Consider the following 144179-nt stretch of genomic DNA (forward strand, 5'->3'; position numbering starts at 1 on the left):
GATAGATCTTTTTCCTCCTGAGCCCAAGGATCTTGGAGCCATAGGGTGTCTAGATGGGCTCCCCAGCCCCAGGGACTGGCATCTGTCGTGACTACTCTGGAGGCTGCATATGTCCAGGGTACTCCCCTCGGAGAGGACTCTATCTGTAACCACCATTTTAGTGACTGGAGTACAGGATCCGGGATGGTGAGCTTCTGTTCTAACTGCCCTTGAAGCGTCAGATCGCTTTGTAACACGCACCACTGAAGTTCCCTTGTGTGAAATTGAGCCCATTTTACCGCTGGTATGCAGGAGGTTAGGGACCCCAACACTGACATGGCTTTCCTCAGAGTCATTGTTGGCTTTCCTAATGTTGTTCTGATTAGGTTTTTGATTTTCTCTTCTTTCTCCTCTGGGAGGCGACACTCCTGTATTATCGAGTCTATTGTTAGGCCCAAAAAATTCTGGACCATTGTTGGCTCCAACCTGGATTTTTTGAAGTTCAGTTGCCAACCCAGAGTCTGAAGAGTCTCTATCACTATCTTGACTTGTTCCTGACAGTGAGCGAAATCTTTCCCCACTATCAAGAAGTCGTCCAGATATGGTATTACTAGAGCATCTTTTTCCCGGAGATGTGCTGTGACCTCCGCAATCAATTTCGTGAAGACCCGGGGGGCTGTTGCTACCCCAAAGGGCAGAGCCTTGTACTGAAAGTGATGCCACTGAGATTTTATCTGGACTGCCACCCTGAGATATTTGCGGTCTTGCTGCCGGATCGGGACATGATAGTAAGCATCCTTGAGATCCAGGACCGACATGTAACACCGAGGGAAGAGGAGTTTCACTGTAGATCTTATCGTCTCCATCTTGAATGATGGGACTACTAGATACTTGTTGAGGCCTTTCAGATTTACAATCGTCCTCCAGGAATCGTCTGGTTTCTTTATCAGAAATAGGGGGGAGTAAAAGCCTTCCTTCTTTTCTTTTTCTGGAACTTCTTCCAGTACGAGTTTTTGTACAAGCGATAATACCTCCTCCTCCAAACTCTTTTGTCTTTCTTGAGATGATTGTACCGGAGTTTGAATGAATTTTTGTGGTGGAATTTTAACTCCAGACCTGACCCTACTATCTGTCGGATCCAGGTGCTGGATGAGATCCTTTCCCAGGCTGGGAGGAAGTGAGAGAGCCTTCCCCCCACCTGAGAAGGACCGTCACTGGGCGGGTTTTTTGGCTTCTCTAGGGGGCTTACTGAAATAGAAGCCTCTCCCTCCTCTGTATCGCCTGTCAGAATTGTTTCTGTCACGATCTTTAAATTGTTGCCTTCTGAATTTTCGGCCCCTCTGAAAGGAGCGCCGAAAGGCTTGAAATGGTTGTTTCGGAAAATTCTTTTTTGTATCACTCGCTTTTTCCAACACTTCATCCAATGCCGGACCGAATAAGAAATTTCCTTCACATGGTAGAGAGCAAAGTTTCATTTTTGCCTGGGTGTCCCCCGGCCAGCATTTGAGCCATACCGCACGCCGTCCAACATTGGTTAAGGCTGCTGACTTTGACGCTAGTCTGGCCGAATCTGCTGACGCCTCTGCGAGAAAGTCCGCCGCCGCTCTAATAGCCGGCAATGATTCCAGAATCGTCTCTCTGGGAACTCCTTGTTCTAAATGATCCTCCAAGTTGTCTGTCCATATCTTTAGGGACCTAGCCACACAAGTGGCTGCGATGGCGGGTCTTAGTGCGCCAGCCGAGGTTTCCCAGGCTGCTTTAAGGCAATTGTCCGCCTTTCGGTCCAGCAGTTCTTTTAGAAACCCCAGGTCCTCAAAGGGTAGGGAAGATTTTCTGGCGACCTTTGATATCGCTACATCAATTTTGGGGGCCCTATCCCAGGATGAGGATGCCTCTTCCTCAAAGGGGTATCTCTTCTTCAGGGAATTCGTTATCTGGGACTTCCTTTCTGGCTTTTCCCATTCGCGTTTTATGAGTGCTTTTAGTTGCTCATTAACAGGGAAGGTCTTACGTTTTTTCTTTTGTAGCCCACTGAACATGAGATCTTGGGCTGTCTTTTTTGTCCATTCTTCTACTAGCCCCATGGCAGATCTAACTGCTTTAATGAGTTCATCCGTAGTCTCTACTGGAAACGTATCTTCCCCGTCCGAGCTACTTCCTGAATACTGCGACTTATTTGAGTCGTCCTCTGACCCTGTAGAGTCTTGTTGAGAGACCCCTGAGGGGCTTGATCTCCTAGTTTTCCTCTCTGTATCTACCGTTTGTAATGCTCTTACTGACTTGGAAACTTCTGTCTGAATTATAGCCCTCAGACTATCCAAAAATGAGGGTGTCTCCTCCGCTATGGTCTTGTTAATGCACTCCTGGCATAACTTTTTGTTCCAGGCTGCTTCTACGGGACTTTTACATAAGGCACATTCTTTATTTTTTGACTTTCCTCTACATTTCTTAGGGACCTCCTATACTCCACCCCGCCAATGTATATAAGAGGAGGAGGAGAAGGAAAGAGAGAAGAGAAAGAGAACAGACATTAGATTACTGGACTTTCTCGAAGTTCACTCACCACTCGGACGCTTCATAGAACGGGTACCGGATCTGGAGGTTGGCTGGTCCTTTCACTGTCTCCCAACGAGACTATGGACCCCTCTTTCCTGCGGTGACGATCCGCCCGTGCACTGCCCGAGTGGCTCACACTGCTGCTGCAGCGTGTCTTTGCTTTCTCCTCTGAGCACGACCGCCTCTCCTTTACTTCCTGGCGTGGTTGCACATGCTCTGGCGAAGGGCTCTCCATTATGCTGTTTATGGCTGCAAGCAGTCACCTCCAACTCAAAATTGGTGCTGTGACGCCTGCTCGCCTTCTCTGGCGATCTTAAATAGCCCCTTTTTTTTTTTTTTTTTTTTTTAGACCTGGTCTCGCACCTGCCCTGCTCGCTGTGTGGACGTGCGCGCGCGCGTGCCTCATGCCTCTGCGTGCCCCCCCCCCCGGGACCGAGCACACCTTCTGACTCTCCCAGGCCCCGCGGTGCTGTGCGCGCCGCTACTTCCGGGTCGCATGCAACCACTTCCGGCTCATCGGCCATCATGCGCGCTCCCAACGCGCGCCCCTCCCGGTGCGGCCATACGAACCCGGGCCGGGTGAGCGCCTGGGCCCTGCTAGCTTCGGGGCCCCCAGACTCCCCTTACCTGCGCGATGGACCCCTTCCTGCCCTTTCGCTGCGGGGTCCGGTGTCTGGTCTTCAACAGGGAGGGTACACTGTCTGTGGCCTCCGAGGAGCTCTCTGCCCGGGCACCGATGTGTCTCCTGGGCTGCATGGCCACTGTATGTCGACAGGGAGGGAACACTGCAAGTGGCCTTCCTGGACCTTCTTTGTGTGCTGTCATCTTGGAGGGTGCACCGCCAAGGTACCCCGTTTCGCTTGGGCATCTGCTCTACCGGCTGTGGCCATGCTTTCGCTCAGGGGGGACATAGGCATATATGGCCCCCGAGGCGACTACCGGTACCCGGCGTCGGGTGTAGCAAACCCATGCCTGCCATTAATCACCCGACCCAGGTCCAGGCATCCTCTTCTTCGGAATCTTCAAAGAGGCTTTCATCTTGAGGGTTCCCCGTCGAGGACAAGAAACCAACAACTGATGCGGAGAGAGGAGCCGCCCCTTTTATCTTGAAGGTTTCCTGTCCTCGTAGGGCGGATCCCCTCTCTCGTGGTGCCGTCATGTACCATGGAAAAAAGAGGATTTTGAGTTCTTAATGTAAAATCTTTCTTGGAGCCTTCATTGGCGGACACAGCACCTGCCCCCTTTTTGTCTAATGATCCTGTTGGACCTGTCTGTTCCTTTTCAGGTAGCTTCTCCTACTGCTTTAACACTAACTGATCAGCTTGGCCCCAGTCGGTGGTGTATACACTACTGAGAAGGAGCTAATTTTTTTTATTTGCATAGTGTCAGCCTCCTACTGGCAGCAGCATACACCCATGGTTTCCTGTGTCCCCAATGAAGGCTCCGAGAAAGATTTTACGGTAAGACCCCAAAATCGTCTCATCCTCCAGACATGGATTATGGCTAGGGACAGAACGATGGACAAGTGAGGGATATTGCTTTTTCATTTCTGCTTTATTACAGAAGACGAGGGATTCATTCGAATGGGCGTTTGTTATTTTTAAATAAAAAAATGGAAAAGTGTGTTCTGGTTCATTTCAAATAAAGGACTTTATTCTGTCTGTGTCTTCATTTACCATATAACTATAGGATTAATAATGGATAGGTGTCTTATAGACGCCTCTCCATTACTAATACATGGGGTTGAATCCATGGGCTACAGGGCAAGTGGGAAGAGCCGGGCAAAGCACCAGAATTGGCGCATCCAATAGATGTGAATTTTCTGGGCGGCTGCTATTTTTAGGCTGGGGGGGCAATATCCATGGCCCCTTACAAGCATGAAAATATCAGCCCACAGCGGTCAGCTTTAGCAAGGCTGGTTGTTAAAAATGGGGGGACCCAACAGCGTTTTCTTAAATTAAATAAACAGCAAGGGTCCCCTCGATTTTTCCTTGGCTGGTTATAGAAAATACAGGGGAACCCGGTTTATGTATTTATTCATTGCGCAGGCTGATGAATACTCTCATCAGCCACCGCCTGCTCTCACTGGTATTAGCAGCAGCAGGTGTAGGGTGATGGGAGTAATAGTGCCATCAGCCGCTGCCTGTTGTCTGTTATCAGTTGAATATACCGTATATACTCGAATATAAGCCTAGATTTTCAGCCCATTTTTTTGGGCTGAAAGTCGCCCTCTCGGCTTATATTCAAGTCATAAACACCAGGGGGTCGGAGGGGGATGGGGGTGTCAGGTCATACTTACCAGTCCTGGCGCGGTCTCTGCATATATGCACATTTTGCGTTTAATGAGCGGTACCACGTGACCGCTGAGGGGAGATCGTGGAGAAGCTGGGGGCTGCAGAGACAGTGCCAGGACAGGTAAGTATAGCGATATTCACCTGTCCCCGCTCCATCGCTGCTGTGACATTCAGACAGCAGAGGGCGCGATGATGTGGTTAGTGCGCGCCGCGCCCCCTGCAGTCTGAATGTCACTGACAGATGACGTGCCAGACAGCAGCGACGGACCCCCGACAGGTGAATATCTGAGGTGCCAGCAGTGACACCAGGACCTGTCCCCCTGCGACAGGGAGGTATGTTATTTTTTTTATTTTTAAATGCGGCAGCACATGGGGGCAGCATATAGGGGCATAATCTATGGAGCTTCATATGGGGGCATAATCTATGGAGCATCTTATGGGGGCATAATCTATGGAGCTTCATATGGGGGCAGCATATGGGGGCATAATCTATGGAGCTTCATATGGGGGCAGCATATGGGGGGCATAATCTATGGAGCTTCATATGGGGGCAGCATATAGGGGCACAATCTATGGAGCATCTTATGGGGGCATAATCTATGGAGCATCTTATGAGGGCAGCATATGGGGGCATAATCTATGGAGCATCTTATAGGGGCAGCATATGGGGCATAATCTATGGAGCATCTTATGGGGGCAGCATATGGGGGCATAATCTATGGAGCATCTTATGGGGGCATAATCTATTGAGCTTCATATGGGGGCAGCATATGGGGGCATAATCTATGGAGCATCACATGGTGGCAGCATAATCTATGGAGCATCTTCTGGGGGCATAATCTATGGAACATCTGTGGGGCCATAACCTTTATGGAGCATATTATTCTATGGAGCATCTTATGGGGTCATTATTAGCCTTTGTGGAGCATTATATGGGGTGTATTTTGTATGGAGCATCTTATGGAGCCATCATGAACTGTAGGGAGCATTATGTGGGGCTCCTGATTCAATATGGATATTCAAAAACATTTAACCTACTAAATGTCTCAATTTTACTTTTATTGGAATCTATTTTTATTTTTTTAAATTCACCAGTAGCTGCTGCATTTTCCACCCTAGGCTTATACTCGAGTCAATAAGTTTTCCCAGTTTTTGTGGCAAAATTAGGGGGGGGGGGTCGGCTTATACTCAAGTATATACGGTAACTCAACAAGATTCCCTGCTTGCGCTTATCGCTGGCAGAGCAGGGGAGAATGATGAGAGATGTCTTCAGCACCCGGCGCTGGGGAGCAGCGCTAGCCATACTGCAGCTTCTCATGCACCGGTGCATGTCACACAAATTACATCCCTGTCTGTCATCGGTGTGCACTTTTTTCGGTCCGTGCTGCTGTTAACAAATGGACATGTCAATGTATTTTGCCCATGGAAACACTGACGTGCACCAACCCATTCACTTAAATTGGTCTACGTGTGTAAGTGTTTCCGGTACGTGTGGTGACAGTTTTCACACGGACGTTTGAAAAAAGCCTTATAGAGTTTCCTGTTCTTAGTGTGGGTGAAAATAGTCTCATAAATGAGTTCTTGTAGTGAAAATTAAGCTGACAAGCACAAATATAAAAATCAACACTTTGCTTTGCATATTAATAAATATTCTTTATTTTTCGGCTTTGCACATTGCACTTAAACATTATCACATCCAAAACATTCAGCAACTGGATGTCTGCTTTATTAAACGGTATACTCTGCTCATTGCTGTTTGGAATAAAACTTACTATTACAATAATCTTATCTAAACTTTGAAAGCATGAGGTATTAAAGAAAACTTTGAAATAAACCAGAAAACTTAAGATAAACCAAGAAAAACCAGTGACAGGGTTAAGCTTGTGAAGAGACTTAAGAAATTACAAGTTCCAAAAGTCAAAATGTACTTCTGACCTATAACCTTAAACAGAAAAAATGTAAAGGGAAACAAATTTGGTAAAAATTAACTTGCAGATCAAATTATTATTAAAAAAAAAATTAATAATCAAAAACACAGACAAAGCAAGGGAGTTGTTTTAACTGACATAACCAAAGACAGCAGTGGTTAGTTTTATTATTTTACAATGCTCCTGCTTTTGTCAACAAGCTACTGCATAAAGCATTCTTGTGATCATGTAGAAGGCAGTATTTGTTAAATTTTTCCTTCAGATACTGCCTGAACTGCTGACGCTTGCTGTAAAATAACTGGTTGTTTGCCATAAAGGTCTGGATTTCATCTTGAGAAAGTCCATCTTCCTCTTCTGAAGTGCATTCTGATTCATCCTGATGACAAACATCACATATAATTTAAAACACAAATCTATTGTCACCAATAACTGCAATTCACCAACCAATAAAGATCATTTTTTACTACATTGCGAAATGTAAATTGTTCTGAAACCAGTTACAGCGGCATGCAAAAGTTTGGGTACCCCTGCTGAAAATGACTGTGAACAGTTAAGCAAGTTGAAGATAAAATGATCTTTAAAAGGCCCTGTGTGTGCGTGAAAAAAAAAAAAATAATTATATATATATATATATATATATATATATATATATATATATATATATATATATATATATATATATATATATATATATTATATTATATATATTTTTGGGCACCCTGCATTGTTAGTACCTAGTAGCACCTCCTTTGGAAATTATAAATAACAGCTTGTAAACGTTTTTTTGTAGCCAGCCAAAAGTCTATCTAAATTGTTGCTTGAGGGATTTTCATCCATTCTTCTTCCTTGGAAGATTCTTCCAGTTCTGGGAGATTCCTGGTTCGTCTTACATGAACTATTATTCTGAGGTCTAGCCACAGATTTTCAATAATGTTCAGATCAAAGGACTATGAGGGCCATTGCGCCTTTTGAGGTAGTCTATTGTGGTTTTTGACTTGTTTTTAAGATCATTATCCATTTGTAGAAGCCATCCTCTTTTCAACTTCAGCTTTTATACAGATGGTGTTATGTTTGCATCAAGAATTTCTTGAAATTTCATTGAATCTATTATTCCCTCTACCCGTGAAATGTTACCTGTGCCATTTCCTGCAACACAACGCCAAAGAACGTTTGAGCCACCCCCATGCTTAATGTTTGGGGAGACGTTCTTTTCCTGAAATTCATTTTCAGAGTGCTATGGAGCTGCCTAGAACCCATGGCTGCTTTTCTTTGGCACAAGGTTAGAGGATGCTGGGCTTTTATAAAGCTGGGAAATTTGCATCACATGGCCTTTCCTAACAATGATAGTGAACCAGCCATAGCCCCAAGGGGCTAATTAAGGTCTGAAACCTTGGTCAAATTTATCTGAAAAATCTTCAAGGGAGCCTAAACTTTTGCATCAGCACATTTTTCTTTTTGGAATTTTTTTCCTTATTTTTTTTAAAAACAGAAATATTTGTTACTTAAAACACAATGGAAATGTGTCACCTGTAACACAAAGCCAATTAGAGATCATTTCATGCTCGCTTGCTTAACCATTCACAATTAAAGTAATTTTGACCATGGGTCCCCAAACTTTTACATGCCACAAACACATTTACTTATGCCTAATTCCAGAATGTAATAGTTATATTGTCTCTAAGAATGATTTTCCCTAGGACAAAATTAGATATTTTTTAAAAATTTCTCAGTTTTTAATTTGTATCTATTATCAGCTAAAGAAAGAAACATTAAAAAGATTTAAAACAATAAAAAACAGAACAAAACCTGCGTAAGTTTATTGCGCAGAGCAACAAAAACACCCTCCTACAGAATTTTGTAGGCAATGCCTTTTTGGAAAAAGATAAAATCAGCATACAGGGCAGGGGAGTACACAGACATAAGAGGGTCCTTGTACAAGAACAGAATATGGGAGTTCCTTACAGTCTAATAGGTCATCATGATGCAAAATTCCACCTACTTTGGAATAATTAGGAGAGCAATGGGAAAAAGTAAGACAGGTCCTCTTTACATGAATGTGGTCAACTGCAATGCTAAACAATATGCAAAATAGGTTAAAAAAATATTATGACTCAAAGCTATAGCGCAAACTGTATTGCACTCATTTAGTACAATACCAAACAGCATTTGTCCATCCTGTGATTCTGTTTTTACATATAGAAACTTTAATAAAAAAAGAAAAATCTATCAGTAGCATGTCATCAAAAAACTTAACAATCCCCCTATGTAATTCCATATTAAAGGCAGCGCATATGGGGAACAATACCTCTAGAAGGCATCTTCCCCTTGACTTGATTTGAATCACTGCCTTTCAGGCTGAAAATTAAATACACTTTTTTTTGTATAGGCCTCTTCACCCCAAAGACAAAAATGGATTCTTTTGCACATTTTATATTGGCAAAAAGAGTAATCAATTCTTATTTTACTTTTAGGAAAATGTATTTTGTCTTGATTTTCAGGAAAATAAAATACTTACCAGTAGCTGTTTCAGACTTTTTGGTTCTTTTGCTACTTCAGAAGTGTGTAAGGTGTGTGCAGATTGTGATGCCCCCCTTCTGTGTTCTGCTTTGGAAATGACCAGGCAGCGATGTACAGAACAGCATCTGTCAGCCTTGGGAATTTTCAACTGATCAATGCGCACAGTGCTTGAAGCTTCTCTAAGACAGATTCCTGGTTTTAAAGTCTAAAAGAAAAATGAAAAAAAAAAAAAAAAAAAAAGTATAGATTAGCATTTACCACCGTTCTACATAGGCGACATGCATTATGCAGCACATTACCCCAGTTGAAGCGAAATGGTGGCAAAAGCCGAGGCTTCGTATATAATAATTATGTTTAGGCTTTTAGGCTATGTACCAACATTGCAGAGATGCTGTGGAAATTTGACTAGTGTGACCAACTTTTTACTATTGAGGCTGCCTATGCAGCATCAATAGTAAAAGATAGAATGTTAATAATAAGAATTAAAAAAAAAAAAAAAAAAAAAAAAATACTACATACTACATGCATGCTACATACATACTACATATATACTACATATATGCTACATACATACTACATGCTACATATATACTACATACATACTACATGCTACATATATACTACATACATACTACATGCATGCTACATACATACTACATGCTACATACATACTACATGCATACTACATGCATGCTACATACATACTGCATGCTACATACATACTACATACTACATGCTACATACATACTACATACATACTACATGCATGCTACATACATACCACATACATACTACATACATGCATGCTACATACATACTACATGCTACATACATACTACATGCTACATACATACTACATACATACTACATGCATGCTACATACATACTACATGCTACATACATACTACATATATACTACATGCATGCTACATACATACTACATGCTACATACATACTACATACATAATACATGCTACATACATTCATACAATACATTCATACAATACATACATACAATACATACATACAATACATACATACTACATACATGCCACATATATACTACATACATACTTCATACAATACATACATAGACATACAGTACATATAACATAGAGTAACATACTTACCAATACTTGTCACATTGTTCCCCGAAGCCATTGTCGTCTACGGAATAAATATTAACATAACAAACCACAAAAATACTCACCCACGATCCGAAGCAGTCCACGAGTGTGTCCCACGACGATCTTGGGTAGAGAACTGCAGCATCAGCTGATGCTGCCGTTCTCTACGGGCTGCAGGAATCCAATGACGGAAGGTAGGTATCCTTCCGCACTGTATTCCTCCGCCACTTAAAAAAAAAAAAAGTCCCTAGTCTCACTTTATGCCATTGCTGTGTGGGAATTTCCCACGCAGCAATGGCATAAAGTGAGACTAGGGACTTTTTTTTTTTTTTAAGTGGCGGAGGAATACAGTGCGGAAGGATACCTACCTTCCGTCATTGGATTCCTGCAGCCCGTAGAGAACGGCAGCATCAGCTGATGCTGCAGTTCTCTACCCAAGATCGTCGTGGGACACACTCGTGGACTGCTTCGGATCGTGGGTGAGTATTTTTGTGGTTTGTTATGTTAATATTTATTCCGTAGACGACAATGGCTTCGGGGAACAATGTGACAAGTATTGGTAAGTATGTTACTCTATGTTATATGTACTGTATGTCTATGTATGTATTGTATGAATGTATTGTATGTAGTATATATGTAGCATGTATGTATTGTATGAATGTATTGTATGAATGTATTGTATGAATGTATTGTATGAATGTATTGTATGAATGTATTGTATGAATGTATTGTATGAATGTATGTATGTAGCATGTATGTAGCATGTATGTAGCATGTATGTAGCATGTATGTAGCATGTATGTAGCATGTATGTAGCATGTATGTAGCATGTATTATGTATGTAGTATGTATGTAGCATGTAGTATGTATGTAGTATGTATGTAGCATGTATGTAGCATGTATGTAGCATGTATGTAGCATGTATGTAGCATGTATTATGTATGTAGTATGTATGTAGCATGCAGGTAGCATGCAGTATGTATGTAGCATGAATGTAGTATGTATGTAGTATGTATGTAGCATGCATGTAGTATATATGTAGTATGTATGTGGTATGTATGTAGCATGTAGTATGTATGTAGCATGCATGTAGTATGTATGTAGCATGCATGTAGTATATATGTAGTATGTATGTAGCATGTAGTATGTATGTAGCATGTAGTATGTATGTAGCATGCATGTAGTATATATGTAGTATGTATGTAGCATGTAGTATGTATGTAGCATGCATGTAGTATGTATGTAGTATGTATGTGGTATGTATGTAGCATGCATGTAGTATGTATGTAGTATATATGTGGTATGTATGTAGCATGTAGTATGTATGTAGCATGCAGTATGTATGTAGCATGCATGTAGTATATATGTAGTATGTATGTAGCATATATGTAGTATGTATGTAGCATGTAGTATGTATGTAGTATGTATGTGGTATGTATGTAGCATGTAGCATGCATGTAGTATGTATGTAGTATATATGTGGTATGTATGTAGCATGTAGTATGTACGTAGCATGCAGTATGTTTGTAGCATGCATGTAGTATATATGTAGTATGTATGTAGCATATATGTAGTATGTATGTAGCATGTAGTATATATGTAGTATGTATGTTGCATGTAGTATATATGTAGTATGCATGTTGCATGCATGTAGTATATATGTAGTATGTATGTTGCATGTAGTATATATGTAGTATGCATGTTGCATGCATGTAGTATATATGTAGTATGTATGTTGCATGTAGTATACACTCACTGGCCACTTTATTAGGTACACCATGCTAGTAACGGGTTGGACCCCCTTTTGCCTTCAGAACTGCCTCAATTCTTCGTGGCAGAGATTCAACAAGGTGCTGGAAGCATTCCTCAGAGATTTTGGACCATATTGACATGATGGCATCACACAGTTGGCGCAGATTTGTCGGCTGCACATCCCTGATGCGAATCTCCCGTTCCACCACATCCCAAAGATGCTCTATTGGATTGAGATCTGGTGACTGAGGAGGCCATTTGAGTACAGTGAACTCATTGTCATGTTCAAGAAACCAATCTGAGATGATTCGAGCTTTATGACATGGCGCATTATCCTGCTGAAAGTAGCCATCAGATGCCTGTTCTTAGCTGAGAGGAGTGGTACCCAGTGTGGTCTTCTGCTGCTGTAGCCCATCTGCCTCAAAGTTCGACGCACTGTGCGTTCAGAGATGCTCTTCTGCCTACCTTGGTTGTAACGGGTGGCAATTTGAGTCACTGTTGCCTTTCTATCAGCTCGAACCAGTATGCCCATTCTCCTCTGACCTCTGGCATCAACAAGGCATTTCCGGCCACAGAACTGCCGCTCACTGGATTTTTTTTCTTTTTCGGACCATTCTCTGTAAACCCTAGAGATGGTTGTGCGTGAAAATCCCAGTAGATCAGCAGTTTCTGAAATACTCAGACCAGCCCTTCTGGCACCAACAATCTTGCCACGTTCAAAGGCACTCAAATCACCTTTCTTCCCCATACTGATGCTCGGTTTGAACTGCAGGAGATTGTCTTGACCATGTCTACATGCCTAAATGCACTGAGTTGCCGCCATGTGATTGGCTGATTAGAAATTAAGTCTTAACACACAGTTGGACAGGTGTACCTAATAAAGTGGCCAGTGAGTGTATATGTAGTATGAATGTAGCATGTATGTAGTATGAATGTAGCATGTTTTATGTATGTATGTTTTATGTATGTAGCATGTATGTAGCATGTAATTTTTTTTTTTTTTACATTCAACACATTAGCCGGATGATGGGACTACTACTGTCCCATCATTGGCTAATGTGTCAATCACTGTCATGGTAGCAGGCATCACCCGATGGGACTTGTAGTCCCATCGGACGATGCCTGCACAGACCCCCGGAGCCTGCACAGCCCCCCGGCAGGCCGGCACAGCCCCCCGGCAGGCCGGCACAGCCCCCCGGCAGACCGGCACAGACCACCGGAGCCTGCACAGCCCCACCGGCAGGCCGGCACAGCCCCCCGAAAGGCCCGTACAGACCCCAGAGAGGCTGTACAAGGCAAAAACAGGGTTTTTCTTATTCCGATACCGGAAGTCCCATAGACTTGAATGGGACTTCCGGTATCGGAATCGGCGATACCGATACTTTTTTTTTTTTTTTAAGATCGGCCGATCCATTCCGATCCGATACTTTGAAGTATCGGACGGTATCGCTCAACTCTAATTATATCCCTTTGGGAGTTTATCTACAGCTGTAGTGACGATTTTGACTCCATTGGTGTTTTTCAGAAACAAGCAACAATGGATGTTGCTGAGCGAAACTTAAAAACTGACTTTGTAGTGTCAAATATATCGTGCCCAGCTCATGAACCTGTAAGTTAGGAGGGTTGTCATTGCCACATAAATGCCAAACCCAAACATGTGGATGCTAAATGGGGTTTAGATACATGGTGGTGCTCAGAAGGGGGGGCATTTGGGAGCACAAAATTTGCTGAATTTCTTTTGAGGAGTGAGTAGCAATTTTGCTTTTCCAGAGCCTTTGTACTACCAGTAATGTGGAAGCCCCCTAAATTTCCTTTAACAGATGACAGACCTGAGAGGGGACTTGCCTTTTTTGTGGATTGAGTTGAAGCTTTTATTAGGAATAATTTTACATAACATTTGGGATCAAGGTTGGCACTCTATGCTGAGGACTTATATCGGGGTTTACATCTAAATCTCCGAGTGACAAGACAGATGAAACCCCCGATGGATCCATTCACTATAATGAGGCAGCAGAGTTACTCTAGATTCAGTCTGGCCTCTGTTCAGCAGTGTCCTTTATTTCAGAAGTTCACAAAACTGTGGCAGACAGCGATTTTATGTATGTCTAAAATGAGAGACATCACCGGATCACAGGTCTTATGGCGTCCGCAGTGTTTACATCTACTTTGTTCTAGGGAATCTTCTGCCAGTGGTCCTGTTGAATCACGTACTTCAGAGATTTACAAGGAAACTCAGGTGTAAGTGCTCAGCGCAGAGTGCAGGATAAACGTGCGCCGAGCCTTAGGCCGGGGTCACACTAACCGACACAAAATACGGTCCGTAGTTTACAGGCGTAATACGGATGAATGACCCCTAAATAGTGATCCGTATGTCATCCGTAAGCAAGGTGTGGTCGCGTATTTTGCGCATGTAAGTATCCGTATGTAACCCGTATGCTGAGATATGCTGACACACGTCATTGAGACACACACACATTATATATATATATATATATATATATATATATATATATATATATATATATATATATATAATTTCACAGAGTTAATTCGTTGTTAAAAAATGTGTGGGCTCCCGTGGTAATTTGTCAATGCGGGAGCCCACACCTTTTTTTACAACAAATTAACCCTTTAAATTAACACCTACACCTCCCTAATTTTAAACATCAACCCTCATCTAATTACTAATGAAAGACATACAAAAAAAACATGAAATGAAATGGTTTACTGTATGTAAACTATGTGTCATTTCATGTCGGGTTGGGGAATGATTTGACAAAAGCCGGCAATTGAATTAGCGGCTATTCTGCTATGAAGAACTCTGTGAAGTTTTATATATATGTGTGTGTGTGTGTGTGTGTGTGTGTGTGTCTCAATGACGTGTGTGTGTGTATATACATATTCATTCTGTGTGCCTATATCTATTCTTTCGTTTGTGTTAGAAAGCCTGTCAGTGTGATTTTACTGTATCGCGCAGTGAATTGCCGGCTTTTCTAAAGGACACCAGGTGCGTATTTCTCACAAGTCACACATCTGGTCAGTGTGTAATGCGTATTTTTAGCTCACCCATAGACTTGCATTGGCGTACTACGGGCGTAGCACGCTGACAATCGCAGCATGCTGCAATTGGCATGGACCGTAGAATACAGACGAGAAATATACGGCTGTTGGGAGCTGCCCCATAGAGAATCATTTGTCCGTGAGTAATGCGTGCTTTTAGCACCTCTCACTCGTCCGTATTCCTCTCTAGTGTGACCCGGCCTTACTGTGATCTTTGGGAGGCAGAATGGAAAAAAAAAAATATTCAACATCAAGTGACTAATAATTGGTTTTAATTATTTTTTACACTGTTCCTCGTGCGGTATAAGTTTTTAGGCAACTTTATTCTTCAGGTCGGTGTGATTACAGCGATACCAGATTTCTATTGGGCTTTTATGACTGGCTGCTGTCACACATTAAAAGATGCTTTTTTCGTTGCAAAGACTAGTTTTTGCGTCGCAATATTATGAGAGCTATCATTTTTCCATATTTGAGGGCTGTTTTTTTGCAGGACGAGTTGACCATTTTATTGGTACTATTTTCGGCCACATGACATTTTTTAGTTGCTTTCTATTCTGATTTTTGGGAAGCAGAAAGAACAACCACCAGCAATTCAAGTAATTTTTTTTTTTTTTTTTTTAATACCGTTCCACACGTGGGCAGTTCCATGTTGAGAAGGAATATTTTCAAAATTTTCAAATATTTTGGAAATGGTTTATTTTTTGGAAGTTGGTACTTCATTACACATGGCATAAGGTGGCAACACTGTTTCTTTCAAATTCCATATATTTCCAAGATGGCAGAGGGTTGCATGTGAACACCTACTGTTCTTACTGGAATCATACAGTAACAGGCTATATTGGTAAGTGGATTACTATTAACTAGCAACATGCATAACAAGTTCTGTAAATATAAAAGAAGTACTGTTAGGAAACCAAAATTCTTTATCATCTTTGGTTCTGTAAGATTATTGTTTACCAGAAATTTTGCACATATCTATTGTAGACATTTTCACAGTAACGTAAATTACCAAAAAGATAAAAAGTTTTTGTAGGATTGAGAACTAAGCATAAATTAAGTTGTAACTTGCAGAGTTCTTATATTGCATAATGTATTAACTATTCACTAAGTTTCATGTTGCTGCTAAAAGTTTCACAGTTTCTATATAAATAGTGTTGAGCATTCCGATACTGCAATATCGGGTATCGGCCGATATTCGCGGAATCGGAATTCCGATACTGAGTTCCGATACTTTTAGTATATAGAATACCGGAATCGGAAATTCCCATAATGCAATGAGCCAGTTTGATTTTATTCAGCCAATGAGGATCCTAAGAAGTGTGGGCACATCCTGTTAGAGCATGTTAGGCATGTAACTACTGGCATGGCTGTGATTGGCTGCTGAAATGATGTCATGATGCACTATAAAAGCTGCCGCCATTTTGGGTTCACTCTGCTGTGAATTCAGTTAGGGATAGGACGCTGCTGTTCTGAGGGACAATGTGACCTAGCGATTTGCTATATCGTGCTTTACCCAGGCTACTTTATCAATCGCTGTAGCTTTCTTTTGCCTTGCAGCGCTGTTCACGGCTGTCTGCGAGGTCTCTGTGTGTGAATGCAGCTCACGCTGTAGTGTGTTCTGCAGCCAGCCACCTCCGGTTCTAGTCCGCTCAGCGTGCGTCACTGCCTCATACATTGTCCTTTTTTGCATTAGGGCTGCTCATTTTTCCAGATTTCTCCTATTAGTGTGGTTCCATCCGTATCCAGCTAGAATATTTGCAAACACTATATAGGAGTAGATAGAGGAGCCTTTCTGCTGGCTTGTGCCCTGTAGCCCCAGCCAGATTAGTATTAGCCTATTTTTTGGAGCCTCATCTATTGCATTGTAGGTTACCTTCCTGCATTGTAATACCTACAAAAAGTTTGTGATACTATCGGCTTTACATTTTTGGGCACATCCAGTGTCTTTTTGTGAAAAAAAAAAAAAAAAAGTTAATAAAGTTCACCAAACACTCCACTTTACAGTTGTGTAGGCCACATTAGCTCATATTAAAGTCTAGTCCACACTTTATAAAATTAGTGTTTCTTATACCTGTTAGCAGCTGTTCAGGAATAAGCACACTAAGCCCTTAGTACTTTTCTGCCTATCTTTATCAGTCTACCAAGATGAAGAAGGCAGGGAGTAAGGCACGTGGTCATGGAGTTTCTACAGGGAGAGGACGTGGGGATTCTGTGCCTGCTGCGGGCACCAGTGACTCAGCATCCCCCAGTTTTCCCAGGGAACAGTCCTTTATGCGCAGCTTTGTAGGAGCTTGCCGTACCCCACTGCTGCGGGACGAAAAAAATTGAAGCCGTTGTCAGGTGGATGGCAGCTAACGCATCGACTTCAATTAGTTCCAGATCCTCTCAGGTCCAGAGCACTGAAGAGCACCCATCTGTCTCTTCACCACCTGCCAAATTGCCCAGGCAGTCAGAGAGCCCTGGACAGGAGCCATCTCTACTTCTGTTCTCTGAATCCGTTGGCTTGGAAAGAGCGGGCCAGCCATGCAGCATTCGAGAATTTGAAGAAGAGGTAGTATGCAGTGATGCGCAACAGCTTTGTCTCTCTGAATCTGAAGAGGCGGGTGGGCCAGTGCCTATGGTCAGCACACCTCAGTACGCATCTGATGATGAGACTCAGGTGCCACTTTCTGGTGCGTACTGTGCTGTCGAGACTACCCAGGAGAAGCAGTCGTTTGAAGAGGGTAGTGTAGATGATGAGGTCCTTGACCCATCATGGCGTGAGGTAAAGGATGGTGGTGGGAGCAGCTCTGAGGAAGTGATTCCCCGAACAGCCAAAAAAGGAGGGAGAGGGAGGGGGCAGACTCTGTTGCCTGCAGCCTCCACTTCGGCACCCATTATGAGCATGCCTCTTCCAAAACATGCGCTCCCAAGACTTGCAGTGCCTGGTCTTTTTTTTTTTTTACACAGTTGCAGATGACATTTGCTTTGTCAAATGCAAGCTGTGTAATCAGAAAGTGAAAAGAGGGAAAAGTGTCAGCGACCTCAATACCACAAATATGTGGAAACATGTGTGGACCAGGCACATGGTGGAGTTACAAAGACACACTGAAGACCTAGGCCAACCTACAGCGCCACCTACCACCTCTTCAGCTCGTGTTGTAGCCTCTTCCTTCAGCTCACACACAGCTGGTTCGGCTTCCTCACAGGATCGCCATGGAAGAACCTCTGGCACTGTTGTACAGAGACACAGTGTCATTCCACCCACAGCACCACGTTCCCTGTCATCCTCACACTCCCAGGCCAGTGTACAGCCATCGGTAGCACAGACATGGGAGAAAAGGCGCCCATACTCGGCAAACCACCCCTGAGCACAGGCTCTGAATGCTGGCGTTGCAAAACTACTGTCCCTTGGAGACTTGACACCTTCCGTAACTTCATGGCATTTGCAGTCCCACAATACAACGTGCCCAGCCGCTTTTATTTCAGCAGGCAAGCCGTCCCTGCCCTGCAAAAGCATGTGGAGGGAAAAATTAAACATGCGCTACTAAACGCCGTCAGTAGCAAGGTCCACCTGACTACCGATGCGTGGACCAGTAACCATGGACAGGGACGATACCTTTCCCTCACTGCCCATTGGGTCAATGTTGTGGAGCCGGGTACAGATCTGGATAGTGGCGCTGTACGTGTTCTGCCAACTCCAAGGATTGCAGGAATCCAGTCTGTACACATTGACTCCTCCTCCTACTCCAGTTCTTCTGAATCAGCGCTGCAGGAGCCGTCACAGTCTACCTCCACATGGACCCGTGAACGCATACCTGTTACGACCGATATGAGCACAGCCGTGGCCAAACGTCAACAGGCCGTATTGAAATTAGTTTCTTTGGGGAATCGAAGCCACACATTGCAGGAGCTCTGGAATGCCATCAAGCAGGAGAGCGACGTGTGGTTTGTGCCAGCGAATCTCCAGCCAGGCATGGTAGTGTGTGACAATGGCCTTAATCTGGTGGCAGCTCTGGGCCTAGGCAACCTCACTCACATCTCATGTCTGGCACATGTGCTCAACTTGGTCGTGCAGAGTTTTTTGAGGGACTATCCGGATCTTGATGCACTGCTGCACAAGGTCCGCATAGAGTGAGCTCACTTGCGGCGTTCCAGCATGGCAAGATCGCGCATTGCAGCGCCGATTACGCCTTCCGGAACATCGCATCATATGTGACCTACCCACCAGGTGGAATTCAACGTTACAAATGTTGGAGAGGTTGTGTGAGCAACAGGCAGCAGTAATGGAGTAACAGCTGCATCAGGCGCAAAGTCGCACTGCGCGCCGTTCACACTTCACCACCGAGTGGGCCTCTATGAAGGACATCTGCCACGTTTTGCGTGCCTTCGATGATTCCACGCGGATGGCGAGTGCAGATGATACACTACTCAGCATGACTATCCCCCTTATGTGCCTGCTTGAAAAAACACTGCAAGCACTAAGGGACGAGGTTGTGGAAGTGGATGAGGAGTCACAAATGCCATCTGCTTCTGGACAGTCTGCGCAACGTGGTTCCTCACAAAGGCCTAGACAGGGGACACTGTGAGGAGGATGAGGAGAAGTCAATGGAGGAGGAAGACATCTGTCCATAGGAGGGAGGTACACAATGCTCTAGTAGTCAGTATGTAGAGCGAGGGTGGGGTGATGCAGAGCAGGCAGAGATGACGCCTCAAGCAGGGGACAGTGTTTCTTGGCAGTCTGCAGCACATGGTTGATTTCATGCTGCAGTGCCTGTGGAACGACTAGCGCATCGCCCACATTCTCAACACGGCTGATTATTGGGTGTACATCCTCCTAGATCCTCGCTACCGGGACAACTTACAAAGCCTCATAACACCGTTGAACCGGGAGCATAAAATGCGGGAATACCAAGACACACTGGTGCATTCCATCATGTTATCCATTCCACCCGAGAGCAGTGCTGCTAGTGCTTTCCAAAGCAGCTCAGTGCGTCGAGGCAGTGGAGGAAGCTCTGCACAAAGAGGGAGCAGAAGCAGCACCTCAGCACAAGGCAAGACCAGTATGGCCTAAATGTGGCAAAGTTTTGTGTCCCCGCCAGAAATGTCTACACCAGGATAAAAATAGCGAGGCGCAATGAGTGTACCTGTATTAAAATCGATTTCCCTAACTAAATGAACAGGGTGCTCACCTTAGAGGGTTGTGCCACCCTTGCACAACCACGGTGTGAACGTTAGTAGTGGGTGGGGAGCGTGTCCTCCCACCCCAGGAGGGCACTGCACGTGGCTGTTGGCAACCTCCGCTCTCCTGTCGGTCCTTCTCTCCCCGGCTTCCAGATATATCAAAAACCGCAGGCCCTCCCGCAAGCGGCTGCCCTCCAAGCTGCTCCTGCAGCTAGTCCTCAAGGAGAGGAAAATAAGTGAAAAGCTGCAGCAAAGCGGTCTATAGGAGCGCTAAAGGAGAGGCAGAAACCATAAAAAAGGTTTCAAAAATCAGCTTTATTTCTTCCTCCAATACCCACAATGCGTTTCCACGGTCACAGCAGTCTTCCTCAGGTGGAATGTGACCGTGGAAACGCGTTGTGGAGGAAGAAATAAAGCTGATTTTTGCTGCCTCTCCTTTAGCGCTCCTATAGACCGCTTTGCTGCAGCTTTTCAGAAATGTCTACACCATCACAGATGGCTCCAGTCAGCAGGAGGCAACGTTTCCGTCAGAATTTTTGGGCCGTGAAGAAGGCGGGTTTTACCGCTGAAACGCGTAGTCCTATCTGCACTACTTTCCTGCGTTATTGCTGTTTTGAACTGCTTGGCCCATTGTATTTTAATGGCTTTATCAATAAAAAGAAAGAGAAAATAATTTTTTAACAGCATCCTGGATTGCTCACGTTATTGCTGGACTTTGCTCTGTCGTTGTGTAATATATATATATATATATATATATATATATATATATATATATATATATATATATATATATATATATACACATATACATATACACAGTGCCTACAAGTAGTATTCAACCCCCTGCAGATTTAGCAGGTTTGATAAGATGCAAATAAGTTAGAGCCTTCAAACTTCACACAAGAGCAGGATTTATTAACAGATGCATAAATCTTACAAACCAAAAAGTTATGTTGCTCAGTTAAATTTTAATAAATTTTAAACATAAAAGTGTGGGTCAATTTTTATTCAACCCCTAGGTTTAATATTTTGTGGAATAACCCTTGTTTGCAATTACAGCTAATAATCGTCTTTTAAAAGACCTGATCAGGCCGGCACAGGTCTCTGGAGTTATCTTGGCCCACTCCTCCATGCAGATCTTCTCCAAGTTATCTAGGTTCTTTGGGTGTCTCATGTGGACTTTAATCTTGAGCTCCTTCCACAAGTTTTCAATTGGGTTAAGGTCAGGAGACTGACTAGGCCACTCCAACACCTTGATTTTTTGCCTCTTGAACCAGGCCTTGGTTTTCTTGGCTGTGTGCTTTGGGTCGTTGTCTTGTTGGAAGATGAAATGACGACCCATCTTAAGATCCTTGATGGAGGAGCGGAGGTTCTTGGCCAAAATCTCCAGGTAGGCCGTGCTATCCATCTTCCCATGGATGCGGACCAGATGGCCAGCCCCCTTGGCTGAGAAACAGCCCCACAGCATGATGCTGCCACCACCATGCTTGACTGTAGGGATGGTATTCTTGGGGTCGTATGCAGTGCCATCCAGTCTCCAAACGTCACGTGTGTGGTTGGCACCAAAGATCTAGATCTTGGTCTCATCAGACCAGAGAACCTTGAACCAGTCTGTCTCAGAGTCCTCCAAGTGATCATGAGCAAACTGTAGACGAGCCTTGACATGACGCTTTGAAAGTAAAGGTACCTTACGGGCTCGTCTGGAACGGAGACCATTGCGGTGGAGTACGTTACTTATGGTATTGACTGAAACCAATGTCCCCACTGCCATGAGATCTTCCCGGAGCTCCTTCCTTGTTGTCCTTGGGTTAGCCTTGACTCTTCGGACAAGCCTGGCCTCGGCACGGGAGGAAACTTTCAAAGGCTGTCCAGGCCGTGGAAGGCTAACAGTAGTTCCATAAGCCTTCCACTTCCGGATGATGCTCCCAACAGTGGAGACAGGTAGGCCCAACTCCTTGGAAAGGGTTTTGTACCCCTTGCCAGCCTTGTGACCCTCCACGATCTTGTCTCTGATGGCCTTGGAATGCTCCTTTGTCTTTCCCATGTTGACCAAGTATGAGTGCTGTTCACAAGTTTGGGGAGGGTCTTAAATAGTCAGAAAAGGCTGGAAAGAGAGATAATTAATCCAAACATGTGAAGCTCATTGTTCTTTGTGCCTGAAATACTTCTTAATACTTTAGGGGAACCAAACAGAATTCTTGTGGTTTGAGGGGTTGAATAATAAATGACCCTCTGAATAAACTTTTCACAATTTAAAAAAAAAATAATAAAAGAAATAACATTCTTTTTTGCTGCAGTGCATTTCACACTTCCAGGCTGATCTACAGTCCAAATGTCACAATGCCAAGTTAATTCCGAATGTGTAAACCTGCTAAATCTGCAGGGGGTTGAATACTACTTGTAGGCACTATATATATATATATATATATATATATATATATATATATATATATATATATATATATATATATATATATATATATACATACACTTCCCAACCACGACGTATTACAGTCCTTAGAAAAATTATATTTATACACATATTTTACAATGATATAATAAAAAAAAAAAAAAAGTAAAAAAATTAAGAAAAGACAATTTTTATGAAGTTGTAAAAGATCAACTAACAGATGGCATTGCCATGGTTTGGATACAAGGGGGACAGAACATGTTTAGGACAAACACTAAATCTACATTTGTCTTTAAGAGTAAAAACCTAATATTTGATAAGTACTTTACACTTACATTTCCACACTTAAATGGCTTGCATTTCTTCTTCTTTCTATTTATATCTTTCATACTGTCTTCTGCTGAATTGGCCCAGCATTCTACACAACTGTCACCATCTTCTTCCTCCTTGTCACAGATGACACACTGATCCTCCCCTGCACAAGAAGACCAATTATTTAAGCATAAAGTGTAGAAGAAAAAAAAAAAAAAAAAAAAAAAAAAAAAAAAAAAGAACATGATGCAAAAATATATACCATTTTCAAATTAGTACCTGCTTCATCATGGTTGCAAATGCCCTCAGTACAGGCCACATCAGATCCTTCTCGAGAGCCAGATTCACTACCCTCCATACTAGATGAATAGCCACAATCGCTGCCATTGGAACGAGCCGTTAAGCCTGGTATTAAATAATGAATTAATGGGAAACACCAGTAAACACCTCACATCAAATATATGAATCAGATATTACAAAAGACTAAAATATGTTCTCAACCCTAATGTGTAGATTTAGTTATGATTTGTATTACTACCCAGTAGCAGTAAGTATTACTGGCAATTCTGATTCTCAGCAGCAATCGCAATTCTGCCAGCTTCCTATTGAAAACCACTATATGTGTTACCATAGTGTCTGCAAATAGTTTGTTTTGGGGGGTTTGCAGTTTTTAAGAGTAATCTTTACAACACATGAGCCTATCTCTTCCTTTAGAAACTGCTGTGCTGAAGTCAATGAGCATCTCTTTTGCATGGAAAGAGTGCATGGAAGTGGAGGGGGTTAATCAATCAAATAATATATTTGCAATAAAAATGGGGACAATCATCTGGTGTAAAGACCACCTACTCACTTGACTTAAGAATATGCGGGACATTACAAAAAATGCACCTATGCACTAACAGGCAGGTAATTGCAGCTTACCTGCCTGTTGTTCCCGGCGCCTTTCTTCCCCGTCACAGAGCGCTCATACACCATTCCTGACAGAGATTTAGAAGCCTCTGCTGAAGTCACGTCTACAGAGAGAAGTCTTCTTTTCCACTTCGTCGATGGGGCAGGACTTCCGAGGTCATTCTGAGTGACATCCGGATCCCTGCTGCCTAACTGGGAGAGCTGGCTGTGAGTAAGAAAGACCTCGGAAGTCCCACCCCACGTATCAGCAAAGGCTTCTGAATTCCTGGCAGGAGCGGTCTGTGACGGCTCTGCGCTGGGGAAGAACGGCACCGGGCACAACAGGCAGGTAAGTTGCAATTACCTGCCTGTTAGTGCTTGGATACATTTTTTTTTGTAAAGTCTCAGATATCCCCTTTACAGTGAGGAATCAAACACCAGGACAAATAAAATTAATTTGTTTTGGAAACTACTGTAACCTTTCAGGGGAAAAAAGACACACTCCCCACATAAGATCTTGTTCTTAAACTTCAGCACAGAATTGTGAAAAACGTTTTGGAGACCCAATCTGTTTCAGGCATAAAGGGGCATGTCCCAGAAATGTCCAGCTGTGCGTGCTAAACCTGCCCCATGCAATGTCTCCATAACAACTTGGATTTGTGTCACGGTCTAGCCACAAACACATTAGTAAATCTCCACAGATGGGGTGATATTTACTGAAAACACTAGATTTGCCACCATACCCTATATTAATATACATATATACCCTTTTTCATGTCTGGAGAAGCCAACAGGCCACTGCGACTTGGACAGGTGCACGAGGAACATGAAGAATTTTCACTTGCTATTGCAAAACCAGTGCCATCTTCTGAGCCATTGCAGGAATTACATCCCAGTTCCATATATCTGGAAGGGTCCTTAAGACAAAAGAAAACATTAGTATTCATTCAAAGTACAGTAAAAGTTCTTGAACATACTACACAAATAGTATGGACAACTTGATTTCCAGGACAGTGGACAGGCTGTGATGGTTTGCATCATGGGAAGAAATTCGGGGGAGATGTCACTGTATGCTGCAAGATTTGAGCCAGGCTGTTTACCCCTGATACTGACCAGGCACACTTTCAGAAATGAGGTGTAAAGTGATACGTTTTTTTTCTTGTTTGGATATTCAAATGATTTTTCCTCTTTTATCCCTGATACATGTGGAGTAATTATTACATCATGTCATGTTTTTCATTTCTTTTCTGATATGAGCCAAATTGGAAGAAAGTTAAAAGAAAATAAGTGTGAAGTTTCTCATGGGTTTTTTATGACCACAAATTACTAAAATGCATTTAAAAATTTGTTCCCCATTCTGTAACAAAATATTTTTATATTTTTATTTATTTATTAGACACTTTTCTTAACAGGGACAGGATTAGTAAGTGATTTGGATTGACAGTTAATAGTTTTTATTTTTTCTCATGTACCTTGTAACTGGGGCTGCTATATTAGACCTATTTACAAGGGAAATGTAGCCCCCTAGATGCATAGCAGAGCTGTCTAGATCTCCTATGACCCAGCAGCTCCCTCCCTATACACAGTGATCACGTGACCGCTGTGTAGGGAGGACAAAGCGCCCATCAGTGCTTCCTAGTAATGTATTCACAGCATTTCTTTAGCGCTGTGTTTAAAGTGATGGAAAAGGCACAAATTGCAAACCCTATGTGCCTTCTCTATGGGGACTCCGGCTGCCATTCCCTCTTCTGCAGCTACACATACGTGTGTAGCTGCGCCACTATCCAGTGAGGTTTTAGAATGTCACTATAGAATAAGAGGGGACCACGCAGTCCTTTAAAATCTCGGGTGGTCCAAAGTTAGTTAAAATGGCCATATTTTGTTTATATCTAAAGCCTCTTTCAGATGTCTGTGATAATTGGTCCAAAGTCTGAATGCACATCTCCTGACCCAAGCGTGACAGCTTCATATATTTCTATGAAGCGGTTATGCGCAAGTCAGATGTGCGGCCATTGCGATCCGACATCGGACTGATTATCACAGACATCACACCGTGTCAGCAGAGTTCAGTGTGTTACAAGGGAAAGCCCTAGTATCTATACAGCTGTCAATTTCAGGAAAGGTATCAATCTACTTTGAAATTCATGTTCGTGGCTTAATACCTAGAATTACAAAAAGTAATTTTGTTCAGCTGTTAAAATGAGCCATAAATGCCGAATCATTGGGAGGCTCCAAATGAGTGAAGGCGCCAGCACATTGAGCCTTTGTGCTCCATGGAAGGTTTATCTGTTTCTAAAGCTTGCTCTGTGACATACATTATGGCTGGAAGGGTGAACTAGTCCAGTCAAACTCCTCACTTGTCATGGTTATTAGAGCACAGTGCAAGACATGAACTTAAAGGGGTTGTCGGCGAATGAGATAAAATGGCGTACCTGCTATAATTCAAACTGCAGCCTGTCCTAATCACGTGTCAGTATGGGCTGCAGACTGAAGACATACAGCTCAAGAGACGTCTGTCTCAACAGACAAGACCTGTATCACACATACAGTCATGGCCAAAAGTTTTGAGAATGACACAAATATTAATTTTTACAAAGTCTACTGCTTCATTTTTTCTAATGGCAATTTGCATATACTCCAGAATGTTATAAAGAGTGATCAGCTTAACAGCAATTATTTGCAAAGTCAATATTTGCCTAGAAAATGAACTTTATCCCCCAAAACACATTTCAACATCATTGCAGCCCTGCCTTAAAAGGACCAGCTAACATCGTTTCAGTGATTGCTCCATTAACACAGGTGTGGGTGTTGATGAGGACAGGGCTGGAGATCAATCTGTCATGATTAAGTAAGAATGACACCACTGGACACTTTAAAAGGAGGCTGGTGCTTGGCATCATTGTTTCTCTTCTGTTAACCATGGTTATCTCTAAAGAAACACGTGCAGTCATCATTGCACGGCACAAAAATGGCCTAACAGGGAAGAGTATCGCAGCTAGAAAGATTGCACCTCAGTAAACAATCTATCGCATCATCAAGAACTTCAACGAGAGAGGTTCCCTTGTTGCCAAAAAGGCTCCAGGGCGCCCAAGAAAGACCAGCAAGCGCCAGGACCATCTCTTAAAAGTGTTTCAGCTGCTGGATCGGGCTACCAGCAGTGCAGAGCTTGCTCAGGAATGGCAGCAGGCAGGTGTGAGTGCATCTGCACGCACTGTGAGGCGGAGGCTCTTGGAGCAAGGCCTGGCCTCAAGGAGGGCAGCAAAGAAGACACTTCTCTCCAGGAAAAACATCATGGACAGACTGATATTCTGCAAGAGGTACAGGGAGTGGACTGCTGAGGACTGGGGTAAAGTCATTTTCTCTGATGAATCCCCTTTTCGATTGTTTGGGACATCTGGAAAACGGCTTATTCGGAGAAGACCAGGTGAGCGCTAACAACAGTCTTGTCTCATGCCAACTGTCAAGCATCCTGAAACCATTCATGTGTGGGGTTGCTTCTCAGCCAAGGGAATGGGCTCTCTCTCAGTCTTGCCTAAAAACACAGCCATGAATAAAGAATGGTACCAGAATGTCCTCCAAGAGCAACTTCTCCCAACCGTCCAAGAGCAGTTTGGCGATCAACAATGCCTTTTTCAACATGATGGAGCACCTTGCCATAAAGCAAAGGTGATAACTAAATGGCTCAGGGAACAAAACAGAGATTTTGGGACCATGGCCTGGAAACTTCCCAGATCTTAATCCCATTGAGAACTTGTGGTCAATCATCAAGAGACGGGTGGACAAACAAAAACCTTCAAATTCAGACAAAATAAAAGCATTGATTTTGCAAGAATGGACTGCTATCAGTCAGGATTTGATCCAGAAGTTGATTGAGAGCATGCCAGGGAGAATTGCTGAGGTCCTGAAGAAGAAGGGTCAACACTGCAAATATTGACTTGCTGCATTAACTCATTTTAAAACTCATTTTAACTGTCAATATAATCTTTTGCTACTCATAATATGATTGCAATTATATTTCTGTATGTGATAAAAACATCTGACAAACACACATATAAACCAGAGGCCAGCAGATCATGTGAAAATATAATATTTGTGTCATTCTCAAAACTTTTGGCCATGACTGTACATCAGTTGGTGGCCGTGGGCACGGCTGTCATATGTGAAGAAATAGATCTCTGCCTCACTGAGCACAAATCAGGTTATCTCCAGCTTCACCTTCCTCAATGTTTGTTTTCCAGGTGGGTGCAGTTACGTTTCTGCTGTGCACTGCTATAAAGCGGTCAGATTAATGGATGAGAAAGATGAAACTGGAGACCTCCTCACTGACCATAACCTGGGTTAAAACATACAGTGGGTTTGGAAAGTATTCAGACCCCTTTAAATTTTTCACCCTTTGTTTCATTGCAGCCATTTGATAAATTCAAAAAAGTTAATTGAGTCTGAGATTGTTTTTTCGTGACATATTGGGCTTCATGTTAGTGGTAAATTTAGATCAATAATTTTAGCATTTATTGGTGAAAAAAAAAAAAATGTCTACTTTACATCAGCACAACTTTGGAAACAAAATTTTTCTTTTGTTAGGAAGTTATAAGGGTTAAAAGTTGACCAGCGATTTCTCATTTTTACAACAAAATTTACAAAACGATTTTTTTTTTTTTAGGGACCACCTCACATTTGAAGTCAGTTTGAAGGGTCTATATGGCTGAAAATACCCACAAGTGACACCATTCTAAAAACTGCACCCCTCAAGCTGATGAAACCCACATTCAAGAAGTTTATTAACCCTTCAGGTGTTTCACAGCAGTAGAAGCAACATGGAAGGAAAAAATTAACATTTAACTTTTTAGTCACAAAAATGATCTTTTAGCAACAATTTTTTTTATTTTCCCAAGGGTAAAAGGAGAAAGTGGACCCCAAAATTTGTTGTCCAATTTGTCCTGAGTACGCTGAAACCTCATATGTGGGAGGGAACCACTGCTTGGGCGCACGGCAGGGCTCGGAAGGGAAGGAGCACCACTTGACTTTTTGTATGGCGAATTAGCCCCAATCGTTAGCGGACACCATGTTGCGTTTGGAGAGTCCCTGTGTGCCCAAACTTTGGAGCTCCACACAAGTGATCCCATTTTGGAAACTAGACCCCCCAAGGAACTTATCTAGATGTATAGTGAGCACTTTCAATTTCCAGGTGCTTCACAAATTGATCCATGAAAAAGTACTTTTTTTTTTTTTTTTCCTTTTCACAAAAATTTTCTTTTAGCCTCAATCTTTTCATTTTCACATGGGCAACAGGATAAAATGGATCCTAAAGTTTGTTGGGCAATTTCTCCTGAGTACACCGATACCGCATATGTGGTCATAAACCACTGTTGGGCGCAAGGCAGGGTTCGGAAGGGAAGGAGCGCCATTTGACTTTTTGAATGGAAAATTAGCTCCAATCATTAGCGGACACCATGTCGCGTAGCGTATGGCGAGCCCCTGTGTACCTAAACATTGAAGCTCCCCAAGTGACCCCATTTTGGAAACTAGATCCCCCAAGGAACTTATCTTGATGCGTGGTGAGCACTTTGAACCCCATATGTCGGGGGGGACCACTGTTTAGGCAAACGTCAGGGCTCAGAAGGGAAGTAGTGACGTTTTGAAATGCAGACTTTGATGGAATGGTCTGCGGGCGTATGTTACGTTTGCAGAGCCACTGATGTGCCTAAACAGTAGAAACCCCCCCACAAGTGACCCCATTTTGGAAAACCCCCCCCCCCCCAAGGAACATCCAGATGTGTGGTGAGCACTTTAAACCCACAAGTGCTTCACAGAAGTTTATAACGCAGAGCCGTGAAAATAAAAAATCATCTTTTTTTCCATAAAAATAATATTTTAGCCCCCAATTTTTTATTTGCCCAAGGGTAACAGGAGAAATTAGACCCCAAAAGTTGTTGTGCAATTTTTCCTGAGTACACCGATACCCCATATGATGGGGCAAACCACTGTTTGGGCACACGTCGGGCCTTGGAAGGGAGGGAGCACCTTTGACTTTTTGAACGTAAAATTGCCTGGAATAAATGGTGGCGCCATGTCGCATTTGGAGAGCCCCTGATGTGCCTAAACAGTGGAAATCCCTCAATTCTAACTCCAACCCTAACCCCAACACACCCCTAATCCTAACCACAAGTCTAACCCTAATCCTAACCCACCCCTAACCCCAATCTTAACCCCAATTCCAACCCTAACCCCAATTCCAACCCTAACCCCAATTCCAACCCTAACCCCAATTCCAACCCTAACCCTAATTCCAACCCTAACCCTAGTGGAGAAATAAAAATATAATTTTCTTTATTCCATTATTTTCCCTACCTATGGGGGTGATAAAGGGGGGGGATTATTTACTATTTTTTTTTATTTTGATCACTGTGATAGGGTCTATCACAGTGATCAAAATGTACCTGGAATGAATGAATGAATCTGCCCGTCGGCATTTTAGAAGATGGTGGTGCCCATGGGGGGGGGGGGGGAAATCGGACCGCAGGGGGAGTGGAGGACAGGACGGAGGGGAGGAAAGACTAACGACGGTCGTGGCAGATCGCGGCCTCCAGCCATGGCCGATGATATTGCAGCATCCTGGTCACCCAACCCGCAGGAACGTGATCCTGGCATATGCTGCGTCACAGGTCGGAATGGCAAAGGTTTTCATTACGCATACGCTGCATCACAGGTCAGGAAGGGGTTAATGTACACTCTGCACCCCATCTTGACTAAAAAACAAATGTAGAAATTTTTGCAAATCTGTTAAAAACGAAAAACTGAAATATCACATGGTCATAAGTATTCAGACCCTTTGCTCAGAAACTCATATTTAAGCCACATGCTGTCCATTTCCTTGTGATCCTCCTTGAGATGGTTCTACTCCTTCATTGGAGTCCAACTGTGTTTAATTTAACTGATAGGACTTGATTTCTAAAGGCACACACCTGTCTATATAAGACCTCACAGTGCATGTCAGACCAAATGAGAATCATGAGGTCAAAAGGTACTGGCCAAGGAGCTCGAGAGACAGAATTGTGGCAAGGCACAGATCTGGCCAAGGTTACAAAAGAATTTCTGCAGTATTCAATTTTCCTAAGTGGCCTCCATAATGCTTAAATGGAAGAAGTTTGAGACCACCAGAAATCTTCCTAGTTCTGGTCGTCCAGGCAAACTGAGCAATTGTGGGAGAAGATCCTTGGTGAGAGAGGTAAAGAACCCCAAGATCACTATATGTCTTCACACATCACAACTGTGCTTCTGGCTGCCGTCGGAGGTATGTGTGACACAGCTTTTGTCAAATAAGAAGCAACTGCAGTGCTGTAAATCTTCAGTCTGTAGCCTGCAGTGACGCGTGACTTGGAAGGGCTGCAGTTTCAATTAAATGAAGGACGCCATTTAATCTCATTCTCGGAGGAACCCGATGCAACAAGCATCTGTGCTTGGGTTGAACAGCAATTTTGTGCTGACAGACTCCCTTTAAGAGTATTACCATCTCAGACATCTATAGTACTGTATATTCACAGGATATGCTATAGATGTCTGATGGATGTGGATCCCACCTCTGACCTGAACTGACCTTGAAAACCAGGTACCCTTTTTGCCCCAGGTTTAAAGGGAACCAGTCATCAGGATTTTGCTAAGTAAGCTGCAGGCATAGTCAAGTTGGCGCCATTACACTCATTAAAATGATACCTGGGTTGATAAAATCAATCTTGTGGTTGTTTGATCTGCATTTGTAGTTTTCAGTTAATTAGATTCTCCTGCTTCGGGGTGGCCTTTATGACATGCTCTGTTCACAAATTTATCCTTATGGGCTTATGACAGGTCACTGATCCTTCAATGCATATAATAGCATTGGCTTTGGAAAAAAAAAAATTACCGAAAGCAAATTGGCGATGGTGGCGCATGTGCATTACCATTTATTGTTTTTCCAATAAATGCTACTGTGCATGCGACTGTGTCATCTTGTTGGAAACAATTTTTGGGGGGTCTAACAAATTGGCGGCGCATGCGCAGTAGTATTTACACTTTTCCGATAGATGCTACTGCGCATGCACTGCCGCCATTTTGTTGTACAAAAAAAAAAATCGTCTCCAACAAGATGGCGATGGCACATACGCTGTAGCATTCGTCAGTTAAGTGGTATTGCGCAGGTGCCATCACCATTTTGCTGGAATATTTCCCAAAGCCAACACTATTACATACAGTATTTAAAATAGGAGGCAGGCCACTGAAGGATCAGTGACCTGTCAAACTCATAAGGATGCGTATGTAAGCAGAGCACTACGTAAAGACCGCCTCCTCCCCACAGTCTGACCTGAAGCTCGAGGCTCATTAACTGAAAACCACAAAAGAAAAAAAAATTAAACAACTACAAAACAGATTTCATCAACCCAGGTATCCTTTTAATCAGTTTAATGGCACCAACCTGACAACGCCTGTAGTTTACTTAGCAAAATCCTGGTGACCAGTTCACTTTAAGAAGGACATTCCACGTTATTAAGCAGCTACAGGTTTCAAGCAATTTGGGAAAGACAAAGAATCTCTCTGCTGCCAAAAAGTGTAAAATAGTGCAATGCCTTCAACAAGGTATGAAAACATCTCAGAACAGTGCCTTATACATTTTCCTAAATAATTACGTACATCTTTTTCATTTTCAACTGTCAATTCTTTGATGTCTGCTGAGGCTGGTATAGCACAAACACATTTGTTTTTTCTTCTATTTTTCTTCTTTTGACGCTTCTTTTCCTGCTTGAGCTCTTGTACTCTCTCCTCTTCCAAAAATTCCTCGCACAACTGTTCTAGCCGACTGATTCCCTGCACCTTTTCAACAGCCATCTGCAAAACAGAAATTGAAACATTAGTTTACTGAAACAACAACAAGTTGGTGCAAAGCTTTGAAGGGAACTTCAAGGCTCCCTCGGTGAGACTCTACATTCAGACTTGACAAATTAATACATGAAGCCTAATAATAGAAAGCTGTAGAGGGAATTTAACACTCTGGAAGTCAATGTTCTGCGATTGTAAAAGAAAAAACTATTCCTCCACTATACACAGCCCCACCAGTCCTAGGGATTGTGTATGGTGCTACAGATCATCAATATATTTTTGGCACTAAAAAGGTTTTTGGTGTACAATGTAAGGTTTGCCATCAGTCCGTGCTTGACACAAGAGTGAGGGCTTCCATTCCAGTGGTCTCATGCACTGCTGTATAATGTATACCAGATGTCAGAGTACCTACTACAGCTGTATTCCCCATTTTTGGCCCTACTGTTTTTTTTTGCATTTTATTTACCTCAAAGCTTTTGCGTAGTGCATCAACTCCAAGGTAGAAAAGCAATTGCCATGTCTGCTCTTCAGCTCGTAGTTTCTGCCAGATTCGGTGGAGCCTCTCGTAGAGGTGGATTCCAAGGCAAGTTAACACTTCTTCCTGTGCAATATCAATAGTTTTTGCATGTCTCTCCCTACGTCTAAGGGGGAAAGGAAGTAAAGGCAAAAAGTTAATACATTTATCGATAGACGCTTTTACAGATTAAAAAAAGAGCAAAATTACAAAATTAATCAATTACAATATTTAAAATAGGGCTGTGGAGTCGGAGCCCATTTTGGTGGAGTCGGTATAAAATGGACCAACTCCTAAAATATATAATAAATTGGGTACAGTAGTTCAATGCAGTTTGTGGGGAATATTTTTTCATAAGAATTTGGGAAAGATCTGAAGTGTCCTATAAATGTCTGTCCTATTCCTGATCTAAAGTGTAGACTTTTCGCTGAGATGAATCTGTGCTACAGTTTATTTTCATGGTAAGTAGTGAAGCGCCTCCTCTACAAATAAGGGGAAAAATAACAAACACACAGGGAATTTAAAAGACTGCATTAATCTCAGAACTTCTGGAGTGAACCAGAAAGCAGGATTAAGGTAAGTACTTCTGAAAGCATAGCTAAACGTTCAGTAAACTGTGCATTAGTTAATAGTCAGTATATGTTCTCTCTGTATGTTTGATGTTCTAGTTTGTTTTTCCTCTTAGCTCCTGTTTGGAGAAATTAGCTGCTCTGATGCCTACGCACATCACAGAGTGAACTATTTTGCTATCAACGCTTGATATGTTTGTGACAACAAAAGAAGGATTTTTGGTACTCACCGTAAAATCTCTTTCTAGGAGCCTTCATTGGGGGACACAGGTAACCATGGGTGTATGCTGCTGTCGCTAGGAGGCTGACACTATACATATAAAGTAAAATCTGGCTCCTCCTCCGTAGCATACACCCACTCACAAGCAGGAAGTACCTCAGTTAAGTGTTAAAGCAGTAGGAGAAGCAACCAAACTCCACATATGTACCGGCTCAACAACCAAGGCACGTAGGCCCAAAGCCAGTACAAACAAATAGGGTGGGTGCTGTGTCCCCCAATGAAGGCTCCAAGAAAGCGATTTTACGGCGAGTACCAAAAATCCTTCTATCGCTTCATTGGGGGACACAGGTAACCATGGGACGTCCTAAAGCAGGGCCCAAGGGTGAGAACAGAAGGAATGCAAAGAAAAAAAGAACTGAGGCCTGCCGGTAACCGCCGCCTGTAGCACCTTTCCTTCCTAGGCCTGCATCGGACTAGACATAAGTATGAACTTTGTAAGACTTTGCCATAACATGCAAATATGACTAGGTTGCGGACCTGCAACCTCTAAAGCCGAGGCCTAGCAAGAAACTGCCCCAGGATTTATCCAGAGTATGGACCGGAGAGGGGCAAGAAGGACCTAGAGAAGAAAGGACACTGTCTGCACTGATGTGGAATGAAAAAGAAACGGAGGACGGCAGGATAATGCTGCCAACTCAGAACTCCCCTGATATCTCCTCTTGTAGCCAATAAGGCTAATGGAACCAAATAGTAGTACTTACGCCACCTGAATCAGATCTTCAGAAACTGTCGTAGAAACTTGAGGATGCAGGTTTTCTCGCCCAAAGCATGGCCAGAATGACCTGATGGGAAAAACTCCAGTCCCTTTCAGAAGTAGGCTTCAAGGCCATGGCGTTAAACTTAAACGACTGTGAAACTGTGGCGGAAGAATATCCGGACGGTCTGGAAAGCCCCAGGAGGCGTCCATGGGCATGTACGCCAGCTCCAGGTACCAGGTCTGACTCAACAGCTTGTAGTTGTCAGGACTACTGGAAACCCTTCTGAATTTTTTTTTTTTGACTCCTGTGATTAAGGGAAGAAGAGGGATAGAAGAGGCATCTGAAACTGGGACCACGGAATCACAAGAGCGTCGCAGCCGACAGCCATCGAATCCTGGAACCTGGTAATGTACCGGGGAACCTTTTCCTTCGTGAAGTCATTAGGTGGGCATCCGGAATGCCCTACCTCCGACAAATTTAGCCGAAGACGGCGGTGTTTAGAGACTACTCGCCTGACGCTAACCCCCGATGATACAAAAAAAAAAAAAAAAAAAAAAAAAAAAAATCGGCTTCCTAGTAGTCTACCCCTGGAATGTGGACGGCTGACATGGCGGGGACATGGTCGTCTGTCCAACACAGGGTCATTGCTATCTCTGCCCTGATCCGTGAGTTGTGAGTCCCACCTTGGTGGCTTATGTTCCAAAGACATACTGATAGGGAATTTAGATTGTGAGCCTCATCGAGGACAGCGATGATGTGTGCAAACTGTAAAGCGCTGCGGAATATGGGAATATGCCAGCGCCATACAAACATAAATACTATTATTATTACTACTATGTAAGATGTCCTGAGCAGCTGCATGCGCCACTTTTACTTTGAGAGTTTGAACAATAGCCGAAATAAGGCTATTTACCAAGTCCCGCGTCCTAGAAGTCTGATCCACCTCCGAGTCAGACTCTGACTGAAAAGCTACATCCGACCAGACGTCCGCCTCCGAGGAGGGGGGAACGGGTAGAGAGGGGCATTTTAGATGCTGCAGAGGGACCCGGTGAACTGGATGAGGAGCTAGACAGAGTCCACTTCCTAATTCCTTCTCCTGATCTGTCCCTGTGAAGGTCGCGGTCGGGTGCATGCGAATCACCATAGGAGGTGCTCGGGGCACTGGTGGCGGCAGACAGATGCGGCATACATTCCAGGACCTGTACCAGGGACTGAAATTTTCTAGTCAGGTCCGAGACTGACTGAGACCTGGCAACAGTCCACTCCGGAGGGAGGGGAGTGCTTTCATCCCGAAAATTGAATCTACTGTCCGGTTGGAGACCGGCTGGGACATGGCAACAGCCCACTCCGGAGGGAGGGGAGTGCAGTCTTCCAGGCAGATGCCGAGGGACCTGGTCTCGCTTCCCTTGTTCCATACCAGATATGTCCTTGTGGACATTGCAGACAGGTGCGTGCAAAACACCATAAAAGATGTTCAGAGCACTGGTGGCAGTAGACTGATGCAAAAAGCACTCCAGGACCTGGGTCATGGACTATGAAACCTGTCAGGTCGGATAATGACTGAGACACGGCAGCAGCCCACTCCGGAGGGGGGCGAGTGCTCTCGACCTGGACGTTAGGGGACTGCTATAGGGCAGACAACACTGTGGAAAAGCTCCAGTTCGGGCAAAAACAATGCAGACTAGTCAGAAGGCTACTGCTGTTATACAGATGGTGGCCAAAGGGAGAGACGAAGACTGCTGCCGGGCATAGATAAGTCTCTATAAGGTAGAAAAAAGGGCAACCAGCCTGGGCTGATCCTACCTGAAACCGAGATGGCGCTGTCGCTGCTCAGGCTGCAGTGTCTCCCAGATCCGGTGCCGGATAGAGATGGATGCCTGCTGAGCCCGCTGGAGATGCACAAATCTTCGTCCGCTGCTACAGACAGAGACACACTGCCTGCTGTGCCCTCTGGGTCCTGCGGCAGATGGTGACAGACAGTGCATGATGCTAAACTTGAAGGCCTTGAGATGCTATACTGTGGTTGAGTCTAGGGTGACCAGGAGAAAGGGCTAGAGAGGCCCACTCACTGACTAAAGAAAACGAGGCCATCAGGAGGGGGCGTGTCTAAGCCCAAGGCGCACGCCGATTGGCCTGGTAATGCTCAGGGCGCGCAATGATTGGACAAGGGGCACTGACTGGCTTGAGGCTGGAAAGAGAGCGTGGTTACGTGGCCGGGAGAGAAGGCCAAAGCCGGGGGCTCAATTAGCAGAAGGAAACAGATAGGCCGCGCCATCTCAGGCTAATGTGCCGGCCGACGAAAAACCAAAGAAAAGAAAAGAGCCCCTCCTAATGGCTGACACAGCGGGAGTGCCAGTAGTGACCGGACCTGCCAGGGAGAGACAGGTACAGCGCCATTCTGCAGAGCGGTGTGTCCTGGATGTAGCCAGGATTATCTGACCCAGCGCCGCCTCCCCTCGGGCATGAAAGAGCGCGAAAGATGAAGCCGCGGCCTGATAGGCTGACAAGCGGAGGAGGCGTGTGCGACCTGCAAACGGCCCAATCGCCGGCGATGACGCGCAGAAGAAGGGGGGGTGCCTGGTGGTGAACTAGAGTGAGCTAATAGGATGGCACGCCAAGGGGCGTGTCCAGCATAGTAGATAACTACGGAAACTAAACAGGCCAAGAGGGGGGCGTGTCTGGTCAATAAAGCCGGCTGATAGGAGACATGCCGGAGAGGGGGGGTGTGCTCCTGACTTAAAATGGGCGAAGGGAAAGAGAAAGCCTGCAAAATGTCGGGGCCACACGCGAAAATTGAACCTGTGGACCAGGGAGGGAAGAGGCTGTCTACAGCGGGGACCTATACACCGGCAAACGGGGGAGCTGCTGCCGGAGGGAGCTGCTGTGTGGGGGGGGCCTCGCTGGCTAACCACCTGATTGAATCCGGCTCCTCTTGATAGATGAGGATTGCATCAGGAGCCCTCGGAAGCGAGAGGGTAAGGGAAATGAAGATCCCTTATTAAAAAGGGGGAAGGCCACCACCGGTGACCACAGTCTTCCTCTCAGGGGTGAGGAGAGGATAAGGCAAGGACTGGCCACAGAGAGTCACCTTGAACCACCCCAAAAGGGGGACAGGGGACAAGTCCTGCAAGCAGGTCCGAAAGTGGGCGATGCGGGTGACACCACACTGCACTCTCGGTCACTTAAATGTGGGAAAACAGGGTGAGCAATCTGCACCCTGTTACCCGACGAGCTGTATCTGAAAAACAAAGGGAAAAGGATTAATAAGTTCACACAGAAACCTGTGAAAGAAAAAACACTGCGGATCTGGTGTTAGATCCAGCTCTGCCTCCTACAAACACTAAGCTTAAACTGAGGTACTTCCTGCTTGTCAGAGGGTGTATGCAACGGAGGAGGAGCCAGTTTTTACTTTATTTGCATAGTGTCAGCCTCCTAGCGACAGCAGCATACACCCATGGTTACCTGTGTCCCCCAATGAAGCGATAGAGAAAAAATTGTTACTAAGACTCTGGCAATAAAAGATACTAAAGTTGATCACAGCAGCCAGTTTCTCCAAACCTTAGTGGAAAAAGTTCTACAAGATTATAAACTCACAAAAGACCAGGCTCTTGCTATTGTAACTGATATTGCTTAAAACATAAGTACAATTAAACTAATGAATGAGAATAATGAAGTTGAAAAGCAGCTAGAAGAACATTTCACATTCAGTATGTTGGAGAAGGAAGGCCACAGTCCTGTTCCCATAACGGAGGAACAAACATTACAGAGAATAGCAAATTGGTAACATTACATAAAGGTCAATGGACACAGATGGCTGAATTGAAGGAATTGCTTCATCACCCATTTACAGTGACTAAAAAGATTGCACAACACATTTTAGGAAAATCTCCTGAGCATGCAGATACCCCATATGTGGGGGGGAACCACTGTTTGGACGTACGTCAGAGCTCAGAAGGCAAGAGCGCCATTTGATATTTTGAATGCTATATTTGCTGTAATAATTAGCAGATGCCACGTCGCGTTTGGAGAGCTCCTGATGTGCCTAAACAGTGGAAACCCCTCACAAGTGACAATAACGGAAACTAGACCCCTCAATAAATGAATCTAAATATGTATTGAGCACCTTGAACCCACAGGTGCGTCACAGAAGTTTATAACATAGAGCAGTAAATAAACAAAATCAAACATTTTTCCCACAAAAATGTTATGTTTGCCCCCAATTTTTCACAAGGATAACAGGAGAAATTACACCAATTTGTTGTGCAATTTCTCCTGAGTACACCGATACCCCATATGTGGTCAAAAACTACTTTTGAGGCACAGTGCAAAGCTCAGAAGGAAAGAAGCGCCATATTGGAGTTCACATTTTGCTGGACTGGTGTAAGGGTGCCGTGTCACATTGGTAGAGCCCCCCCCGACGTGCCAGAACAACAGAATCCCCCATAAGAGACCCCATTTTACAAACCACACCTCTCAATGAATGTATCTAGGGGTGCAGCGATCATATTGACAACACAGGTGTGTCTCAGAATTTTATACCATTGGGCAATGAAAAAAAAATAATTATATTTTGACCACCAAAATTAGGTTTTAGCCCCAGATTTTACATTTTCACACTGGGAAATATGTAAAAATGGCACCAAAATTTGTCCCACAATTTCTGCAGAATGTAGAAATACCCCAAATATGGCTGTACAGTACTAGATATGACAAGACTCAGGAGGGACGGTGCACTATTGGCAAATAGCCATATGGCTAACCAGTACCGTTATACAAAAGGCATCCTGGAGCGCAGAATTTTCTATAAGGCTGAGTTCACACGTCGTGGTTTTTTCGTGGCGGTTTTAAACGCGCGATTTTGCCGCGAAAACTCGAAAAATAAGCATCCCATGCAATCCTATGGGATTCCGCAATGCTGCGCTAATGCTGCGGTTTTCTCCGCGGCGGAATCGCTTCGCAGTAAAAAAACGCAGCATGCTCATTAATTTAGCGGAATCGCGGCGATCCCGCACCCATAGGATTGCATTGTTCCGCTTACTTCCCGCATGTGGCTGTGCTCACCATGCGAAAAGTAAGCAGAACATTTGCGGATCGTACCCACGGTCCGGAGGAGAGGAGACTGTCCTCCGGGCTGTGGGTACCATATCCCTGTAAAAAAAATAGAATTAAAATAAAAGATATTGTTATTCTCACCTTCCAGCGTCCCGCGCAGCCTTCCAACCTCTCTCCACGCTCCCAGTAATCCTTTGCGAGAATGACCGCGATGATGTCGAAATCTCGCAGGAGCGCGACGTCGCGGTCATTTCCGATGAGGATTACAGAGACCGGGAGCGTGGAGAGAGGTGGGAAGGCTGCGCGGGACGCCGGAAGGTGAGAATAACAAAATTTTGTATTATTTTTTACATTTTATCTTTTACTATTGATGCCGCATAGGCAGCCTCAATAGAAAAAGTTGGTCACACTTGTCAAACACTATGTTTGACGAGTGTGACCAACCTGTCAATCAGTTCTCCAAGCGATGCTCCAGATTGCTTGGAAAACGCTAGCATTCTGCAAGCTAATTACGCTTGCAAATCGCTAGTTTTTCCGCGGGAATTTAAAATGCGATTTTCCCGCGGAATGGAATTCCGGAATTCTCGCGGTAACTTCCGCGAGAGTTCCGCTACGTGTGCACATAGCCTAACAGCTTGCGGACTCCATATACACATCCCTTAAGAGCTAGAAGGGCAGAATTCCCCATCAAGTGACCCCATTTTGAAAATTATACCCCTTTGGGGATTTATCTACAGGTGTCGTGATGATTTTTACTCAACGGGAGTTTTTCAGAAACAAGCAGCAGTCAACGTTGCCGAGTGAAAATTAAAAACTGCTGTTGTAATGACCAGCTCATGCACCTGTAAATTAGGTGGGCTCTCATTGCTACAGAAATGCCAAACACTGTAGACGCTATATATGGTTTAAGCACACTGGGGCTCAGAAGGGAGGTGGACAATTGGATCTGGAAGTGCAGAATTTGCTGAATTTGTTTTGGGAGGGCGAGGGCCATTTCACTTTTCCAGAGCCTTTGTGCTACCAGTAAAGCAGAAACTCCCTATATTTCCGCTAACAGATGAAGGACCTGAGTGGGGACTTGTTTTTTTTGTGGATTGAGTTGAAGCTTTTATTGGGAATATTTTACCTAACAATTTTAGTGACATTTATCCTGCACGATACGCTGAATACTTACATCAGGGTATCCCTTTAAATCTCTGAGTGACGTAATTCAGATGAAACCCCCCAAGGGATCCATTCACTATAATGAGGCAAAATATTAGTAAAGCCACAAAAGAGAAATAAAATCCTCCAAAAAAAAAAAAAAAACAGCAGAAAAGGGCAGCACCTGCCCAGGTCTTTGAGCAAATGCACTACAGGATGCAGCCAGCCCATATGGCAAAACGCTGAAACACAAGTGCAAAATACTAAATAGACAGTCACTCACCACCTACCCATTGATGGAGGGGGTGACTGCTTAGTATACATTTGCACAATGAAGGCCTGTATAGGGCGCTGTTCACATAAAAGTAATGCATAGTGTCTGGTTCTCAGCCTATTAGTCTTGCCCCTACAAAGTCCTGGGTAGGTAAGCGGTGCTGCCTTTTCTCTGCTATTTTTTTTTAAATTTTGGAGCATTTCTGTGGCTTTGCTATTAGTTTATTGATAGGACTCGCAAGCGTGGGGACCCTTGACTTGGGTTGCAAGCTTGTATATTTTGACCAAAATATCGACCAATACCTCACTATTTTTATGTACTATATTTTTCAGGGTGCAGCCAAGCCCAGCACGTTTGGTCTTGTATACAGGGGTGTTCACACTGGGATGCATTGAGAGAGTGCTGGCCAGCCCACCTAATTGAATAGTAGGGGCGTGACTAATAGGCTGAGAACCAGACACCCAGCATTATCTTTATGTGAACAGCGCCCTATACAGGCCTTCATTGTCCAAATGTATACCGAGCAATTACCCCCTCCAAGAATGGGTAGGTGGTGAGTGGCTGTCTATTTAGTATTTTGCACCTGTGTTGACAACATCTTGCTATATGGGCTCTCTGCATCCTGTAGTGCATTTTTTATTTTTTTTTTAACTATAATGAGGCAGCAGAGTTACTCTGGACTCGGGCTTGCCTCTGTTCAGCGGTGTCATTTTTCACAGGTGCACAAAACCATGGCTGACGGCACTTTTATGCCCTCCTACTTAAAAAAAAAAAAAATAAAAAAAAATAATATATATATATATATATATATATATATATATATATATAATAATAACGGACACCGCTGGATCATAAGTCAGACGGCATCCACAGTGCCTCAATCTGACACATTACAGGGAATCTTCCGCCAGGGGTTCCGTCTGAATCCCGCATTTCGGAGATTTACACAGAAACTCCGGTGTAAGCACTCAGTGCAGTGCGCAGGATAAAGGTGAGCTGATCTTTAAGGGATAGTTTTTTTTGTGTGTAATTTTTCAAAAAATATTTTAACAATTTTTTTTTTCCCCCCACTCTTTTTAATACTTATTCCCGCTATAGGACTTTCACTTTCTGCAGTGTGATCGCAGTTATAAGGTATAGCCGTGCAGCAGCATATATACCTTATATATATACCTTATAGCTCGTCAGCCTTGCAGACACAAGTTAGTTAAATTATGCATTGCGCATGATCTAACCAAGTTACTTATGCCTGGTGACCCGAATGTCGATTGGGTCACCATGGCAACGATCGGGGCCATGTGATGACGTTGTGGGATCTCCGATTCAAGGGCATAGGGTCTTTCTTCTCTGTCTGCTCTTAGGCCGTTAAATGCTTCTGGCACTGTGAGTGGGATGTCAGCTGTCAGAATCAGCTGACAACCGGCTGCAATCGCCAACGTACAGCCCCCTGTGCGCGGGCGATTGCCATGACATACATGTACTGCATTGGTCGGGAAGTCCTTCCCGATCATGACGTACATGTATTGCAACTGTTGAGAAGGGTTAAGAATATTACTGCATTCACCAACGTACAGCCCCCTGTGCGCGGGTGATTGCCATGACATACATGTACTGCATTGGTCGGGAAGTCCTTCCCGATCATGACGTACATGTATTGCAACTGTTGAGAAGGGTTAAGAATATTACTGCATTCATTATTGGTTGATAACAGAGGTCGCATAAAAAACAAAAAAACACGCCGGAGTGCTCCGTTAATTCAAATATTTCTGAGAAACATTTTCTATACACGTTGGTCGTTTTTTTCCCCTGATGTTCCAATCTGCTGCAGGTTTCTATGACAATAAAAACAGGATATTTTATATTATTGAAATTTACATATTAAGAAGGAAAAGTAGGCAATACATTTCCTTTAAACGGATTGTCCTCCGGGTAACATCCTCCCCATAGTCTAGAAGAGGCCATTCATATAAAGTGATAAAAGGTGATTTCTTAACAAAAAGCCATCTGATATGAGGCATTAGTCTCCTCAGCAGTCTATAACCTGTATGCCCTCCATATTTAATAGGTTAGATAGGTCAAATATGGATAGATTCCCTTTTAAGGAGTAGCAGAAATTAAAATAACTGTAGTAATAAAAAAAATGCTCCACACATCTGTAACATCAATATGTTAATAGTCATAATAAAACTTACAATGGCTGATAAAAGGTAAAAATAGTAAACGCTAGAAGCCAACTCTAGCACGTTACATACTCATACCCTCCGGCGAATTCTGGCTCTGCTCTACCGAGAAGATGAGCAATGAAATCAGTCTCACAACAGACATGAATATGGCTCTCATGTGGACAGCAGCGAAGACCTTCATAAAGTGCTGCACAGTAGCCCTTTTCTTTACTACAGTCCAGATCACCAATCAAAATGTTGTACGCTCTAAGTACTTTGTTCTTGCAGTCTGTACAAAACCTGTTGATGGAAAGGAAATTGTGAGTATAAAGAAAATACTGTATATAAAAAGTGAAAAGGTGTTCAACATGCATTACCCTGTTCCAATCATGTAAATAAATAATGGTAAGCAGGTCATATCCAAACTACCATACCATTACGACAATGGTGACAGTGCAGGCACAAGAGCTGTGCCCGCACGCTCATCAGCGGGAGTCAGGTGTAACTAATAGCTGATGACTCCGACCCATGCCATTGAACCCCTAGATGCTAGTCAAAAGTGACACTACTGTGTATTTACAACTGGAATATATTAAGTGCTAGTCTAGAGCCTAGTCTGCTGCCAGATTAATCCGCCTATCCCCTGGCCTCTCATCTCTGTCAATCCCTTCACTGGCTCCCCATTACCCAGATACTCCATGTCAAAACCCTAATAAAGGCATAGAAAGCCATCCACAAGCTGTCCGCTCCACACATCTGTGACCTAGTCCCCTGGTACTTGCCTGCATGCAACCTCTGATACTCACAAGATCATCTTTTCTACTCCTCGCTTATCTCCTCTTCCCACAAATCTCTTGCAAGCTTTCTCCCATGCATTCTGCCTCTGGAACGCTCTGTCCAAAAATATCAGAATCTCGCCTACCATGAAAACCTTCAAAAAGGAACCTTAAGACCTACCTCTTCCGGCAAACATAAACACCCGAAGAAACTCTCGCTCTACTGTAAAGCTGGACATCTACTTCTACCCTCACCCAGACTCTTGCCTACCAAGGAAACCTTTAAAAAGGAACCTAAAGACCCATCTCTTCCGGCAAACAAAACACCTGAAGTAACTCTCGTTCTACTGTAAAGCTGGACAACTACTTCTACCCTCACCCATCCCTTGCAGACTGAGCCGTCACGGGCATGGTCCTCTCTCCTGTACCAGTAGGTGGCTTGTATTGCTCAAGATTATTACTCGTTTTTTATTATGTATACCCCTTTCACATGTAAAGCGCCATGGAACAAATGGTGCTCCAATAATAACCAACATAAAAACAGAGCCCATGTGTTAGAAGTGTTGAAAAAAACAATTACATACCTGTGCTTACGAAGGTAGTTTTCCAAAGTTTCCAAAAGACAACTTGAATCAATTAATACCACTTCATCACGGCATTCCTGGGACATTATTTCCCAGATATCCATCCAGTTTCCCCTGTAAGAAGGGAAAATATTATTAAAAAAAGAGAGAAAGGATTCAGAAAGCTCTAGATGAGCTTGAACAATGGACAACAACTAAGAATGGTATTCATCAGGAAGAAATACAAGATTCTACATCTGGGAAAGAAAAATGAAAGTTACATCTACAGAATGGGAGGAATAGAACTAAGCAACAGCACGTGTGAAAAATACTTGGGTATATGAATAGACCACAGACCGCACGAGTCATCAATATGATGCAGCAGCAAAAAAGAAACAGTTCTGGGATGAATTACGAGAAGTATAGTCTAGATCAGAGATCCAAAACCTTTCTGACCTTGAAAGTCACATTCATCTATGAAAGAGGGTCACGAGCCACATTCAACTCTGAGAGAGGGTCTCGAGCCACATCCAGCTTCTGCCCCACTCACAGTAGTGACAACCAGAGCCCCCATTACCGGTATAATTACAGTCAAAGCTTTTCCACTGAAATCACACCAAGGCAGTATGCCAAGCTTTATGGTTTCCTATCTTACCCCCCACATTCAGATCTGCTCTTCTGTGCAGGGCTACAAACAAAAGTCACCAACTGGAGATCTGCTCTTAACAGCTGTTTGTTACACCTGGTGATGGTGCACCAAGTTGGCAGACAGTTGCGAGCCACACATCACGGACCTGCGAGCCACACGTGGCTCCCGAGCTACAGGTTGGGGACCCCTGGTCTAGATCATGTGAAGTAATTATCCCCTCTTTACTCCTCCTTGGTCAGACCTCATCTAGAATACTGTGTCTAGTTCTGGGCAACATATTTATATATATAAAAAAAAAAAAAAAAAAAAAAAAAAAAGATTGGAGCAAGTTCAGAAAAGAACTACCAGGAGGGTGAGTGGACTGCAAAATATGTCCTACGAGGAACAGTTAAAGGATCTGGGAATGTTTAGCTTGCAAAAAAGAAGGCTAAGAGGAGACTTAATAGCGGTCTACAAATATCTGAAGGAATGTCACACAGTGCAGCGGAATCATTCATATTCTCGTTTGCAAATGGAAAAACGAGAAGCAACTGAATGAAACTGAAATGGAGAACATATTATAATTTTATTTCTATAGTGCCGACATAATCCGCAGCACTTTACATTTTAGAGGGGACTTGTACAGACAATAGACATTACAGCACAACAAAAGACACATAGATCAAAACAGATACCAAGAGGAATGAAGGCCCTGCTCGCAAGCTTACAATCTATGAGAAAAAGGGGAGACACGGTAGGTGGATGGTAATAATTGCTTTAGCTTTTCGGACCAGCCAAAATGTAAGAATCGGGTGTTCATAAAATGCTGCATGAACCGGGTTATCAGCTTGACCAGCTCTCGCCCCACCTCATCCCTAATTTTGCCACAGTCTTCATCCCAACCCTAACCCACCTCTTCAACCTTTCACTTACAAATGGTGTCTTTCCCTCATCCTTCAAACATGCCTCAAATCACACCCATCCTCAAAAAGCCCTCCCTCGACCCATCCTGTGTGTCTAACTATCGCCCGATATCTCTTCTCCCTTACGCCTCAAAACTACTGGAACAGCATGTATATCTTGAACTGTCCTCCCACCTATCCTCCTGTTCCCTTTTTGACCGGTTACAATCTGGCTTCCGACAGCATCACTCAACTGAAACTGCCCTATCTAAAGTCACTAACGACCTACTAACCGCCAAGAGCAAGCGACACTACTCTGTCCTCCTTCTCCTGGACCTGTCGTCTTCTGCCTTCGACACTATGGACCATTCCCTCCTGCTACAGATTCTCTCATCTCCTGGCATCACAGACTTGGCCCTATTATCCTGGATCTCATCATACCTAACAGACCGAACATTTAGTGTCTCCCTCTCACACACCACCTCTTCACTTCGCCCTCTGTCTGTCGGTGTTCAAGGCTAAGTCCGAGGACCCCTACTCTTCTCCATCTACACCTTCAGCCTGGGACAGCTCATGGAATCCCACGGCTTGCAGTATCACCTCTACGCTGATGACACGCAGATCTACTTATCTGGACCTGACCTCACCTCCTTACTGACCAAAATTCCACAATGCCTGTCTGCTATCAGCCTTCTTTTCTGCTCGCTTTCTCAAACTGAACATGGACAAAACAGAATTCATCATCTTTTCCCCATCTCACTCTACTCCCCCTCCACCAGACCTATCCATCAATGTCAATGGCTGCTCACTTTCCCTAGTCCCACACGCTCGGTGCCTTGGGGTGATCCTCGACTCTGACCTCTCTTTTAAACCACATATCCAAGACCTTGCCTCCTCCTGCCGCCTCAAACTCAAAAATATTTCCCGGATCCACGCATTCCTCAAACATGAAACCACAAAAACACTAGTGCACGCCCTTATCTCCTGCCTCGACTACTGCAACCTCCTACTGTCTCTGGCCTCCCTTCCAGTCCATCCTACACTCTGCTGCCCGACTAATCCACCTGTCCCCCCCGCTAGTCCACAGCCTCCCCCCTTATGCCAGACCCTTCACTGGCTACCTATTGCACAGAGACTCCAGTTCAAAACCCTAACCATGACATACAAAGCCATCCACAACCTGTCTCCTCCATACATCTGTGACATGGTCTCCCGGTACCTACCCGCATGCAACCTTCGATCCTCTCAAGATCTCCTTCTCTACTCCCCCCTCATCTCTTCTTCCCACAACCGCATACAAGACTTCTCCAGTGCCTCCCCCATACACTGGAACTCTCTGTTGCAACACATTAGACTCTCACCAACAACACAAACCTTCAAGAACAACCTGAAGACCCACCTGTTCCGACAATCCTACAGCCTGCAATGATCCTCAGTCTTCTGAACCACCACATAACCAGCTCTACCCTCTCCTAGTGTATCCTCACCCATCCCTGCACACTGTCAGCCCTCACGGGAAGGGTCCTCTCTCCTTCTGTACTTGTGTGTCCCTTGTCTTACACATGTTTATTGTACTTGTCTATATTTCCCCTTTTCACATGTAAAGCGCCATGGAATAAATGGCGCTAAATGAATAATAATCAGCTTAAGTATGTAACAGTACAGACACAGAGGGCTATTAAATGCATAAAGCATGTGAGAACATGATGCTAGGAACCTGGTTACGATTAGATATAGATTAGATATTAGAAAAAACTTTTTGACAGTGATCAATGAGTGGAACAGGTTGCGAGTTCTGATTCAATGGAAGGCTTCAAACAGAGGCTGGACAGATATCTGTCTGGGATGGTTAATTGAATTCTGCATTGAGCAGAGGGTTGGACACGATGATTCTAGAGGTCCCTTCCAATTTTAACATTCTATGATTCTATTTGCTTGAATAAGTCTCGAAACATAAGTTAAAGATTTACCACAGCTCATCGATATATGCTGAAATTTGATAAACATTTAATATAGTAGTTAAGTAATTAAAAAAATATTGTTTAGTATTCTCAAAACCTCTGAACACAGTTACAACATGTACAGTTTACATCCTGAGGCTAAAAGATTAAAGGGATCCTATAAAATCACAGGCAGCATGAACCAGAGCCTGGCTGCGTGATTTTGTCTTTCTCCGAAATGCTGGGGTGTTTGTCCATGAAGTTGGAAAAAATGCGTGGCCAGCCTCTCCAGATCACAAAAAGGTAATTGATGCAACGCATCTATAATTCAATCCTCTCCGTATCCTGGCCGATGCCATTGCCAAATAGGTAACTGACAATGACACATGAAGTTTGGAACTGTGTGGTTAGTCTGTCAGCAAAGCATTGGCAAATGGTTGCTCCTAGCACGTTACCATTCAGAGGTCCTGCTCTGGAACTGTATGTGGTCTGCCATTTTGTTGCAACCCATTTCAGTACCATACATGAAACCAGTGAGCCATTCTTTCACAAATGTATGAGTCACACATGTAACACACAAAAGCCTTGTGCCGTTGTGATCTTTTTTACTGATCCGCTGTACAAGCATTTAATTTTGCAGGTAAACAATTGTTTCGCCTGCAAGACAGCACGGCTGATCAAATAAAAACCCGAATTCCATGAGTGAGAAATGTGTCCCAACTCTTTTGTCCAAACTGTGTAAGTATGTAACATAACTTAAATCATGTCAATATGCTTCATTACAGCAATTCTATAAAGTGACAAAATAAAAACTTACCCCAAAGGTTTTGGTTTGTGTGTGTCCAGAGAATGCAGTTGACATCTTTTATTTTTCTTGCTTTTCGGAATTGCTTCTATCATACAGCTGAGCTTTGTCCTATAAAATAAAATATGCATTTAGAGCCATAATAATTGAAGGGAATCTGTCAGTAGGTTTAGAGATGTAATTTGAGTGCAGCATTATGTAGGGGCACAGACCATGAGTCTAGTATCATTATTCCATGATTCACTTACTGGACTGCTTGGTGCAGTTTTGATAAATTTCTCTGCTTTAGATGTAGAAGTGGTCACAACTGAAACTTCATATGTACATTGGCATCTTGCTGATAATGCACATTCAGTGATTCTGGTGGGGTTACACTGATTTTACTGACTGGTCTGCAGTTGAGAAGTAGTTTTCTAGTCACAACGTCCTGCTGTTAAAACACTGTAGGTTCAATACAACAAACAGCCTGGAATCAGGTTCTCTTTCCCAATATTATGCTGCTCTCAGATTATATAGCAAGAACTTTCTGACCGATTCCCTTTAAGACAGCAGTGGAACACAGCAAATTTAATGAAGGAAAACCTGGTGAGAGATGCACATAATTCACTAAGAGGTACAGGCAACTCAATGAATTAGGCACATCTATACAACTGGCGAGTGCCTATGTCAGAATTATTACTCCAGTCAGGGGCTGGTGTACATTTCTGGTCATAGAGCTGAGTGTCAAACACCTCCACAAGTGCAGCTCTCCTCTCAACTCTGTCCCTCCCTCCACACTGACTGCTGTGATATAAAAGCTGAAGGTGCTTGCAATCAAACTGCTCTACACCTCCTCATCCCTCACCGACTGCCTCATGATGAAAGCTACAAGAGGTGTTTGTAATCACACTCAGCTCTGCTAAACTGAATGCTAAACTGAACACAGTAGATGTAGGAATAAGAGATGCAGAGATATTAAATTACTACCATACCAGAGATTCTCCTCCGGGGGGCGTGTACTTTAATCCATGCATGCCGCCTCTTGCTTATGATTATTGGTCAACGTCATGCAGAGAAGTACATGCCCCCAGAGAAGTATCTCTAGTAATGTTCCATTGGGCTGCTCATAAATTATAACCTACTGCATATGAGGCTACTGAGGTCGGGTCAGGAGACCTGCAGCCAGTCCATGCATTGATGTCTGTGCTGGGACAGAGTTTTGCAGATGTCTGTATCAGCCCTTACAATAACGTAGAATAGTATTAAGACAGGTGTCTTTGGGTATTGGAAGTAGAAAAGATGAGCTCCAAATGTTCTAATTCTGTAATACCAGATCTCTGTAGTATTTAGAGGTTGATCACATTGCTGTCCACCCAGTCTTTCTGATCTAATACTACTGGAGATATCAGGGGTGCTGAGGTAAGAAGGGGATGCTCACACTGCTGTCCACATCTTTCTGATCTAATACTATTGGAGATACCAGGGATGCTGAGGTAAGAAGGGGCTGCTCACACTGCTGTCCACATCTTTCTGATTTAATACTACTGGAGATACAGGAGTGCTGAGGTAAGAAAGGGCTGCTCACACTACTGTCCACTATATCTGAATGCTGAGTGGCTGCTGTAACCTGTAAATTGCATGATAGTACATGGTGTACCAGATTTCCAGGTCACAGCACCGGAACTTACTTCTGCAGGCATCTGTCCTTTTAAGATCCTAGGACAGTTTTCTGGCAGAGTAACAAAAAGATGTCCATTTTAATGTATTATGGTGATTACCTACCTAGATAAAAATGTGTTGCTAACTAAAAAGGTATTTAAAAAACTATTTTATAATGGATTTTCTATTTCCTGAAAACTCTTACCTCAGAATTCTGTCCAAGTTGGGTAAATATAAACGGTGATTCAACACTAAATAATATCTTAAGTTAATACATACGCAGTCATAACAAGAAAGCAACTCACCCACAAACATAAAAGAGTGTGTACAGCTTTGCTGCATCAGTCATGCAACTGCGTGAAAGAGTAAGTATGCCTTTAGTCCCAACTGACAATGGGTCCAAAGCTGGATTTCCAGACTCAACAAGTTGTGTGAATAGACGCTCCACACTTCTCCGACAACCAACACATGGAACCAACTGAGATAGGGTATTGAAGACTTCTCGAGACGTGACCATCATGGCAATACTCAAATCTTGTTCTTTCAGCATGGTATGACGCTTAAAGAAAAAAAGAAAAAAAAAACAACAACAAAAAAAAAAAAAACAGTTCATAAATTACTTTTGGCCTTTTCTCTTTTTCAGAGAACACCAACAAAAACAAAATTTACATTATTTATGTAATTGAAGTTAAAATGGAACAGAGGACAACTGACTTGCAAATTTGAAGAAGGGCACAAACCCAACTTAGGAGGGAAGTTAAAAACAAAAAAACAACACACCAAATTAACCAGATAACTATACCAAATGCCGAAGATCTACGCCACTTGCTCATGACCTTTATCAACACACCATTGTAAATTTACCATGGATGTTGGATCTAGGCCTAGGACCCTGCGAAGAAGACAGGAGCGGTTTATTACCACTTTTCTACTCTCATTTGATGCTACACAGTACTCAGTGAGCGCTGTGTAGGGAGTAGAAGCGTTGGCATTGCCGAAGCTTTAATAGGACCTGGCCATCATTTGCCAGTGACTGATGACCAAAGGTAGCAGTTTTTCCTCTGTACCTGGGGCTTCTATGGATGTGCAGGATTTTGCCCCTTTTTTTTTTTTTTTTTTTGGGGGGGGGGGGGGTGGACTTATGGGAAAAAGAGGGCCGCACCGAGAGTCTCGGACAAAAGTCAGACTCCTGGAAGAAACCCCACAGAAATCAAAGGGTGGACAAGTTCCCCCTATGTGTCCTGGCCGAGGAGGACGAGATGGTGACCAAGGAGACCAACATCTTTGAGTGTCCAGAAAAGACTTTAGGACTGCTCAAATTAGGGACCTTACTAGTGATGAGCGAACGTGCTAGAATAATGTCTTATCCGAGCATGCTCGAGTGTTATCCGGGCATCTGTAAGTGCTTGTATATTATGTTCGAGACTCTGCGGCTGCATGATTTGAGGCTGTTAGGGAATCCCCACATGTTCAGGCTGCCTAATAAACAAGCAATCCTCACGTGTGTTCAGGCTGTCGTAAAGCCGCAAATCATGTAGCCGCAGGGACTTGAACATTAGATGCTCATATAACACGTTATCCTGGCAGTTCGCTCATCACTAGACCATACCTTAACCCCTTCATGACCAAGCCTATTTTGACCTTAATGACAAGGCCATTTTTTGCAATTCTGACCAGTGTTCCTTTATGATGCAATAACTCAGTAAAGTTTCAACGGATCCTAGCGATTCGCAGATTGTTTTTTCTAGACATATTGGGCTTCATGTTAGTGGTAAATTTAGGTCAATATTTTTTGCGTTTGTGAAAAAAATCAGAAATTTGGTGAAAATTTAGCAATTTTCAAATTTTGAATTTTTATTCTATTAAACCAGAGAGTTATGTGACACAAAATAGTTACTAAATAACATTTCCCACATGTCTACTTTACATCAGCACAATTTTGGAAACAAAATTTTTTTTTTGTTAGGAAGTTATAAGGGTTAAAAGTTGACCAGTGATTTCTCATTTTTACAACAAAATTTACAAAACCATTTTTTTAGGGACCACATCACATTTGAAGTCACTTTGAGGGGTCTATATGGCAGAAAATACCCAAAAGTGACACCATTCTAAAAACTGCACCCCTCAAGGTACTCAAAACTACATTCAAGAAGATTATTAACCCTTCAGGTGCTTCACGGGGACTAAAGCAACGTGGAAGGAAAAAAATGGACATTTTAATTTTTCCAACAAAAATTTTCTTTATCATTAATTTTTTTCATTTTCACATGGGCAACAGGATAAAATGGATCCTAAAATTTGTGGGACAATTTCTCCTGAGTACACCGATACCTCGCATGTCGTCATAAACCACTGTTTGGGCGCACGGCAGGGTCCGGAAGAGAAGGAGCGCCGTTTGACTTTTTGAACGGAAAATTAGCTCCAATCTTTATCGGACACCATGTCGCGTTTGGAGAGCCCCTGTGTGCCTAAACAGTGAAAACCCTCCACAAGTGACACCATTTTGGAAACTAGACTCCTTAAGGAACTTATCTAGATGTGTAGTGAGCACTTTGAACCTCAAAGTGCTTCACAAAAGTTTATAACGCAGAGCAGTGAAGATAAAAAGAACATTTTTTTTCCTCAAAAATGATTTTTTAGCACGCTATTTTTTATTTTCACATGGCCAACATGAGAAATTGGACCATAAAAGTTGTTGTCCAGTTTGTCCTGAATACGCTGGGGAGGAACTACTGTTTGGGCGCATAGCAGTGCTCAGAATGGAAGGAACGCCATTTGACTTTTTGAAAGGAAAATTAGCTCCAATCGTTAGTGGACACCATGTCGTGTTTGGAGAGCCCCTGTGCGCCTAAACTTTGGATATCCCCCACAAATGACACCATTTTGGAAACTAGACCCCCTAAGGAACTTACCGTATCTAGATGCATAGTGAGCACTTTGAACCCCCAGGTGCTTCACAGAAGTTTATAAAGCAGAGCCGTGAAAATAAAAAATATTTTTTTTCCTCAAAAAATTATTTTGTAGGCCACAATTTTTTATTTTCACAAGAGTAACAGGATAAATTGGACCCCTAAAGTTGTTGTCCAGTTTGTCCTAAGTACGCTGGTACCCAATATGTGGGGGGGGACCACTGTTTGGGCACACGTCGGGGCTCGGAAGGGAAGTAGTGACATTTTGAAATGCTGACTTTGATGGAATAGTCCGCGGGCGTCATGTTACATTTGCAGAGCCCCTAATGTACCTAAACTGTGGAAACACCCCACAAGTGACCCCATTTTGGAAACTAGACCCCCCAAGGAACTTATCTAGATGTGTGGTGAGTAGTGTTGAGCGATACCACCCGATATTGAAAAATATCGGATCGGATTGGATTGGCCGATATCCAAAAAGTATCGGGTATCGCCGATTCCGATCCCCGAAGTCCCATTCAAGTCAATGGGACAGAAATATCGCAATTTAAAAAAAAAAAACATTTCTTTCCTTGTAGGTTAATTCTACATGAAGAAAAACTAATAATAATGTAGAATGTATTGTGGGAGGTGTAGGAGACATTAAAGCCATAGAGGTTTAGCCCAATCAAATGGAATAGCAGGAATTAAACTTTTTTTTTTAAAGACGTTCGGAGTTACAAAGATATTGACTATGTTAACCTCTTTTATATTTTGTCAGATATGTATGTTTCACTACTTCCATGCTCCTCACCTTTTTTTTACTTGTCCCACACTTTCTCCTTCATCATCCTCAGCAGCAGCATCTTTTTCATCAACTTCTTCACCTTATTCATCTTCTTCACCTTCTTCCTATTATTTTTTTTTTTATTACATTCTTCATATTCTTGTTATTCAACTATTATTCTTCATATTCTACTTCATCTTCTTCATCATATTCTTATTTGTGACAGGCATTCTTGTAGTTATCTATAAAAGTTTGAAGATTAAACCTTCCGTTCTGCCTGTCACAAAAGATTTACAACAGGATTTGTCCGCACGTTCAGTTTGGCCTGCGGCAGCAGCAGGCATTTCCCAGGGGAATCACGAGGAGGAACGGACTCACCCCCATACACTGCTTAGTCTTCTTCTGCTTATAATTTAGATATCATTTGCTCTGATTTTTAGTCTTATGCTTAATGTTCTTCTGCTTTTTGTTTTTCTGCTTCTTGGTCTTCTGTCTCTTGGTGGTTGTCTTCATGTTCTTTGTCCTCTTGGTCATCTTCTTCAGGGTCATCTTTTTGGTCTTCTTTGGTGTGGTCTTCAGGGTCGTCATCAGGGAGTTCCAGAGTGAGAAACAAAAACCTTTTCCACAAGCTCGAACTTGGAAAAGTAGCAGAAGGTACAAGAAGGCTGAGGAACTGCTGAGAACCAGCTGACGGTACTGGAAACCGGATGGTTAGCAGAAGGAACAAGAGCAAATGGAACTAGCGAGGACCAGCTGACGGTGCTGGAACCCGGAGGGGCAGCATAAGGAACAAGAGCCAATGGCACAACCGTGGACCAGCTGACGGTGCTGGAACACGGTTACTAAGCAGGAGGTACCTGTGCTACAAAGCACTACCAAGGACCAGCAGACGTTGCTGGAACTTGGACACTGAGAAGGAGGCACCTCGGCCAAAGGCACTGCCGAGAACCAGCTGACTGTGCTGGAACCCGGAGGGGTAGCAGGAGGTACCCATAATAAACAAAGTTTGCAAGGCCGCGAGCAGGCCACAGTTAACGAAACCCACAGTCCTACAGGGGGTGCTTGTCCTATTGGCACTACGGAACCAGCCTTTATTACCAGAACCCGCAGCCCACATAGGAAGCACCTAAACTGCAGGCACCATAGACTCGGCTAACCCGACCGCAGCACGACCGGACAACGAGTCGGTGGCAAAGTGACGTTGACACTCCCCGGAACAGGCAGACGTGCTGGAAGCAGGATGGGCAGGAGGGAGTACCCATGCCAAAGACACTTCTGAGCAGCAACTGGCGATTTTGGAGCTCAGGGTCAGAGTGTAGGCTGAGGCCTAATTTCATCAAGTTTAATATCTGTTGTAGACTACTACTGATTTTAAACGTGCTCCAACTAGGCCTCTGGCTCCACTCTGTCTCTAGTATTTCCCCTCGTCTCCAACCCCGCCAGTTGCTGCTCAGAAGTGGCGTCTGCACAATTATTATTATTATTATTTATTGTTATAGCGCCATTTATTCCATGGCGCTTTACATGTGAGGGGGGTATACATAAAAACAAGTACAATAGTCTTAAACAATACAAGTCATAACTGGTACAGGAGGAGAGAGGACCCTGCCCGCGAGGGCTCACAATCTTCAAGGGATGGGTGATAATACAGTAGGCGAGGGTAGAGCTGGTCGAGCAGCGGTTTGGTCGATCGGTGGTTACTGCAGGTTATAGGCTTGTCGGAAGAGGTGGGTCTTCAGGCTCTTTTTGAAGGTTTCGATGGTAGGTGAGAGTCTGATATGTTGTGGTAGAGAGTTCCAGAGTAGGGGAGATGCGCGAGAGAAATCTTGTATGCGATTGTGGGAAGAGGAGATAAGAGGGGAGTAGAGAAGGAGATCTTGTGAGGATCGGAGGTTGCGTGCAGGAAAGTACCGGGAGACGAGGTCACAGATGTATGGAGGAGACAAGTTGTGGATGGCTTTGTATGTCATGGTTAGGGTTTTGTAATGGAGTCTCTGGGCAATTGGGAGCCAGTGAAGGGATTGACAGAGGGGAGAAGCTGGGGAATAGCGGGGGGACAGGTGGATTAGTCGGGCAGCAGAGTTTAGAATAGATTGGAGGGGTGCGAGAGTGTTTGAGGGGAGGCCGCAGAGCATGAGGTTGCAGTAGTCAAGGCGAGAGATGATGAGGGCATGGACTAGGGTTTTTGCAGATTCTTGGGTGAGGAATGAACGGATGCGTGAAATATTTTTGAGTTGAAGTCGGCAGGAAGTGGAAAGGGTTTGGATATGTGGTTTGAAGGAGAGATCAGCATCAAGGATTACTCCGAGGCAGCGAGCTTGTGGGACTGGGGAGAGTGGGCAGTCATTTACTGTAATTGATAGGTTCGTAGGGGGGGTCACGTGAGATGGGGGAAAGATGATGAATTCTGTTTTGTCCATGTTGAGTTTCAGATATCTAGTGGAGAAGAAGGATGAAATAGTGGACAGACATTGAGGGATTCTGGTTAGTAGGGAGGTGATATCTGGTCCAGAGATGTAGATCTGTGTGTCATCAGCATAAAGATGATACTGAAAGCCATGAGATTCTATGAGCTGTCCCAGGCCAAAGGTGTAAATAGAGAACAGCAGGGGCCCTAGGACTGAACCTTGTGGGACTCCGACAGATAGGGGGCGAGGTGAGGAGGTGGTGTGTGAGTGGGAGACGCTGAATGTCCGGTCTGTTAGGTATGATGAGATCCAGGAGAGGGCCAAGTCTGTGATGCCGAGGGATGAGAGGGTCTGTAATAATAGGGAATGGTCCACTGTGTCAAAGGCAGCCGACAGGTCCAGGAGGAGGAGGACAGAGTAGTGTCGCTTGCTCTTGGCAGTTAAGAGGTCATTGGTGACCTTAGTAAGGGCAGTTTCAGTGGAGTGGTGTGACCGGAAGCCAGATTGTAAGCGGTCGAAGAGGGAGCAAGAAGAGAGATGGGAGGACAGTTCAAGGTAGACGTGTTGTTCCAGTAGCTTGGAGGCGTATGGGAGAAGTGATATAGGGCGATAGCTAGATACAGAGGATGGGTCAAGAGAGGGCTTTTTGAGGATAGGTGTGATGGAGGCATGTTTAAAGCTTGAGGGGAAAACATCAGTTGTTAGTGATAGGTTGAAGAGATGGGTTAGGGTTGGGATGAAGACTGTGGTGAGGTTTGGGATGAAGTGGGATGGGATCGGGTCGAGTGCACAGGTGGTGAGATGTGATCTTGAGAGTAGAGTGGAGAGTCGATCTTCTGTAATGGTGGAGAAGTTGGTTTTGAAGGTGGAGGGCTGGGAAGTCGGGAGGAAGGGCTCTGGGGGTTGTTGACCAAAACTGTCCCTGATGTTATCAATTTTCTGCTTGAAAAATGAGGCAAAGTCTTCAGCTGAGATGAGTGGGGAGGGAGGAGGTGCTGGGGGGCGGAGGAGAGAATTGAAGGTGTTGAATAACTGTTTAGGGTTGTGAGACAGGGAGGATATGAGAGATGAGAAGTAGGTTTGTTTAGCTGTGGCGAGTGTGGTCTTGAAAGTAGTGAGGGACTGTTTGAATGCGATGAAATGCTCGTTGGAGTGGGATCTTTTCCATCTGCGCTCAGCAGCCCTGGAAGCTCGCCTCAGCTCTTTGGTCAGGCTGGTGTGCCAGGGCTGTCTGTTGATTTTGCGAGTTTTGGTATGTGTAAGTGGGGCAGCGGATTCCAAAGCTACAGCTATTGTGGTGTTATATAGAGTGGCAGCGTCATCAACACAATCAACACACGCACAATCAACACTTGTTCCTGTGTTACTGGGGTTCAGTAATGTCAGCTGTTCCCCTGATGTGTGTCCGGCAATGTCTCCTGCTCTGTCCACATTCCCACTACTATCGGAGGATAGTCGCGTGCGACGGTCTGTTAGTACACCACCTGCGGCACTAAAGACGCATTCCGATAATACACTGGCAGCAGGGCAAGCCAGCACCTCCAATACATACTGGCTATGCTCTGGTCATGTATCCAGCTTAGAGACCCAAAACTTGAAGGGGGAAGAGCCATCTGGGAGTACACAGACAGGGCAAGACATATAGTCTGTCACCATCTGACGGAAACGTTGCCACCTGCTGACTGGAGCCTTCTGTGATGGTGTAGACATTTGTGGTGGACACACAAAACTTTGCCACATTTGGGCCATACTGGTCTTGCCTTGTGCTGAGGCGCTCCCTCTTTGTGCAGAGCTTCCTCCACTGCCTCGACGCACAGAGCTACTTTGTAAAGCACTAGCAGCACTGCTGTCGGGTGGAATGGAGAACATGATGGATTGCACCAGTGTGTCTTGATACTCCCGCATTTTACGCTCCCGGTTCAACGGTGGTATGAAGCTTTGTATGTTGTCCCGGTAACGAGGATCTAGGAGGGTGTACACCCAATAATCAGCCGTGTTGAGAATGTGGGCGATGCGGCGGTCGTTTCTCAGGCACTGCAGCATGAAATCAACCATGTGCTGCAGACTCCCAACTGCCAAAGAAACGCTGTCCCCTGCTTGAGGCGTCATCTCTGCCTGCTCTGCATCACCCCACCCTCGCTGTACATACTGACTAGAGCATTGTGTACCTCCCTCCTCTGGAGAGATGTCTTCCTCCTCCATTGACTCCTCCTCACAAAGTGTCCCCTGCCTAGGCCTTTGTGAGGAACCACGTAGCGCAGACTGTCCAGAAGCAGATGGCATTTGTGACTCCTCATCCTCCACCTCTTCCAAAACCTCCTCCCTTAGTGCTTGCAGTGTTTTTTGAAGCAGGCAGATAAGGGGGACAGTCATGCTGACTAGTGCATAAACTGCACTCGCCATCTGCATGGAATCATCGAAGGCACGCAAAACGAGGCAGATGTCCTTCATAGAGGCCCACTCAGTGGTGCTGAAGTGTGACCAGCGCACAGTGCGACTTGTTTGCGCCTGATGCAGCTGGTACTCCATTACTGCTGCCTGCTGCTCACAGAACCGCTCCAACATATGTAACGTTGAATTCCACCTGGTGGGTAGGTCACATATGATGCGATGTTCCGGAAGGCGTAATCGGCGCTGCAGAGCAGCAAGGCACGATCTTGCCGTGCTGGAACGCCGCAAGTGAGCACACTCTATGCGGACCTTGTGCAGCAGTGCATCAAGATCCGGATAGTCCCTCAGAAAGCTCTGCACGACCAAGTTCAGCACATGTGCCAGACATGGGATGTGAGTGAGGTTGTCTAGGCCCAGAGCTGCCACCAGATTTCGGCCATTGTCACACACTACCAAGCCTGGCTGGAGATTCGCTGGCAGAAACCACACGTTGCTCTCCTGCTTGATGGCATTCCAGAGTTCCTGCGCTGTGTGGCTTCGATTCCCCCAAAGAAATTAATTTCAGTACGGCCTGTTGACGTTTGGCCACGGCCGTGCTCATATCGGTCGTAACAGGCTCCTGCAGCGGTTTCTGAGGAACTTGAGTAGGAGGAGGAGTCAATGTGTACAGACTGGATTCCTGCAATCCGTGGAGTTGGCAGAACACGTACAGCGCCACACTCCAGATCTGTATCCGGCTCCACAACATTGACCCAATGGGAAGAGAGGGAAAGGTATCGTCCCTGTCCATGGTTACTGGTCCACGCATCGGTGGTCAGGTGGACCTTGCTACTGATGGCGTTTAGTAGCGCATGTTTTAATTTTTCCCTCCACATGCTTTTGCAGGGCAGGGACGGCTTGCCTGTTGAAATAAAAGCGGCTGGGCACGGTGTATTGTGGGACTGCCAATGCCATGAAGTTCTGGAAGGTGTCAGTCTCCACCAGCCTGAATGACAGCATTTCAAGGGCCAGTAGTTTGGCAATGCCAGCATTCAGAGCCTGTGCTCGGGGATGGTTTGCCGAGTATGGCCGCCTTTTATCCCATGCCTGTGCTACCGATGGCTGTGGAGTGGCCTGGGAGTGTGAGGATGACTGGGAACGTGGTGCTGTGGGTGGAATGTCACTGGGTCTCCGGACAACAGTGCCAGAAGATCTTCCTTGGCGATCCTGTGAGGAAGCCGAACCAGCTGTGTGTGAGCTGGAGGAAGAGGCCCCAACACGAGCTGAAGAGGTGGTAGGTGGTGCTGTACATTGGCCTACTTCTTCAGTGTGTCTGTGTAACTCCAGCTCGTGCTTGGTCCGCACATGTTTCCACATATTTGTGGTATTGAGGTTGCTGACATTTTTCCCCCTTTTGACTTTCTGATGACACAGCTTGCATTTGACAAAGCAAATGTCATCTGCAACGGTGTCAAAAAAGGACCACGCACTGCAAGTATTGGGAGCGCCCGTTTTGGCTTTTGGAAGAGGAATGCTCCTAACGGGTGCCGAAGTGGAGGCTACAGGCAACCAAGTCTGCCCCCTGCCTCTCCCTCCTGTTTTGGCCATTCGGGGAATCTCTTCCTCAGAGCTGCTCCCACCACCTTCCTGTTCCTCATGCCATGATGGGTCAAGGACCTCATCATCTACACTCCCCTCTTCGAACACCTGCTTCTCCTGGGTAGTCTCGCCAGCACCGTACGCACCAGAAAGTGGCACCTGAGTCTCGTCATCATCTGATGTGTACTGAGGTGTGCTGACCATAGGCACTGGCCCACCCGCCTCCTCAGATTCAGAGGGACAAAGAAGTTGCGCATCACTGCATACTCCCTCTTCTTCACATTCTTGAATGCTGCTTGGCAGGCCCCCTCTTTCCAAGCCGACAGATTCAGAGAACAGAAGTAGAGACTGTGATGGCTCCTGTCCAGGGCTCTCTGACTGCCTGGGCACTTTGGCAGGTGTGAAGAGACAGATGGTTGCTCTTCAGTGCTCTGGCCCTGAGAGGACGTGGATGTCATTGAAGTCGATGCGTTAGGCTGGTTTCACATTTGCGTTAAAACAACGCTGCGCCCTGCGTCGTTAAGCCCCGCCCCGAGCCGTCTCCCTGCCCGCCCCATCCGGGATCACCGCCTACTTTCGCATTTGCACCCATGCGATCGGCGCACCCTATCTTTAGCATAGGGTGCGCAGATCATGCGCTGCCAGTGTGAAAGTAGCGTGCTGCGCACTTATGATGGTGCGCCGTGCGCGCCGAAATGCAGCATGTTGCATTTCGGCGCACCGTCAAAAGTGCGCAGCACGCTACTTTCACACTGGCAGCGCATGATCTGCGCACCCTATGCTAAAGATAGGGTGCGCCGATCGCATGCGTGCAAAAGCGAAAGTAGGCGGTGATCCCGGATGGGGTGGGCAGGGAGCCGGCTCGGGGCGGGGCTTAACGACGCAGGGCGCAGCGTTGTTTTAACGCAAATGTGAAACCAGCCTTAGCTGCCATTCATCCGACAACGTCTTCAATTTGTTCCTCCCGCAGCAGTGGGGTACGGCGAGGTACTACAAAGCTGCGCATAAAGGACTGTTGCCTGCTAAAACTGGAGGATGCTGACTCACTGGTGCCCGCAGCAGGCACAGAATCCCCACGCCCATGTGCCTTACTCCCTGCCTTCTTCATCTTGGTAGACTGATAAAGATAGGCAGAAAAGTACAAAGTGGGGCTTAGTGTGCTTCTTCCTGAACAGCTGGTAACAGGTATAAGAAACACTAATTTTATGAAGTGTGTGTGTGGACTACACTTTAATAGGAGCTAAAGTGGCCTACACAACTGTCAAATGGAGTGTTTGGTGAACTTTATTTTGGGTTTTTTTTTTCAAAAAACTAAAAGGATGTGACCAAAGATTTGAAAGCGATAGTATCACAAACTTTTTGGAGCTATTACAATGCAGGAAGGTAACCTACAATGCAAAAGATGAGACTCCCAAAAACAGGGTAATACTAATCTGGCTGCAGCTGAAGGGCACAAGCCAGAAAAAAGGCTCCTCTATCTACTCCTATATAGTGTTTGCAACCAACCAATGTAGATGGATGCACACTAATAGGAGAATGAAAAATGAGCTGCAATAAAAGAAAAATGTGTGAGGCAGTGACGCACGCTGAGCGGCCTACAACCAGACGCAGCTGTAGGACACACTACAGCGTGAGCTGCACTCACACACAGACCTCTCAGACAGCCGTGAACAGTGCAGATAAGTGGGCACTAGCACTGAAAGGCTGCAGAAAGGCTCCGCTGTCTACTCCTATAGTGTTTGCAACCAACGTATATGGATACGGATGGATGCACACTAATAGGAGAATAAAAAATGAGCTGCAATAAAAGAAAAATATGTGTGAGGCAGTGACTCACGCTGTGCGGCCTAAAACGAGACGTAGCTGCAGGATACACTACTCAGTGTAAGCTGCACTCACACAGACCTTGCAGACAGCTGTGAACACTGCTGCAAGGCAAAAGAAAGCTACAGTGGTGGATTATGTAGCCTGGGTAAAGCACACTATGATTGTGAAAATCGCTATCTCTAACTGTCCCTAACTGAATTCACAGCAGAGTGAACCCGAAATGGCGGCGGCTTTTATAGTACATCATGACATCATTTCTGCAGCCAATCACAGCCATGCCATTAGTTAACATGCCTACATGCCTAACAGGATGTGCCCACACTTCTGAGGATTGTCATTGGCTGAATCAAATCAAACTGGCTCATAGCATTATGGGAACTTCCGATTCCGGTATTCGATATGCTAAAAGTATCGGAACTCAGTATCAGAATTCCGATATGTCAGGGTCATTCCATATCAAGTGATCCAAAAATGAATATTTTTTTTACCTGACGTCTTTAGATTTTTTTTATTTTTTGTTTTTATGAAGTACAACTTTAGTTAATTACAAATTAAAAGTTTTGAATTTTTTTTCTTCATCAGTTAATTTTTTACAGACTTCTAAAGTTATGAAAAAGTGAATTTTGGCCTTGTATGGCTTTACATTTTTTATCATATCATGGGCTAGAATTAAGATACAAAGGTGGGAGAGGCATCATTTTTATCAGAACGGTAACGGCTTTCATTTGGTGTGTCACAAGACTAGGTTTCTTTACATTTTGTTTTTGAGAAATCAAATTCATAATTTTGATGCGCAATTGTGAAAAAAACGTATGTTTTAAAATGGTGAGAAAATGCATGTGCGTTGTGTTCTTGTTCATATTTGTACAGGGATTCAACTTGGGACCTATCAAATTTGTATTTTTTTTCTTAAGCCTTGAATCATCTGATTTTATGTTTGTGAGTTTATTCCTTTTTTCTTTTCAAATTACAACGTATTGAACTCAACATTTATATGTAACAATAAAGAAACACAAAAAACAAATCCCGAAGTGCCAGAATAAATCCATCTTAATCATAACACAACTTGCTCAGCATTTTCAACCTGAATACATTGAACAAACCACAAGAAAAAAGGTGATCATATCCTCAAGTGTGATTTTCTAAGTGGTCTCATCCTAATTATATGTTAAAAAACAAGATTAAAAGAACCAATATTTTTACCACCTATTTATACATGTAACAATTCATCACTAAACATGGCATTTATGAAGTGTTTAAGAAGAACAGTACAGTAGTTAAATCCTCGTTCTATAAAATATGAACTAATCAAACAATAGTACGTTTTTAAACTGGCCTTTTATCATCAATTTGTCCCTTCTAGTGGGTGAAATGTAATCTGGTCCATAAGCGCTTACTAGCAATGGCCATTTCCTTTTGTGTCAAAGAGTATGTGCGGCCGGTCATGGTGTTGGGCTCCACCTGAGTTAATATCTGATTTTTGTTAACTTTTAAAATGTCTGGTTTTCTTGGATACACAAAGGATGGCGCAGGGCCAGAAGGATGCAAAAAAGTCACTTCTACTTCTTCATTTTCACAATTTTTGGAGAGTACAGTAGCCAGCCACCAGTGCCGATCATATTCACAGGTCACATAACCAGTTTTGTCATCCATTGCCAATCTTGTGCCGCCTTCTACCACTTCATGCACTTCACTGTCTTTGCTGAATGAAAAAATCCTTGTTTTTATTTCTGTTTCACTACATGGAATGACAGTGTGGTATTGCTGAGTCCCTTTGATGCGTTCTGCTTCCTGTAACCGATGCTTTAACAAACTCTCCTCTTTGTAGTCCTGGTTTGTACAATACATGAACTGGATGTTAAGAATATTTTTCTCACTCCATTTGAAAAGTTGCATGGGTGTTAAGATTTGGTCTGAATATGGCCTCTGGAGGCTAGCCCGGGCTGCAAGGCGTTTCAGGGTGCCTCCTAAACCATCACATACACCTTTGCCATGAGCAGTGGCAAAAAAGTGCCATTCACCTTCCACTCCAAAGTCTTCCTTGTGATGGCATACATTTAAGTTTTTCCTGTTTTTTATACTGTGCAGTAGAGCCATCCGAGAAGTAGTAGACCTAGCTGAATCTTGGTAGGATGTCTGTTTTTATCACTGAAATCAATTTTTTGGGGAACAAATGAACAGCTATTGAATCATGAAGCACTCAGATATCATAACTACACTTTTGTACTTTATTTCTCCATTCTCATTGTAATAGATCGCAAAAGGGTGCATAGTTGCTTGTTCATTGTTCCAGTGAAATGACTGTGCTTCATCCTGAACAACAAAGAAATAGTTCTCTGAAAAATCTAAGCTTATTACTGCCTCATTCTGTTTGATGCTTTCTTTGAGGTGATTGTAGTAGTCAGACTGTTGGCGAGCTATAAATGAGTATTTCTTAAGGACTATCAGCTGTTCACAAAAACATTCTACGAAAAGTTCTGCACTTTTAAAAACCGTGTCAAAAGTACATCTGTCAACAGATATCCACTGTTTATAAGTTATATTATCTACCATAGCCTCTTCAAAATAATTTAATATTTTTTCTTTGAGAGCCAATACTGAAGGACATTTTTTGCAAATATTGAGATAACAACTCCAACTCTTTTCTGGACACAATATTTGCGACAGACATACTTTGTAATCGCCAAGGTTGGACTCGCCAATCTGAATATCTTTCAGCTTACCCCCTTCAATCATGAGCTTAGTGTTATGGTGTATTGTACATACGCATACTGAGTGTGTACCACTACCACCAGCCAGGACACAATTCTTCGGTCGCAGGTCAGCAAATTTTGAAAATCCTATTTTGGCAGAAGTGGAATTTTTTTTTCTTTAAAAAGTTCATAGGTTTCTGTCAAATTGGTAAGAACCAGCCTTAGAACCAGCAGCTTCTAAGCTGTAACATAATAAAAAATACAGTAATATCTAAAAATCATGGATTATTTGGTAAATATAGACCCCACACTTCTAGTCCACAGGCTGAACAGATCTGAATTCCAGATTTTGGAATTGACACTGTTTAATTTTTTAAAATATGATCCCATCATGATCCCAACTTGAATTTTGGTACAGATGTGGCTAGGAGCATAGCAGATACATGTGCAGTTTTTGAAATTTCTAAATTAAACATTTTTTTTCAGAAATGCGTTTTAAACTTTTGCGCTTGCATTCGCATGGGTAAAATTAACAAAGATAATCTTGTGACATATCTGGTCAAAGCCTGTACAGTTCTGGGTAGACTGGTGTTTATTTTGTTTGTCTATCTTTTTTCTAGCCTGAGTTATGAGGAGAAATGTTAAGGCAGGCAACACTGAAATTCGCACTTTCTGAACTTTGAAATCAATAAAAAAATTTTAAAAAAAATCTAGAATTTTTTTTTCTGTCACATTTTGCATTCTCTGACACACTATTACCAAATAACAAAATCTCCAAAGAATTAAAAATATAGAGGTAAAAATCATTGGTTCACTTGACATGGAATGACCCTACAGTGAATATCGGCCGATACCCGATACTTACGGTATCGGAATGCTTAACACTAGTGGTGAGCACCATGAACCCCCAAGTGCTTCACAGAAGTTTATAACGTAGAGACGTGAAAATAAAAAAAATTAAAAAAATTTTCCCGCAAAAATAATTTTTTAGCCCCCAATTTTTTAATTTCTCAAGGGTAACAGGAGAAATTAGACCACCAAAATTGTTGTGCAATTTGTCCTGAGTACGCTGATACCCCATAAGTTGGAGTAAACCACTTTTTGGGCACACATCGGGGCTTGGAAGGGAGGGAGCACCGTTTGAGTTTTGGAACGCAAAATTGGCTGGAATCAATGGTGGCACCATGTCGCATTTGGAGACCCCCTGATGTGCCTAAACAGTGGAAACCCCTCAATTCTAACCCCAATACACCCCTAACCACAACCCTAACTCCAACACACCCCTAACCCCAATTCCAACCCTAACCACAAGCCTAACCCTAATCTTAACCCCAACCCCAACCCTAACCCCCAACTCCAACCCTAACCCCCAACTCCAACCCTAACCCCCAACTCCAACCCTAACCCCCAACTCCAACCCTAACCCCCAACTCCAACCCTAACCCCCAACTCCAACCCTAACCCCCAACTCCAACCCTAACCCCCAACTCCAACCCTAACCCCCAACTCCAACCCTAACCCCCAACTCCAACCCTAACCCCCAACTCCAACCCTAACCCCCAACTCCAACCCTAACCCCCAACTCCAACCCTAACCCCCAACTCCAACCCTAACCCTAATTCCAACCCTAACCCTAGCCCTAATGGAAAAATAAAAATATTTTCTTTATTTTTATTATATGTGCCTACCTATGGGGGTGATAGAGGGGATAGAGGGGGGTTTTATTTACTTTTCATTTCGATCACTGAGTGATCAAAATGAATGAATCGAATCTGCAGCCGGCAGATTCGGGCGGGCGCACTGCGCATGCGCCCACCATTTTCCAAGATGGCGGCGCCCATGATCCGAGACCGCGGGATAACGGGAGCGACAGCGGCACTCGGTAGGGGTGACCGGACTGCGGGGGGGGGGCTGATGATGACAGCGGCGGCACATCGCCGCTGTCATTCAGTGGCGGGGGCCGATCGCCCCCTGCCAGCCGGTGTGTGGGTCACATTACTGTCTCCAGCCATATCCAATGCTACTGCAGCATCAGCCATGGCTGGATTGTAATATTTCATCATTTTTCCCTACAGTCAAGAGCAAGTTCCTGGCCGAGTGGCAAGGCCCATACGAGGTGGTGGAAAAACCAGGCGAGGTTAATTACATGGTCCATCAGACAGGACCAAGGAAGGCTCACCAAGTATACCACGTGAACTTGCTAAAGCTGTGGCGAAATCGGGAGTCGCTTGAGGCCTTTTGCCTGGGAGCTCGTCACAAAGTCAAAGAGAACATTATTATTGTGCTGCAACTGTTTGGAACTGTTGCAGCGGAACCGAGACCTATTCTCGTAGTTGCCGGGCGTACGCAGGGGGTGGAGCATGACGTTCTGACAGAACCACGTGCAAGGGTGAAACTTAAGCCATATAGGATACCGAAGGCACGCCCATGAGGTAATCTTAATCGAGGTGAAGAAAATGAAAGACTTCAGAGTGATAGAGGAGTCTAAAAGAAGGTGGTCAAGTACCATCGTCCTCGTTCCTAAGCCAGACGTTGAATGATGGTTTTGTAATGACTACCGCAGGCTGAATGAAGTGTCAACTGTTACGTATACCCGATGGCCTGTGTCGATGAACTCACGGAAAGGCTTGGATCTGCGGGAACATTACCACCCTCGTCCTGACGAACAGTTACTGGCAAATCCCCATGTCCCATAGCGCCAAGGAGAAGACTGCCTTCTCAACACCTGATGGGTGCTTTCAATATGCAAGATTGCCTTTCGGACTGCAGGGTGCCCCAGCCACCTTTCTAGAGGGCCATGGATCAGATCCTAATTCCCCATAAGAAGTATGCCTAACCTACCTTGATGATAGTGATCCTCAGCCCAGACTAGATTGATCTACCAAAAGGGATAGGTGATTCTGGATGCTCTGAGAAAGGCAGGGTTTACTATAAATCCCCCCCCCCCCCCAAAAAAAAAAAAAAAAAAGTGGCATGGGGAATGAAGAGGCCAAGCACTTAGGCGAGGCGAAATCAAGCTACAAGTAAAACAAGGCCGAGGCAATCGAGAAGTGGCCTCAATCGCTTTCCAAGAAGCAGGTGAGAGCAATTCTTTGTATCGTGGGATGTTACCTGCAGTTTATTCCAAATTTTGCCATGATTGCCGCACCACTGATGGATCTCTTTAAAGGCACCAAATCGACGATGCCCAAATCGACTGCTGAAACAGATGGCATTCCAAGAGCTGAAGCTCGCCCTAATTAATAAGCTGGTCCTGGTTGAGATAGACTTCAGTAAAGAATCTGTGGTTCAGATGGATGCTTCAGAAGTCGGGTTGATAGCCATGCTGTCCCAAGAGATAAATGGTGAAGAACATAGCATCCTGTATGAGTCATGAGTCGGAAGCTCTCTTCCTGGGAGGAGAATTATACCATTGTCGAGAAAGAGTGCTTAGCCATCAAATGGGCTGTTAATACGCTTAAGTATTACCTACTAGGCCGTAGGTTTAAGCTAGTGTCGGACTATGCACCTCTGAAGTGGTTAAGAGAAAAGAAGGGGAAGAAGGCCCAGGTGACTAGGTTGTTCTTAGGCCTCTAGGACTTTAGCTCACAAGTAGAACACAGACCGGGGAAGTGGCACGGTAACGTCGATGCCCTCTCCAGAACTTCCTGTCTGGCGCCTGAAGGTGCAAAAATCCTCTGCTTTGGGCAGGGGAGGGGGATATGTAACAGTGGCAATGTATGAGAGGTGAGATATGCATCACGAAGATTGCCATCTTCCATGATGTGAAAACCCAGACGTTTCTATCCATCATGTTGTGATGAGAAAGGTTAATTGGCCATGACAAGGTTGTTGTTTTTTTTTGTGAGTAGTTGTATAAGATGAGCGGGACGGCTACTCACCTTATCTCCACCCCAAAGTAATGGTTCAGCAAGTGCACTGTCAAGCCACTGAGGTTATTTTCTCTGTTTGTGGGTCTGAAGGCAGGAGAGCTCTAGAGAAGTGTATATCTGCAACTGTGCAGTGTTTTGTTTCCTGGATTTGCCAGGAAGGCTACGCTTATTTTGTCGAACTCTGCACTGGTTTATGCCGTGATTTAAATAAACCAGCAGAAAAAAAACATTCCTGTGTCTACCTCTGTGAGCAGCAGAGTGAGTCACATTACCACACTATCAAAAGCCAAACCTTAACCCCTTAACCCCCAAGGGTGGTTTGTACGTTCATGACCGGGCCAATTTTTACAATTCTGACCACTGTCCCTTTATGAGGTAATAACTCTGGAACGCTTCCATGGATCCTGGTGATTCGGACACTGTTTTCTCAAGACATATTGTACTTCATGCTAGTGGTAAAATTTCATTCATATAACTTGCGATTATTTGTGAAAAAACGGAAATTTGGCGAAAATTTCGCAATTTTCCAACTTTGAATTTTTATGCCCTTAAATCACAGAGATACAGCACACAAAAAACTTAATAAGTAACATTTCCCACAAAAAAAAAATACTTCAGGTTCAATTTTTTTTATTTTACCAAAGGTAACAGGAGAAGTTGGACTGCAAAAGTTATTGTGCAGATTGACCCGAGTACGCTGATACCTGATATGTGGGGGGGAACCACTGTTTCAGCGCATGGCAGAGCTCAGAAGGGAAGGAGCGCCGTTTGACTTTTTCAATGCAAAATTGGCTAGAATTCAGATCGGACGCCATGTCACGTTTGGAGAGCCCCTGATGTACCTAAACAGTGGAAACCCCACACAAGTGACCCAATTTTGGAAACTAGACCCCCCAAGGAACTTATCTTGATGTGTGGTGAGAACTTTGAACCCCAAAGGGCTTCACAGAAGTTTATAACGTACAGCCGCGCAATTAAAAAAAAAATCATATTTTTTCCACAAAAATGATCTTTTCACCCTCAATTCTTATTTTTCCAAGGGTAACAGGACCCTAAAAGTAATTGTGCAATTTGTTCTGAGTACGCCGATACCCCACATATTGGGGTAAACCTCTATTTGGGCGCATGGCAGAGCTCGGAAGGGAAGCAGCGCCATTTGACGTTTTTGGCTGGAATTGAGATCGGACACCATGTCGCGTTTGGAAAGCCCCTGATGTACCAAAACATTGAAAACCCTCCACAAATTACACCATTTTGGAAACTAGACCCCCCCAAGGAACTTATCTAGATGTGTGGTGAGCACTTTGAACCCCCCAGTGCTTCACAGAAGTTTATAACGACCGGGCGTTTTTCAAACATGATCTATTACTACCTATTTTTTTTTATTTTCCCAAGGGTACCAGGAGAAATTGGACCCCAAAAGTTGTTGTCCAAAGTACGCAGATACTCTAAAAGTGGGAGAAAACTATTGTATGGGCACACGTCGGGGCTCGGAAGGGAAGTAGTGACGTTTTGGAATGCAGACTTTGATGGAATGTTCTACGGGTGTCATGTGCGTTTGGAGAGCCCCGAATGTACCTAAACAGTGGAAACCCCCCATAAGTAACACCATTTTGGAAACTAGACCCCCTAAGGAACTTAACTAGATGTGTGGTGAGCACTTTGAACCCCCAAGGGCTTCACAGAAGTTTATAATGCCCGGGCACGAAAATAAAAAAATCGTATTTTTTCCACAAGCATGATCATTTAGTCCCCAATTTTTTTATTTTCCCAAGGGTAACAGGAGAAATTGGACCCCAAAAGTTGTTGTCCAATTTGTCCTGAGTACGCTGATACCTCATACGTGGGAGAAAACTACTGTATGGGCACACGTCGGGGCTCAGAAGGGAAGTAGTGACGTTTTGGAATGCAGACTTTGATGGAATGTTCTGCGGGTGTCATGTGCGTTTGGAGAGCCTCTGATGTACCTAAACCATTGAAACTCCCCACAAGTGACCCCATTTGGGAAACTAGACCTCCCACGGAACTTACCTAGATGTGTGGTGATCACTTTGAACCCCCAAGTGCTTCACAGAAGTTTATAACGCCCGGGCGTCAAAATGAAAAAAATCATTTTTTTCCACAAAAATGATATTTTTGCCCCCAATTTTTTTTATTTTCCTAAGGGTAACAGGAGAAATTGGACCCCAAAAGTTGTTTTGCAATTTGTCCTGAGTATGCTGATACCCTATATGTGGGGGTAAAACACTGTTTGGGCGCATGGCAGAGCTTGGAAGGGAAGGAGCACCATTTGACTTTTTCAACGCAGAATTGGCTGGAATTGAGATCAGACGCCATGTTGCGTTTGGAGAGCACCTGATGTGCCCAAACAGTGGAAACCCCCCAATTCTAACTCCAACCCTAACCCCAACACACCCCTAACCCTAATCTCAGCCCTAACCCTAATGGGAAAATGGAAATAAATACTTTTTATTTTATTATTTTTCCCTAACTAAGGGGGTGATAACGGGGGGTTTGATTTACTATTTATGGCGTTTTTTATATTTGGCAGCTGTCATGCTAAAAGACGCTTTTTATTGTAAAAATAGTTTTTGCATCACCACATATTGAGAGCTATAATTTTTCCATATTTTGACCCACTGAGTCATGTGAGGTCTTATTTTTTGTGGGACGAGTTGACGCTTTTATTGGTACCATGTTCGGGCACGTGACATCTTTTGATCGCTTTTTATTCCGATTTTTGGGACGCAGAATGAACAAAAACCAGCGTTTCATGAATTTCTTTTGGGGGGGTGCGTTTACACCGTTCTGCGTGCAGTAAAATTGATAAAGCCCTTTTATTTTTCGGGTCAGTACGGTTACAGCGACACCTCATTTAGGTTTTTTTTATGTTTTGACGCTTTTATGCAATGAAAACAATTTTATATAAAAAAAATAATTTTTCGCTTTATTCTGCGAGCTATAACTTTATTTTTTCACTGATGACTGTATGGCGGCTCGTTTTTTGCGGGACAAGATGATGTTTTCAGCGGTACCATGCATATTTATATGCGTCTTTTTGATCGCGTGTTAATGCACTTTTTGTTCGGCGGTATGATAAATCATTTTTTGCTTCGTTTTTTATTTTATTTTTTAAGGGGTTCGCTAAAGGAGTTAACTAATGGGACAGTTTTATAGGGCGGGTCGTTACGGACGCAGCAATACCAAATATGTGTACTTTTGTTTTTTTTATTTATTTCCAAAAAAATTAATTAGGGAATATTTTTTTTTTTTTTTTATTTAGCGATTTTTAAAAAATTATTTTTACACTTTTTTTACTTTATTACATTGTCTCAGGTGGGACATCACTGTCTTGTGACAGATCGCTGATCTGTCACATCACAGATCACTGTGACAGGTCAGCGATCTGTCACAGGCACTGCACAAGGCTTCCTCCTTGCCTGCACTTTGCAGGCATGAGGAAGCCAGCTCCCTGCAGGCCCCCTGAAGGTCCCTGTCGCCATCTTGGATTCGGGGACCTGCAGGGATGGAGCCCTCCGCAGCAGCGCTGCACATTGCGTTGCTGTGGGGGGCTCAGGGAAGCACAGAGGGAGCCCCCTCCCTGCCGATGCTTCCCTTTAACCCCCGGTACACCGCGATCGTGTTTGATCGCCGTGTGCAAGGGGTTAACGTGTCGGGGGTGGTCCGTGACCGCCCCTGACACATTGTGCCGGGTGTCAGCTGTGATAATCAGCTGACACCTGGCTGCGATTAGCGGCGCTCACCACGTGGGCGCCGCTGATCGCTGTGACGTACTATCCCGTCCCTGGGAATTAAGTCCCAGGGCACATGGACGGGATAGTACGTCACATGACAGAAAGGGGTTAATAGACAGCAAAGTCGTATCTCAATTGAAATGAATAGAAAGACTTTTCATTCAGGCTTTTTTTCCCCTGATTTTTCAGGCTCCTTTGGGAATAGACCAGCTCAAAATACTCATTTAAAAACGGTGTAAATATAGTGACTGACGAGACACAAGGACTCATTGACCTGCAAAGTCATAACTAAAAGGGGTTGTCCACTACTACCACTCATGCCTTATGGCTGTTCCTGTTAAAATAAAAGACACATATACTCACCCCTAGCGCAGGTGCAGTTCCAGCTGTGTCTGCACTTGTGTTACTGGGGCTCATGTGAGGTTGTTACATCACACAAGCCCTGCGCCCAATCAGTGCCGGATTCACTGTCGCTGCCTTCAGACGTATGGAACATCAACTGTAAGATAGGGCTGCTCTCATAACAACATCAAGTGAGCCTCGGGAAAGCAAGTGCTGACACTAGGGATGAGCGAGTACTGAAGTATTCGGACTCGCTATACTCGTACAGAGTATACCGTAATACTCAGGTATTCGGTACGATTAGCGAGTCCAATGATAGTCAATGGAAAATGCGAGTAATTGGCTGCTGGACCCTACAAAGCGGTCTGGGGGTGGAGGAAAAGGCTAAAAAATGTGTAAAAATAAAAAAAAAAATAATGTATGCTGTAAACAAGTGTATGGGGGCACCTGGTCAGGGGCTGCACGAGTGGTTTTACACCACTGCTTCACTAGAATGTACAAACACTATTTGAAGTCCTGTGGTTTTTTGCTGGCAGAGCGGGACTCGTACGCCACTTACCCAGTGCCAGGGATATATCAGAAGTGCCGTAAGAGCGAGTGATGATGGAGGCGATCTTCTGACCGCTAAGTGTGTAAGTGGTGTAAGGAGGGCATTCTGCCCTAGGGGCTGTGTGATGGTTAACGCAGGAAGAAGCCACCCATCATCATCATCACAAGGGATTCACAATAATAAAGCTTGGACTAATGTCGTTGTTGTTGCACTGCCACATGTGTAGGCATAGACATAGTGTCTTCAAAACATTAGCCCTAGGGGCTGTATTATGCTTGATGAAGAAAGCAAGACAGGTCTGAAGGGCCAAACAATGAGGAAATAGCTAGGACTACTAGCATAATAGTTGCAGTGCCCAGTGTCAAGGCATAGCCATAGTGTCTCCAAAAATTAGCGCAGGGGGCTGTATCATAGTTGATGAAGGAAGCACGGCAGGTCTGAAGAGCCAAACAATTATGACAAAGCTATGACTACTAGCGTAGAGGTTGCAGTGTCCAGGCATAGCCATAGTGTCTCCAAAAATTAGCCCAAGGGGCATGATACCATGGTTGATGAAGGAAGAAGGGTCTCAATCTCAACACAAGTGCCTCCGATGGGAAATATCAATTAACGTAACATTGTTTTTTAGCTTATTGCTCTTGACCATGAGGTACATGTGGCAGAAGCCGGATTTGAAAACATGTGTAAGAAGAAGAAAAGGGGCTTGTATGGGAAGGGATGGGTGTGATCACCAATTAAAAAAAAAAACAAAACAAAAAAAACAAAACAAAAAAAACAACGTTTTGGGTGCCTTTAGGTTGGGATACTGTCATCTGGAGGGCTTAAATACTGTTGCGAAATCCAGTCCTTGTTAAATTATATCAGGGTCAGCCTGTCTGCATTCTCTGTCGTCAACAGCGTGCATGCATCTGTGATTGCCCCAGCGGCACTGAAAACACGCTCTGACCTCACACTAGCAGCAGGGCAGGCCAGCACCTCCAAGGCATATAAAGGAGAGGTCTGGACAACTATGCTGCTTGGATACCCAATAATTAAACGGTACAGAAGCAGCAGGAAGGATGCAGGTATGGTCACTTAGATAGTCATTGACCATCTTGTTCAACTTCTCCCTCCTTGACATTGCTACTGTTGTTCCAGCTAGTCCCTGGTGATGAGTCGGTTTATTGAAGATGGCCCAGTTTGTGTACATTTTACCACCATCTCTTTTGGACCTGCTTGGCTTGTCTCTTCATTAATGCATGCTGTTGCACAGAGCTGTACCTTTGCTAGCAGTGGTGTCTGAGGGTGCTGTTGCCATCAAATGATCGACAACGGCCTTCTTGAAGGATTCCATTGTGAAACCCCTTGGTGACTGCAACAGAAGTGAAGGAAATTTATCCGTGTACCGTGTGTCTAGAAAGGTAGCCAACCAGTATAGGTTTCTATTGAAAATGTGGATTACGTGAGGGTCTTGGCACCGACAGTCAGATATGAAGTGTGCCATGTGTGCCAAGCTGCAAAGAGGCAAATATTCTGTGACCCCAGGAGGAACAATACCCATCCTCTCCTAACACTGACTCTCCTCCTCCACCTCTCCAGCCCACCCATGCTGGACAGACATGAAGCTGGGGTTGAGATTCCCCTCTGTAGCATGAGGTGTCCCCTTGGTACCACTGAAAAAGAAGTCCCCTCCCTCCTCATTTTCATCATCATCTTCATCCCCCAATGTTACCTGATGATATTGGCTGGGCTGGGTAGGATCATAATAATCTTTATTTTTATATAGCGCTAACATATTCCGCAGCGCTTTACAGTTTGCACACATTATCATCAATGTCCCCGATGGGGCTCACAATCTATATTCCCTATCAGTATGTCTTTGGAATGTGGCAGGAAACCAGAGAACCCGGAGGAAACCCATGCAAACACAGGGAGAACATACAAACTCCTTGCAGATGTTGTCCTTGGTGGGATTAGGACCCAAGACTCCAGTGCTGAAAGGCTGCAGTGTTATCCACTGATCACCCATTGTGAAATCTTGCTCCATACCCAGCTGCTGGGCACGCAAAGATTCCATTTTTTGATTCTGCAGCGATTTTCAGCAGACATAGCATAGGGATGGTTACGCTGATAATAGCCTGATCACCACTCACAAGCTTGGTGCAGTACTCAAAGTTATCAAGCACCTCACAAATATCAGCGATCCACACCCACTCGACAGTTATGTGTCTTGGCTGAGTCTCAGTGTGACGGGCATGTTTAAGCTAATATTCAGCAAGTGCCTTCTGCTGCTCACTTACCCTTGCCAACACATGATATGTTGAGTTCCACCGTGTTGGCAGGTTGCAAATGAGTCTGTGGTTTGGCAAATTAAATTGCTTCTGAAGCGTTGCTAGACCGGCAACAGCGGTTGAGGAATGGCGGAAATGGGCGCAAATACAGCGCACCTCCCCAAGTAGGCACGGCAAGTCAGGGTATGTTTTTATAAAATTTCTGCACCACTAGGTTCAGCACGTGAGCCACGCATGGCACATGTACAAGCTTCCCGAGCTTTAAAGCCGCCACCAGGTTGCGCCCATTGTCACAGACAACCAGACCAGGTTGGAGTTGCAGTGGGGAGAGCCACTGATCGGTCTGTTGTTTTAGTCCTTGCCACAGCTCTGCTGCAGTGTGTGGGATAACGTTAACGAGGTGGAGGAGGAGGAGGGGAGACTGGACGTATATGATGAGGCGGAAACCCTGATTGAGGTTGGGCCAGCTATTCATGGTGTGGGTAGGATATGTGATGATCCAGTTTGAGACTTTGTCCCACCCTCCACCAGGTTGAGCCAGTGTGCTGTGACAGAGATGTATCATCCCTGGCCACAAGTACTTGTCCACGTGTCTGTAGTAAGGTGGACCTTCCCGGTTACGGCGTTGGTGAGAGCACGCTTTAGATTGTTTAAGACGTGCTGGTGTAACGTGGAGATGGCACAATGGGAAAAATAGTGCCGGCAGGGAACGGAGTATCGTGGGGCAGCCACAGCCAAAAGATCACGGAACGACTGTGTCCCCACAAGCCTAAATGGCAACATCTCCATGGCTAGCAACTTGGCGATGTGCGCATTCAGCATTTGTGCTTGTGGGTGTGTGGCTTGGTATTTACGCGTCCTTTCATACATCTGGGGCACAGACAATTGGACACTTTCCTGGGACAAACAAGTGGATGAGCTCTATGTGGCCTGTGTCTGTGCAACCGCAGCTTGTGAGCAAGAGGTATGATAATCACCTGCTTCCTGCCCAGCAGATTGGAAAGGACGCATCACAGGCGACATGGCAGTGGCTTGACCCGCAGTCGCAGACAATGATTTGGTACCCTGTTGTTCAGCCCACCGACTAGAGTGCATGGCTGCCATGTGTTTCCACATACTAGTGGTGCTTTGGTTGCCTTTGCCCTGGCCTCTGCTCAGCTTCGTATGGCAGATGCTACAGATGACAACATTTGGTTCAGAAGGACTATCAGAAAAAAAGTTTCCAGACAGCGGCTGAACGCACCCTTGCCTTGACTTGGGGCACAGAGGGATTGCTCTTGGCAACAGTTGACACACTTCGCACTCTGCTCAAACCAGTAGCCCTTGGTACCTTTGTTGGTGCTACGTATGCACCTTCTTCCTCTGTGCTGGCTATGCGTGGCAACGGTCCAGGTCGGATCGGTGGTCTCATCATCGACCACCTCGTCGTCCATGTGTTGAGCTTGGCGACAGGCCAGATGGCAACTGTGTGTCATCACCATCAGCCTCCAACTCATCACCCGGTATATCACGTGGATGAAAGTGGCTTTCTTCTGGCCGTGGGGTTTCAAATATTTGGCCATCATCAACAGACGATACCTCCTCACGTTCCTCTTCAATGTCGCACGGTGAGAGGCCAGAGGCAACAAAAAGGAAATGGATCACACAGATCCTCAGAGTGACCAAGGTTGGGGTCAAATGTTTCCTGTGACTCCTGACCGGGTGATGAACTAGGAACAGGTTGAGAATAGGATGACCCAGCGTTCTCTGAATGGACAGTAGACTGTTTTGTCATGGACGATTGGGTGCTGCTAGAACATTTCATTGAGGCCTTATCAGCCATCCAAGACAGTATCTGCTCTTGTTCTTCTGGCTTCCAGACCGGGAAATTTCGCCAGGAACCTAGATGCATCAACCTTCTTCTGTCTCCCAGACTCTGTGCCTTATTGGGCACCAATAACAACCCCACATCCATGTCCCTTCACAACAGCCTTTTTTAGGAATTTTTCTGCCATAGTTGCAGATGTTCAGATGAAGATATTGGGGAACAAGGAGCAGTTAGTGCTTTGTGGAAGGTAGCACTACAGACTAGTACAGCTTTGTGTTTTACAAACAGCACAAAAAAATTGCCCTGAGGTTTAAGGCGAGATTACGCACCCCAGTCACCACAGAAGACAACGGTGCTGGCTGCGTGTCAGTTGTGCAGTACCTTGCGTGCGTACTATTCGCTGTGATTCTGTGAAAACAGCACCGCAACAGCACAAAAAAAATAGCTGGGAAAACTGTCACTACTCGGTCCCTGACCTTACACTTTCAGCTCTGAAAAGAGCTTTTGGGTTTTACAGAGGATTTCTGGATAATTTGCAGATGTGCAGAAAAATGGCGGCGGCAGGGCTTAGATAGAGCCAGGCTATGATGACTCAGTCTATGACGCTGGGCGGCCAGCCAATCATAGTAATGCCGCCCACAACCAAGAAGGCTGCAGCATTACTGTGATTGGCAAATGCTGGGCGGGAGATCCTAGTAGTGCGAGGTGAGTAGTGAAATACTCGCTGTGTTCTTAGTGCCGCGAGTACTTCACTACTCGCCAAGTACCGAATACCCACGATTATGCTCGCTCATCCCTAGCTGACACCACTGGAACGGCACCAAAGGTGAGTACATGCGTTTTTATTTTAACGGGGCCAAACACAAGGAATAGAAAGGGGTTGTCCAAGTAGTGAGCAACACCTTTAAGGACTATACGTGGAAAGGACATATGGATCATTTTATCAGCGTATAGCTCATCATTTATCAGTATTTTGTTCCCTGTATTTCCATCAGTATTTCTACTATTTTGCAAATACAAAACTGATCAATAATGATGACATGTACACAAGTATGAAACAGTGCTCTAGGGAAATAAGTCATCCAAGGCAACATTCTATGTGTCATTCGTAGCACCAGAACAATGTAACACAGTCAGCAATATTCACTTTTTGTACATCGTTTGCAAAACAACATTTAGGAAAATTGAAAATATCTAATTAACATGGTACCTGTGTAAATTTTTTAAGTTGTATGGGGTCTATTTGCTGCTTGTCAAGTGTCAACATGCTGTCTGAAAACTCCATCACCATCTGAAATTAAAAAAAGGCTACTATGAATTAAAAATGAAATACATTTCTTTCACAGAACTTTAGTCAACCATTAGGGTTACTCCCCAAGGATCAAACACAACAATACTGGATGTAAGCGTGTCTTCATATTGCACTTATCTTCACGATTGTGGGCCACCTCACAAACGTGCTAAATAGAGCCATATAATAAAGTGCAAATAGAAGTAGGTATAGATTGTAGAGCAGTAATTACCAAAGCATAAGTGTGTGACCGGGTACAATCTATACATACCTCTATTTGCACTTTCACTTTATTATATAGATCTATTTAGCATGTTTGTAGCTTGGTAATTTCACCTTAACTTTAGGTTTCTCATTTATATTAGCCACTATATTGAATTCATATACATTGTGATCCTTACTCATAATGGTATAATATTCATGTTATTGCCATCCATGCTGCATCTTAACCCCTTCATGACCCAGCCTATTTTGACCTTAATGACCTGGCCATTTTTTACAATTCTGACCAGTGTCCCTTTATGAGGTAATAACTCAGGAACACTTCAACGCATCATGGCTATTCCGAGAATGCTTTTTCGTGACATATTGGGCTTCATGTTAGTGGTAAATTTAGGTCGATAATTTTAGCGTTTATTTCTGAAAAAAAAACAAAAAAACGGAAATTTGGCGAAAATTTCGCAATTTTCAAATTTTGAATTTTTATTCTGTTAAACCAGAGTTATGTGACACAAAATGGTTAATAAATAACATTTCCCACATGTCTACTTTACATCAGCACAATTTTGGAAACATTTTTTTTTGTTAGGAAGTTATAAGGGTTAAAAGTTGACCAGCGATTTCTCATTTTTACAACAAAATTTACAAAACCATTTTTTTTTTTTTTTTTTTTTTTTATTAGAGATCACCTCACATTTGAAGTCACTTTGAGGGGTCTATATGGCAGAAAATACCCAAAAGTGACACCATTCTAAAAACTGCACCCCTCAGGCTACTCAAAACTACATTCAAGATGATTATTAACCCTTCAGGTGCTTCACAAGAACTAAAGCAACGTGGAAGGAAAAAATGACCATTTTAATTTTTCCAACATAAATTTTCTTTTAGCATCAATTTTTTCATTTTCACACGGGCAACAGGATAAAATGGATCCTAAATTTTGTTGGGCAATTTCTCCTGAGTACAACGATACCTCACATGTGATCATAAACCACTGTTTGGGCGCACGGCAGGCCTCAGAAGGGAAGGAGCGCCATTTGACTTTTTGAATGGAAAATATGTTTTAATATTTAGCGGTTGCCACGTTGCGTTTGGAGAGCCACTGTGCGCCTAAACATTGGAGCTCCCCCACAAGTGACCCCATTTTGGAAACTAGACCCTCCAAGAAACTTATCTAGATGCATAGTGAGCACTTTGAACCCCCAGGTGCTTCACAAATTGATCCGTAAAAAAAAATAAAGTACTTTTTTTTCACAAAAATTTTACTTAGCCTCAGTTTTTTCATTTTCACATGGGCAACAGGATAAAATGGATGCTAAAATTTGTTGGGCAATTTCTCCTGAGCACACCAATACCTCATATGTGGTCATAAACCACTGTTTCGGTGCACGGCAGGGCCCGGAAGGGAAGGAGCACCATTTGACTTTTTGATTGGAAAATTAGCTCCAATCGTTAGTGGACACCATGTCGTGTTTGGAGAGCCACTGATGTGCCTAAACATTGGAACTCCCCCACAAGTGACCCATTTTGGAAACTAGACCCCCGAAGGAACTTATCTAGAGGTGTGGTGAGCACTTTGAACCCCCAAGTGCTTCACAGACGTATATAAAGCAGAGCAGTGAAAACACAAATTTATTTTTTTTGCGCATAAATGATTTTTTTTAGCCCGCTATTTTTTTTTATTTTCACAAGGCTAACAGGAGAAATTGGACCACAAAAGTAGTTGTGCAATTTGTCCCGAGTACACCGATACCCCATATGTGGGGGGAACCACTGTTTGGGAGCATGGGAGAGCTCAGAAGTGAAGGAGCGCCATTTTGGAATGCAGACTTTGATGGAATGTTCTGCGTGCGTCATGTTGCGTTTGCAGAGCCCCTGATGTGCCTAAACAGTAGAAACACCCCACAAGTGACCCCATTTTGGAAACTAGAACCCCTAAGGAACTTATATAGATGTGTAGTGAGCACTATGAATCCCCAAGTGCTTCACAGAAGTTTATAAACGCAAAGCCATGAAATTAAAAAAAAAAAAAAAAATTTCCCTAAAAAATTATTTTTTAGCCTGCTATTTTTTAATTTTCCCAAGGGTAACAGGATAAATTGGACCCCAAAAGTTGTTGTCCAGCTTGTCCTGAGTATGCTGGTACCCCATATGTGGGGGGGACCCAATGTTTGGGCGCACGGCAGGGCTCAGAAGGGAAGGAGCGTAATTTGACTTTTTGAATAGAAAATTAGCTACAATCGTTAGCAGACACCATGTCGTGTTTGGACAGCCCCTGTGTGCCTAAACTTTGGAGCTCCCCCACGAATGACCCCATTTTGGAAACTAGACCCCCTAAGGAACTTATCTAGATGCATAGTGAGCACTTTGAACCCCCAGGTGCCTCACAGAAGTTTATAAATGTAGAGCCGTGAAAATAAAAATATTTTTTTCCTCAAAAAATGATTTTTTAGCCCACTATTTTTTCTTTTCACAAGGCTAACAGGATAAATTGGACCCCAAAAGCTGTTGTCCAGTTTTTACGGAGTACGCTGGTACCCCATATGTGGGGGGGGACCACTGTTTGGGCACATGTTGGGGCTCGGTAGGGATGTAGTGACGTTTTGAAATGCCGACTTGATGGAATGGTCTGCGGGCGTCATGTTACATTTGCAGAGTCCGTGATGTACCTAAACAGTGGAAACCCCCCACAAGTGACCCCATTTTGGAAACTAGACCATCCAAGGAACTAATCTAGATGTGTGGTGAACACTTTGAAGCCTCAAGTGCTTCACAGAAGTTTATAACGCAGAGCCGTGAAAATAAAAAATAATTTTTTTTCCACAAAGATAATTATTTAGCCCCCAATTTTTTATTTTCCCAAGGGTAACAGGAGAAATTAAACCCCCAAAGTTGTTGTGCAATTTTTCCTGAGGACGCTGATACACCATATGTGGGGGTAAACCACTGTTTGGGCACACGTCGGGGCTCGATATGGAGGGAGCACTGTTTAACTTTTTGAACGCAAAATTGGCTGGAATAAATGGTGGCGCCAAGTTGCGTTGAGACCTCGTGATGTGCCTAAACGGTGGAAACCCCTCAATTCTATCTCCAACCCTAACCCCAACACACCCCTAACCCTAATAATAACCCTAACCACAACCCTAACCCCAACACCCCTAACCCTGATCCCAACCGTAATCCCAACCCCAACCCACCCCTAACCTCAATCCTAACTACAACCCTAATCCCAACCCTAATTCCAGCCCTAACCCTATTTCTAACCCTAATTCCAACCCTAATTCTAACCCTAGCCCTAACCCTACCTATGGGGGTGATAAGGGGGCGTTTTTTTTTTGTTTTTTTTATTTTGATCACTGTGAAAGTCATCAAAATAAATGAATCGGCAGCGTCGCTGCAGATTCGAGCGGGCGCACTGCGCATGCGCCCGCCATTTTCCAAGATGTCAAGACATCTTTTCCAAGATGTCGGCGCCCACGATCCGGGACGGCGGGACTCCGGGACGGCCAGAGGGACTTCAGAGGCACCATGCAGGGTGAGAGGGGGTGATCGGAGGGCGGGGGGGGGAGAACAGATTATGACAGCGGCTGCCGATCGGCGCCATCAGTTGGTGACCTCTAGAGTTGAGCGAAACGGGTCGAAAAATTTCAAGAGTCGCCGACTTTTGGCAAAGTCGGGTTTCATGAAACGAAACCCGACCCTAGGATGAGGTCGGCCACGAGGTCGGCGACTTACGCGCCAAAGTCGCGTTTCAAAAGTTTGTTTTGCGCTCTTTTTCAGCCAATCAGGATCCACGGACACTGTGGGCAACGTGATGACATAGGCAGGGGTCACCACCATCTTTCAGAAGGGCATGCAAGTGATTGGCGTCACAGGGGTTATAAAAGGGCGTGCACGCCGACCGCCATCTTACTTCTGCCGATCTTAGCATAGGGAGAGGTTGCTGCTGCTGATTCTTTAGAGAGAGCGTTAGGCAGGGAAGAAGAAAAAAAAACTGCTTCTGCTGCTAGCGATTTTGCCTGTACAACACACCAGTCACTGTGTGTGCAGTGCAAGGGGAGGCTATATTGTGGTTGGTTGTTAGGCTGCCTTCTAAGGCTTCCTGACAGCTGCATTGCTGTTTACCCACTGCTCTGCAAACTGCTTTTTTAAAAGCAATCCCAATTTTTTTTTGTCCTGCTGAGGTACTGAGCGTGCATTTTTTCACACCATACAGCAGTGTACGCGCCTCACACAGTACCGTGTAACGGCTGTTATCACAGCCACAGTGAAGCTGTGTGTCACTCTGAGAATAAGTCGAGGACATGTTCCGTTCTTACAGACCTGCACCTACTAGTTTTGTCTAGCTTTAAAACAGTTAAATATATTTGCTGTTTGATCACATTCAAAACTATAGAGAGACAGCGTGTGTCAGTCCGTATACTTAAAAAACACGGAGCTTGACAATTTTACGTACACCGGACAGCTGTGTACGTGCACGCTCCTCTCAGTACCGTGTAACGGCTGTTATCACGGCCACAGTGAAGCTGTGTGTCACTGTGGAAGGATAAGTGGAGGACTTGTTCCGTTCTTACAGACCTACACTCTACGGAGATTCCTATTCTGCCCAATTCTACATACACCTTGTAGTTTGTGATACACTAGCCAATTTCTGCCTGTGACATAGCGCTCTGATATTCAGTGGGCCTCACACAATCCAAAAGTGTCCAGTGTCCACTAGTGTGTGCAGAAATTCAAAATCTCCCTTATCCTGTAGTCACTTTTTTCACACCTGTGCCATCGAGCATGTGACATAGCGCTCTGATATTCAGAGGGCCTCACACAATCCAAAAGTGTCCAGTGTCCACAAGTGTCTGCAGAAATTCAAAATCTCCCCTTTCCTATAGATACCTTGTACCTTGTTTTACATTACTATATAGTTTGTTGGATTTTGTCTACATTTCTACCAAAAATGAGGAAGGCTGGTGGAAGAGGCCGTGGAATTGGGCAGGGGTTGGCAGCTGGTAATGATGGTGTTGGTGGTGGATCTGATGGTAGTGGCAAAAGCAAAATAGGACCGAATGCAGGAGGTGTTGAGCCTGCGTTATCGTTTGGCTCCACAAGGCCTCGAAGGCTTAGTTTTCTAGGAGTTGGCAAACCGCTTTTAAAGCCAGAGCTTCAGGAAAAAGTTTTGTCTTACATTGCTGACTCAGCCTCCAGCTCTATCGCCTCCTCTTCTGAAGTTGTAAAAAATAAAAGCACTGAGTCGTCATTGGAGGCTCATGTTCATGAACCACACCTTTCCTTGTGTCCTTCACCCCAACCAAGATTGAAGGATGACGCAGGCCATACTACTGATTACTCCATGGAGCTGTTCTCACATACCATGCCTGGATTATCAAGTGAAATGGTGAATTACCCAGGCCAAGATGAATCTGACATGGAGTGCACTGATGCACAGCCACTGATAGATGATTCTGCTGGTACATTCACTCAGAAAATATATCCCCTAAAATTGGTACTTTATTAATAATAAAAAACCACTAGCGTGGTTATACACCAAAAGAAAACGTGACAAATACACAACAAAAGAAAAAAGTGTTCAAACAGAAAACCCACATTTGGGACAACTAGGAATCCCTGATAATTCTGAGCTTGTACCTGCCTGGCCGCGGAGGTTGGCACCCTAGGGGGCAACGTTGTGGCGCCCCCGCTCAACGATGGCTATCCCTAGGGGCCCTGGTATACCCTGCAGCCACTAATGACACCCTCTACCCGATAGCTGAGGGGACCCCTAATGCTAGACAGAGATATAACTGCTCTAAAGAGGATCCTGTGTCCCACAGAGATTAAAAACAATGGTAGAACACACTTGGCATCTGGTGGTACATATGGGAATTATCCTGCATAAAACTACTCCACATGAGATTTTAATCAGATAATATAATGCATCGATGGAATGTATATATAATAATGATAACGAGATTAATCACCAAATCCATGAAGTTCATTCAGTGATACCCCAGCCTCACAAAAAGATACTAATATACTGATGCAGACGGAGATACACCTTCAACATCATCAGCGGCTTAGTTCACTGGCATCTCATTAATTAGCATATCTTTGATGCCCCGTTACAATCTGGCATAACTAATGGAGCATATACTATTCCCATCCATGAGTAATGTACACAAAATTGCAACAGCGATACTCATCTTGTGTCACCTGCCACCAAATGGTTAACGCCTCAACGCGTTTCGCCTGCTTAGGCTCATCAGGAGGCCAGATAGTGCGATATTATGTGTCCCATACAAGGTGCAATATCAAATGATGCTCAGCTCAACTCCTCTTTTTATAACCGCCGCCATAAGGCGTATATGTTACACCCACTCACGTGACATGGCGTCCCCGCGGTCTCAGGATGCCTCTATTAGACATTACCCCTGAACCACCAATCAGATATCTCAAGACAAGCGGTCTCACCGCGCTCTCCAATGGCTGAGGACGACTCCAACTTCCGGGTTTGTCGTGCAGCGCACACACCGCGCATGCTCCCCTCTCCCCCATTGGGATCAGCGCGTCTCATATCAACCTTACGGCATCCCCGCGGTCTCAGGATGCACTACCAATCAGATACCTCCAGACAAACAGTCCCACCGCGCTCTCCAATGGCTGAGGCCGTGTCATGTCGGACGCTGTTCACACCACAGCGTCCGGCAGGCAGAGGTAGTTCCACCTCCAGCCACTATAGCCTCAGTGGCGCCGGCTTGATCTTCAGGCTCTCGGGGGTTAATCCTGCTGGAGACCAGGTTGGAAGGTTAGTCACGCCCACGGTCTTTAAATAGTCATACTGGCATATGGGCGTCGCCGATTATAGCTTGTGTTTTCATACCAAGTGGTTCCGGTCTGGAGTGGAGGTGTTGCAGAGAGAGAGATTCGTATCTGGTGTTGTATGATCCGTCGTTATCCTCGGCTCCATAGACTCCATCCTGAATATCCACTCACATTCTCTTCTAAGGATCAATTTGTTAAATATTAAATTCAATATCATAGAAGTTGTCAAGATGAACACGAGAGGGGGGAATATGGACAAATTGATCCTTAGAAGAGAATGTGAGTGGATATTCAGGATGGAGTCTATGGAGCCGAGGGGGTTAAATGAACAACTTTCATTTGCCTGTTTCTTATGAGCCACAACTGATTATAGTGACCCTTTTCAAGTATATTGGCCTTCTAGGTTTTGTATTGGGCTCCCGGAAAAATTTGGGAGTCCCATGTATTGTCATGGAATATTATATGTATTATCCTCCTCTTTACCGTTTGCCTGTATTTAATAATTTTCATTATACCCCATGGTATCCCCACTAATTACAGTCCTTGAGAGTGTTTATTAGATTGAGTATTATTTTTGGGTTTATCAACCTTGGCCGCATGTTCACACTGCCAGTTTTTGATGCGATTATATACTGTGATTTTCAATCACGCATCTGGTGTGAAATGCGCTTATGGGTACAATATTGGATACTCCTGTGGGGGTCCTGAGTGTGAGCAATACCGGAGTGGACGCTCTGGTCACTTAAATGAGAGACTTCAATGTGACGGCCACGAATTATATGTGGCACAATGAGAGTGGGGATATAATGTTACAAACCTAACATATACATCTGACGGCGTTAATGTGAGACACGCTGATTCCAATGGGCGAGAAGGGAGCATGTGTGGTGTGTGTACTGCATGACAAACCCGGAAGTTAGAGTCGGCCTGTCACGCGGGGCTTAGGACAACTAAGGCAGAAATACCCGGGGCCCCTGTGGTGTCCCTTTCACTAGGGGAAACCCTGTCTGACCCTCAACTCAGGGTTTTGGCTGATGGTGCAAATGCCTGAGCCTCCACCCTTTCCTTATCTCCTGCTCAGCCCTAAGCTTAACCCTCCACCCTCCACCCGGTGAGGAGACACACCACCAAAGCTCCCACACAAATAAGACAGACAGGGAGAACTTAAACTGCACTGCGCCGCACACACACAGGAATATACAGTAATGTGAACAGGGCACAACTAAACACAAATATGGGAAGGAGAAAGGATAACGACGGATTATACGACACCAGATACGAATCTCTCTCTCTGCAACACCTCCACTCCAGACCGGAACCACTTGGTATGAAAACACAAGCTATAATCGGCGACGCCCATATGCCAGTATGACTATTTAAAGACCGTGGGCGTGACTAACCTTCCAACCTGGTCTCCAGCAGGATTAACTCCCGAGAGCCTGAAGATCAAGCCGGCGCCACTGAGGCTATAGTGGCTGGAGGTGGAACTACCTCTGCCTGCCGGACGCTGTGGTGTGAACAGCGTCCGACATGACACGGCCTCAGCCATTGGAGAGCGCGGTGGGACTGTTTGTCTGGAGGTATCTGATTGGTAGTGCATCCTGAGACCGCGGGGATGCCGTAAGGTTGATATGAGACGCGCTGATCCCAATGGGGGAGAGGGGAGCATGCGCGGTGTGTGCGCTGCACGACAAACCCGGAAGTTGGAGTCGTCCTCAGCCATTGGAGAGCGCGGTGAGACCGCTTGTCTTGAGATATCTGATTGGTGGTTCAGGGGTAATGTCTAATAGAGGCATCCTGAGACCGCGGGGACGCCATGTCACGTGAGTGGGTGTAACATATACGCCTTATGGCGGCGGTTATAAAAAGAGGAGTTGAGCTGAGCATCATTTGATATTGCACCTTGTATGGGACACATAATATCGCACTATCTGGCCTCCTGATGAGCCTAAGCAGGCGAAACGCGTTGAGGCGTTAACCATTTGATGGCAGGTGGCACAAGATGAGTATCGCTGTTGCAATTTTGTGTACATTACTCATGGATGGGAATAATATATGCTCCATTAGTTATGCCAGATTGTAACGGGGCATCAAAGATATGCTAATTAATGAGATGCCAGTGAACTAAGCCGCTGATGATGTTGAAGGTGTATCTCCGTCTGCATCAGTATATTAGTATCTTTTTGTGAGGCTGGGGTATCACTGAATGAACTTCATGGATTTGGTGATTAATCTCGTTATTATTATATATACATTCCATCGATGCATTATATTATCTGATTAAAATCTCATGTGGAGTAGTTTTATGCAGGATAATTCCCATATGTACCACCAGATGCCAAGTGTGTTCTACCATTGTTTTTAATCTCTGTGGGACACAGGATCCTCTTTAGAGCAGTTATATCTCTGTCTAGCATTAGGGGTCCCCTCAGCTATCGGGTAGAGGGTGTCATTAGTGGCTGCAGGGTATACCAGGGCCCCTAGGGATAGCCATCGTTGAGCGGGGGCGCCAACCTCTGCGGCCAGGCAGGTACAAGCTCAGAATTATCAGGGATTCCTAGTTGTCCCAAATGTGGGTTTTCTGTTTGAACACTTTTTTCTTTTGTTGTGTATTTGTCACGTTTTCTTTTGGTGTATAACCACACTAGTGGTTTTTTATTATTAAGTACCAATTTTAGGGGATATATATTCATGATAATACTCTAAACCCTTCTTGTATTAGTAATTGAGATTGTACATTCACTCAGAGAACTACATTATCCTCGCAGTGTACAGAGCCAGATTCTGACCCGGATGAGACTCAGGTGCCCCTTCCCGCACACTATACCACCATACACGGTGACACAGAGGAAGGTGCACATGACATTGAAGAGGAGGTGATGGATGACCCAGATTGGCATCCATTGGGGGAAGAGGGTGCTGCTTCCAATAGCTCAGATGAGGAGCATCCACAGCAGACATCAACATCGCAACAGCTGTTATCTGGCAGGCCCGGAGCACTCCAAAGACAGGTTCCAAAAATCAAAAGAGTTGCTGGACAGCTTGTCCAGAGGGTCAAAATATCACAGCGTGCTAGGCCGCAAAATGTCTGCCAAAGTAGGAAGAGTGCAGTGTGGCACTTTTTTGAATAAAATCCTCATGATCAGGCCAAGGTTATCTGTAAGAAGTGCGCAAAGACCTTTAGCCGAGGGAAAAATCTGAAAAATTTGAATACCAGTTGCATGCTTAGACATTTAACCAGCATGCACTTGCAAGCGTAGACACAACACCAAACCTCAAGTGCCACATGTGCAACTGATCACAAAGAAGGTAGTCAGCAACGCTACATTGTTTCCCCCACTGTAAGCCCACCGGTTAGCACAGCAGCAAATGTTGAGGTGTCGTTGCAAGGCCACAGCAGTCAGGGAACCCCACTGTTATATGAACGAAAGACTGAATCTAGGCCATCAGAAAGAACACCAACTCCATCACCATCATCAACCCTCTCTCAGTCCGCCCTGTCCACCGCTACTTCCACCATATGCAGCTCTCAAGTCCAGCTCACCCTCCCAGACACTATGAGTAGGTCAAGAAAGTACTCAGTCTCTCATCCGCGTACACTGGGTTTGAACGCCCAGATTGCCAAACTAATCTCGTTTGAGATGATGCCTTATCGGTTGGTGGAAAGCGCAGCTTTCCGCGAACTCATGGCCTATGCAGTACCACGCTATGACCTACCCAGTCGCCACTTCTCTCGCAAAGCAATCCCAGCCCTCCACCATCATGTAAAAGACCGCATTGTCCATGCACTCAAGCAGTCAGTAAGTGGAAAGGTGCACCTCACAACTGATGCATGGTCTAGTCGGCATGGCCAGGGCCGTTACGTGTACATCACTGCACACTGGGTTAATGTGGTGGATGCAGGGTCCACAGGGGACAGCGGTGGTGGGACAGTGCTGCCTAGCCCACGGTACAGGAAACAGTTGGCTGTAGGCGTTCGACCCTCCTCCTCCTCCTCCAGAAGCGAAAGCTCGTCCACAGAGCGCAGTCGTACGAGCACTCCATCTGCAGCTGCCACTGTTGCACACGAGGTGTCCCCCTATCGAGCAGCTAGTGGAAAGCGTCAGCAGGCTGTGTTGCAGATGATGTGTTTGGGCGACAAACACACCGCCGAGGTGCTGGCCGAGTACTTTCAGCAACAAACTGAGTCACGGCTGGGCAGTGTACATCTTGAGGCAGGCAAGGTAGTTAGTGATAACGGCCGTAATTTTGTGGCAGCCATAGCCCTTTCAAAACTCAGCCACATACCTTGCTTGGCTCACACCTTGAACCTGTTGGTGCAGTGCTTCCTCAAAAATTATCCGGAGTTAACAGCCCTGCTCCAGAAGGTGCGAAGACTGTGCTCACACATCCGCCGGTACACTCCGTTCGTATGCAGAAGCTGCAGCGATTGCTCCACCTTCCCAAGCACCGCCTAATTATCGACGTGGCAACAAGCTAGAACTCCACCCTGCTCATGGTTCAGAGGCTGTGTGAACAGAGGCAGGCTGTAATTCATTTGTGGGAGGATACACGGGTAGGCAGTTTGCAGGCAGACATGGAGTTGTCTGGTGTGCAGTGGTCGAAGCTGAAAGACCTCTGTAAAGTCCTTCAGTGTTTTGAGGAATGCACACGGCTGGTAAGCGCAGACGACGCCATCCTAAGCATGAGCATCCCACTTATGCGTCTGCTCATGCAAACTTTGACGCACCTTAAGGAGCAGGCGTCCGCAGCCAATGTTGATGAGGAGGAAGAGGAGGAGGGAATCCTTGATGACATTCAGCCATTGTCTGCTCAGGGACCTCTCCTGGACGAGGTGGAGGAAGAAGAGGAGGAGGAGGATGATGGGGATGATTACTTAGGGGAGGAGGATGCATCTCGTGGGGCAAGTGAAAATGTTGGCATCGCAAGGTCTGGTACAGGGTTTGTGCATGACTGGAGGGATGTGGATTTGCCAGAAAGTGCTCCTCCAACCAGCACTCACAGTGCATCATTGACACCGGGAACATTGGCCCACATGTCAGATTATGCCTTGCAGATCCTAAAAAGGGACCCCGCATTGCCAAAATGATGAACGATGACGACTACTGGTTGGCCAGCATCCTGGATCCACGCTAAAAAGGCAAATTACAAAACATCATGCCACAGGAGAACCTTGACCTAATATTGGCTAATAAACAAGCAACTCTGGTAAATCGGTTGCTTGAGGCATTCCCAGCACACAGCAGTGGTGATGGTTCTCACACGAGCCGTACGGGCCGGGGGCAGCTTGGCAGAGGTGTTCATGGTGCACACAGCAGAAGTGGCGTTGGAGACAGGGGTTTCATGACAATGTTGTGGACTGATTTTTCAAGTACCACTCACACAACTGGTAATACTGCATCGATGGAAAGTGACAGGAGACAGCAGTTGTCAACTATGGTTACAAACTACTTTTCCTCCCATATCGATGTTCTCCCACACAGGTCATTCCCCTTTGACTATTGGGCCGCTAAACTGGACACCTGGCCTGAATTGGCACAATATGCCTTACAGGAGCTCGCTTGCCCAGCTGCAAGTGTGCTATCGGAAAGAGTCTTCAGTGCAGCTGGATCAATCCTGACAGAAAAAAGGACCCGTCTGTCAACCCAAAATGTGGATGATCTAGCCTTCATTAAAATGAACCATGCATGGGTTTCCAAGGATTTTGTCCCACCTTCCCCTGATGACACATAGGGTGACAGAAAAATGGCTTGCTTTGGTCCACCTCTTCCTGGGACTTGACCTATTTCGCCTTTTGCATCAGCTGAATGTCCAACATCAACATATGCCACTTTCTAAAACTCCCTAACTGTGCTGCCTTCCCCCCCCCCCCATGGCCGGGGTCACCACCTAGCGCACGACACCGTGCGAGTGCCGTTGCCCTGGACAGGTGGGTAGGCCGACTCTTGGGCGCGGGCACTGGCACAGGGTCCCTCATAGTGCAATCAAGTGTCTCTGACGGTGGTGGTGCACACCCGCCGTCAGACACACCGCCGTACTATGAGGGGCCCAGTGCCAGTACCGACGCCCACGAGTGGGCCCCCCTTGCTTGGGCAGGGCCCCAGCATTTGCAATCTTTACCTCTCCCTGCTCCTCCGCTGTGTAGTCTGGGCCGTCAAATCCATACTGTGCCTGACACCATCTGAGCCTGCCTCCTGATGTATAGACATATTTTGAATGTGTACGCTATCCATACATGTTATCCGGGGATACGGTACCCTTTCTCACCTTTGTGCAATCACGTGCAATCCATACTGGGCCTAACACCGTCTGAGCCTGCCTCCTGATGTATAGACATATATTTTGAATGTGTACGCTATCCATACATGTTATCCGGGGATACGGTACCCTTTCTCACCTTTGTGCAATCACGTGTAATCCATACTGGGCGTGAGAACGGCTGGCGAGCTGTTAAGCAAGTTACAGCACCTGTGGTTTGCACACGTAAGTTTTTCATTTTTTCAGGAATGACAGTTAGGCCTAATTCCGGAACTGCGGTTGACCTGCACTTACTGGGAAATCATTGTTCGCGGGTAATAATTGTAATCAGTGATCCCCATCACTAACGTTGTTCAGCGGGTTATCTGCACCTGTAAGCGACAAACGCTGGCCTTTTCAGTGTAGAGCACATGCAGCCACGGACATGTAAGGGCATGACACACCAGTTATTGGCCAATCTCATGTGCCAGAGCCTCACGTGTCCCTCTAGTAAGCCGGACTCGGACCGCAGGGCATGACGGAGTCTCGTTCGTTAACGGAATTAAGCTTGCAATGTGTGCATCTGTTCTGTAGCTGGCATGGTTGAGGTTTCCCAGGTGGAGTCGAATTTAACCGTAGGCTCCACTCCTGGTGGTGCCCTTCTGGACATTCCTTTAAGGTTCAGCTTTGCAACCATACTGCCCACGTAAAACAAACACTTTGCCTTCATGAACGCTGTTTGGAGGGTCATGACTCATGGGAATAACGCCGCCCAATCAGTTAACCTGCTAGAGAGATCCTTCGTTGCTCCCAAGCATGACATCACACTCCCTAGGAGGAAGGTAATGCCACTGTGGCGACCGTACTCCTGGGGGCGACACAAGTGCACTGATGCCCAGCCACTGCTCGATGAATCTGCTGGTACATTGACCCAGACCACTACATTCCCCTCGCACGCTACACGGCCTGAATCTGACCCTGATGAAACTCAGGTTACCCTTCCCATATACAGTTCCATCTTACACGGTGACAAAGAGGAAGCTGTAGATGAAAGTGCAGGTTCGGCCCACCCGCCATCAGACACACCACCGTACTATCAGGGGCCCTGTGCCGTCGCCAACGAGTGGGCCCCCCCTGCTTGCTCAGGATCACAGCACTTGCAAGGTTGAAATACTGTGCAGTGAGATGGAAGATGGGGACGACGAGGAGTCCAGACAAGTACAGGGATTCCCTAGCATGGAGACTTATTTGAGTGTTTTCAATGTTGGGACAGCAATTTTTGGGGAGCACTATACTCTGGAGAATGATAGATGGCGCCCACCATACACTGGAACATTCCAAAGGTGGACATCAGACACTGGAGCAGCATTTTACAGGGCCCATTATACACTAGAGCATTAGAAATGGGGCCCATTATGTTTGGAGCATTATTTGGGCCCATAAGACAGTGGAGCTTCATCCATGGGGACCAACATATACTGTAGCATTATGTGGAGCTCATCATATACTGTTTCAAACATTATATGGGACCAATGATTCTGTATGGAGAAATAGATGGGCCTCGTCATGAGATGTAAAAAGTGAGGTATTTTTCATTGTACTATACCGCTATTTCTCTGCCGTATCGGAGCATGATGAGTTGTGGTATGTGTTAAAGGGGCGCTCCTTCGCCCAGGGCACATGAAAACCTGGAGCCAGCCCTACCCCCCCACAACTTTAGCCAAATAACCCCCATTTTTCAGTGCGTAACTTGTATTATGAAGTTAATTAAGGTTGACAAGCTTAAGTAAGAAGAATTGATGCTTTTGGCATTCAAATGGGCACTGTAGGTGTGCTTCCTGTCCTCCTCTCACTGCCGACTTTTATTCCCCATTGACTTACATTGGGTTTCGTGTTTCGGGACGACCCCGACTTTTCCCTATAATCGGCCGATCTTGCTCGACCCGACTTTTGGAAAAGTCGGGTTTCACGAAACGAAACTCGACCTTAAAAAAACAAAAGTCGCTCAACTCTAGTGACCTCCTTCCCTGCAGGTCCCTGAATCCAAAATGGCGGCGGGGACCTTCAGGGGCCTGCAGGGAGGCGGCTTCCTCATGCCAGCAAAGCGCCGGCATGAGGAACCCTGCAGCACTGCCTGTAGAAAACACCGTGTGCACTACTGTAGTGGTGCCAAGTTAGGTTCCCAAACCATATATGATAAAATGAAAACCTGGCACTCAACTTAATGCTTGGTGAGGCAGTTTATTGTAGTACCAGAAAACGTTTCGGTCGATATAGACCTTCATCAGTTACGTGCTAGTATGTTTGAAAGTAGCTTGAAGGAGGGCGCTTTTTATGTTATTCACTGCTAACGCCAGTAATCAAATGGTCAGAAAGCTGCTGTAACGCAGGATAATCTTAATAGTTGAAGATATCAGCGCAGCCTGTTCCTCCTGGACGTGGTAAACACCACGTACAAGGACAAGTGGTGTTTACCACGTCCAGGAGGAACAGGCTGCGCTGATATCTTCAACTATTAAGATTATCCTGCGTTACAGCAGCTTTCTGACCATTTGATTACTGGCGTTAGCAGTGAATAACATAAAAAGCGCCCTCCTTCAAGCTACTTTCAAACATACTAGCACGTAACTGATGAAGGTCTATATCGACCGAAACGTTTTCTGGTACTACAATAAACTGCCTCACCAAGCATTAAGTTGAGTGCCAGGTTTCCATTTTATGCAGCACTGCCTGTGACAGATCGCTGATCTGTCACAGCAACCTGTGATGTGACAGATCAGCGATCTGTCACATGACAGTTATGTCCCCCCTGGGACATTGTAACAAAGTTAAAAAAAAAAAAAAAGTTAAAATAATTTATTAAACAAAAAAAACCCGCTAAATAAATTTAAAAAAATTCCCTAATTAAGTTTTTGAAAATAAAAAAACAATAAAAGTACACATTTGGTATTGCCGCATCCGTAATGAATCGCCCTATAAAACTGTCCCACTAGTTAACCCTTTTATTGAACCCCTTAAAAACTAAAAATAAAAAAACGAAGCAAAAAATAAAGCTTTATCATCATACCGCAAAACAAAATGTGCAATAACGCACGACCAAAAAGACGGATATAAATAACCATGTTACCGCTGAAAACGTCATCTTGTCCCGCAAAAAACGAGCCGCCACAAAGCATCAACAAAAAAATAAAAAAGTTATAGCTCGCAGAATAAGGCGATGCAAAAATAATTATTTTTTATATAAAATAGTTTTCATTGCATAAAAGCGCCAAAGCATAAAAAAACCACAAATGAGGTATCGCTGTAACCGTACTGACCCGAAGAATAAAACCGCTTTATCAATTTTACTGCATGCGGAACGGTGTAAACGCACCCCCCAAAAGAAATTCATGAAACGCTGGCTTTTGTTCATTCTGCGCCCCAAAAATCGGAATAAAAATCGATCAAAAAATGTCACGTGCCCGAAAATGGTACCAATAAAAACGTCAACTCGTCCCACAAAAAATAAGTCTTTTAGCGTGTGACAGCTGCCAAAAATAAAAACCCGCCATAAATAGTAAATCAAACCCCCCCAGTTATCACCCCCTTAGTTTGGGAAAAATAACAAAATAAAAAAAAAAAAAAAAAAATGTATTTCCATTTTCCCATTAGGGCTAGGGGTGTGTTGGGGTTAGGGTTGGAGTTAGAATTGGGGGGTTTACACGGTTTTGGCACATCAGGGGCATTCCAAACGTGACATGGCGTCCGATCTCAATTCCAGCCAAAAAAGTCAAATGGCGCTGCTTCCCTTCCGAGCTCTGCCATGCGCACAAATAGTGGTTTACCCCCACATATGGGGTATCAGCGTACCCAGGACAAATTGCACAATAACTTTTGGGGTCCTGTTACTCTCGGGAAAACAATTGGGGGTGAAAAGATCATTTTTGTGGAAAAAATATGATTTTTTAATTGTATGGCTGTACGTTATAAACTTCTGTGAAACCCTTGGGGGTTCAAAGTGCTCACCACATATCTAGATAAGTTCCTTGGGACATCTAGTTTCCAAAATGGGGTCACTTGTGGGGGGGTTTCCACTGTTTAGGCACATCAGGAGCTCTCCAAACTTGACATGGCATCCGATCTGAATTCCAGCCAATTTTGCAGTGAAAAAGTCAAACGACGCTCCTTCCCTTCCGAGCTCTGCCATGCGCCCAAACAGTGGTTCCCCCCCAACATATCAGGTATCGGCGTACTCAGGACAAATTGCACAATAACTTTTCCAGTCCAATTTCTCCTGCTACCCTTGGTAAAATAAAAAAATTGAACCTGAAGTAATTTTTTTTGTGAAAAAAGTTAAATGTTCATTTTTTTAAGCATTCAAAAAATTCCTGTCATGCGCCTGAAGGGTTAATAAACTTCTTGAATGTGGTTTTGAGCACCATGAGGGATACAGTTTTTAGAATGGTGTCACTTTTTGATAATTTCTATCATATAGACCCCTCAAAGTGACTTCAAATGTGATGTGGTCCCTAAAAATAAAATAGTGTTGTAAAAATGAGAAATCGCTGGTCAAATTTTAACCCTTATAACTTCCTAACAAAAAAAAATTGTTTCCAAAATTGTGCTGATGTAAAGTAAACGTGGGAAATGTTATTTATTAACTATTTTGTGTCACATAACTCTCTGGTTTAAAGGCATAAAAATTCAAAGTTTGAAAACTGCAAAATTTTCAAAATTTTTGCCATATTTCCGTTTTTTCATAAATAAACGCAAGTTATAGGCTAGCGAAGAAATTTTACCACTAAAGTGAAGTAAAATACGTCACGAGAAAACAAACTCAGAATCGCCTAGATCCGTTGAAGCGTTCCTGAGTTATTACCTCATAAAGGGACAGTCGTCAGAATTGTAAAAACCACCCTTGGTATTAAAGGGGTTAAAACATGCTGCCAGGGGGAATGGGATCAGGAGCATGCGAGCGACGATGGCCGTTTTGCGCTGTTGTGCTTCTACAGAGTGACCCGTAGAAGCGCAACAGGACGAAACGGCCGTCGTCGCTCGCATACTCCTGATCCCATTCCCCCTGGCGGAATGTTTTAACTGTCTTCAATAAATACGAGGACAACTGAGACTGGTGAGTACCATCTCTCTTTTTTCTCAACATGAAGCATCTATTTCACTGCTATATCTGAATGAGCACCCGAGAGTTCAGCTTGATTGCCCAGCTTTCCATGCAGACGGATTTTGTGACATTGTATACTATATTCCTGGTGGGGCCATATTGGTTTGGGTGGTGCGGATCGTTTTGCTTCTTTATTTGGATAAAATGGACAGATTCCTAAAATATGTAATCAATTTTTCATAATAATTTGTGAAAGTTGTGAAATATCCTATAAATGTCTGTTCTGTTCCTGATCTAAGCATCTCACCTTTTTGTGGAGATGAATCTGTGCTGCACTGTATGTACATGATCAGTAGTGAGACATGGCTGTGGAGTCTGGGTCGGGAGTCAGGGAAATTTTTGGCTTACGGACTTGACAGCCATGATGTATGACTACTGAAGGAGGATACTCAGTCCGTAGTAGCCCGGAAGGGATCCACAAGCATGAGGCTAAGCACAATGTGAAAGCACCCTTACAAAGTGTTGTGGACGTCTTTGATCATTACATATGCTAGTTGTTAAGTTTTAGGCTCCTTCATTCATCTTTAGATTCCCCGATATGCAGTTTTTAACCTGCTCCCGGATTCACGCTTGCCTCACTGGAGTGTGGCCCTTGCAGTAATACATGCCTGGTGGGACTCCTGTATACCCATAGAGCTGCTGCTGGCACTAGCTCTCATGTACTGTCTCAGCTCCGTTCCTGTATGTCTGACCGTGTGTGATCACTCCCCTTCGAGGGTCAGAGGTAACTGCTTACCTTTCTCTTTATATTCTGATGGAGCCCAACTCCTTCACTGTTATTATCGCTTACTGATCTTATATTGTGCTGCTACAAAGGTGGAGCGAGAGAGATGAGAAACAGGGTGGTCAGTCAGATGTGGCATGCTATTCCTGAGCCCTTAGCAGTCATTAGTTTTCTGCTGCCTTAAGCTTGAGCATATACGAAATATAACGGCCCGTGCATAGGGAGTTTGAGGCATTAAAAAAGTGTTAGAAAACACTACTTTACTGAGGAATTTTTCTTTATTTGAAGTGGTTTTTGGATAAGCTTTCTGAACATGCATTTTTTTCACCCTCAGGCATTTTTGAAAATCTTTTCAAGAAAAAAACAACAACTCATAAATAACAAAGTGGATTTCCTATAGAAATTCATTGGAAGAGTTTTGAAGCAAATATGGAGGTGTTCGTGGAAAATCCACTGAAAACTCTTCCAACAACTGGGTACATTGCCTTATACGCTGTACAGCAACGAACTGTAGGGGACATGCACAAATATATAGCGATCCAATGGCTGCCTTAGGTGCCTGTCACATTTACAGCACATCTAACAATGCTCATCTCTATTCATGCATCAGGGATTTTTCAGATACATAAAAATGGTCCAAGTGTCATCAGTGTTTCTGATTGAAGCATCGCACGTGTGCGAGTGTTTACTATCTGTTTCACCAGCGATTTTCACATATAAATATAGAAGTGACAAAGCTTCTCCTATGCACTGCAATGTTAATCACAGACAGTATGCTGATGCCATCCTTGTTCTCTCCACGATTTTCACAGAGCCATATACTTGCATGGGAGATTTTCATCCAAGATGGCAGTCAAAATGACGTCTCGATTATTTTTGTGGATACATGGTCCACAAAAAAGTAATACCGATTATAAATCGGTGTGCTCTTGCAGTGAAAGCCACACTTATAGGATGAGGCCTATCGCATAGGCATCAGACAGGAAATCTATAAAACATTCACTGTTCCTGCCAACAGTAGCACAAGTCTGTAGGCTTCATAGGAGAAAAGTCTGGAGACACTGCAGGCCACGGTAGCACACTTAGGCCATGCAGGCTGCAATCAGTAGGACCAGCAACATGTGGTCTGGCGCTGTCATCTTGAAAACAGCTCAAAGGACCCATTGGAGGCATGGCCGTACCTCTGGTTCCACAACTGATCCATTCTATACTGCAAGTGAAAAATTAATAATGTAGAGTAGTCTGGCCCATCTAGTCTTCACTGCAGGAACATTAAAGGGGTTGTCCACTACTAGGACAACTCCTTCTTGATCAAAATGTTTGGCCCCGATAAAATTGCCGCTGACAGCACTCGAAGTCTCGGGACTCTCATTCAGTGTTGTGACACCTGACGCCGGCACCCAATCAGAGCTGGAGTCACTGTCTGCTCCTACGGACAAAACGAACATGAAGAGGAAGTCCGGGATGCACCCGATCTCTGGCTTCGTATTCATGCTCAATTCATTCAAAGATGCCAGCGCTGATTGGGAGCCTCTGTCACATAACCGCATGAGAGCCCCGGGGAGAGCAAGTGCCGATACCGCAGGAACGACCCCGTCACAGAATGGGAGTATAAGCATTATTATTTTGTGGTGGCCAAGAAAGTGGTATGAGAGGAAGTTGTCCAAGTAGTGGACAACTTATTTAACAACTCCGCATTACATTGATTTGGTTGGGGAACCAGTTGTATTGCCATTTCTATCCCAGGGGGCATTTTGCAATACAAATTCGGGCCACATGTTGATTGTGCTACTGCGAGTCATCTGCATGAATTAAGCATGGTACCATGGCCTATAGTATCTCTAGATGTCCCAGATGTGCTCGATGGAAGATAATGGTCGGCAATTGCAGAAGGAGCTGCCCAGAGTGGATCTTGAGGATTTGCGTGCCTAAGTGCATTTATCACGGCAGAATATTTCTCAGACAACCATTAATAACCTCATTTATAGCAACCAAGGTGTGTAAGTGCATGGATTTCTGTGCATGGAGCTCACACTCTACACTGAATAAATCAAGATGTTTTAAAAAGGTTTCCATTTGTGTCATCCTTTGCAAATTTTTAACATGTCTATTCATCCTGTGATTTTAATAATTCCAAAGACTTAATTCTTGATATTGTAATGTAAGCAATTTGATATAAAATTACTCTAAAGCCAGGAGACAAGAATTATGGTATTTGGCATTCTATGGGGTTTTTTTTCTCTACAAACATGGGAATTTGACAGTTGTCAGAAGTAAATGACTTGTCCAGTGATAACATAGGGGGGTGGGCTCACAGAGACTTGCATCAACCAGCTAATGTGGGAGCGGATATACTCAGAATGGAGCAGCAGTGCGCATGTTCGACCAACATTCCCATCACTCTCTATGGGGCTGCTGAACCTGTGTTAGTTTTTCATTGCAGGCACTTAAGAGAATGAAAAAGGGACAGCCAATTTGCAGAATGGATTACAGCTCACAACTCAGACTGATGTGGGTCCCTACGGTCGGACCCCACCAAACAAAAAGTCATTACCTATGCTGTAGACACGTTAGCGCTAGAGTAGGTACAAATCAATGCACAAGAACTAGTATTTTGGCCATGTCCCTAAACTGTGGTCATTGGTAAGGCGCCCTGACAACGGCTTTCTACTTCCCAACATCTGCAGCTATTGTTTTGATGAGCCGGCCTGGCTAGAGGTCATAGTTGCAGTGTGACACACAATGCACCATACCGGCTCATAAAAACAGGACCCGTGGATGTCAACAGGTAGGAAGCGGTTGTCAGAGCTCCTTTCCACAGAACATGGATTCCTGACATGGTCATATCCAAGGTCCTGCAGATCTGATAAGTTAATTTTGGTGATGAGCGAACGTGCTTGGATAAGGCATTATTTGAGCACGCTTGGGTGCTGAGTATCTCAGGCGCTAACCGAGTATCTCGGGTGAGATTGAAAAATGTTTGAGTCCCCGTGGCTGTTAGACAGCAACAACACATCCAGGGATTGCCTATTTGTTAGACAATGCATGTGTAGCAGCCTGAGCATGCCAAAGACACTTGGTTAGCACCCGAGCTTTCTGGCTCATCACTAGTCAGGTTCACTGGACAACTCTTTTAAGGGTATGTGCAGATGATCAGTAAACGCTGCGGGTTGGATGCTGTGTACTTGGGCAGCCTCCAACCTATAGCAGCTGGATGTTACAGCACAGCGGATGGGATTTCTAGAAATCCCATGCCCACTACATGTGCACAGACGCCCGCAGACACTGACATGTGGCATGTCTCTCCAGAGTGAAGCACGTCTCCAAAAGAGAAATTGCACCCACAGAAAGTACTGGGCACGTGAATCAGCACGGTTCAGTGGACACACGCGGATTCACCTGCGTTCAGTAGCCGGCAGCGAACATGCACTGTGTCCAAAGTGCTGCCAATTTCTGATAGTCTGCACATACCCTTAAGGTAGGGCTCGGTCTAGTCTGATGATTAGGTGATCAGTGGTCCCCAAAGAGCGAGAGGCGCTGTGTATACGCAGAAATATGGAAGACCTCTTCTCTACTGGGTGTAACTCGAGATCAGGGCGGGGGCAATGGCAGTCCATCAGGAGAAGAGTGAACCTGGCATAAGGCATCAGTCACAGCGCCAGGTCCCCTGCACGGGGTCTCCACCCGCAGACATCCTCTCAGGGCGCCAGGCTTAGGAACCCGCCGCACGGGCCTAGGCGCCAGGCGAACGACTTCTGGGACTGCTAGCGTCCCCCGCCCCTTCATTAACCTTCGCCTCGCTAGCAAAGTACGGGAGAAACTTAGCAGAGTGCGGAGAGCGCGCAGGACACTCACGGTCAGCGAGTCATCGATGCACAACGGAATCTGTCTGGTATCGAAAGGAAATTCCTCCTCTCCGTCCCTGCACACTGCCACCAGCCGCGCCATGTCTAGCAGTCACTTTTCGCAGCTCCTGCGTGAACCAGTATCGTACACTGTCGTAAACAGTAGGCGGACCCCGCCCTCGGCTGGAAGTAAGTGAGCGCTTGTGCTGCAGGCCGCAGATTCCGCCTCCTCCGCTGTCCTTCGCTTGCCCTGCGCGGTCACGGAACCGTCAAGCGGCTGAAGGAGAATGCACGTTATATTTTTATCTTTTTTTTTATAAACGGCGTTAGTGAGCCAGTAACTTCCCCAGCGTGCACAGCGCGCGAGGAGCCCGTTGTCGAATCTGCTAGAGCGAAATAAAACTGCTGAAACAAATCAAACTTTATTGCTAACACTTATAGATGACACGGACAGAAAGCTCTTGGGCAGTGACAGTTGTTGTCCTCCTGCTCACATGACAAAGCTCTGAATTGACCACCCTGATGAGAAAAAATCCCCCCACCCAGCATGCTGTAAATAAAACATGCCCTCCCACCAAGCACTATAGTGTCTCCATACTTAATGTTTGTCTGGACAGTCACGAGAGCGCTGCAGCCACTAACTGGTGCCCTAGGCACTCGTCTGACATTTAGGCAACGTCCTAATTTTCGGGTAGGAAAATGATGTGAAATTTGAATCTGCTGAACTTCTTCCACCATACCGATAATCGGCGACCTAGTGTTTGTCGGAACTATGTGCTCGCTCATCGGGTGATTAGAATTTTAGACGTGCAGAAAAATCCTTTTTATCGGCAGCACATCACCCCTCGTAAATAGGTGACATGCTGCCGATAAGGCCTGTTTCACACTTCAGTTTTTTCAAATCAGTCAAAATCTGCCAAAAAGTGAAAATGGCGGTTCTGCTAAAAATGTGTAAAAACGGATGCCAGCTGATGGTACGGAACCGTTTTTTTACGGATCCGCTATACGGATTTTTGTACGGATCCGTAAAAAAGCGGATCCGTACCATCAGCTGGCATCCGTTTTTTCCATCCGTTGGATCCGTTTTCTTGCGGATCCGTTTTTCCACACCTCCAAAAAGGGATGCTCCCAAATATGATTGGCTCTTGGAAAATGCTCCCAAATGTGCTTGGATACTGGAAACTAGGGAAAACTATATCTATGGTGTTGTAAAACAATATCTTTGAAAGGGTTTAGCGCTAGTGGCAGCGATGGATGGAGTTATTGCGAGTATTAACAGCTTTTATGTGGAATTTGATCTTCACTGCAATCGGTTGGCAATTATTGCTCTCCAGAGGGAGAAAAGAAGACTGCAAATCCTGCGTTGGAGAAGGAAGAGACGACGGCAGTGGATTCATCCGATAAATGCACAGAGATTTACCCTTGGCGTGTTTTCTACACTATACCTGGAATTGAGGGATAACCCGGACAAGTTCTCCAACTATGTGCGCTTGAGGCAGGACTTGTTCGAGATATTGGTGGATCGTGTTGGAGAACAAATCCGGAAAAGGGGCACCTACATGCGGTTTGCTATTTCACCGGCGGAGCGTTTGATGGTGACCCTGGTAAGTTATCTATTTTTTAAAAGGTTTCAGATTCTGCAGACTTTTATTGTTATGTTATGTCTTGTCTTTTGTATTAATTTTACTTTTTTCCCTTTTTTTACAAGTTTCCTGGCAACTGGAGAATCATTCACCTCCCTCCATTTCCAGTTCCGGATTGGGATTTCAACTATTTCTGGAATTATCCAACAGACCTGCCGGGCATTGTGGGATTGTGTACAGGAGGAATACATCCCAGAGCCAACACATGAGAGGTGGCTGGAGATTGCAGACAACTTTCAACAAATCTGCCAGTTTCCAAATTGCGTTGGTGCTGTGGATGGGAAGCATATCAGGATTGTGAAACCCATTGGATCTGGATCAGAATTTTACAACTTCAAGAAATTCTTTTCTATTGTACTTATGGCCATTGCAGACGCAAAATGCAAATTTATTGCCATGGACATTGGTGCGTATGGGCGTTCAAATGATTCTCAGGTCTTCAAGATGTCCGCAATGGGCCGTCGTTTGTATGGAGACAATTTTGATTTCCCACCTCCCAGACCACTCCCTGGAACAACAGGCCCACCAATGCCATTTGTGTGTGTTGGTGATGAGACATTTCAGCTGTCCAAACACCTACTCAAGCCATATGGTAGTCGTGGATTGACACACCGCAAAAAAATATATAACTATCAATTGACCAGAGTGGTGGAGTGTGCTCTTGGCATTTTAACTGCAAAATGGAGAGTCCTGTTAACGGTCATAAAAATGAAAACAGAGACTGTGGATGAGGTGGTGAAGGCGTATGTCACCCTGCACAACTTTGTACTTTCAAAGGAACCTGTTTCCATAGAAGAAAATCTGTCTGAAACCACATTGTGGGATTATCAGCAGCCAACTGTTCGGAGTACTGGGTCAGTGGCAAGAATGAGGGACACATTTGCAGATTATTTTCTGACACCAGAGGGAAAACTTGCCTGGCAAGATGACATGGTATAATTTTGTTTTTTTTATACCAATTGTAGGTAATAACAGTGTTGTGTTTTCACCAGCGGTTTACTGTAAAATGTTACCAAGTGTTGTTTTTTTTTTACCTTGTACACCACCAGTGTACTTTTAAATGTTACCAAGTGTTTTTGTTTTTTTTAACCTCACCACCAGTGTACTTCTGTTTGTTTTTTTATTTTTTTACCTCATCACCAGTGTACTTCTTGTGTTTTTTTTTTTACCTCACCACCAGTGTACTTCTTGTGTTTTTTTTGTTTTTTTTTACCTCACCACCAGTGTACTTCTTGTGGTTTTTTTGTTTTTTTTTTTACCTCACCACCAGTGTACTTCTTGTGTTTTTTTTTTTTTTTTTTTACCTCACCACCAGTGTACTTCTTGTGTTTGTTTGTTTTATTTACCTCACCACCAGTGTACTTCTTGTGTTTGTTTTTTTTACCTCACCACCAGTGTACTTCTTGTGTTTGTTTGTTTTTTTTACCTCACCACCAGTTTACTTTAAAATGTTCCCAAGTGTTGTGGTTTTTTTCCCCTTTTACACCACTGGTGTGCTTTCAACCTTTACCAAGAAATAAATAAAAAAAAAAATAAACTACACAATAAAGTTCTTTTTAACAAAAAAATTTTATTTGTCAAATTTTTTTAAACTCTTTTTATTGGAAAAGAAATTTTTTTTGTACAAATTTTTTTTAAAATACCAAATTTTTTATTACAAACACCTTACAACTGTTGGCATTGTTGGGTGGAGATACTATCGGAGGGGATAACAGTTTTGACCACATCGAGGGGGGGGTGGAGGACTGGGAAGGGAGCTGGTGTGGATCAGAGGTGGAAGGGGGGGGGGAGTTGAAAACATGAGGTTGGGGCAGGACTGGATGGATAGACGAGGTTTGTGGGAACATTGAAGGTGTGTGTGGGGGTGGGTATGGTGAGGGCATTGGGGTATAATGCAATGGGGAAGGAAGGTACTGGGAAGAATGGAATGGGGAACTAGAGAAAGGAGAGGGAGTGGTAGGAGGAGGGATGGTTGTATGATGGATGGTGGTGGAAGGATAGACGGGGAAGGATGGACAGAGGGAGGATGGAATGCTTCTGAGAGTACCTCCACTAGAGTATTGTGACAGGCTTGCATCACATGCATCTGCTGGTGAGTACTTAAACCTTCCATTTGCCGGACAACGGATTGAAAAAAGATATGTCTCGGCGTCTGGTTTGACTCTGAATTCATCTGTTCAATGTATCTTCTGAGTTCCATGATGCTTTGATTGATCATGGTCAACCCAGAAGATAACCGTTCTCCATAAGTATGGAAACCATGCTGGACAGGTGTGTTCAGACTCAAACAGTCCGACAAGGTCATCCTTTCCTGACCTCTCAGACGCTGCCGGCCAGAACCAAAAGTTGATCGAGATGTTGCGGCAGTGTCAGAGGGGTGGGGTAAAGGGTACTGTAAGTCGTCACCAGCAGCTTCATGTGATGAAGTCTGCCCTGCTGCTCCAGTGCTGGTGGAGGGGATAGAGGGATGAGACAAGAGGGAAGGGAGGGGTCGGGGTCAGATACCTCGATGTGGTCACCGGGGGCGGTCTCCGAAGGGATCGCTCCAGAGGGAGGCAACACAGAAGCAGGCTCCCGAGTGCTGCAGACAGTGCTAAAAAAAAAGAGAAAAGTATATTAATATCTTTATATATCATTTAGCATTGCTGAAAAACAAAATTAGGTTAAACATGTCAACATTTGTACTACAGAAATGGTGTGTGGAATATTTACTTTCTGCTCACCATCGTCGACCTGAGGAACGCCAGGGCTCTGTAATTTTTGTACTGGGTGCTCCGGCGTCCTCCTGATCCACTCGGGGCCTGCATCTCCTTGTTGAAGTCCCTCTTGAAGCGATCCCTGAGTGACCGCCACCGTATGATAAACCTCTCACCTGTGAAGGAAAAAAACAAAGTGGTTAGTATTCAACACTTCACATGCTGTAAATCAAGTTACTGAAATTGGAATACTTACGCACAAAATCCCTGGCCCTCGCATCGAGCTCCTCCCAGTTGTCTACTACCTCCGAACACACCTCATCCCAGAGCCGTCGGTTGGTCGGCGTGGTTTCGGTTTGCAATGTTCCACAGCTGCTCCCGTGATTGCACTGCCTGGATGAAGTTGTCCGTCTCTATTATGAGACCCTCCTCAAAGAGTCTCTGGGGAGCACGCTGTGAAACCTGTGAAGAAAAAAAAAAAAAAAAAAAAAAATTATATTCCATTTAAACACATGAGGTTCATTAATCAATTAGCTAAGGGTTACTTACCGTTTGCCGACCAGAGCCAGCACCTCGACGACGCTGGGATGTCCTGGGAGTCGCTCTGGTGCGGTCACCAGATTGTGAAGACTGTAAAAAAAAATAAGATAAATTTGGGTTGGATGGATGCGTAGTTATTGTGTGTGCTGTGGTGAATGTTTGTGTTGGGTGTAGCATTATGTATGTATGTGCTAAACTTACACTCTGCGCGCCCCTCCTTGCGTCTCTCCACCCTGCATGTCTCCTCCTGGAAGCTCCTCAGATTCAGGTTCCTGTGAATACATAATAAATGTATATATTGTAAAAAAAAACAAACAAAAAAAAACCTGTAAAATAGTTAAATAAAACCATTTATCTAACCTCAGTTGGCTGTTGCTGTGAGGGGGAGCTCCCAGAAGAAGACATTTCTCAAACTGCTGCGGCCTAGCTGGCGGATTTCTTCTGCTGCTGCTGTGTTTTTCCAGGAGGTGCTGCTGCTTCCTGAACAGATCTGCAAGTATAAAAGACACTTGTAAAGCTACTATACAAAGGATATCAAAGCTTTCAGGTCAATATACTTACAGGAAAATAGAAGTGCTTTGCTAACTGCTGCGGCCTAGCTGGTGGATTTCTTCTGCTGCTGCTGTGTTCTTCTAGGAGGTGCTGCTGCTTCCTGAACGGATCTGCAAGTATAAAGAGAATTATCATAACAAAAAAATAAAACCTTCATTGGTATTAATGTGTGTAAATTCCCTGAAAATCTCTCACTGACAGTAACCACACTGTGACTGCATGTGTGTAATTCCTGAGTATACCCACACTTTTAGTGTTTGGATGTGTGTAAATTCCCTTACAATCTCTCACTGAGAGTAGCACACTGTGATTGGGTGAGTAATTCCCCAAAAGTCATATAGTATACCCTTGTATTTTCATGTGTGTACATTCCCCTAAACTCTCACTGAGAGTATACCCAAGTGTTTTCATGTGTGTAAAATTCCCTTAAACTCTGAGAGTATACCCAAGTCTTTCCGTGTGTGTAAAATTCAAAGTGTTTTAATGTGTGTAAATTCCAACTCTCACTGAGAGTATACCGAAGTCTTTTCATGTGTGTAAAATTCCCTTCAACTCTCATTGAGAGTATACCCGTCTTTTGATGTGTGTAAAATTGAAAGTGTTTTAATGTGTGTAAATTCCAACTCTCACTGAGAGTAAGTGTTTTCATGAGTAAATTCCCTGAAACACTCTCACTTGAGAGTAACACTTGTATACCAAAAAACAACACTTCATATACCCATACTTAATTTTACCTGGTTTTTAAATAATACAACGGACAGTTTTTAAAAACAGTTTTTATTAATTTTTTTTTATTTTTATTTTTTTTTCACAAGTAGGAGCTACTCTGCTCTTTATTTAAAATACCACAATAAATAAAAAATAAAAAGTGATATACTACAGATACACCACATAAAATACACAACACAATCACACCACAATTGCAAATATGAAAATAAAATGCAATTCACATGCAACAGAAAAACAATTAAAGTATGAAAAAAAAACACACACACACAAACACGCATGACACACACATGCAGACAAGATACAGACACACAGACATGCCCCACACAAATAGTTTAGCATAATTGCAAATATGGAAAAACATTACATTACTATGAAAATAAAATTCTGTACACATGCAACAGAAAAACAAATTATGAAAAAAAAACACACAAACACGCATGCCACGCACACACACACACATACAGGCCACACACACACACACATGCTCCAGGGGTCTTGCAGGTGGAAGACTTGCAGCTGGGCAGGCAGGTTTTAAAGCTCTAGCTCGGTCTCTTCAGTGTGGCTGGTGCGGGATGTCTGGCTCTGTGTCTTCAGTGTGGCTGGTGCCGGATGTCTGGGCCCAAATACACTACATACAATACCAGATACACCACATACAATGCACACAGAACACAATCCCAGCATACTTGCAAATATTAAAATAAAATTACCGTAGTATGAAAATAAAATTCTGTACACATGCAACAGAAAAACAATTAAAGTATGAAAAAAAAGCATAATAATAATACACACACACACAAACAGACATGCAACACTGGGAGGCCACGAACATACATGCAGGAAGGCAGACCACACACACACACACACAAACACACTGGCGACACACATACAGACAGACAAGCCACAGACACACAGACATGCCCCACACAAATAGTTTTAATACTCACACAATTGCAGGCTTTGGTGGTTGGTAGCAGGCCTCTCCGTCCTGGCTTGTTGCTGGGCAGCTGGGCAGGTGCTGGCAGGCCTCTTGCAGCTGGGGTATGGCAGGCTGGCAGGCTCTCTCTCTTTCTTCAGCTGGGGGACTTTCTGTTGGGCAGGTGCTGTCTGGCTTGCTCTGTGTCTTCTCAGTCTGGCTGGTGCCGGATGTCTGGGCCCAATGATTAATTAGCCCACCTTATATAGTTTTGGGACTGTCTGGAAAAGTATCTTTTTTTCTGAGCATGCTCAGTGCGATTTGGCTGATTCCGCAAAATAGTGGATCCCGGCGGATCCGCCGCCCATAGGCGCCCATTCTACCGCATGGTGGACGACGGCGGATATGTGGGGCTGTCTATTCCTTTGGGGTCTGCTATGGGGCAGTTTAGATTTCCCCTTTTCTTGCTTTAGGCTTATTTAGTCCTCCGACTGTGACGAGGCATCTAGAATCATCGTAGGTACACTCCACGGCTGCTATTAGTTGTGTGGTTAGGCTCAGGGGTCTGCAATCCGCGTAGTTACCAACCTCTCTGGTTTTCTGTGACTTAGCTTGGTTTTGTTTTCCTCCTCGGTGACCCAATCATAACAAAATCACCAGCCATACCACAGATTCTAGGGTACTCAAAAGCAGGAAAAAATTGTAAAAAAAAAAAAGTCAGAATTTTTTTTTTTTATATGTATTTTTTCCTCTTTTTCTCTGGGGCCGTAGGAGGATTTTTCTTTAATGGAGATTAAGCAATTGTCTGATCGTGTGGAGCAGCTCGCTGCTGAAGTGCGGGGAATTTCCGCCTATCTCGCTCAATCACATGCTGCTGAACCAAAAATCCCTACTCCTGACGTGTTTTCTGGGGATCGGTCTAAATTTTTGAATTTTAAGAATATTTGTAAATTGTTTCTTACCTTGAAGCCTAACTCATCGGGGAGCTCTGTGTAGCAGGTTAAAATTGTCATCTCCTTGCTGCGTGACTATCCCCAGGATTGGGCCTTTTCTCTGACACCTGAAAATCCTATTCTGACTAATGTGGATGCATTTTTTCAGGCCTTGGGGTTGTTGTATGATGAACCTAATGCTATTGATCAAGCTGAGAAAACCCTATTGGCATTGAACCAGGGTCAGGATTCTGCAGAGTTATATTGTCAAAAATTCCGAAGGCGGTCCTTACTACATGGAAAGAAACCACTGGAGCCATAGGCGGAGGAGGACATGACTTGGGGATGGGTGGACCTTTACTCCTGCAGCTTTTTTGGTATAGTGGTCTAGAGTTTAAGCAAGAGTGATGTTGCTTTCAGAGTAAGAAGCACAGTATTTTTGTGCATGGGGGGTTACTGTGAGGAGGGTGGGGCTTAGGCCTCTTTCACACATCCGTCTGTCACCATCAGTCAAAATCTGCCGTTTTGTTGGCGGATCCGTTTTTTTTTTCCCATTGAGTTGCATTACCGGCGTATCTTGACAGATGGTCATCCGTTGGATCCGTTTTTATTCGGATCCGCCAAAATTTTGACGTCCGCCGACTAGCCAAGACGGACAATGAAACGTTTTTTTTGCCGGACGGATCCGCATTTTACAGTGCGCATGCCCGGAGGAATTGACTCAGCCGTAAATTTAACCCTAAATTCAGTTCTGGCGGCTGAAAACAAATTCTCTCTCTCGACACCCGTTTGTTTCAATCCGCCAACGGATCCTTTTTCCATTTTGGCGGATTTCGACTGAGCTAAAAAACGGATTTGTGAAACAGGCCTTATATAGAACAGGAAATCTGTCTCTCTCCCTCTTTCATGCACAGGATAAACAGGAGGAAGCATGTCTGCAGTTTCAGGGAGTATAATACTGGGGTTTTCACCTCACATTACAGATGATAGGAGCACATTCACCTCAGACATCATGTACTAGTGTAGTATCAGCTCCTACATTATGTATGGGATCAATATTACCTCAGCAATTCATGGAGCTGCCATGTCCCTCATGTGCATGCTACATTTTCCTCAAGGCAGTGTGACAACTTCTGGGTGACCTCCCTGCAGACATGTTTGATATGCTACTCTGCATTCACCTCAGACATTGTGCAGTGTGTACTAGGGTGGTATCAGCTCCTATATCATATCTGGGATCAAGATTACCTCAGAAATTCATGTAGCTGCCATGTTCCCTCACTTATAGCAGAGGCAGCTTTTGTGTGTCCTCCCTGCAGACATTTCTGATATACCACATTACTGCTGTATTATACAGAGTCTTCATGAGTTCTGGGTTTATGTATGATAGGACAGAGCAGGGAAACATACAGTGTCTGCCATTACTATGGTGGAGCTGGGCAGTCACATGTATTAGAGACACTGGTGAGAGGAGCAGTCGGGGGATGGTATATGTATGATGATGAGAGGCAGCACTTCATGTCAGTGCACTGTATACTGACCCTGCTGTGTGATGATTATCCTCCCAGTTATGGAGTCTGAGGGTGTGTGCACATGCTGCGGATTCTGCTGCAGTTCCGCAGCGGATTCGGCCGCTGCGGATCCGCAGCAGTTTTTTCTGCGGTGTACAATACCATAATATCCTATGGATATAAAAAACCACAGTGCAGACGGTGCAGATATTTTCGCGCAGTTTTCCTGTGGTTTCTAAACCGCAGAAAGAATTGACATGTCAATTCTTTCTGCGGATTCCGCTGCGGTTTGCCATCACCTCCATTGTGGAGATGAAAAACCGCAGGGCAAAACCGCAGAGCAATCCGCAGGTAAAACCGCAGGTCTTTTGACCTGCAGATTTACCTGCGGATTTTACAAAATCCGTGCGGCCAAATCCGCACCCCAATCCGCAGCGTGTGCACATACCCTGATGATCTGTATGTGACCTCATCTGTTGCATACTGTGAGGCTGGGTGTGCAGATCCAGTGTAACCAGGTTACTCACTAGATGTATATGTGTAAAGGCTCTATTCCTGTGCTGTATACTTAACCTGTACCACAGGTCTGTATACATATCACTCCTCACTCTGCTATACACGGATCATGCTGGGTATAGACATCCTGTGTCTCCAGGTCATTTTCCTGGCTGTACATATAATCTGGACATGACTTCCAGCTTAGTGCTTGATTTCTGTAGCTATTGCTGCCTTTATTCCTCTTATGTTACATGCTGTCCTGCCGGATATATCCATCCTGTTTCGGTATAATGTCCCCCTCGTATGTTGCATGATCAGAGTATACCCACCAAGAGCTTATTTTATATTACCTAAGACGGTGGATAGCACAGGCCTGAATGAATTATATTTTATCATGTGTAAAATAAATAATCGTGGAGTAACTCAGCACATTTGAGTGTGCACTAATAACTCAGCACATGACGGGCAGTAAGTGGGCACTCCTAGTGTGAGGCTGCACATTGCTCTGGAAAACACATCATGGGCCCAGTTTTCAGCCCTGTCTCTCGTCTATTGTAATTGTATGTAGTAGAGTGACTGACTGGGATACAGAACTGGGCACCCAAGTAATAGGAAGATGTGAATGTAGTTAGATGAATAGTTCGTGACGCCACCTGTGGTGTTCGGCAAGGGAGGTGTTAAGCCGATGATGCAGACAGATCCTCCGGGACAGATGGTGTGGTGCAGCAATGATATTATAGCCCTCACAGGCAGGGCTGTTGTCCCAGGGAAGTGTAGATATGGGGACACTTAGATGGTGTAGTGTCTGGCGCAGGGGATGTAGCAGTGCCAGGCGGACGGACGCAGGAAGGAATGGAGGACACCAGGGCATGTAGTTTCAAAGCTTTACTCACAGTCTGTAGTGCCCGCTTCTGTGCCGTGTCCTCCGGGTCAGGGACTCAGTCAACCTCCAGGCAAGATGGAATGCTCCCTTCCGCACTCCGCCAACTTATGTGCCTTTTCTGAACGTCTCCTCTATAGCGCCTTTAAGTGTGAAGATCTCCTAGTACTGTGTTACACTGGAGTTCCTCCTGACAGATGTTCCCAAGAACTCTACTTGCCCAGCAGACAGCTGTAGCCTGCTTCGGGGACTCTCTCTCTCCTGAGTCCCGGCTCTCTATCCATATTGCTGTTGTGCCCTCAAGTCTTAGATGGGAGTAGTGCATTTACAGCCCCCAACTCCACCGGTGTCTGCTGCAGAACCATTAGTGTTCATACAACCTCGGGGACCGGGCCCCGGCCTTGCGCTTAGAACTTCTAGGCAGGGTTCTTCCTCTAACCCACGTCCTCTATGTTCCCTTTTGCTCCTATGTTCCGTACTTGTCCTTTCCCTTCTATGGAAGCTCAGACTTCAGTTCAATGCCTTTCTCTTTCTTTCCTTTCCCGTGCCAGCTGGCTCAGATCACTGAGGCAGCTGCAGCACTCCTTCCTCCATCCCTCTTCCAGGGATCCCCACTCCTCCCGAGTGGCTTCCTCTCCCAGACTCTCCGTCTGACTCCACCTACGGACTGACCTCTAATCCTAAACCATCCCGCTCTTTTATGTATTCTAAACTCCACCCACCTCCCAGCACGTCTAGTGTTCCAAGCAGGGAACCACCAAAGGTGCTCTGCTTCTCTCTAAGCAAGGAGCCGCAATGTGGTTTTGCTGAACTACTCTATTGTGTGGGATGCGAGTGTTTGAGCGTGGTCAGTAGACTCCAACTTACCTGGATGGTGGAGCACCACACCTTAGGAGAAGGTGCATTACCTCTGTGGTGACTGAGCCTCAGGGGCACCACATACCCCCCCGTTAAACGCAGCACGTCCGTGGGCTGCAAGGTAAACAAAGTTGACAACACAGGAACATACAAATGTTTGCAATGCTGAATAAACATTTCTTATACTAAACTTCCCAATGTGAGAGGCACTCATTTTTGAATGTTGCAAACAGTTCTTAATTAATTAATCTAAAATCCTAATTCAAAAGTGCAATTTTCCATACAATACTTAATTCAAAGTGCTATTGTCTGTTATTCACTATCACTCCAGTATTGTTCATCAACACATTTCTTTTCTCTCTTTAGTGCACATTTTCTACTTTCTTTCAACTCTGAGTGACAACCGTGGTGCATCATCTACATTTTCAATTCTTTATTCAAATCTCTCTATCGAAATCTCATCTCTTTATCAAAACATTCTTAATTCTATATAAAAGCCATTTACTCTCATAAGACACATCATTATCAAATACTTCACATTAAACTTTTCAATAATTCTTGTAAGTGCTGGACACCGCTCCCAGCCGGGAACTCTTGCAGTGTCCTTTGATTGGAGTCATGCTCCAAATGAGGTAGACATTATCTTCACAAAGTGTCCTATGTAAAACCAGATGTAAGGAACGCATGGGCAGTCCTCAGATACTCTTCTTCCAGTGGGGTGAAGCTTGCGGCTTTCTGTACCTTTGGCACACCTTGGAACATGGGGGCAGTAGGTGGTTTCTGCCTGCAGGTTTGGATGAGATCCTCCGGGACTCGCCTGATGTTCATTGCGTACCAGCCTCTCAGACCTTCATGTCTGGTAAATGTGACGTGATCTCCCGGGCTCAGGTTCCTGGCAGAGTGCCCTTTTCTCAAATGTGGTTCTACGTCTCTCCGGTTGAAAAACAGATCGGAGATTCGGCTAGGGTCATGGATAAAGCCGAACCCCCTCTCATGGTTCACGTTCAGGACGTGGCCCCAACCTGCTGCATCTCTGGGACCATAATGACCGGCACGGACTCGCTCCTTCCGGTCCAGATCTGGGCCTAGTACCGCTTGCCGGCGCTGCTCCCTCTCCCGGTGTTCAGCTGCCAGTTGCCGGATGGTAGCTTAACAACTAGCCCAGTTGTCATCATCCTCCCACTCCGCCCGGGACTGATCCAGACTGGTTTGGTACCGCGGCGCCACCTCCAGGGGTTCCGGTGTTCCCCCCCCGGGAACTGGTATCCCGGTCCCAGACCAGATCTAGCACGACCTGGCCAGCCGCTGCGACCGTGGTACACCCCGGGGCCTTCCCAGGTGTTGGGGCATTGGACGTACCTGGAGCCTCCTGGCGGTGTGGTCTCTGCTCCGGTGCTGGTGAAAGCGGGCCGGTGACAGCGGGTGGTGGCTCCGGGTCCGAGGGGGCCTCCGGTGGGACCTGCGCAGCCGCGTCAGGTCCAGGTGGGAGCTCCTCTTCCTCTGCTCCGGCCTCCGGTGCCTCGTATAAGTCATCCTGTGGCGGCAGCAAGGGGGCTTCGGATGCTGCCGGTGGTGTAATGGCGGCGGCAGGCTCCACGGAATCTGCCTGGGGAAGCTCCGGTGCAGCAGCGGCGGTTACCGCCGGTGTAGGCCCCTCCCGAGCATGCTGCTAGTTCAGCCTCCACAAGGCCTCCTGCCGCAGTTGCAAGCTGCGCGTCTGCTGGGCAATTTCTTCCAGCTGCCGGCGATTCATCTCCGATACTGGGTTGGAGCCTTCAGCCATGGCACCGGGGAGATCCACTTCCCCGCACTCCGCAGGCCTCCTTCCCTCTTCTTCCAAGATGGCGTTCTCTCCCCTCTCTCAGCCCCTTTCCCGCCACTGGCTTCTGCCCCTCCTTCTTGGGGCGGCGTCTTCTTCCAGCGCCTCCATACCAAGCCAGTTTACTAACCCCTCGTGGGGTGGGCCATGTTCCTGTCACATAGTAATTCAGGCAGGGGAGGCCCAAGACTGTTCGCGGTCTTTTCCTAGGACCTCCCGTCTCGTCACGCCCTTATTCTCCACGCCAGCGGCCATTTTTAATGTTCATTTCACAGTCTATTAAATTGGGTCTTCTGCACATTCTCAAAAGTGTTAAGACCAACAAATCTTAGGCGCACAGAACCCGATGGCATCGGGTCTCGTCATCCTGTTCGTGACGCCAAGTTGGGTCGCCCACCCAGGGCTGTGAGGTACTCGGTACCGGGCCGGTATCAGTGGGACGTGTCATAGCGGCGGTGACCCGGACCGTGGCCTTGGGCGCCCAAGTAATAGGAAGATGTGAATGTAGTTAGATGAATAGTTCGTGACGCCACCTGTGGTGTGCGGCAAGGGAGGTGTTAAGCCGACGCTGCAGACAGATCCTCCGGGACAGATGGTGTGGTGCAGCAATGATGTTATAGCCCTCCACAGGCAGGGCTGTTGTCCCAGAGAGTGGAGATATGGGGACACTTAGATGGTGTAGTGTCTGGCGCAGGGGATGTAGCAGTGCCAGGCGGACGGACGCAGGAAGGAATGGAGGACACCAGGGCATGTAGTTCCAAAGCTTTACTCACAGTCTGTAGTGCCCGCTTCTGTGCCGTGTCCTCCGGGTCAGGGACTCAGTCAACCTCCAGGCAAGATGGAATGCTCCCTTCCGCACTCCGCCAACTTATGTGCCTTTTCTGAACATCTCCTGTTATGAGCTCATTTTCTGCTCCTCCAGTTGAGAGTTCTCCTTCCGTTCTCCCTCTGGTGGTGACAAGAGGTAGTGAGGTTGGTTTAAGTGGTAGTGATCTGCCACCTGATGAGAAGGATAACGATTGGATCTCTGGAGTATCAGACTGGATATAAGACAGCCGATGCCCTATCCTGCTGCTGGTGATTCAGTCTGCTTCTCAGGTCTTGGACTTCAGCTCTCTTCCAGTCTTCTTAAAGTTAAGTTTGTTTTTTGCTAATGTTCACACTTGCGCTTGTTGGTCAATTCAGTTTCTTGTGTGGTCAGCTTGCCCCTGCTGGGGCTATGCTGAACGGCCACTCCTATTTATCTGTATTTGCCAATTTGCCTTTTTGTCCCTTATTAGATTGGCCTCTTTTTGCTCTGTTTCAGAATATTTCAGAGTGCTGATATAGTGGGAGAAGTCTAGTGACTTCAGGGTTAATTTTGCTATCAGACGTGTTGGACATTATTTTTGGTAGGGTTTTTTGGCAGATTGCAGACAGTGGCTTTCCTTTCCTGTCCTTTCTAGTTAGTCGGGCCCCATCGTTTGCTCAGCCTATTTTCCTGCCTGTGTATGTGTTTTCATCTTGCTTCACCGTCAATACATGTGTGGGGGCTGTCTTTTCCTTTGGGGTCTGCTCTGGGGCAGTTAGTTTTCCCTTTTCTTTCTTTAGATTTATGTAGTCCTCCAGCGGTGATGAGGCGTCTAGGAACAACGTAGGAACGCTCCACTGCTACTATTAGTTGTGTGGTTAAGATCAGGGATCTGCAATCTGCATAGTGACCAACCTCTCTGTTTTTCTGGGACTTAGCTTTTTGTTGTTCCTCCTCGGTGACCCATTCATAACAGTCTCCTCTATAGCGCCTTTAAGTGTGAAGATATCCTAGTACTGTGTTACACTTGAGTTCCTCCTGACAGATGTTCCCAAGAACTCTACTTGCACGGCAGACAGCTGTAGCCTGCTTCGGGGACTCTCTCTCTCCTGAGTAGTGCATTTACAGCCCCCTACTCCACCGGTGTCTGCTGCAGAACCATTAGTGTTCATACAACCGCGGGGACCGGGCCCCGGCCTTGCGCTTAGGATTTCTAGGCAGGGTTCTTCCTCTAACCCACGTCCTCTATGTTCCCTTTTGCTCCTACGTTCCGTACTTGTCCTTTCCCTTCTATGAAAGCTCAGGCTCTCAGGCTTCAGTTCAATGCCTTTCTCTTTCTTTCCTTTCCCGTGCCAGCTGGCTCAGATCACTGAGGCAGCTACAGCACTCCTTCCTCCATCCCTCTTCCAGGGATCCCCACTCCTCCCGAGTGGCTTCCTCTCCCAGACTCTCCATCTGATTCCACCTACGGACTGCCCTCTAATCCTAAACCATCCCGCTCTTTTATGTATTCTAAACTCCACCCACCTCCCAGCACGTCTAGTGTTCCAAGCAGGGAACCACCAAAGGTGCTCTGCTTCTCTCTAAGCAAGGAGCCGCAATGTGGTTTTGCTGAACTACTCTATTGTGTGGGGTGCGAGTGTTGGAGCGTGGTCAGGAGACTCCAACTTACCTGGATGGTGGGGCACCACACCTTAGGAGAAGGTGCAGTACCTCTTTGGCGACTGAGCCTCAGGGGCACCACACCCATCTCTGTCTATTTCTGGACCTTACGATGGGATATTTTCCATTATTAACCTGTTGTATACCTTGGTTGTAAACCTGCATGGTTTCACCCTGACTTATCCCACATCTTGTGCGGTTGGAGGGGTCCTTGAAGTTGGTTAAATATGCTCTGGGGGATCCATTGGGATATGGTTTCCTCCTTTTGGAATTTAATATGGTTCTGGATCTGGTGAAAGGAGGAGAGGAGTTTCGGCAAGGGTTTGACGGATCCCCAGGAAATTCAAGTGAACATTGGAAGCCTTGTGGTTATGGTGCTCCAGAGCTAGTGGGGTAACGGCTGGGAGTAATTGTTGGTACATTTTATGTTCACTTTATGTTTGGTAATCACCAGATTTTGGGAGCTTCAAGGACTCCTACCAGCGTGTTAATATTATTTATGCTCTGATGTTTTATTGTATGTTTGTTTTAATAAAGGCGTGAATAATAATTAAAAAAAAGGAATCGGTGTATCTTGAAGATTGTGAGCCCTCGCGGGCAGGGTCCTCTCTCCTCCTGTACCAGTTATGACTTGTATTGTTTAAGACTATTGTACTTGTTTTTATGTATACCCCCCTCACATGTAAAGCGCCATGGAATAAATGGCGCTATAACAATAAATAATAATAAATAATAATAATAATACCCACCAAGTGCTTATTTTATGTGTATGGCCCCCTGGTGTGGAGGGGGTAACCATCTCGGGTATGGCCCTCTGGTATGGAGGGGTGACCATCACTGTATGGCCCCCTGGTCTCCAGAAGCATTTATATTTTATAGGACCCTGTTAGGGTAAAGTCCCTGGGGTCATGGCAATCATATTTTGCATGCCTACAGAATAAATTGGCTCCTCTGAGCCAGGAACAGCGGCTGGAGGGGAGAAGAGAACAAGGTAGGCATGCTTTTCAATACAATCTATAGCTATAGCTATCTATAGCTTCAAGGACCCTCTCTTTTTTTTCATGTGACTTGAGAATGCCGAGGCAAAAAAGCGTAATAGCGGTACATCACAAAAGATGTACCACTGCTGGGCTCTCCTCTACCTACCCTTCCTGGTAAGCAACTATATGGTTTTTTCAACCTTTATGGGAATCTTTTGTGATGTACCGCTATTACGCTTTTCTAACAGGCAGCACTAGATTGCTATCTAGCCACTGACTTATAATGATTCGATTTTTGGTCATTGACAGATTAGGACATATGATAGAACTTGTGCTATCCTGTATGTTATTACTTGCCGGGTTTTCCATCTTGGGGTGGTTGAGGGGTTAACCCATGGGATTTATTGTTCACGCTTATTCATGAGCACCACATTGTGATTTATAATGTTACTATTCAATAAAGAATTTTTGATACATTTTTTATAACTAGTCGATTGTATGCTCTTTTGTTTCTCCTGGTTCGTAATACATGCAGTATAATAGTTTTTTGAGGCATGACAGATGTCATTATACAGGTATTCAGATTAGAGCTACGACCTTAATTATGGTTTACTTTCCACATTCCCCATTATGGGATCCTCATTGCAGGATGTTGAGCATCTGTTTTTTTGCTGTAGTTACCGTATTATCGATCATAACTTGGTAGCATGGCATTGATAAAATCTGTCGGAGCTCTGGAATTTTATTTTTTATTTTTTATTACTTGTGTGCACAGTCTTTCCATAGCATGTAGAAATGGTTGATGGCTTTATTAGGCATGGTTGATGGGGTCGAGTCCATTTAAGGTGTCAAATGGCCTCTCTGGTGGCGGTTTAGGAGTCAGGTGGAAGTTGTAGACAAGTTAAGGTGGACTCATTTTAACTAATAGAGGATGTAAAACCTCATGGTGGTGAACAGGCTCGGCTTTGGTGGCCAGCCTCAAGGACGTTGTAATGGTAACGTCAATCAGGGGCGGGCACAGTGGTTAAGCACAGGAGTGAGGATAATAGGGTCATTGGTGCCCTGAAAGTTTACTGGCTCTGCTTGAATGGCAAGCCAGTGCGTGCCGCACCTTTATGGCTGTCTGTCCTGGTTCTGTATGTCAGACAGCTGGGGATATCACAGTACTTGTGAATCCCAATGTACTAGCACTTCACCTGACTCCTACTGTGGTTGTTTTAATCCTGTGATTTAAATAAAGCTGTGGCCATTTTAACCACCAAAATAATGTGTATTTATTCTAGTGCCTAGGTTTACTGTAGTTATCGTGGTTTTAAGATGGAGTGGGGGTCCGTCCCATATCCATCAAGTCATGATGGTGCATTGGCAGCTCTCTTTCGGAAGGGTTTATCAGAGACCGTAAAAGATGTTATGGTGGGATTTCCTGTTCCCTTTGGTCTTGATGATTCTATGTCATTAGCCATTCAAGTTAATCGGCGTTTACGTGAATGTAAAACTACATGAGAGGCGTTGCCACCTTTTGAACAAACATCTGAACCTATGCAATGTGATAGGGTTTTGTCTAGGGCGCAACATCAGGAGTTTAGAAGGCGTAATAAGCTGTGTTTTTTCTGTGGAGACGCCTCTCATACTATTTCTGTCTGCCCTAAACGAGAGAAACTTTTTGCACACACATTTGCTGTGGGCAGTGTACAACCTAAGTTTCTTTTGGAAATTACTCTGATCTGCTCCTTATCCACATTTTCCGCTAAGGCTTTTGTAGATTCAGGAGCAGCTTTGAATCTGATGGATTTGGACTTTGCTAAACGTTGTGGTTTTCCCATGATACCTCTGCGGACGCCTATTCCTTTGAGGGGTATTGATGCTACTCCTTTGGCGGAGAATAAACCTCAGTTTTGGACCCAGGTGATAATGCGAGTTGCCCCAGACCACCAAGAAAATTGTACATTTTTGTTGCTGCACAAGTTGCATGATACTATTGTTCTGGGTTTTCCCTGGTTGCAAACTCATAATCCAGTTTTGGATTGGAAATCTGTGTCTGTGGTGAGTTGGGGTTGTCAGTGTGTTCTTAGGGACATTCCTGTTTTCTTCATCTCTCCTCAGTCTCATGATATTCCTGATTATTTGGCTGATTTTTCTGATGTATTTAGTGAGAGTAAGTCTGCATCTTTGCCTCCTCATAGGAGTTATGACTGTGCAATTGAGTTGATGCCTGGGTGTAAATTTCCCAAGGGTCGGCTTTTCAACTTATCAGTACCCAAACATGATGCTATGTGATCCTATATTAAGGAGTCATTGGAGAAGGGTCATATTAGACCATCCTCTTCACCCTTAGGTGCTGGTTTTTTTTTTGTGGCCAAGAAAGATGGTTCATTAAGACCTTGTATTGATTATCATTCCCCTTAACAAGATGCCGATTAAATATCAGTACCCATTACCTCTGATGTCTGATTTATTCTCCAGAGTTAAAAGTGCCTGCTGGTTTACTAAGCTTGACCTCAGGGGGGTGTATAATCTTATTCGCATCAAGCACGGGGATGAATGGAAGACGACGTTTAATACTCCGGAGGGACATTTTGAGTACCTGGTGATGCCTTTTGGGCTCACTAATGCCCCTTCTGTCTTCCAGTCTTTTATGAATGATATTTTCCAGGACTTTGTAGATAAGTTTTTGATCATCTATCTGGATGATATTTTGATCTTTTCCAGTGATTGGGATTCTCATGTGGAACATGTCCGGACTGTGTTCCGGATTTTGAGGGAGAATTCCCTGTTTGTTAAGGGATCAAAATGCCTCTTTGGTGTACAGAGAATTTCATTTTTGGGATATATTATCTCCGTCGACTATTGAAATGGACCCGGCCAAGGTACAGTCCATTTATGATTGGGTTCAGCCCACTTCTTTGAAGGCTCTCCAGAAGTTTTTGGGTTTTGCTAATTTCTATCGTAAATTTATAGGTAATTTTTCTGGTATTGTCAAACCACTGACTGATCTGACCAAGAAGGGTGCTGATGTGCTGAATTGGTCTCCAGAGGCTGTCTCAGCATTTCAGGAGCTTAAGTGGAGATTCACTTCTGCTCTGGTTTTACGGCAAACTGATGTCTCACTTCCATTTCAGGTGGAGGTAGATGCTTCTGAGATTGGTGCAGGAGCTGTTTTGTCCCAAAAAGATCCTGTGACTTCTAAGATGAATCCCTGTGCCTTCTTTTCTCGAAAGTTCTCCCCATCTGAATGCAACTATGACGTGGGGAATCGGGAATTGTTGGCCATGAAATGGGCATTTAAAGAGTGGAGACATTGGTTGGAGGGAGCTAGACATCAAGTTGTGGTCCTCACCGACCACAAGAATTTGATTTATTTGGAGTCGGCCAAACGCTTGAATCCTAGACAGGCTAGGTGGGCCTTGTTTTTCACACGTTTTAATTTTGTGGTCTGTTTTCTTCTTCCGGGCACTAAGAATGTTAAGGCAGACGCCCTTTCTAGGAGTTTCTTTGCTGATTCCCTTATTGTGACCGAGCTTACTACCATCCTAGGTGAGGGGGTAGTTCTTTCTGCCATTTCGCCCGATTTGAGACACGCCCTGGAGTAATTTCAGGAGGATAAACCTGAGCGTTGTACTATGGGAAAATTGTATGTTCCTGACCAGTGGAGGAAGAGAGTGATGTCTGAAGTTCATTGCTCCGCATTGGCTGGTCATCCAGGTATTTTTGGTACCAGAGATTTGGTGAGTCGGTCTTTTTGGTGGCCTGCCTTATCTCGTGAGGTCAGGAATTTTGTACAGTCCTGTGGGACTTGTTCTCGGTCTAAACCCTGTTCTCATTCTAGTGGGTTGTTGATGCCCCTGCCGGTGCCCAAGAGGCCATGGACCCATATCTCAATGGATTTTATTTCTGATCTCCCTGTCTCTCAGAGAATGACTGTTATCTGGGTGATTTGTGATAGATTTTCTAAGATGGTCCATCTTGTACCACTCACAAAATTGCCATCTTCCTCAGAGTTGGTGCCCTTGTTTTTACAACAGATGGTTCGGTTGCATGGGATTCCTGAGAACATTGTGTCGGACAGAGGAGTCCAGTTTGTTTCCAGATTCTGGAAAGCCTTTTGTTCCAATCTGGGAATTCAGTTATCTTTCTCCTCTGCGTTTCATCCTCAGACCAATGGACAGACTGAGAGAACAAACCAGGCTTTGGAGTCCTATTTGAGATGTTTTATATCTGCTGATCAGGGGAAGAGCCTTGAGGAGATCATTTGCATATTCCCAGTGCCTTCTGGGATAAGTGAAGAGTCTCCGCGAGCTCAACGATCACTGGGTTTTGTCCGTTGCAGCTGAAAAGAGGAAATCGGAAAACCAGGGGAAGAGCCTTGAGGAGATCATTTGCATATTCCCAGTGCTTTCTGGGATAAGTGAAGAGTCTCCGCGAGCTCAACGATCACTGGGTTTTGGCCGTTGCAGCTGAAAAGAGGAAATCTTTCATCGTTTTTAAGAAATCTCAATATGGAAGAGGCCAGGAGCCATTTGGTGAGCTGCATTTCTTGCTACATGTTCACAGACTTACCAGTGGAAAAGCCAAACTTCACATGCCACAAATGCAACCTTGTGTCCCTGTTGGAGGAAAAGTTGCAAAATCTCGAAGAGAGGTTAGCTACGTTGAAGATCATTAAGGAAGGTGAAGAGTTCTTAGACAGAGCAGAATTATCTCTTCATGTTACAGAAAGAGAAGAAATTCGAAGTGCACCTGAAGAAACAGAGGAATGGAGACATGTGACCCAGAGAAGCAGGAGGATCAGGAGGCAGTCAGCACCCATACTTCTTAGGAACCAGTACCAGGCTCTCATGCAGGAAAACGATGAAGAAATACATCAGGATAAGACTTTGCCCACAAACAGCAACCTTGTATGCCCTCAGAGTCCTCCTGGATGGAGAAAGAAAAATGTTGTGAAGAAGAAACGGAGTATGGTGGTTATGGGGGATTCCCTGTTGAGAGGAACAGAGGCCGCTATCTGCAGACCGGATATAACTTCAAGAGAAATGTGCTGTCTTCCAGGAGCAAAAATTAAAGATGTGTCTGACAGGATATCAGGACTCTTCAGACCTACAGATGACTACCCATTCCTGCTACTACATGTGGGGACAAATGACACCGCAAGAAACGACCTGAAAACCATCTGCAGAGACTTTGAAGACTTAGGCAAGAAAGTGAAAGAACTGGGAGCGCAGGTGGTCTTCTCTTCCATCCTCCCAGTGGATGGTCATGGAACAAGGAGGTTGAATAAGATTCTGCAGGTGAACAACTGGCTACGTCGATGGTGCCGTCAGCAACGATTTGGATTTATGGATCACGGAGTGAATTACCTTTATGATGGACTACTTGCTAGAGATGGGGTGCACCTTACGAAGTCTGGAAAACATGTATTTGGAAGTCGCCTTGCTACACTTGTAAGGAGAGCTTTAAACTAGAACAACATGGGAAGGGAAGCAAAAGACCAGAAAAAGCCATACACCTGACAAATGCTATTGAGAACTCTGCTATTAGAAGTGGAAAGGAAGAACAAAGATAAAAGAATCTAATTAATAAAAATATTGGAGAAAGAGAAACCAATCACAAACTAAAATGTTTCTATACTAATGCACAAAGCATGGGCAACAAACAAGGAGAATTGGAACTACTAACACAGGAAAAGAAATATGATGTCATTGTAATCACTGAAACTTGGTGGGACGATACACATGATTGGAATACAAGACTAGAAGGATACAACATATTTGCAAGAAACAGACTTGATAAACGAGGAGGAGGTGTCGCATTGTATGTTAGAAACGCGTATATCTGCACAGAGTTTGAAGCTTCAGAGACTGGGAGTTCTGTGGAAACTATTTGGGTAAGAATACAAGGACAGAACAGTGGAAAGGACACCATTGTAGGCATTTACTACAGGCCGCCTGTGCAAGCTGAAGATATGGATGAACTCTTTATGCATCAAATGGCCAAGTTCTCCAAAAAATATGACATAGTTGTCATGGGAGATTTCAACTATCCAGACATTTGTTGGGAATCTCTCTCAGGCAAAACTAACAGGTCAAGGAAATTCTTATCCTCTCTTGCTGACAACTTTATCTTCCAAAAGGTAGGGGAGAAAACAAGGGGAACTGCTACCTTGGATCTAATTCTTATAAACAGGGAGGAAATGGTTGAGGAGGTAAAAGTGGCTGGGACCCTAGGAGGTAGCGACCATGCTATTTTAGAATTTTGGATAACTAGAGGAGGAAGACCTGTGAAGACTCAGACGTCAAGGTTAGATTTCAGAAAGGCAGATTTTAAGGGATTCAGAAAGATAATTGGAGGGATCCAATGGCTGGATATCCTTAAAGACAAAAATGTCCAGGAAGGATGGGAAATCTTGAAAAATGAAATTCTCAAAGCACAATTGTTAACAATTCCGAAAAGAGGGAAGAATAGGAAGCATTTAAGGAAGCCAGGATGGATGAACACAGAACTTAAGCACATGCTAAAAAGGAAGAAAAAAATGCTTATAAAATGGAAAGAGGGAGGCATATCTCAGAACCTGCAGGGCACAAATCAGATTATCTAAAGCTGACAATGAATTGAGGCTTGCAAGAGATGTCAAAACCAATAATAAAGGATTTTGGGGATATGTCAAAAGTAAAAGAAAAGTCAAAGATGCTATAGGATTTTTACAGGATGAAAATGATGAAATGGTAAGACAGGATGTTGAGAATGCCGAACTTTTAAATTCCTATTTTGCATCTGTTTTCTCTCAGAAAGGAAATGTAACATCAACTGTTCTTCACTGTCCTATTAAGGGAATAGAAGAATCCAGGATATATATAAACAGAAAGATAGTGAGGAAACACTTAGCTAACCTAAATGAATTCAAGTCTCCAGGTCCAGATGAATTACACCCCAGAGTACTGAAGGAGATAGCAGAAGAAATTTTTGAACCCCTCTCCATAATCTTTGAAAATTCTTGGAGAACAGGAGAAGTCCCAGAAGACTGGAGAAGAGCAAATGTTGTTCCTATCTTCAAAAAGGGGAAGAAGGTGGACCCAGGCAACTATAGGCCGGTGAGTCTGACTTCTATACCAGGAAAGATCTTTGAACAAATTATTAAACAACATGTATGTCAGTACCTGGATAAGAATGAAGTGATTAAACAGAGTCAGCATGGGTTTGTAACTAATAAGTCATGTCAGACTAACTTAATTTCCTTCTATGACGGAATCACTGATTGGATGGATCAAGGAAATGCTGTAGATATAGTATATCTTGACTTCAGCAAAGCATTTCACAAAGTATATCATACAATCCTTATTGAAAAAATGACTAAGTATGGAATGGACAAGGCAACTGTTAGGTGGATTCATAACTGGCTTAGTGATCGGACCCAAAGAGTGGTCGTAAATGGCTGCACTTCCAGTTGGAAGAATGTCTCAAGTGGGGTACCACAGGGCTCTGTCCTGGGCCCTGTATTGTTCAACATCTTTATCAACGATTTAGATGAAGGAATTGAGGGTAAACTGATTAAATTTGCTGATGACACAAAGCTAGGAGGGATAGCTAATACTAGAGAAGAGAGAGAGAGAGAGGATTCAAAAAGATATAAATAAACTGGAGAAGTGGGCAGCAACTAACAGAATGGTTTTTAACAGGGAAATATGCAAAGTACTACATCTGGGCAATAAAAATGAAAAAAGCATATACAGAATGGGAGGAATATGCCTAAGCAACAGCACATGTGAAAAAGATTTGGGTATACTAATAGATCACAGACTGAATATGAGTCAACAGTGTGATGCAGCAGCAAAAAAGGCAAATGCAATTCTAGGATGTATTAACAGAAGCATACAGTCTAGATCACGTGAAGTCATTATTTCCCTCTACTCCACTTTGGTCAGACCTCATCTGGAATATTGTGTCCAGTTTTGGGCACCACATTTTAAAAAAGACATCAACAAACTGGAGCAAGTTCAGAAAAGAGCAACCAGAATGGTGACCGGTCTGCAAACCCTGTCTTATGAGGAAAGGTTGCAGGATTTGGGATTGTTTAGTTTGCAAAAGATTAGACTGAGCGGAGACTGAATAGCTGTCTACAAATATCTAAAGGGCTGTCACATTGTAGAAGGATCAACTTTATTCTCATTTGCACAAGGAAAGACTAGAAGCAATGGGATGAAACTGAATGGGAGGAGACACAGATTAGATATTAGAAAAAACTTTTTGACAGAGTGATCAATGAGTGGAACAAGCTGCCATAAGAAGTGGTGAGTTCTCCTTCAATGGAAGTCTTCAAACAGAGGCTGGACAGACATCTGACTGGGATGATTTAGCGAATCCTGCTTTGAGCAGGGGGTTGGACCAGATGGCCCAGGAGGTCCCTTCCAACTCTACAATTCTATGATTCTATGATTCTATTCATTTTTGCCCTTGGCCAAATTCACGCTAAACAATAGAGCTAGTTCTGCCACTTTTTTTTTTTATATCAATAATTTTTATTAAGATTTTATATAAAACAGATTATACACCGCAACAAACATGCGGACAGTTGAAAAATTTGTCCTATAACAGCAGGACAATAAAATTCAAAGTAAAAACAGATAACAGCTGAAAATTCTGCATAGTAGGGTTAAGGGATACAATGTGCAACATAGGAAGCAAGGGTAGGGATGATAGGTAATAAGATCACAGGTCCACCAATCAGGACTGGAAGGACGAGAATTTGGACACCACCCAGGGGAACCAGCGATTCCTTATTTTATTTTTGGTAAACATATCTGAGGTCAGAAGGAGCTCGTATTGGTAATGTTTATTGATTTTTTTGGATAATTTCCAATTTAGAGGGGATAGTTATTTCTCTCCAGTGGTCTGCCAGACACATACGTGCTGCTATTAGAATGTGTGATACAATTGGTCTCAAATCGCCAGGGAATATATGTAAACCGATCCCCAAAACCGCTTGCGGACCGCTCAAACTTCCAGCCAGGCCTGTAACTGAGGTAATAATGTTAGACACTTCTTCCCAAAAAGGCCGGATGAGCGGGCAATCCCACCAAACGTGCCCTAGGGAACCAACACCCGAGCAGCCCTTCCAGCAGAATCGAGGATAGGAACCACGGAATTTGGAAATCTTCAGCGGGGTGTAATACCAGTCAAAGTGAACTTTCTTAAGCTGCTCAAGATGATTGATACAGAAGGAATATTTCTGCAAGTTGCCAGAAGTGGACCACCATTGGTCCGGGGTTGAGGAGAAAGCAAGAGCCCCTTCCCAGCGCCTCATATACGCTTGTTTAGGACCATTACTGTGGGAATTAAACACTTTATATACTACCGAGAGGCCGTGTTTTTGAGAGGAGAAAGAACTAAAAAAACGCTGTATTGGCGAGCAAACAGCATTATGGCAGGATAAGGGAAATACACATGAATTTAAAAAATGCCGAATTTGCAGGTACTGGTAGAAGTTATTTCTGTGAAGGCCAAATTCATCCATTAGGACAGATAAAGGTTTCAACTCCTGAATTAAGAGGATATTTTTCACGACCACAATACCATTCCTCACCCAGTTGCCTAACGTGAGGCCATCCACATGAAGCTCCGAGGCTCTAATAGAGATAGACTTAAATTTAATCACCTGACGAGAAGAGACCAGATCAGACCAGTAAGAAAATGCCACTTTCATTGTCTGCAAGGAAAGAGAGGGGGCAAAGGAACCAAGCACTCGGGCCTCCAGTGTAAATCTCAAAGTCCCACGCGGGGCCAAGTATTTCTCCACAAGCACCCATTTGTGAGTACTAGAATCATCATACCACTCCCTTAACGCCTCTAGAACTGCTGCTTTATGGTACAAATAAAAATTCGGGACCCCCAGACCACCATGTGAATAACTATAAAATAAGGTAGACATACCAACCCTAGGTTTCTTTCCTGCCCAAATAAATCTGCTCACAACTGCCTGCAGAAGAGAGAGAAACCTCTTGGGGAACCTCAAGGGAAGAAACGGAATAAATAAATAATTTTTGGTAGGAACATCATCTTAACTTTGAATGCGCGCCATCCAGGAAAGGGGTAAATGTATTTGATTGTCTATGTCCTTTCGAATGGAATCAAGCAGAGTATTAAAATTCTGTTTGACAATATTGGAAAGTTTACAAATCCTTAGTCCTAGGTACGAGAAGCTGTCCCGGGCCCAAGTATATGGGGCAAGTGAGGAGAATCTATTTCTAACAGATGGTGGAACATTAACCGAGAAGAGAACCGATTTTCCTTCGTTTAGCTTGTAATATGAAGTCTTAGAAAATTCAAGGAGAGCGTTTTTGATCCCTATCAATGATCTTTCACTATCAGTGCAAGAGAGAATTACATTGTCTGCATATAGACCGATCTTATGCTCTACAGGGCCTATTTTAACTCCAGAGATTTCTGGGTTGAGCCTAATGGACTCCGCCAGGGGCTCCATGACTAAAGCAAAAATTATAGGGGAAAGGGGGCAACCCTGTCGGGTCCCATTAGTCTGGTCAAATCTATCAGAATAGAAGCCAGCTACACAGACCAAAGCATTTGTTTTTTTGTATAAGGCCATAATAGCACCCTTTATATTACCAGAGAAACCAAATGTGTCCAAAACGGCGTCCACATAGCCCCAGTGTACCCTGCCAAACGCTTTTTCCGCACCTAGAGACAGGAATACACCGGGGGTACCACTGGACTCAAGAAAATCCATCAAATCAATCATTCTTCTAGTGCCATCTCTAGCCTGCCTCCCTGGGACAAATCCCACTTGGTCAGGGGAGACCAGGGCCGGCAAAACTGAGAGGAGTCTATTAGCCCAGACTTTTGCATATAACTTCACATCACAATTCAAAAGAGAGATAGGTCTGAAGTTACCAGGAGAGGTTGTAGGCTTCCCCGGTTTAGGAATAGTAGTGATTGTCGCAGCCAAGCTTTCAGATTGGATATCAGATGAGTCCCTCCATAGTGAGAACGTTCTAACCAAAAATGGAGCCAAGATGTGTGCAAACTGGCGGAAGTAAGAATTAGAAAAACCATCTGGCCCGGGGGCAGAAATTCTCTTAGAGGATTTAATAACCCGAACTACTTCATCCTCAGTAAGGGGGGCATTACTTCCTGGCGCCGCTGGAGTGGCAGCCTGTTATTGTAGCTCCTGCTTTGGGACGATTAAAGGATTATCTTATCTTATCTTATTAAGAGCAGCCAGAGCTGTGGGGGAAAGTTTGGGCAAATTTAGTTTAGCAAGGAAAGAAGAAATTTCACCCTTCGTGGGCTGGTGTGTTTTAGGATCTGACTTGAGATAATATAGTTGGGAATAGTATTCTTTAAACTCACTAGCTATATGAGTAGGGTTTAAAACTTTGGACCCTTCGTGCTTAATCAAAAAGGGAATGGCCATCTGAGCCGCCCTTTTCTTCACTCGACTTGCTAGGACCCTACCGGCTCTATCACCCAGGCTATAGAATTTGGATTTAAGCTTTTTTAGATTTTTTCATAGGAATACAGCATAATTGATCTCAGCTGATCCCTCAGACCTCTAATAGAGTCAAGGAAAGTGTCAGAGGGGTGGGCCTTGTTTGCCCTTTCCAGGAGCTGGAGTTTAGACAAAATATCATTAAATGTTTTTAACCTTTCCCTTTTCTCCATTGCTGCAATTTTGATGAGGACACCTCTACCAAAGGCCTTATGGGCCGCCCAAAGAGTTTCATCCGAGACCATTTGATTATCATTAATGGCAAAAAATTCTTTTAATTGCCGAGCGATTTCATCGCTGGGATCTTGGTTAGTGAGGATATAATCATTCACTTTCCATTTGGAAGGAGACCGGGTGGGACCCCCGTCTGAAATTGTTAACATAACGGGCACGTGGTCCGACCACGTAATGGGGCCAATATTAATCTGGTCACAACCCAACAGTAACGAATCATCTACTAAGATATAATCTATTCTAGAGTATGTATTAAACCTTAGGGAGTGAAAAGAGTAGTCTCTCTCTCCTGCATGAGCATATCGCCATATATCATGAAAACGAAACTCACGGATCAGGTGGCCCATCTCTTTTCTGGCCGGGGCTTGGTGGGAACAATCTAGGAATTTACACATAGGGACATTAAAGTCTCCGCATATCACCCTTTGCTATTCCCCTAAAAGTCTCCAAAAATTTACATATGAATCTCAACTGGCCCACATTGGGAGCATACACTGAAGCAATAGTAAATTGCACATTGTTTAGTAGACCAATTAAAATGACATATCTCCCCTCAATGTCCCCCACCACCCTTTCAAGATGGAAGGCTACAGAGCTTTTAATGAGGATTCCCACACCCGCCCTTTTGTGGACATTATTGGCAAAAAACTGATGAGGATAATTAACATTTTTCATTCTACCATTATCCTGGGCTAATAAATGTGATTTTTGAATGCACAAAACATCACTACTCGCCTTCCCTGCCTCCTTCCAGACCCATAACCTTTTATGCGGAGAATTTAATCCCTTTACATTTAGAGACAATACCTTTAAACCCATGGTATGTAAGGCCAGAAGTGGCTGTGATAGCCGAGAATCTGCTTCCTTTGGAGTATTAACCCTGCAGAAAGAAACGATACAAACAGGCAAGACCTATCAACAAATAACATGACATAACAATTAAAGAAAAACTGAGAAACAAGTTGCTCCTCACATAACATGACGGAGCTACACAAGGACTGACAAGCAGTCAAAGCAGTAAGAGCGAAAAAAAGACGCTCGTGGGGCAGGAACTGCAGGTGGGCTGGATGCGGCCACAAAATTTAATAGCCAGCACCCTCTGCAGAACCAAAAAAAAAATCCAGAAAAATGGAGACCACAACCTCAAAAGGTGAAAGTTATGGGAACTTCAAGCTTTAAACCATTCAGGGTTAATTCTCCTGTTTTGGGGTGAACCTTTATCCAAGGAAGATGGCGGAGGGGGTGGAATATCCCAGTCCTCAAACACTTTCCCAAGTTGCGCAGTAGAGAAGCAAACGCGAGTGTTACCATTTTTACTGACAATGAGCTTGATAGGGAAACCCCAACGATATATAATGCCTTTATCCCGTAGAATATTTGTAAAAGGGGTGAATTCTCTCCTACTCGCAAGCGTGCCAGCTGAGAGGTCTGGGAATACCGAAAGGCGAGCAAATCTGTCTGGCAGGGAAGGTTTCTTCTTTAAACCAAGCAGGAAGGCCTCCTTTGTTTTATAGAAGTGAATGCAGGCAATAGTATCTCTGGGAATCGAAGGGTTAAGTCCTCGAGGCTTAGGGATTCTGTGAATCCGGTCCACTAAGATATCTCTCCCTTCTGCTTCAGGCACAACAGCTTGAATAAAGTCCTGTAACAGGGGGAGCAAATCTTTATCATGTACTTCTTCTGGTATTCCTCTTATTCTAACATTGTTTCTCCTGGATCTGTCCTCCAGGGCCAGCATTTTACATGTTAACTTGCGGACTTCAGCTTTAAGCTCCTCATACTCATCTATCAGTGCATTGTGGGACCCTGTTAACGCCTCCATTTTGTTCTCTAAATGATCTGTGTGGTTCCCTATAGCTCCTTCTTCCCCTTTCAGCTCTGCCAACATGCTCTTTATATCATTTTGCATAGATCTCCTGAAAGCTGCAAAGAGGGATTTCATCTCCTCCTTTGTGACAGGCTGGTTGTCAGGGCTTGCCATTTCCACAATGCCCGCAGTCTCCATGGAGCCTTCTCTGCTTGAGGCAGAGGAAGTAGCAGAACGTGCTGATCCTGCAGACTTTGCAGCATGAGGGGAGGCAGCAGCCATCTTAGAACTCCTCTCCAGCCTGGAGCCTCTGGCAAAGAAGTCAGATACCTTTCTGGGGGAGCTCTGGAGCCCGGTTTTGGACCGCCTCATCTGATCCCAGGGTGATACTAAGTGCTTGGTGAAAGATTCACCGCTGAAGGAACTGCCGGTAAGATGTGTGAGCCGCTTCACCGCCTGAAGTCGTCAGAGCTCCTGGATTATGTGACCAGCACCATGCTCTGCTAGGCCACGCCCCCTAGTTCTGCCACTTTGATGTCGCCCTTTTTCTGTAACTTTAGGTTTCATCCTGGATTTTCTTCAGGGCAAGTGGAATCTTCGGCCTGCCCAGTTGTGGACACTGTGGTAGAGAGAATGCAGCAGATTTGGGACCAAGTGGTGGATAAGTTGTCACTCTCTCAGGAAAAGGCCCAGCGGTTTTCCAACTGGCATAGGACCATTGGTCTCCGGTTTAAAGTGGGTGATATGGTTTGGTTGTCGTCCAAGAATATTTCTGTGTATTATAGATGTTATGACTTTACTAAGACGATTAGCCATCATCTTCGCCAAGAATTTTACATCTGTTGTCAATAATTAGATCGGGCGATAGGAAGCCGCTGCGCTGGGATCTCTACCCTTTTTGGGAAGCACAACAATGATTGCTTCTCGCATGGACCGTGGGAGTTCACCACTCTCTACCCCTGCCTTATATACTTCCAACAAAACAGGCAACAGAAGTTCCTTATATATTTTTAAACTTTTCCCCAGCAAACCATCTACCCCTGGAGCCCTTTCATTAGCCATGGAGACGAGTGCCAACTCCAGCTGCTCTAAATTAAATGGTTCATCTAAAAAATGTTGGGACTCCATAGACAATTTTGGAAGCTCAGCTCTAACCAAAAATTCATCAATCTCAGTATCCGTCGGCTTCACCTGAGACCCATACAAATTAGTAAAGAAGCCCCCCCATCACCTCCAGCAAACCCTAAGTATCCGTGACCTCCTGTCCATCCTCCCCCTTTAAGGCGACTATGTAAGCACTGTCTCTTTGTGCAGCAGCCACTAGAGCCAAGAGATGGCCGGCTCTGTCTCCCTCCTCAAAAAATTGCATAGTACGGAACATCTTTTTCCACTCAGCTGCCTGCAATGACAGTGCATTAACTCCGGCCTGATCCTTTTTTTAGCCTCTCTTGTGCCCGAGTGGATGGGTCATGAATCAATGCCTCCTCCAACTCCCGGAATGCCAGCTGATCCTTCTGCTTAGACTTGTTTGGATCTTAGATATCTCTTTAATACACAGCCCCCTAAAAAAGCTTTCATAGCTTCCCAACAATCCCCTCATGTGCCGTACCCCTATTGGTCTTGAAGTACTCCCGAAGCTCCCTTCCCAAGTTACCTCCTTTATGAATAACCTGTAACCAGAAGGGGTTTAATCGCCAGGTTTAATAGGTCTACTATTGATCATTTGAACCTGGTCACCAAGCCACACATACATTGGGGAGTGGTCAGACACTGTTCTGGTCAGATAGCCCACATCTGTCACAAGGTTCAGCATCCGCTTATCCCCCAGCGCCAAATCAATCCTTGACATTGAGGAGAAAGTTGTTGAGAAACACGAGAATTTACGCACCCCAGGGTTATGTATCCTCCACAAGTCAGTCATAGATGTCTCCCTTAATGCCTCGAAAGGAGTATAGTTGCCCCCTGCTTTATGTCTTCCCCTCTGCCTCTTGTATAATATAGTGTGGCACTACTGCAGGGTGCCCAAGTAGGTTACCCAAACCAAAGCTCAATAGTGAAAAGTAAATTGGCACTCAACTTAAGGGTCCATAGAAGAAAATTTTATTATGCAGTCTGCAAAACGTTTCGGCCTACATGGCCTTCATCAGTCTGTAGTTATTATTTGCCGTGTGGTAGTATAGCAGGTCCTTATGAGGCATGAGAGGTCAGTGGTGATGGGCGTCAGGCTGGATGCGGTTTCCGCCGCTTGTCTCGCTTTTCTTCATTATTCCCCTCTGCCTCTGTCCCTGTGAGAATCAGGTACATTGTTAAAGTCCCCCATCACTAGACACGGGATCCCAGGGAATTTTGCAGTCATTTCTAGTATCTTCAGGAACAGCTTGCTTTTATATGGCGGCAGAATGTATACAAGTAAAAGCAACATAGGCCTATTATTGAGTTTACAGAGTAAACACACATATCGGCCCTCCGAATCAATAAGTGAAGTAAGCTTTTCAAACTGTTTTCCCCTACATATCAAAATACTGACTCCCCTTGAATATAGAGAATACGTAGCATGGTAGCTTTCTTGTATACAGCGCCCATTCAGTATGAGAGATCTTTCAGGGACCAAATAGGTCTCCTGCAAAAAGACCACAGCTGGCTTTGCACAGGAACTGAAAAACTGCCTGTTTTTTAACATCCGCTGCCAGGCCTCTAACATTCCAGTTTAAAATTTTGATATCACGTACCATTATAATTCAAACTTGCATATAATACAAAATGTGTATCAGCGTGTATACAGCCTGAATAGGAAACGTGATGTAAACATTTCCCATTATCCCCCTTCCCCCAAAAAAATTAACCCCCAAACAAAGAACAGCAAAACAGAAAAATCAAAACATCTTTTCCAGTGATGGAAAAATTGGCGTATATTATCCGTAACCATCCTTAACCCTTTAACGACCGCCGATACGCGTTTTAACGGCGGACGCTAAAGGTATTTAAACAACAGCGCCGTAAACCCTATCACAGCGATCAAAATAAAAAAAAATGTAAATACCTCCCCTGTTTATCACCCCCTTAGTTACAGTTGTGGCCAAAAGTATTGACACCCCTGCAATTCTGTCAGATAATACTCAATTTCTTCCTGAAAATGATTGCAAACACAAATTCTTTGGTATTATTATCTTCATTTAATTTGTCTTAAATGAAAAAACACAAAAGAGAATGAAGCAAAAAGCAAAACATCGATCATTTCACACAAAACTCCAAAAATGGGCCAGACAAAAGTATTGGCACCTTCAGCCTAATACTTGGTTGCACAACCTTTAGCCAAAATAACTGCGACCAACCACTTCCTGTAACCATCAATGAGTTTCTTACAATGCTCTGCTGGAATTTTAGACCATTCTTCTTTGGCAAACTGCTCCAGGTCCCTGATATTTGAAGGGTGCCTTCTCCAAACTGCCATTTTTAGATCTCTCCACAGGTGTCCTATGGGATTCAGGTCTGGACTCATTGCTGGCCACCTTAGAAGTCTCCAGTGTTTTCTCTCAAACCATTTTCTAGTGCTTTTTGAAGTGTGTTTTGGGTCATTGTCCTGCTGGAAGACCCATGACCTCTGAGGGAGACCCAGCTTTCTCACACTGGGCCCTATATTATGCTGCAAAATTTGTTGGTAGTCTTCAAACTTCATAATGCCATGCACACGGTCAAGTAGTCCAGTGCCACAGGCAGCAAAGCAACCCCAAAACATCAGGGAACCTCCGCCGTGTTTGACTGTAGGGACCGTGTTCTTTTCTTTGAATGCCTCTTTTTTTCTCCTGTAAAATCTATGTTGATGCCTTTGCCCAAAAAGCTCTACTTTTGTCTCATCTGACCAGAGAACATTCTTCCAAAACGTTTTAGGCTTTTTCAGGTAAGTTTTGGCAAACTCCAGCCTGGCTTTTTTATGTCTCGGGGTAAGAAGTGGGGTCTTCCTGGGTCTCCTACCATACAGTCCCTTTTCATTCAGACGTCGACGGATAGTACGGGTTGACACTGTTGTACCCTCGGACTGCAGGGCAGCTTGAACTTGTTTGGATGTTAGTCAAGGTTCTTTATCCAACATCCGCACAATCTTGCGTTGAAATCTCTTGTCAATTTTTCTTTTCCGTCCACATCTAGGGAGGTTAGCCACAGTGCCATGGGCTTTAAACTTCTTGATGACACTGCGCACGGTAGACACAGGAACATTCAGGTCTTTGGCGATGGACTTGTAGCCTTGAGATTGCTCATGCTTCCTCACAATTTGGTTTCTCATGTCCTCAGACAGTTCTTTGGTCTTCTTTCTTTTCTCCATGCTCAATGTGGTACACACAAGGACACAGGACAGAGGTTGAGTCAACTTTAACCCATGTCAACTGGCTGCAAGTGTGATTTAGTGATTGCCAACACCTGTTAGGTGCCACAGGTAAGTTACAGGTGCTGTTAATTACACAAATTAGAGAAGCATCACATGATTTTTTGAACAGTGCCAATACTTTTGTCCACCCTCTTTTTTATGTTTGGTGTGGAATTATATCTAATTTGGCTTTAGGACAATTCTTTTTGCGTTTTTTCACTTAAGACAAATTAAATGAAGATAATAATACCAAAGAATTTGTGTTTGCAATCATTTTCAGGAAGAAGCTGAGTATTATCTGACAGAATTGCAGGGGTGTCAATACTTTTGGCCACAACTGTAGGTAAATATAATAAAATAAAGAAAATATATTTATTTTCATTTTTCCGTTAGGATTAGGGTTGGAATTAGGGTTAGGGTTGGAGTCTACTGAACCACCGCACGTCCCGCTCTACCCTCTCCTAGTGTATCCTCACCCATCCTTGTAGACTGTGAGCCCTCGCGGGTAGGGTCCTCTCTCCTTCTGTACTTGTGTGTCCCTTGCCTTACACTTGTTTATTGTTCTTGTCAATATTTCCCCTTTTCATATGTAAAGCGCCATGGAATAAATGGCGCTATATAAACGTATAATAATAATAATAATAATATGAAGGTTGAGTCTCCAAAGTTCAAGCCAAGATTTATTGGACCTTATAAGATTTTGGAGATTCTTAATCCTGTTTCTTTTCGACTGGCTCTTCCAGTTACGTTTAAGATCCATAACGTATTTCACAAATCGCTGTTGAAGAGGTTTGTTGAGCCAGTAGTTCCTATGGCGGCACCTCCTGACCCTGTATTGGTTAAAGGCAATGTGGAATATGAGGTAGAGAAAATATTGGATTCTCGTTTGGTTAGATGGAGACTCCAGTATTTGGTCAAATGGAAGGGTTATGGCCAGGGGGATAATTCTTGGGTCTCTGCCTCTGACATTCATGCCAATAGATTGGTTCCTGCTTTTCACCGGGCCCATGCTGATCAGCCTGGTGGCGTGGATGAGGGTTCGGTGACCCCTCCTCAAGGGGGGGTACTGTTGTGAACTCATTTTCTGGTCTGCCTCTGGTTTCTGGTGAGGGAATTGTTTGTGTTGACAGAGGAGTTATGAGTTCTCTTTCCGGGCTCCCTCTGGTGGTGGCAGGAGGTAATGAAGCTGATCTAATTAACAGAGACCTGCCACCTGATAATGAGGACGACGATTGGACATCTGGAGTCTCAGACAGGATTTAAGACAGCCGACTCCCTATTCCCATGCTGGTGATTTTTTCCTGCCTCCTGACGTCTTGGTTTCCAGCTCAGTTCCTGTCTTCTCAAGCTAAGTTTTCTCTGCTAATGTTCACATTTGATTTGGTTTTGTCTATTCAGCTTTTTTTTGGGTGGCCAGCCAGCCCCGGCTGGGGCTGTGCTGAATTTCCACTCTTATGTTACTGTATGTGCCACTTTGCTTTTTGGCCCTTATTATATTGGCCTCTTTTTGCTCTGTTCTCAGAATAAGCCAGAGTGCTGATATAGTGGGTGAAGTCTAGTGACTTCAGGGTTTTTTTGCTATCAGAAGTGTTGGACATTTTTTGCAGGGTTTTTTGGCATGATTGCAGACAGTATCTTTCCTTTCTTGTCCTTTCTAGTTAGTGTGGGCCCCATTTTTTGCTCAGACTATTTTCCTACCTGTGTTTGTGCTTTCATCTTGTTTCACCGTCAATACATGTGTGGGGGCTGTCTATTCCTTAGGGGTCTGCTCTGAGGCAGTTTAGATTTCCCCTTTTCTTGCTTTAGGCTAATTTAGTCCTCCGGCTGTGACGAGGCATCTAGAATCATTGTAGGTACGCTTCACGGCTGCTGTTAGTTGTGTGGTTAGGCTCAGGGGTCTGCAATCCGCGTAGTTACCAACCTCTCTGGTTTTCTGTGACTTAGCTTGGTTTTGTTTTCCTCCTCGGTGACCCAATCATAACATTTCCCCGTCATCTCCTCAGTTTCTCAACACACACTGAATAGAGGATGTGATTAATTACAAGGTATATCTAGAATTACCTTGCCTTCTATCACAAAAAGTTAAATGATGATGGTAAAAACACACCATAGTCAATTAACTTTTGATGATACCTGGCAAGATAACAATAGATACACCTTGCACTCAACAACATCCTCTATTCAGTATCTCCTCACTAGCCAACAACCCCAAGAAACTTTTTGACACTTTTCACTCCCTCCTCAGGCCAAAAGCACAAGCCCCTATCACAGACATTTGTGCTGATGACCTGGCCTCCCACTTTACAGAAAAAATAGATAATATCCGTCAGGAAATCTGCTCCCAACCACCAAGTGCTGTGACTCCCATCCCTTCCTGCATCTCCCCTGGCTCACTCTCCACATTTGATCCCATCACAGAAGAAGAAGTCTCCAGACTCGTCTCTTCTCGTCCGACTACATGCACTACCGACCCCATTCCCTCACATCTCCTCCAATCTCTCTCACCAGTAATCACAACCCACCTAACTACAATCTTTAATCTCTCCCTCTCCTCGGGCATTTTCCCATCCTCCTTCAAACACGCCATCGTTACTCCATTACTAAAGAAACCCGCTCTCGACCCATCCTGCACAAACAACTACAGACCAGTCTCCAATCTCCCCTTCATCTCTAAACTTTTGGAGCGCCTAGTTTACTCCCGCCTTACCCGTTACCTCTCCACTCACTCCCTTCTAGACCCTTCACAGTCCGGCTTCCGCCCCCTACATTCGACTGAAACTGCACTCATCAAAGTGACCAATGACCTTCTGACAGCAAAACGTAATGGTGACCACTCTCTGCTCATTCTTTTTGACCTATCTGCAGCTTTCGATACTGTTGACCACCATCTCCTACTCTCTAGGCTCCAGTCACTAGGCATTAAGGACACTGCTCTCTCCTGGTTCTCTTCCTATCTCTCTGACCACTCCTTCAGTGTTTTGTTCTCTGGCTCCACTTCATCTCCTCTTCCTCTTGCTGTCGGGGTACCTCAGGGCTCAGTCCTTGGCCCCCTTCTCTTCTCTCCCTACACAGCCCCAATTGGACAGACCATCAGCAGATTTGGCTTTCGGTACCATCTTCATGCTGATGACACACAACTATATACGTCTTCCCTGGACCTTACCCCCCTCTGTACTACAGAACGCCAGTGACTGTCCACAGTCTCAAATATCATGTCCACTCTCTGTCTGAAACTCAACCTCTCCAAAACTGAACTTCTTCTGCTCCCGCCGTCTACTAACCTCCCTAAATCTGACATTTCCCTCTCTGTGGGTGGTACCACAATAACTCCCCGGCAGCAGGTGCGCTGTCTGGGTGTTATGTTTGACACCAATCTCTCCTTCACATCCCATATACAATCTCTTGCCTGCTCTTGCCGCTTACACCTAAAGAACATCTCTAGAATCCGCCCTTTTCTCCACATGGGAACAACAAAAACCCTCACAGTAGCATTGATCCACTCCTGCCTGGATTACTGCAACGCTCTATTAATTAGCCTCCCCGTCACTCGACTATCCCCTCTCCAGTCCATACTTAATGCAGCAGCCAGGGTCGTCCATCTGGCTAATTGGTACTCGGACGTGTCCGCTCTTCATCAGTCATTACACTGGCTGCCTGTTCATTATATGATCCAATTCAAAATACTTGTTCTCACCCACAAAGCTCTCCACGGTGTGGCACCCCCTACATCTCCTCCCTCATTTCTGTCTATTGGCCTAGCCGATCGCTGCGCTCTGCATACGACTTTTGACTAACCTCTGCACTAATCCGTACCTCCCACTCCCGACTCCAAGACTTCTCCCGTGCTGCTCCTATCCTCTGGAATGCTCTACCCCAAGAAATTAGGACTAACCAAAATTTGCATAGTTTTAGGCGCTCCCTCAAAACACATTTGTTCAGAGCGGCTTATCACATTCACTAATCAAAATCATTCTATGTGTAAGTGTGCGTGTATAGCCCATTCACTATATCCATCCTTCCTTCACTCCCTCAAGATGGCTGGACCTTCAATGTAAATATACAATTGTAAATACACACCTGTACTTTGTATCTCCCTCACCTCATGGTAGATTGTAAGCTCTCACGAGCAGGATCGTCTTATTTCGTCTTATTTTGCTTTAATTATTGTATTATTAACGTTGTTACTTATGACGTGTGTTTTGAAACTGTAAAGCGCTGCGGAATATGTTGGCGCTATATAAATAAATATTATTATGTGTAATATTAGCTGACTCAAGAGACTGGTGTGGAAAATACAAGTCATATAGATTTGTGTTTTTGACTACACATATCTCCAAGAATGACACAAGAAACATGTGGAAGTAATGGAGCTATGTGGTGACAAAAACGCTAAGTGTACGGCGCAGTGTGTGTAGGCGGCGAAAGACACATTAATCAAACCGTTTTTTGTGAAAGCAGAATTGCACATTTAAAAAAAAAAAATTATTTTGAAGGACGTTTGGGGGAAGAGTGGGATACTTTAGGGGTGTGGAGAGATGAGTAACGGCTAGAAGTTGAGGAAGGGGTTCTAGGTGAAGGGGCAACTAAAGTAGTGGGGGAAGGGAAATCAGGGATGGAAATGGAGGCAGGTTGAGAAACATTAGAAGGAGAGGGGGGACTGACAAACAAGGTCTTTTGCTTTTTGGTCTTCTTTGGGACTGGAGTGACCTGCCTGGACCGACTACCACCGTGTGACCGCCTTACATTGCTTCCCCACCTGGAGATGGTGGACCGTGTCCATGATGAGAAAAAGAGGGAATGTGGGTCACCCATCTGCTGCTCAGTGGTGGCGGTGGCGGTGCTCCTTGAAGGAGAATATGCGGTGTCGGTGCTCCTCGAAGGAGAAGTGTTCTCGGTGCTTCTTGTTGGAGAAGTGGTGGCGGTGCTCCTATGAGGAGAAGTGGTGGCGGTGCTCCTAGTAGGCGAAGTGGTGGCGGTGCTCCTATGATGAAGAGTGGTGGTGGTGCTCCTATGAGGTGAAGTGGTGGCAGTACTCCGATGATGAGGAGTGGTGGCGGTGCTCCTAAGAGGCGAAGTGGTGTCGGTGCTCCTATGATGAGGAGTGGTGGCAGTGGTGAGATACTGGCTCGTCTTGGGGTAAATGTGTTAGTACGGGCCCAGCGGGTACACCAGTGGGAGTTTACCCCCTCCAAGCCGGCCCGGTCCCAGTATTATGACCAGTTGCACCTGTTACAAAAGTGGTTGCAGCCTGAGGTGTTGTCCCCCACGGCCATGCTGGACCGCATAGTGACTGATAAAGTTTGGAGGGCTTTGCCCCACTCCCTCCAGACATGGGTCAGTCAGGCATCCCCTACTAATGCCATGCAGATGATAGACCTCATCGAAAGGTATGGGGCTACCAAAGAGTTCCATGGAGGGACCCCTCGAAAGGTAACAGGAAGGTTCCCTAAGTCCCCGCCCCTGGTTTGGCGAGCAGAGCCCAAGAAGGCCGCTCAGGACTTATCTGTGGAAGTAAGGAGCCCCATAATCAGCTGGCGGTGCCAGGAACCAGGTCATATGAGAGCTGATTGCCCCCACCTGACTGAGCCCATGGACACCAATTTTGGGTACCGCCAGTCCCATTATGCCGACCCAATGTGTGCAATGGGCACCCCGAAAGGCCCCAATATGGAACATTTGTGTCGGGTGGAAGTGCAGGGCACCCCGGCTGTGGCCCTGTTGGACTCAGGGAGTCTTGTAACCCTGGTACGAGCCAGCTGGGTACACACCAGCGAGTATACGGGTCGGAAAATTGGGGTGTTGTGTATACACGGAGACTTAAAAGACTATCCCACTGCACTAGTGGTAATCAGCACGCCAGCAGGGAGGAGGTGCCACGAGGTGGGGGTGGTGACTAATTTACATTATGAAGTGATAATTGGAAGAGACTTTCCGTTGATTTCTGTGCTGTGGCCGTCTGTTGTCCCGTCCACTGAGCAACTGCCGGCACCAGAGGCAACCAGGTTACATTCTCCAGAAGGGGGGCATGAACCTGGTGGCCCGGAGGAAGAAGTGCTGGCGGTAGGAATAACCTTACCTTCGGTGGAGGAGGGGGAGAGTTCTCCCATAGAAGTATTGGCTGGAGAGGTGGAAGACTTGCCGCTGGGACCCGAGTTGTCAGACTTGAATGTATCAGGTGATAATTTTGGTACAGCGCAACTCCGAGACCTTACTTTAGCCCGGGCCAGAGAAAATGTACTGTTTGTCATTGGGGAACCCCAACAACCTGGGGCAGATACTGTGTTTCCACGCTTTGAGTTGAACCAGGATTTGTTGTACCGAGTGGAGAAAATACGTGGGGAAATGGTAGAACAGTTACTGGTACCTCAGACGTATCAAAGGCTGGTAATGGATTTAGCGCATGCGCATGTATTTGGGGGGCATTTGGGCCAAAAGAAGACCCTCGACCGAATTCTGCAGCGATTTTACTGGCCAGGGGTTCATGAAGAAGTTAAACGGTACTGTAGCTCCTGTCCAGTATGCCAGGTAACCAGTCCCCAGCCTCACTTTCGGAGCCCTTTGGTGCCTTTGCCAATTATAGAGGTACCCTTCGAGACAGTGGCCATGGACCTGGTGGGGCCTCTCAATAAGTCGGCAAGGGGACACCAACACATTCTTGTAGTTCTAGACTATGCTACCCGATATCCTGAGGCCATTCCTCTGCGCCACACATCAGCTAAGCTTATAGCAAAGGAACTCATGGGTATGTTTTCACAGGTGGGAATTCCGCAAGAGATTTTAACAGACCAGGGTACCCCCTTTATGTCAAAAATTATGAAGGAACTCTGCCGGTTGTTAAATGTTAAACAGTTGCGTACCTCGGTCTATCATCCCCAAACAGATGGTCTGGTAGAAAGATTCAATAAGACACTGAAGAGCATGTTAAAAAAGGCAGTTTCCAAAGATGGGAATGACTGTGATCTGTTATTGCCATATTTGTTATTTGCAGTGTGGGAGGTACCTCAGGCATCTACGGGGTTCTCGCCCTTTGAACTATTGTA

At 44.7% G+C, this 144179-nt stretch overlaps 1 protein-coding gene across 2 annotated transcripts; it reads right to left on the reverse strand.

Moving 5' to 3' along the window:
- Positions 1-6456: 6456 nt before the first annotated feature.
- Positions 6457-102619, reverse strand: GGNBP2 (gametogenetin binding protein 2). Of its 2 annotated transcripts, none has more exons than XM_073560783.1 (13): positions 102243-102619; positions 79156-79236; positions 51083-51336; positions 49152-49250; positions 44886-44999; positions 43622-43825; positions 33300-33474; positions 32648-32842; positions 24753-24903; positions 23378-23503; positions 23122-23261; positions 9273-9479; positions 6457-7133 (listed from the first exon to the last, which is right to left on the reverse strand). In XM_073560783.1, the coding sequence occupies exons 1-13, from the start codon at positions 102333-102335 to the stop codon at positions 6930-6932; spliced, it is 2043 nt and encodes a 680-aa protein (XP_073416884.1). In that variant the 5' UTR covers positions 102336-102619; the 3' UTR covers positions 6457-6929. The 2 variants fall into 2 exon arrangements, with proteins under 2 accessions (XP_073416884.1, XP_073416883.1); XM_073560782.1 differs by having other exon boundaries at positions 43616-43825; positions 102243-102618.
- Between the last annotated feature and the right edge of the window lie 41560 nt (positions 102620-144179).

Source organism: Dendrobates tinctorius, unplaced genomic scaffold (assembly GCF_039654945.1).
Source record: "Dendrobates tinctorius isolate UK_male_01 unplaced genomic scaffold, ASM3965494v1 ptg000304l, whole genome shotgun sequence".
Taxonomy (NCBI): Eukaryota; Metazoa; Chordata; class Amphibia; order Anura; family Dendrobatidae; genus Dendrobates; species Dendrobates tinctorius.

Coding starts and splice junctions, on each gene's coding strand:
- GGNBP2 (XM_073560782.1), bottom strand. CDS start 102,335: ATGGCGCGGCTGGTGGCAGTGTGCAGGGACGGAGAGGAGGAATTTCCT. Junction 51,337..79,155: donor AACTTAAAAAATTTACACAG/GTACCATGTTAA, acceptor TTTTTCTTTAAG/CGTCATACCATGCTGAAAGA. Junction 23,504..24,752: donor TTCTCCAGACATGAAAAAGG/GTATATATGTAT, acceptor ATTTAATACCAG/GCTTAACGGCTCGTTCCAAT.